We start from the raw sequence: 117,046 nt of genomic DNA on the forward strand, positions 1-117,046 counted from the left end.
AATTTTGCAAAAATGGGGAATGAATGCCAGTTTGTGTTGCAATGTTAAATGCGTGTTGATCACATAAGGTCTCCAAAAATGTTTTTCATTTTTTAAGAAATATTAAGCAAGCGTTCAAAAGTCTCAAGCTGCCATTATCAGCTACGTTTCCCAAATTTTCAAGAGAACTCTGCATTTCACTATCTTTTTACTAATTTTTACTAAGAAGGAATGGGTGCAGCTTAAGGACAGACGGAACAGCAGAGTAGAGCAGAGTCTGCCGCTCGCTTCGCGCAGTCAGAATCATCCCTTCTAAGTTCTGCAATTCCTCCATTGCTCCTCTACGATGTAAGTGTTCGTTGTGTACGCGTTTCATGATTATCGAAAATGGGGCACCGATGCTTCGTCCCAAACTGTAACAGCGGATATAAGTAATGCGCGGAAAACGCTCAATCTTTCAAAGCTCCAAATGATGAACACCTGCAAGAATGGGCGATATCTATAGAAAGCGACGATCGAGAACTGACGAGAAACGACAACAACGTCTGCCGATTTCCCTAGCGGAACGCTCAGCAGGCGTAAATACTACGCTGACCTTGGAGGCACAGTCTTCCCCGACCAGCCGAAAAAGTCATTATTGCTCCTTGGGGCGGTACTGGTCGGTCCCCGTCTCATGGCGCTCCGGCGAGCTTAGCGAGAACACGTTGTAATAGCTGCCGTCTCATTTAGCGACAGGTATCGTGTTCAGCTAGCGTACTTGAGCTGTAGCTACCTAATGCAAGCGCGGCGCACTGGCATCAAGTATCCGCGTGCGAGCAGACGACAAGACCGAGCTACCGAGCCCCGCGCTTCCCGCATCCGCTGCATCGCTTCGGTAAAAGCGTCACGTGACCATACGTCATGCGTCCGGCGTTTGGTAGGGGGCGGTGTCACGACGTCCACCGCCGCGCTCCAGCGTGACATTATGACGACGCGAGAAGGAGCTGAGTTGCGCCTCCTGAGTTATTCTTTCTCCGTGGCTCAGGCCGACCTCTCTGCCTTTTTGTAAATAAATTTCTCTCTCTCTCAGAGCGTTATGAGTGTGTCTAACGAACGGGGCAGAATTTAGCCCGCTGCCCTGGCAGAACTACAAATGCCACTGAGATCAATTTCAGCGAAAATTGGTGGTACGCTATGAAAAATCTCTGGGCGAAGGTAAATGAGTTGGATCAAACACAGCTTATGTAAAAAAAGATGTCTTGATCAAGTTTTAGAACCTGTGATACGGCCGCTATTAGCTATGCTTCCCATTGTCCCAACATAGCTGTAGGTTACAACGTGCTTATATTTTGTGGAAATTGGAGGGGTGGTCATCGTAAGTGCCATGTCTGAAAAATTGACAAATGTCTGATATGGCTCGATTGAGCTACAGACGTGTGCGCCGGTTGCTCTTCTGTAAATGAGTCGAGCGGCGATTCCTTCGATGCAGACTACTACCCAAATGCCAAATCGGAATCGGTTTTCATGACTGAATTTACAATTCTTCCCCGTTCCTCACATGATGTTATATTAGCTATTGATTTCCTGCAGATGTGCGGTGCCACAGTTGATTGCCGAACAGCGGAGATGTTTGTGAGTGGCGACATTTCTCACGAGCTCATGCAGGATGCTCCAAGCGAGGACGGTGCATTTATGCCTGTGAGGACACTCTTGTGCCTGCTTTGTCAGCTGTGTGTGTTCCAGTGGGCTGCACTAGTACCAATCATAAGGATTTCGACGCCAAAGTAGAGCCTGCATATTTACCGTGCATTAAGAAGAATATTTTTCTACCACACTGTCTTGTGTCTGTGGCTCAGCGGCGCTCTAAATTATGGACTGTCAACCCTTCAGGTGAAAACGCAGTGGTACCTGCTGGCATGAAGCTTGCTTCCTTCGAAGAGCACAAATCGATGCCAGCCACCGTGCTCGCAGATGCTCCGCATAAACAAGTTGACGTTTGTTCAGAAGATTCAAAGATTCTGCCAATGATCAGCAAATCAGTCAGCACGGACGAGCGCCGTACATTAGTGAACGTTCTGACTAAGCACTTGACCATCTTTCACTTTGCCCAGGGGGATAACGTGCCGTCCATTCCTGCGTCTCAAACCAAGCACAGAATTAACACAAGGTCGGCGCAGCCTGTTCGACGGAAACCCTATCAAGTATCACCGTCAGAGCGCAAGATTATTGATGAACAAGTCCACGAAATGCTACAGAAAGGAGTAATATAGAAATCATCCAGTCCATGGGCTGCTCCAGTTATACTTGTGAAAAAGAAAGACGGTACTTGGAGATTTGGTATAGACTACCGCCATCTCTATTCCATTACCAAGAAAGACGTTTACTCTCTTCCAAGGATAGATGATGCATTGGATTGCCTTTATTCGGCGTCCTACTTTTCTTCTGTAAATTTGCGATCGGGGTACTGGCAAATCCCAATGAACCTGGTGGACAAAGAAAAAACGGTCTTTATAACCCGAGACGGCCTTTCTTGAGTTCGTCATGCCGTTTGGGCTCTGCAACGCACCCGCGACTTTCAAAAGATTTATGGACACCATTCTTCGAGGCCTCAAATGGAATAATTGCATGTGTTACCTAGACGACATTGTCATCTTTGAAAGCACTTTTGAAGAGCACAACAGGCGCCTAGAAGTCATTATAGAATGTATCGAACACGTCGGCCTGGTACTCAATTCTAAGAAATGTCACTTTGGTTAGTGGCAGACATTGGTGCTTGGCCATCTTGTAGACAAGGGTGGTATCAGGCCTGACCCACAAAAGACAACAGCTGTTAAAGCGTTTAAGCCTCCTCGGTCTGTTAAAGAGCTTCGTAGTTTCCTAGGCCTCTGCTCTTATTTTCGCAGATTTATACCTGCTTTTGCTGATGTCGCCTATCCCCTGACTTGTCTTTCTGCATAAGAATGCCGTTTTTGAGTGGATTAATGAGTGCGAAGCTTCTTTTCGTAAACTGAAGTTCTTACTGACGACGGGTCCCATCCTTCGGCACTTCGACCCAGCTGCATCGACAGAGATCCACACCGATGCGAGTGGCATGGGGGGTCGGTGGAATCCTCGTTCAGCGATGCGACCAGAAAGAGCACGTCATTGCCTATGTGAGTCATACGTTAAGTAAGCCTGAACGCAAGTACACCGTTACGAAGCAATAATGCCTAGCGGTCATTTTTGCTGTGCAACGTTTTGCTCGTACGTGTATGGACGCCCATTCACAATCATCACAGATCATCATTCTATATGCTGGCTTGTCAACCTTCGTGATCCCTCTGGTCGACTCGCGCACTGGGCTCTACGTCTCCAGGAGTACAACTTCACAGTTTCATACAAGAGTGGTCGCCGACACGCTGATGCTGACTGCCTTTTGCGAATCCGGCTAAACACGACACTTTTTTATGCGGATAATTTTGACCATTTGATTGCTTCTTTGGCACCTGCATTTCCTGATGAAGAGACCTTTGAGAAGGAGCAGTGAGAAGACTTCAGCTTAGAGCCGCTTTTTGACGCTGCACGTGACTCCTCAACAAGCCGAGGCTATTGTGTTCATGATGGCCTCCTGTACAAGAGGAATTTCGCAACCACTGGTGCCAGTTTCCTTCTTGTAGTTCCGGAGAAGCTACACTCCACTATTCTGCTGGCCATGCACGACGATCGTACCTCCGGACATCTAGGAGCAGCGCATACATTTCATCATGCCCAAGAACAGTTTTACTGGCCCTGAATGTCAGTCGATTGAAATGTATGTGGCCAGTTGCGCTCAGTGTCAGGCCCACAAACATCTATGACGCCAGCCGGACTCCTACAACCACTGATGCCTCTGAGCTCTCCTTTCGAGCAAGTTGGAATTGATCTCATGGGTCCCTTTCACCCCTCATCGAAAGGGAGCCGTTGGGTCATCGTATGTGCTGACCATTTGACCGGGTACTGCGAGACGGCTGCTTTGTAGGGATGGGCGAATATTCAGTATTGTTGAATATTCGATCGAATAATTCTATATTCGTTATTCGCTTCGATTCGAATTCAAGGATTCGATATTTTCGAATTATTCGGCGCTCCCGAATAAGCAGCCAGAGGGCACGGATGGCCGATACACATCTCGGAGGCTATGCTTCACGACATGGCTGCCATACATCAACCATAAATCTCGAAGGCTATACGTTATAGCATTAAAGAGCCGGAAATGTGCGATGCAAAAGAGCAGAAACGGAGTTGGCGTGCAACCGAAATGAAGTGGCGGAGTCCGTATCACCATAGTCATCAGCAGAAATCGTACGTCCATGTCATACGTGAATGACAGCAACGACGGAACGCTTCGTGCCTATTTGTTCCTTCATTGCGTTTACCGCTGCGCATAACGCGTTGGCCGCGGGATTTCATAGTCGCCATCCATGATCGCGCCGTTAGCTGCCGTGGTTTCTTCCGCAGTGGTTGCGGCAAAAGTAGTTTCGTTTTGACTCAATACGCACGTCGGCCGCGTGACTAAAAAGCTGCGTAGTGGCCATCCATGATCGCATAGATAGCGACCACGATTGCGTCTGCAGTTGTTCCAGTGAACGGTAGTTTCGTTCTGACTCGGTGCGTGCGTTGGTCGCGTGCCTTAGGCACCGCAAAGTCGCCGTTCATAATCGCGCCGATAGGGGCCGCGGTTGCGACAAACAGTTTTCGGTTTGACTCGGTGCAAAGCTGTCGAGGATGAAGAGCACCGGCTACATCGCGATGGCCGTGCGATCTGTTAGCTGTCAGCTTACTGGCGAAAAAATAGTCGGGATGTGGGCGCGGTAGTGCAAAACGTGTCGCAAATGATGTTGCGCGCCATGGCCGTGCTGTGAAGGAAGTCGCGAGGCCTCGATCGCCGCCGCGAGAGCCAATCAGTCCCGAGATGACGAGAACTGCAGCTGCTGCACTGCTTTTGTGCAAAATAGCAAAAGGATTTGCTCATCCATTACACTAATAAAATCGTGCTGATGTAGTAAGCATTTGCTCATTATTTTCTGGATATCCTGATAATTCGGCATTCGGGTAATTCAGACATTTTTTTTTTTTGGTCCCGTGAAATTCGAATTAACTAGGTTTTACTGTAATATGTGATATATACTATTTGAACTATTCGATTCGAAATTATTCGACCAAATCACTATTCGCTTCGAATTCGCTTCGAACTTCAAATTCACTATTCACTTATCCCTACTGCTTTGCCATCTGCCACCGCCAGCCAAGTTTCATTTTTTCTGCTGCACTCGATCATTCTTCGTCATGGCACTCCCCGAGTCACCAACAGCGACCGTGGCCACCAGTTTACTGCAGATGTAGTAGAAGAGCTTCTTCGACTGTGCGTTTCCAGCTTTCGTCACTCGACACCATATCACCCGCAAACAAATGGGCTGACCGAGCGTACCAACCGCACACTGGTGAACATGTTGTCCATGTACGTTGCATCGGACCATAAAGACTGGGACGACATTTTGCCCTTTATTACATACGCCTTTAACACTGCAAAGCACGAGACTACTGGCTACAGCCCATTTTTCCTCCTCTACACTCGTCCGCCGCGTCACACACTGGACACCATATTTTCTTTATCCACCCACGACGATCTCACCATCGCCATGACTCTGTCTCACTGAAGAAGCTCGACACTTCGCCCGCATGCGTACTCTGGCTTCGCAAGACCGGTCAAAAGCACGGTGCGACAGGCACCATCGGGATGTCACCTATTCTCCAGGGGATCTAGTCTGGGTATGGTGTCCGGTGTACAAACGTGGCCTGTGTAAGAAACTTCTTGCCAACTATAGTGGCTCGTATGTTATTGTTGACCAGCTCAGTAAAGCAAATTATCGACTGCTGCGTCCCACCGCAACTGGACGGCGCTCCGCCAAGACTGAGGTTGTGCACATCGCACGTCTGAAGCCCTTCACTCCGAGAACTTAACTGACTTGCCCGGCGGGCTTCGCCTAGGAGGGGAGAAATATTACAGTAAATGCAGCCGCATGAGTGGAAGACGAACAAGTGTCAAGGGAAAAAAACGAGAAAGAGAAAAAGGAAGTTTTTGCCCGTCGAAGGCTCGCCCTGAAACCTGTTCAATAAACCCCATTTCTTTCGCGTCATAACAATATCTATTCCAGTGTATCTACTTTTTCAACAGTAGAGCTGTTGTAGATCCAGGTTGCGCCGTCCGTCCGTCAGTCCATCAGACGGTGTCACGCAGGTCACGTGACCAGCAGAGGAGGAGAGGCATGCTGGGGGAGGAAACGACTAATGAGAGGGTGCGCACTGGGGGGAGGAGGCGACCAATGAGAGGCCGCGCTGGGCACGAGCAGGAGAGGCGATGGGTATAAGAAAGGTGTTTCTGTCTGGTGCGCCCTTTCTGATAACGCACAACGCGCAGAGCTGCCACCGATGCCGTCCACGTTTCCCCGCGTTCGCGCCAAACACACGCGGTGTCTGTGGCGGCTCGGCAGGTTTCGACCAGAGAACTGGACACTCGTCGAGTAGTGTCATAAGTCGCTGCCTCTTCTTGCCTCGCAACGTTTCAATATAAGTTCATGTTGTAGATTGTGTTTACTTGTGTTTACGCAATTGCATCACATGCAACACATGCACATGTAACACTCGGTGTAACTAACACAGCTTCACTGTTCGACTATCTTCACGGAGTGGAAGGGAGGAATAATTTTTTATTCTTATTATAAGTATTTATAGTTTTTATTCTTATTATAAGTATTTATTAGTATTTAGGTATTATAGTTATTAGTATTTTTTATGAATTTTTTCAAGTGACCATAAGGTGACAAAAATATTTTACGTAGGTAAACATGCATTATTTATTCAATAATAGAGATGCAAGCCCATCTGTATTAAATCTTTCCGTACCGCACCCATTGGGCATCGTTAGCCCGCTATCAATAGTTTGAAACGCCGCTCTCGAGACCTTCCGTGCCGCTCACAGACACTGTGTTATAAGATGTGAAGGAGGAGAACTATAGTATTTTAGTTTTCTAAGCAGTCTGCTTTCTTCCCGCGAGGCAGTGATTTTTGAAAGGGCTCTGAAGTTTCGCGACCTTCAAAGTAGAAAGCAAAAATGGCCGCCCGCTGTCGATGCTTTGAAATGCTGCTTTCAAGACCTTCTGCACCGCTCATGAAAAAAAGTGCACCATCAGATGTGAAGGATAACTATATTTTTGTTTTCTAAGCAGTTCACTTTTTTCCGGCCTGGTGGTAATTCTTGAACGCGCTCCAAAGTTTCACGATCGTCAAAGTAGAAAGCAAAAATGGCCGCCTCCGAAAGTGGCACGTGCGCTTTGAAAGATCGCAGATCTTGTGATTTCGCTGCGTCTGTGGCTGATTTTACCGATGGATTGAGCAGCAGCGAGTATGAGGACGCTGCTTTTTCGTCGGACTTTGACTCTGAGAGCGACGACGACGCAAACCAGCCCGGAACATTGGAGGCCGCAGCCTGGCACGCCCAACTGTAGCGCTTGCAGTAAGTTGTAGCGAAATACCTGTTTAATAAGAAATTTTGATTTTTTCAGAGATAGTGCCTATTAGATGGAAAAACATTTTGTGTATCTCATAATTTTCATAACATTTTTTTTCTTACTATATACCCCAGCGTGTTTTTACAAACTTCATTCAATTTTATCCGACAATCTTGATTTTGGCAATTTGTATCTCTTTCATGACATACATCTCATTAATAAAACCTTTATGCGTGAAAAGTGCATTCATTCTACTTATTGTTTATGTATTTCATAAAACATTGAGTGCAGTAGTTCCTTCAGAAAAAAAAAAAGTGGCGTAACCTACAAAAAAACAGCTATTTTCCCTATGGTAGGGAAAGAGTTAATGAATAAACATAATGCATGTTTACCTACGGAAAATATGTTTTGCCACCTTATGGTCACATGAAAAAAGTTGCGGTAAATTTTTTTTCCAACAGGTCACTCTGAAAATATAAATCTGCAAAAAAAAAAAAAAAAAAAAAGGCCCTTGGGGGTCGCATTCGACGCAAAAAATTGACCATCAGAGGGTTAACTCACTTGCCCATTAAACAATCCAAGAAGGTCAAAATTTAACCATAGCCCCCCACTACTGTGCCCCCTACAGATAACAGCGTAACTTTGAGATCGTGAACCTCAATTGGTATCGTTAAACAATTTGCCCATGCCTCCACCTAGATGTGACGAGTAAGGTCGTTGATCCAGTAACATAATCTTCTGCTAAGCTTGAGACAACTTTGCTAACATGAATAACGAGAGCATTATCAGATTGAGAAGGCTAAAAAAATTTTTTTTTTTACAATTTTTTCTAGATTCTTCTCTCACCTTGAGCAAGATAACACTGATCACTAACTGTGACTGTATGTGTGGCATTTCCACCAAGTCATGAATGCTGTGTCTTTTTATTTCAAGTTGCTTATTTTGCACACAGGTTTCGTTAAGAAAACATACCGTGTTAGCTGCTCATTATTAAACAAGCAATGACAAAGGCAATGCAGAAATTATGCACATAGGCACTAATGCAAGTTTCCCCTCAGTACTTTTCTTCCAAACCACCTACTTGGATTTCTTTTTCATTTCAAGCAGCAGCTGCTTGATGTGTTCCTCAAGAAAGTCAATTTTGTCATTGCGTCGTGCAAGAGTCTTCTGTAGCCGTACAATGCGCTCCACAAGCATTTGCTTGTCCAGCTCAAGGTGTGCAGGTGCTGTCGGTGCATGTTCGGGCGATCCACTGCTGCTTGCACCAGATGCGCCAGGACTTCCCTGCAAGGCACACCAAGCTTTCAAACATGTGTGCATACAACACTGGTATTGCAAACATGAGATTATGTGCATAGTGCCATCCACAGCACCAATAAAATAAATGTGCAGCATACATGACACTTATTACAGTTGAGGTGGATGAATTATAAACCACAACAAATGCATTTTACTGGCATAACATGTGGAAAGACACGTTATAAAGGCGTTCTGGCAAATAGATTTGGCTACACAATGGGAAAAAGGACTCAATTATGGATGAACACACGGACATGACACCTTACTTTTTAGTACCACATGGCAGGCAATAAATAAAGCAAAGGCAAAAGATACCATGTTCACGAAGCTTTATACTATTTTAAGTACTGCTGTTTCTTGTGTAGAAGTTCACCAGTTCAGTTGGATAATACAGTAATATATGTTAGGTTTAAAACCCCAAAGGAACATTATTTCTGGAGATATTGTAGTAGAGAGTAGGCACATTAGGCAAGACAAACTAACATGAGAGTATTGTTACTCTAATCCGTTATAAACTAGAATATGCCGGTGCTATCTATGACAACCACCAGGTTAATATGATTAATTTCCTTGAATCGGTTCAGAACCATGCTGCCAGGTTCATTTCTTTCCGACTACTCCTATAATAAAAGTGTCTCAGCCTTAAAATCCCGGTTGCGTCTTCCCTCGCTCACCTCCTGCCGCAAAAGTGCTCGTCTTTTTTTATTTTTTAGGTTCTTTCATTCGCTGCCCACAGGTAACCAAATCATCATTCTGGTGCATCGTTTCTCCTGCCATACGCATCCTAATGCTGTGTATCTACCACGCACCCATTCCACTACGTATCAGCGTTCTTTTTTTCTGCATACAGCCCAAGGATGGAATACCCTTCCTTCTGACATCGCCCTTATCACCGACATTTCCCGTTTCAAAGCTGCTATTGAAGACCATCTTTCAAGTCACGCCACCTAACCTGTCCCGCCATTTTTCTACGTGCCCACCTCTCATGTAATGTCTCGTTCTGGGACCTTTGAGGCATCATGATTAAATGCATAAATAAATAAAAAGTCTTGATGCCTTTACTTGCTTTCCAATTCACAAAGCACACCACTGCTGGCAGGATTGGCTTAATGTGAGGTCAGGTGGACAGCATGTTGGCCTGTAAACTTTTGTGCTGGGCCTTTGAGTAAGACACAAGATCATTACATTTCAGTGTTTCATGGCCTGTGTTGCCTTTATGCAGTGCCTTTAGCCACTGGTTGCAAAACAACCTATTGCTTGTCCTTTGCCACCTTGCCATGCTGGTTATACAGTTAAACCTCGATATAACAAACTTCAATATAAAGAAATTCGCGTTATAACGATAACTTCCTGTCCATAGAACACCATGTATTTTGAACCTCAATATAACAAAGTGTGTTTATACACGATTTCAATACAATGAAACTTCACTGCCGCCGTGAAGGAATACCTAAACGATAAATAAACTTCTGCAGACACAGATGGTCAAATGGTTGAATTAAAAGTGACTGCTTGCGAACGCACCTCTCAAATCACGCGCCGCACGACCAAGAGTGACCGTCGAAATGAAGCAGCGTCATGTTCCATATAATGTAGTGGAGGGGGGAGGGGGGGGGGGGCGTGCTTCTCTGTTCTAGTGTGGCCATGGCTGCGAGTGGCTGTCAGTGTGGCATTTGCAGCCTGCGCGCACTGTTTTAGAGGTAATTTGCCATATATGCAAAGACTGGCCGAACTGAGATGGTGTGTCATCGTGCAGTTTTCCTGTGCATTTAGTGCTGGATAATGCGTAATCTCGAGTTTCAGAGACGCGTTGAAGCGACAGGCAGATGAAGCATTCGCTTCGTGCTGCTGGCGCTTTTCGTGATAGCGTCATCCCACTGCGGGAGACGCTATTAGCAGCAGGGGCGGAGTAGAGCTTTGTACCACCAATGTGAAGATATTGTCGACAGGGCATGAAACCGTATCTTTCGTCGCTGACTTACAAATTCAAGAAAATGCTTTTTTTTTTCCTAATTGAAATTCGCCTTTTCGGATTGCCTGATAATTAGGAAAATTTTGTAGCCCCTTTCATGTAAAAAAAAATCTATCGGCGACTGTACTTATTTGCATGAATGATCGAAATTCAATGTAACGGAATTTAGAATAACGAAGCAAACTGGTGATTTTACCGACTTTCTTATATTGAGGTTTAGTTGTATATCACTGGACAAGTACCTATAACTTGACACTTCACTGCAACAAGACATGATAGAATAAAGTGTTGCAACCCGCCCTCGTCAGAAGTTGTGCATCAGTAGCTTACAGACCTAATTGATTTTTCAGACCATCAGAAGTAAGAACCATGATCTTCATTCCAAACTTTCTGATCCTGGCTTAAAGCACTCTGTGCCCATCAGTCCACCCATCTGGCCGTAGTAATAGCACATGCTTCTCCTTTGAAATAAAAGGGCCACTGTTGTGTTTTACTTTATAACACTGCTCCCCACACACTAAAGTCAAGCACTACATGTCACCTGGCTGTTTATCTGTGATTTAGATTAAATGCAATACACAACAAGAGATGAAAATACATACAGGACATGCACAACCTTAAAATGACACTTTATTATTGAGTGCCTAATCACATCAAAAACATTGGTTCACAAGCACAGGCCCATCACAGCTAGGGGTATTTTATAAACATTTCAGAAATCAGTCAGTAATCAGAGCGCTACACTGTAAAAAGAAAGTTCTACAAATGCATGAGTCATCATTCAAACTGCCCATTTAATTATATGTACGGTGCACTGAAGGTGTGCATCTGTTTGCCCATACCAGATTTTGCTCTGTGCCCAGAATTTCCATGCCAGCTTGTCCTTCAATTTTGGTGTTGCAAGAGAAATCACTTGCAGCCTTTCGATGGACAAGTGAGTGTGTGCCATACATGGACTACAGTGAGGATGCTTGATGCAGCAAGCATCTTACACAATCCAGATGATCACAGATAATCCAGATGATCACAGACACCACCGCCTAGCACTTGGTCCACACCAGCACCTGTTCAAGGTCCGGGTGTGCATGGGAATTCCTTAATAACTGAGTGGAATTCTGAGAAGCAATGTGCTTTTCCTGAACTTTTTAAAGGTGGTGCATGATTTTTGGCATTTAATGTTTGTTTCTGAAAAATTCGTGAATTTCGGAATGCTGCCCAGTGAAACTGCCTAAACGTAGTCAGCATAAAAAAGGCCAGGGTGGCGGAGGGACACATAATTTTGTTCATATTTTTACTGCTGCAGTAATATAAATAAATAAATAAATAAATAAATAAATAAATAAATAAATAAATAAATACACCCAAGTATACTAATTTCATCATAAAGCTGACTGTCCCCTTGGTGCAGAGTTCTTAATAATGCATATCTACTACTATTGTTTATAAATATAAACATAGATGCATAGATTTATTTGTTTATATGATACCACCACGGGTTCTTCTATACTTTCCTTCTGGTGACAAAACGTCCCTAAATGTTTCATACAGGGACAGAAGCTGGCACCATAGGCGCAAGCGTAAGTAGAAGGGGATCAATATGCTGCGCCAGATGGCCGGGCTACGTTTATCATGCAAATTTTTAACGATAGGCGCCTCTATCACCTTAATTTCAGCTTGTTTTCAATGAACATGCAATGGAAACTCTTGGCAAAATAATTCAGTGTATGATGCATTTGTGAATAAATTATACATGGCAGCAGGTGTGGAGTTGATATGTCCCCCCCCCGCCTCCGACAATGTTCACACGCCAATAATGGCAGTCAACCCTCACGTAAAAGCTGGCGCACGCACAGAACGCCTATGGCGTCCATCCGGCATCTGCTCAGTTTCTCTTCTACTTGCGCCAGCGCTGTGGTGTGTCCACTGCAGGCGCTATATGAAGCGCTCATGCAAAACTCAAGCAAAACTACCACATGACGTTTCCATAGCATTACACGGGAGTTTTGTGACCAGAAGAAAGATATTGAAGGACCCTGACACAATTCTGCTATCCCCCATGCCTAATCATGGGCCATATATAACCATGCTCGAAGAGAGCACTGATGTTCCTGAATATTGAGAGAGAAGAAACTGTCTTCACAAATGTCTGATTCTGTTCCCAGGGCACACATTGACACATCTTCCCATTTGTCATCATGAAAGTACCTGTTTCCACAGCAGAACAACCAGAAAATTACCATTATAGAACATGCAAACAAAAGAGTAACATGTTCAACCAAATAACTTGAAATGTCTGGGAGCAAATTTTTGAATATTTTTTTAATTATTGTGATACAAACTGCAGCTCACAACTGCAGTTACTGCTCTTACAACAACACTTGAGGCTTGCACAATAATGCAGGTGCCAGAAAAGCATATATGGTAAAGGCATAAATGCAGGCAATAATGTGTTGTTAAAAATTTCTATCTCCTGACTGTTCAGCCAAGAAATTAAGTGAACTTAATCTCAAGAGAAGGGCGAAATTTCAGTTTCTTAAACATCACTTCTGGCCAATCTAAGTTTACAGCAGCAGTTTATAACAAGACTTAAGTTTAGGTAAAGAAAGAGTCGTGTTTATGCAATATTTCACCTGATGAAACAATCTAGTGGATCCAAGCAATCTCCAGCAAGACTAGACTGGCCTGACTAGCCAAACACCACCATTCCAACCATCTGGTCACCTTATATATTCTTAAAATTTAATAAACGTCTTTCTCTCTCTCTCTCTCATAACCAGTACACTTTTACATGTCTCAGTGCAGCAATCTTCAGAGAACCAAGGCAACAGAAGTTTGTTGTTTTTCTTTGTTGAAGCATGTGGCAGTTAGAGGTAACTCAAACAAGATAGAGGTTCACAGAGAGACGGAGGTTTGCAGCGATTGAACACGGGATGTTGCTGGGGCAAAACTTTCGATAAGGGAACTTGTCTTTGGAATAGCAGTAGTGCTACTAGTGATATAGTGGCAGCTATAAACAGTGGTAGTGTTACTTCATGATGAGGAAATATAGTAGAGTAAAACTCTCCAAATACTGATGAATTCTAGTTTTAACAGTTTTTTTTTTTTTTGTTACAGCCCACTCACACTGAGGAATTAGTTCATTTGGTTGTTATAAAACTCAACTGTAGCTTGCTGCAACAGCAGTGGGGGCACTATTTTCAGTACACCGTTCCAGATATCTATACTTTAGTCTCAAGAAAGAAAAATTGTGTGCAGTAGCAATCTAGTCACAATGTTTACTCTTGTGCTGTGCCGGTGATTTACAAAACTTGGGCATGCTGCAGCTGAGTATATGCCAAAGTACTACCATACAAGGAGAACACAGATTCTCAACTGAAGCCCATGTGTGAAATGCACTTAGTTACTCACTGAAAAGATTGCAGCTGTATTCTGTTTGTATGGTTTATCTTGATAAACTCCTGTGAAAGTAAGATGAACTATGCACAAACTGTGCTGCTTGTCCTGCCCACTTCTCCGTCCATTGTTTGGTGTTTGGTCCATTGAAATCAAGGGCTATTACATATTCAGAACTGCTTATACCACTGGAAATAGAAGCAGTAGTAGCAGTACTTATTTGGCTAAAGAGCATTAGGCAGCTATAGTGCTATGGCACCTATGGCAGCCATAGTGTTACACCCATATTTGGTAACATAACAACACAATATTTGAATTGAAGTATTAGTGAAACTGCTAGATACTAAAGAAAATGTTGGAGTCATAATCATGATGATGTTGAACAGCATACCCATGTATGTACAGATTGAAAAAAAGGAGGAGGTAATAATAAGGCCCTAACATGCAGGAGATTTTTTGATGCAGCATCTTACACATGCTTGATAATCCAGGCAAATGTCCATCTTTCTCTCTGTCCTGTCTGCATGTATAATGCAGTACAAGTCAGAAACTATATTTTTAAAAATCGAAATTGCATCGTGAAAAGAGAGGACGGCTGGAATTTCGGCCTACATAGAACAAAGTGCAAAAGGTGGATGGAAATGCTAAACAGTAAAAAAATAAAATTATGTCATCTGTGTAATGAAACCCTGTAATGTTTCGGCTGAAAGTCAGTCATGCTGGTGCTATGACCACATGGTCATATTGACACGTGTACTTGTTTATCTTTCACCGGCGGCTGCTTTTCACCGGTGGCCGCTTTTCACCGGCTAACAAATGTTAAATGTTATCGCTCGGCGCAGGACGCTCCTGCATGTATCAGAAGTTTCTCGGAACGTCATCGATGTTTAAATGAATGTGTATGGTTTCGTGGTGCAAGGGGCCAGGTATGGCCAAAGAGCGCCATGCCAGTGTTTGTTAGTTCGCAGTGAAGTGATGAATTCTGAGAAATAGATGTGACGGGGCTGTAAAGGGGCCTAAAATAGTCGTCGTAAAGTGCGTAAAATCAACATGTAGTAAGATAATGGCAATGACTAGTGATGTGTACTATGAACATAAAAAAATGCATTGCTAAAGAATGATATGATATACAAAATATGTAAGATAAAGAATTGGCAAGAAGCACTTCTACCTGAACAGAGCACTTGAAACACAAGGGCCTGGAGGTATGTGCTATACAGAACTACTGTCACAGCGGCATCCTCTGGAGAGAGGATGCGCTACGAATGTATTGGGCTAATAACAAGTAAAACAACTTCGTTTAAGAAACCGAGGACTACTTTGGTGTTAAGTGGTTCTTCACCAAGAAACATTATGGGATGAACAGGGACATGATATCGGTACGCTTGTGGAAAATATTTCTTTCTCTCTGTTTCGGCTTTCCGACACTTCAGAAGGACGTGGAGGACGGTCAGCCTCTCACATCTACCACAGGTTGGTGGTTAATCTCCAGTCAGCAAAAAACTGTGGGTACCATATGTGTGTCTTATTCTGAGACGACAGAATAGGACATCAGTTCGCCGTGTTTTCGATGCAGAGGACCAGAAACCTAACTGTGGCTTAATTAAGTGAAGCTTATTATTTGTTTCCACATCCCACAAGCGTTGCCAGTGGTTTTGCAGTTTCTTACGCAAGAAAGGTTTCAAGTCTGATGCAGGAACAGCAACTGTATGATTAGTAGCGTGCGATGTAGCTGATGTGGCCATTTGGTCTGCTCGCACATTACCCTCAATGCCTCTATAACCCGGCACCCAGCATCTAATGACATGCTGGTTTGATATATATGCTCTGCATAGAATGGAATAGAGCTCAGTGAGTACAGGAATTTTGTGTTTGCAGAGTGACATCAGGGCTTTCACGATGCTCGTTATCGATGTTTCTATCCGTCGTCTGTTGTCATCGACACTTACGTAATCTGATTGTATGACCGATGCGAATTGTCTAGTACTTTCTGGAAGACACGCGGGCACCAGGGATTACTCTGGAACCTTTGAAGAGTCATGTATAAAAGCGGACGCGTTTCGCCGCTGATCATATTTCGACGATCGCTGACTGTGTTCGCCGCTATCGTTGTGCTTCGAGTGCAGCTTGCTTTTGTGAGCACAGGTTCGCCCAATAAAGAATCAGTTTTGTCATACACAGTTTTACGACTGTTTTCTTCAGCGTCACTACTATGTGACATCTGGTGGAGGTGCTGGGTCTATTGTCTACGTGACAATATCACCAACATATTACTGTGTACGTGCACATAGTAGGTCATGCTATATGAGATAAATGTAGATGGCAGCAGCACCTCAAATTTTTACACCAGTAACAACAAAGAATCTGCTTTAAAAAAATATGCAAATAAATTCTCATGACCTAAAAGATAATCATTCTAACCTACAATGATCATTATAACCTAGAAGAAAAAAACGAAATGCAAATAATGAAAAACTTGGAAGGCAAAGAGAAGGACAAAACCATACATTCATGTGTTTGAGTGGAAATTATGTGGAAAAAAAGCCCTTTTATGTGGTTTGATTGGAAATGAGCGGAAAAACCACACATTTATGTGGTTTGCGACCCTTCATCGCAAGGTTTGGGTCACTGAAAGAAAAGCACTTGATTTTAAGAAAGGCCAAGAATTTGAAAGATACAGGTATCAGTATGTCGAAAGACTTTTCCGAGCTAGTGTGCAAGAGAAGGCGAAATTTGTGGCGGTTCACTCAGGAACATAAACGCAAGGACGCACGTGTGCAACTAAATTATGACATCCTTTACATAAACGGCATCAAGTACACCTATGATGATCCTTCAGACAAGGTTGTGTCGTGCAAATGACCCAATAAATCCGTGTCGACTTCACTTTCTTTTTCTAGCAATAGCTACATTACGTCAGGTTTTCGCCTCTTCGCCGTCGCCGCACTTTGAGCCGTGGCCGCACTGTGACGTCACACCACGGCCCTCGATTCTCCAGCAACTCAGCTCGTCACAGTCGCCGCGTGGCCACCACTCCTGCCACTGGGCACTCGCCCCGTCCTCTGTGTGACGTTACACCATGGGCCTCGATTCTCCGGCGACTCGGCTCGTCGCGATCGCCGCGCCCTCTGTGTGAAGTCACACCACTGGCCTTGATTCTCCGGCCACTCACCTCGTCGCGGTCGCCGCGCGGCCACCGCTCGGCCATCGCGTGGTCGCCGCGCTCCACTGCAGCCAGTACCACTACACAGTGGGGAAGTAATTTGGACCTGGTTCTTCAGCGGAACTTTGATGAGTCTAACTATGCCATTGACGATGTCGCCTCAAAAGCCCATTACTTTACGGATCATAGAAGTATATTCATTGGTGTGAAAAATACAGTTTTACCCGTTCGTTGACCACAACGTCTCTCCTTTCTTAGCCTAGTGGGAAACCACTAAGTTTAATAACAACATGTCTAACTAAAAGCGAAGCCTAAGCGCAGCCGGGGGTCTGTAGCTATCGCTACTAGACTAGGTTTTGGTAGTCAACTGTCGGAGCATTAAAAACAAAGTTGATGTTTTCGATAACTTAGTGCGCATGGTCAAACCAAGTGTAATTATTGGTACTGAATCATGGCTCAATGAAGACGTAGCGAGCTCTGAAGTATTTCCTGATAACTTTAAGTGTTATAGAAAGGATAGGAATTATCACGGAGGTGGCGTTTTTATCTTGGTAGACCAGTGCATTCTTTCTACACGTGTAAATGTTATAGATGATAAGAGTGAAGCAGTTTGGTGTCAGCTGAAACTCTCAAACGTCAAATCACTATCACTCTGCTCCTTTTACCGGCCACCAACTGCTTCAGCTAGAGAGATGTGTCATTTCACTGCTACAGCTACAAAAATTGCATCCGATTACGTCATTGTGGGTGGGGACTACCTGATCTCAAATGGAATGAACAGCCTATAGCCTCTAGAAGCTCCCCTAGTTTCAAATTTGAAATTGCCAATTTTATGAATCTCCTTTCATTAAGACAAACCGTGTTGAAACCTATGCGAGGAAGTCATATCCTAGATCTTTTTTTCACAAATATGCCAGAAATGGTCCAGAGCACTGAAGTTTTACCAGGGATAAGTGATTATGACGTCGTGCTATGCGAAATAAATATGAAATATGTAAGTGTTTACAATGAGAAGAGTTGGTGCATGTACAATTACGCCAAGGCTGATATCCAAGCAATCAATACTTCACTGGAAGCACATTTCGTTGTGTTCGAAACGCTGGCAGATGAGTATTCAGTAGAAAACCTATGGGTTCTGTTTAAAGACAAAATTTTTGAGCTGCAAAACCGATTTGTTCCGTCATGGGTATTGACTAGAAAGCGTAACAGAAGCAATCCATGGTACACTAAAGAACTGGATGTTTTAGTGAAGCGTAGGCAAAGAATTTACTGTTCATTCAAAGGAAACCCTTCAATAGAGAACTTATGTAAACTAAAACTGGCAACGCGTGGAGTGAACAATGCTACAGTCCAAACAAAATCAGCCTACATTGAAATAATAGGAAGTAAAATAAAGTAAAATCCGAAGGAACTTTACAAGCATATAAAACAAAATAAAAAAGACAACATTTCAATTCCCGCTTTGACCAGTGGCAGTGCTATCATTTGCGACGCCTCAGAAAAGGCTAAGTTGTTCAATCTTTATATTACATCAGTGTTCTCTGCCCCAACAGATCCTCAGAAAGATCTTAAATTGTTGACACATGTATCCACACCCATGCCTAATATAGTGATCGAAGCTCGAGGCCTTGAATTACTACTTCGTGATTTAGATTGTGCAAAGGCCATGGGCCCTGATTGTTTACCTAATTTTATATTGAAGTCTTGCTCTCATACAGTGTCTCTGTACTTGAAAGTTATTTTTGAAAAGTCCTTCGAACACAGTTCTCTTCCCGCTGATTGGAAAATTGCACCGGTTGCTCCTATACATAAAACTGGGCCGCGCAATGTTATCAATAACTACCGTCCCATTTCGCTCACTTCCGTGTGCAGTAAAGTTCTAGAACACGTTTTATATACCGCCATAGTCAAACATATAGATAGTAACTCTTTATTTAACTCAAACTAGCACGGATTTAGACAGGGACTACCGTACGTCACACAACTAGTAGAGTTCACACATATCTTAGCGGCAGCACTGGACGACAAATCATCGGGTGACTGTATTTTTCTCGACTTTCAAAAAGCGTTTGACACCGTTTCACATCACTTGTTACTGCAAAAACTAAGCAGTTATAATATTAATTTTCAAGTTATTGCGTGGATCGCCAAATATTTATGCGAGAGGCGGGGATATGTAGTCGTAAATGGCGAACAATCTGCAATAACTGATGTGACGTCGGGGGTACCTCAGGGATCAGTTCTGGGGCCCCTTCTTTTCCTACTTTATATCAATGACATTAATGAAAATGTGCAGTCCCATATTAGGCTATTTGCAGATGACTGCATATTATACTGTAAAATTACCTCTGAAAATGACTGCTTCGTAATTCAAAACGACTTATGTGCCATACACGCGTGGTGTGAGCGATGGGAAATGAAATTTAAACTTAAGAAAATGGTGTGCAAGAGGTTCTCCAGGAAGAAAAACCCTGGAAATTTTGAATATGCAATACACTGCATCTCCGGTAAAAACGGAATATGAATATAAATACCTAGGCGTTTACTTTTGCCCCTCTTTATCATGGAATCGGCATGTGGATTATTCCGTAGGCAAAGCTTGCCGGAGCTTGGGATTTTTACGACGAAATACACGTGCGTTTTCACAACAAACCCGGGAGTTACTAAATAAATCATACGTAAGGTCAGTGCTGGAATAAGCATGCTGTGTGTGGGACCCTTTAACAGTAACTAACGAAGAATGGCTAGAAAAAGTTCAGTCCATGGCGGCAACATATGTACTTGATATACCAATGTATGACAAGCAGTTTAGTGCAACGAAATCTTAAGGGGATGCTAAAATGGGAATCTCTGCAGCACCGAAGAGCGTCATTTCGATTGAAGCTTTTACATAGCATATATAATTTTCGTACTCGAATTCCCCGTGACGTATACATTAACCAGCCTCATTACACATCAGCACGCAAAGATCACGGACACAAGATTAGAGAATACAAATGTAATACATCGGCCTTTAGCAGCTCTTTCTTTCCAAGAACTATCAGTCAATGGAATCGACTACCTTCATCAGTTGTAAAAATCTCTTGTACTAACAAGTTCTTTTCTGCATTAAAAACGATAGAATCTTTTGAACACTAACGCTTGATAAATATCTCGGGTATGTCTAACAATCACCATGACCGATACAGAATCCTAGTTGCAAATGATATTTTTTCTTTTAGTGCTTCTTTTTTGTTGTACTGTACCTTTTATCACTACCGTGTGTTGCTGCTATTCTTCGCTTGTTCTTTGCCATTTTATTATGAATCTTTGTTATAATTGTGCTTTCTGTATTTTTTTTTGTCATGTGACATCTGCAACGCGCCTGTGTCCGACGTGGCTGTGTGCAACGCGGTCGTATGCTTTCGTGTCGGCGTATAACAATCTGTTTGTCATTCACACGAATTTATGCAAACCTGCAATTTTTATCTTTATGCTTGGTTTTCTTCTGTACCACCCCCCTCACTGTAATGCCTGAATGGGTGCTGTGGGTATTAAATAAATAAATAAATCATTTCAAAAGCACAAGCTGATAATCCAGATGATCACAGACACCACCACCTAGCACTTGGTCCACACAAGCATCTGTTCAAGGTCCGGGTGTCCATGGGAATTCCTTAATAACTGAATGGAATTCTGAGAAGCAGGTGAACTATCGTGTGTAATGTGTTGTCACCACTTACTACTCAGAACTATTATACGGTGTACGCTAGCATACTTTAGTGTTATATACTTGGTAACATTTTCCATGTCACTATGCTTTTGAGATGACCATTGTCCTTTTGAACATAAATAGGTTATCTGCGAAAATCCATATTGCATCTGTATCATTTGCCTGAGCAGAAAGGACCTTTAAACTTTTTTTTTTTTGGAAAACATCTGTCTTAAAAAGTGTTTTATTAAAGAAGCGGCTAGAACTTAGTGGTCACATGGCACTTGCTTACATTGGTAGTCAAAACACTGCCATTATATAAGGCTAGTCTCTTACCCTAGGCTAGTCTAGTCTCAGATATTGAAAAGGAAGACTCCCCTTAAAACCAGACAAGATTTAAAACTGCAGCATAAACAACTGCAGTGAAGTTAAGAAAATAGGAGAAGGAATCATTGTAACTTATGTTGAACTTCAATGGTAAATTCAGAGCACGTCTAAAAGAAAAAGTTTTGCTCTCTGTGAAGCAAGTCCGTTACAAAGGCATTCCTGGAAAGTGGACTGCGTGTTCCAATGGCAGGTTGAGTACATATCACAACATCATTCTATAAAACAGTCGAGATAGTTCTGCCAAATACTGCAGGTTTGACCAGAAGTCTATCTGAAGTACCCCCTTCAGCTATGCTGCCTTCTTAAAAGGTGGTAATTCAAGAGCTGCAGGGAGGACTTTGATGATGATTGCAGAGGTGCATGTGCCTGATGATTAGCTTCATTTGCCAATCAAGAGGGCAAAGTTATTGGTGAAGTTGCTTGTTGATCAGATTGTCTTTTCATACTGTTCACATTTGAGCATACACTGAAATAACTAAACTTTTATGTACAATTCAGCTTTCCGAGAGGTGGCAGGCGCAGATGTGGTGGACCAGTTCATAGCCAGGTTTGCTGCACATTCGAAACTACTGTCATTTCAAAAAGCATACAAGTGCCATTCTGTTGAGAAATGTTAATTTTTATATCCGGTTGTGAAAGTGCATCCCTGCTTGCTCTGGCTGAAGCACAAGTGTTGCAAACACAGGTGTGGAGTAAGTGCTCTTCATGGGAGAATGGTGCTCGGTGGCAGTGCTTGAGGACCACTTACGGTCTGCCACTGGAACTAAGCATTAGCAGTTTCCTTAATCATTAGCAGTTTAAGCATACATGTATCAGCTTCCTTCTAGCACAATATGACTGCAACAACCAGAAGACTTAATGCAAAGGTATGAACCACATGCCAGCACCGCCACCTGCCATGTGGTGCCTATTTGTAGCTGGTGTGACTGCCTTGGCTACAATTCAGCAGCTGGTGAAAGCAGTAATTCCATCCCTTGTCTACAGGTGCCATATGCTAGCACATGGAGCTGACTGGGACAAAGCAACCAACCTCCATGACACTAGTATCCGGGCATTGCAAAGTGGTAGTACAACTCTGTATGTGTGCCAAGTACGCTGCTATGATAAGCATTTTATAAAATTCCTAGTTTAGTAATACAGTCAAACCCACTTATAACAGTATTGAAGTGCCACAAAAATTTCATTGTTATAACCGATAATTGTTATAACCGGGTTGCATGAAAAGAATCAATATAGGGGGACGGCAGGGCTGTTGTGAGAAAACTAGTACTATAATGGCCAGTGTCCTTCCCCACCACCTTCCTCCATCTCGCTGCTGATTGTGTTGACTCGTTTAACGATTTCACTCTGCTTCATGCGCGCTCTGATCGCGTGTAACAAGTCGTGGCTATCGGTGTTCAAGAATGGCACTGCTATAGTAAAACCTCGTTAATAAGGATTTCAGGGGACTGAAAAAATGTCCGAATTAACCGAATATCGAATTATCGAGGGTATCAAGAAAACAATAAACAAATTCTTTCTACGTCAACACGCTTTTATTTATTGAATGAATCGGCAAAACTCTGTTTCTATTTTGCAAAAAAGCAGTGCAGAAACTGCTGTTCTCGTCATCTCGTGACTGATTAGCGCTCGCAGCGGCGAAGGACTCGCGACTTCTTTCTCAGCGCGGCCGTGGCGCGTTTTCATCTGAGACACGCTTTTCACACTGCGCACACAACCCAATTATTCTTTCACCAGGTCGCCGCTCATCGCGATGTAGACGGTGCTCTTCATCCTCGACAGCTTTGCACCAAGTAAAAACTAAACTATTGTTTGCCGCAACCACGCCGCTTTCAACGCGATCATAGACGGCGACCGTGCGGTTCTGAAGGCGCGCGGCCGACGCGCGTGCCGAGTCACAACAAAACTACTGTTTGCCGCAACCGCTGCAGACGAAATCGCAACCGCTATCGACGCGATCATGGATGGCGACTACACAGTCATGAAGGCACGCGGCCAACGCGGTGCTATGCGCGACAGTAAACGCAAGAATAAAGGCTTTAATGACACAAATAGGCACGAAGAGTTCCGGCGTTGCTGTCATTCACGCACGATTTTCATTAATGACTATGGCGATGCGAACTCCGTCGCTTTGTTTCGGTGGACGCGAATGCACATTAGCAGCGCTCTGCCAGCCCAGCGCTATCAGCGCAGATGGTGCGTTGGCGCGGCGTAGAGCTATGGGCGCAGCCCATTCGTGTTTGGAGCGGTGGATGGGTGATGGGAGAGAGGCACGCGAGGTTGGCGATGCAGAGAAGGATGAAAAACAGCACGCGACGGCATGAACGGCTCGCATTTCTTTTCTTTTTTCTTTCTTTTCAAAGAGTTCGCATTCCATTCCCTTTCGGCACAGACACCCAGTAGCCAGACTTCATTGATAAAACCGGTATCGTTATAAGTGGGTTCGCCTGTACGTGCCTGATTATAATGCTTTCATGATAAACACAGCATACTGTACCAGTTATATGGCACTATGTTTGGTTGACTGCATAATTTCAGCAGCAGCAACCATGCTCACTGCCTTGCAATGTTATTTGAAGAAATTAGCCATGCATATGCATTTATTATGTTGCGTTTTATCATTATGGTTCATTGATTGTTGCTGTGCTGCCACATTTTATTCTTCTTGCCTATTACTTCTCTAGATTGCCATACAATTTTTTTAACCCCCTATGTAATACCCTCGTTGTGAGGGCCTTTAGGGGTTTCTTGAAATAAAAATAAATAAATAAATATGTCATACATATGGTTATGAAGGTATTTCACAACAACATATACAGTCAGTGTTGAAAGTATGGCATTTGGGTTCCTTGAAAAAGCTGATTTTCTGCTCAGTCTGTGCCAGCATCCAATAAAACAGGATAACACCATATTGGTCACATATACATACAAGTGAAGGCTGAAAATCTGGTTTCCAGGCTACCTACCCATGATGTGGAAGTATTCAATTTACTTAAACATTCTGAACCCTATAAACTTTCACGGTCACCGAATAGTTGAAACATTTAAATACGATCTGAACATGAACATTTATGTTCAATGAGTAGAGCTTTCAGGCAGTGACACAGGAGATACACCACATAGAAGAACCTCCATTTCATTTCTGTTTAATCAGACACTGGGCACTGCAAGTTCAACTTTCATTTAATCTACATATTTGCATAATGGCACAGTAATATAAAAAAATTTTAGTGCCTAACGGGATCACTAGCAGGCCCTAAATATACAATAGTGTCTGCTTTCTGACTGCTGTCCCCTCCCTAATGCCTCCTTGCCTCTCCTCAAATACCGTAGCCAGTAAAATCACAAATCTTCAAGAATAAACTCACAGCAAGACAGCATCTGTCCTGTGGTGTTCTTTCAACCAGCATATAGCCTCAATGTCTAAGCGCCATGAACCATGGCAATGCAAACCAAATTGACAACAGACAAGGGTAGTATAGGTGAGTTAGTGCAAACCACAGCAATAGTGTGCCTTCAAACCCACAAAACTTGTGGTGCCATGTCATTCGCAGCTAACATTGCAAAGACAAATTTCACTTTTTTTCTGTATTCAATTATGCAAATATGGTTTTGATGTGCTCGAATATGAGGAACATGACACACATCTCAAGCTAATAAATTGTGGTGCAATGTGGAGGAAAAGCCTTTTAACAGGGTCTTCTGTTTCTTGCCCATTAAATTTACCACTTGCTTCACAGAGATAAACTGGAAGTCTCCTGGGATTCTCATAAGTATTAAACACCATAAGTGCTTATAGTCAGTGATGCAAATTGAAAGCATCTGTAAGCAAGGTGTTTTCACTTCACTAAGCTGCAATTTAACCATTGTCCCAACTCTAGCTGAACTGAAATTAAGACAAGTAGATAGCATAAAACAAAACAAAGCCAGAAAATGGAAAAGCAAACACAAAAGAGAGCAAGTCTGTACAGCACATGAATTTCCTCTATTTCCACCTGGAATTCCACATGTAAATGAGGACCTTTGTAACCTGAAAAGCATATGCATTTTCCTAGTACTTAAAACACACCAAAGGGTTTCACTCACAACACAGCTTCGACTGGAACCATTCAGCACAGTCACAGCAGCAGCATGCAAGCGTGATTCCTTGGGCTAACAGAAAACAGGATCAGGAGGAGAGGGCAAGCACAAAGCATATCAGTTCAACAAGCTGTCATGACAATGAAAGCCATGCACATGTTAGCTTCAGATAAACTTGCCAATGGGCTGGTTAATTCTACTTGAAGCTTTCCACACATCCTGTGTAACTATGCAACTAAAATAATTAACATATCAGTAACTGAGAGAGTAGCCCAATGAACAAATAAATTAGGGGAGGATGACAGCAAATTTCTATGTAATCTGAATGCTTTAATGTGTATGGGTATGAAATCCAATCTAGTAGCACCAAGAGTCTAGATAAGGGTGTAAGGATGGCAGCTGATTGGGGGTTGACTGGGTATTCTCGATTGATCACTTTTGGGGATACTTTCCCTTTTGAGTGACATGACATCCGGAATGATAGCTCATTGAAGCAACAGGCATCTTGCCTGCTTACTCAGCCGATCAGTGTTCACTGAAAGAGATATCCCTGAAAGCGATCAATGAAGAATATGGCCGCTGATTAGTTTGGTGAGACAATACGGCAGTGGTTTCCATTAGGCCTCAGAGCATGGTGCCAGCTAGGCAAACTAGGTTGCGAGTTGAACACTTTCAATCCTGTAGCATACCGTAAAATTCCGAGAAAGGGCCCCCACCCGTGCAAGAGCCCCCCCCCCCCCCCCTAACTCGACTGCTAATTTCAAATTTCCGTGCCATTCTGGGAAAGCGCACCCCCCCCCCCCCCCCTCCGCCCCTCCCGCTCTGCACCAACACTGGCCTGCGACATCCAGTACCACAAAAATAATGGCAAATTCGGCAAATCGCACCGGTGCGCATCGGGGTGCCCTGATGAGCCATTTCATCGAATCATGGTCGCAATTGGACGCCCCAGTGGGCACATGTGCGTATCGGGGCGAGCTGCGGCTGGCGGTCTGTAGTTCACGGACCGCCGGCCGATGGCGAGATCTGCCTCTCACACAGCACAGAGGATTTCCCTGCAGCACAGCGAAGTGACCACTCAGCAACAGAAGAGTGGTCGCGGCTACGCTCTGGCGTCACCGGCAGTTTCACCGCTGCTAATCACTCGCCACCGATACCGTCGCTAGGCCTTTTACAGTTCACTTCGAATCTGTAGCAGACAGCGTTTCAGAATGAACCGCCGACGCTCCCAAGCAGCAATGTTTTGTTGCCGCAGTTGCCGCTTTACCCTCTCCTCGCAATAATTTCACACGATGAAGAAGACATGCTGATATTTGCAGCGTCACCAGCTGCAATGCGAGCATGGCTGAGCCGCGGTTCGCTGTCCACCGTCGGTAGCTATGCACTGCAGCTGAGCTTGACTTGTATCGGAACTCTCATTAGTGCTAAACGTTTCATTGTGGACATGGTTTTTAATAAACTGAACATTACATGTCACTTTACTCTAGCGGACATAATTTTGCCTGGACTAGAAGCTGCATAACCAATGTTCGTGTCGCCGGTCGCGGCGACGCGTCGGTGCAGCGTCGATGCGCTCTTTCTGTAGTTCTTTAGGAAGTTTTGAGAGTGATAAACACCACTAACAAATCTTTGGCTTAATAAAGTTCAAGTTCAAGAAAATTTTAATGCCATTCCCACTGTGCTTTTTTTTTGGGGGGGGGGGAAATTTTGTCGTTGCCATCTTGAATTTTGGTGCTGTTCCGGGATAGCGCCCCCCCCCCCCAACTTTGACGGTAATTTCGACTTGCTTGAGGGGGGGCGCTTGCTCGGAATTTTACGGTAATCTTTGTGATGACTTCCACAATTACTCAGTTCCCAATGTGCCCTTAATTGCAACAAGCACCTAATTTTTCATGGTCAGAAAAAGAAGAGAGAGAAAAAAATGACTTCCTGGACTGCAACGTGCACTCTTTGTAAATAGTATCTGTAACTATGTGTTACATTTCCTTCTGCTTGTGGGAGTCAGCTGCAAGCATGACAGGCTTTCACAAACAAATTCCACATCTCAGCATTGGGTCATGCAAAGTGTTTCCTGCGGGCTTGCGTGTCTCAGTATTGGCTTCCAGCAAAGAAAGAAAGGATCAACACATGCCTTTTAAAACTTGCCTGCCAATAAACTTCATAAGCTGTGTACAAGTAATATAGCACCACATTAACTTAGTCATCCCCCTTAACTCTTTCCGTACCATGCCCATTGGGCATGGTTAGCCCTCTATAGATGGTTTCAAACGCCGCTTTCGAGACCTTCCACAACGCTCACGGACATACTGCACTATCGGATGTGAAGGAGGAGAACTAGATTTTAGTTTTCTAAGCAGTTCGCTTTTTTCCCGCGAGGCAGTGATTTTTAAACACGCTCCGAAGTTTCGCGATCTTCACAGGAGAACAAAAAAATGGCAGCTCGCTATCGATGGTTTGAAACGCTGCTTTCGAGACCTTCTGCGTCGCTCACGGACACACTGCGCCATCAAACGTGAAAGAGAAGAAAGTATATATTTTTTTTCTAAGCAGTTCACTTTTTCTCGCCAAGCGGTGATTTTTAAATGCGCTCCAAAGTTTCGCGATCTTCAAAGCAGAACGCAAAAATGTCCGGCTCCAAAAATGGCGCGCGCGCTTCGGGAGATCGCAGATATCGTGATTCCGCTGCCTCTGCGGCTGACCTTATCGATACATCGAATAGTGGCGAGTCAGAGGACGCCGATTTTTCGTCGGACTTTGAGTCTGAAAGCGAGGATGATGCAAACAAGCCCGGAACATCGGCAGCCGTAGCCCGACACACCCAACTGTAGTGCTTGCACTTAAATTTTTGTAGCGAAATACCTGTTCAATGAAAAATTTTTATTTTTTCGAAGATAGTGCCTAATAGACGGCAATACATTTTTTTGTATATCATAATTTTCGTAACATTTTTTTTCTTAGTAGATACAAGTGTGTCTTCACAAACTTTGTTCAATCTTAATGCACAATCTTGATTTTTTACAATTTATATCTTTTTTATGACATACATCTCGTTAATAAAACATTATGTGTGAAAAGTGCATTCATTTGCTTTCTGTTTATGTATTCCATTAAATACTGAGTGCAGTAGTTTCTTCAGAAAAAAAAAAAAAAACATCTGCCGTAACATACAAAAAAACACCTATTTTCCCCATGGTAGGGAAAGAGTTAATTTGCTTAGTGTACGTTGCCTAGTCATGCATCTTAATTCCAAAGGTTGAGGGTTCAAGTGCCTTAATTAACTCTCTATTAATTCACTGTGCCTCAATTAACTTCACCTTCCTTAACACCAAAGGTCATGGGTTCTACTCGCACCAAAGACCGAGGGTGCGACTCCGTCCAAAGTTCGTGGGTCTGACTCCCACCAAAGGTCGAGAGTTCGTAGCCTTTTTGTAAGTTTCATGTCGTCGACGCGTTTTCGCTCAAGGTCGACTGACTCATGAGACATATAAGGCTTTCGCCTTAATAACCAATTATTGCGTTTGTGTACAAAACAAATTTGTATTGATATGGGGCACACTGTTTTTGTTAACATGCCCTTTGAGGTGAGCAGCGCGCACCCAGCTGTAGCTGTAATGGCACTACACAAGCAACAGCTTTTTCTGTCACAAGGCTGTGAACCTGCATTTAATGCATGGGTTGGGGGGGGGGGGGGGGGGTTTCGCATGTGGCAATAGTGCAGCATGCACAGCACGTGCGGCACATTTTGTGTGCAGAAGCGTGTACAGGGAACGCTCCATGTGGGGGCAGACTAGGTGACAATGGCATTAGGATGTGGTATAATAAGGCCCTGTTTCCGTATTCGACTCGAACGTGCATGCAATTTTAGTCAACTTGCTTAGAGAAAAAGTGCATGTTAATTTAACGTAAACATATTATACTTCATGTTGTTTGCTAGCCAGCAGTGTGCTTGCAAGTGTAACAGATGCATTTTGTGTGAGCAGTGTGATTTTCTTCACAAAGGCACAGCCCACCTGCACCATGCTGCATTCATGACAATGATATGGCGCATACAGTTTGCAAGGCACTAGTTACACAACGGCAGATCTCTATGATACAAATCATGGGTAGTCAAGGAATGTATAACAGAGCTAAATTTACGATAAACTTGGTATTCGTAATAAAGGAAAGAAAAAATGAAAGTAAAAGAAAAGACAACTTTGCTGTGCTGTCCTTGAGAGTCGAATAAACAACCTTGCTACTGCAAGCGCTACTATGTATTGCATAGTGAGAATATGAGGTTTATTGCAAATTTAACCCTCTCATTCACATTTATTCCTAGATTTTAATAAAGAAATTGTTAATTTCCTTTATGCTTTTCTTGGCTTCATTTTCTTTCGGGCTTCATATGGTTGCTACTAAAGATTGAGCTCCTTAGTTCCTCTTATTCTTCTTGCTGAATCTCTAATGAGGGTCTTGACCTTGGCAGCCTTGATGTAACATCTAAGGGTTTATTGGCCAGCTGTCAGCTCCTATGGTCACATACTACATGACACCTGCAATTTAATAAGCATTCCACATGCACAGCCTTGGCTGCGAGTGGCCAACACACCCAGGGCAATGGTATAAACACATATATGTAAATACCCAAGGAAGTGGCAATGTCGTTGGGCTCACTTACTAGTAGCAAAATTGTTGTTTTTCAACTTTCATTTCCCTTTTGCTTTATTATGAATATTTAATTTATTGTAAACTTAACACTCATTTGTAATGAATTAATAACAGATGAAGGTTAAATTCTTTTTATAGAACCATTTAATTAAACGGTTCAATAAAGGAATAGTTCATTTCCCCTATACATTCCTAGGCGTCACAGTTTGTTGGGCTTCATATGGCTGCTGCTAAAGATCGAGCCCCTTCATTCCTCCAACTTTTCTCCCCTATGATATAAAGGAATTTTGACCCTGGCATTTAGCTTATTGGAATATGGATTCAAATAACTTGGATGGTCACACAATGTAGAATGTACATGGCTCACCACCTACTGTTACTTCATGAGGGAGAGGGCAGGGAGTGAGGAGAAGCAGAAGCAGCTGAATCAATGGTAAAGAAAATGGAAGAGGAATAATAGAAAAGCCAGCACTCCATTTGGCATTCCACCCACATATAAACACATTTTATGATCAAATTGCAAAGCATTCTATTGGTTTCTTGCTGCTAATACGTACTATGTGCATTAAAAGTGAATGGAACACAGTTCCATTATCCATGTGGACCTTCAAGTGTCCTGTTGGGAATTTGAAGGCACAGTACACTAATGCATAAATGTGGCATTGACATAATCATTATTGAGCATAACATGCTTCTTAATTTCCACAATGCATTTTCATCGCATAACCATGTCTAGTTTGCTTCTGATGCATGCACAATGCTGTGAAGACACAGTTGACTGCATGCTGCTCACCGGCACAGTGGGTCTGCCTGCATTGACAAAGGTGACTGTGGGGTGGTTGCTGGCCACCTGGCTGGGCCCTGACCCTAGGGTCTCCAGTGAAGCTGTGGAGCTGGTGCGTGAGCCCAAGCCTAGAGGCTCAGGTGCTGAGCCCTGACGGGGGCTACCTTGGGCGTCCTGCTGCTGCTCAAGTCGCTTCTTAGTCAGCTGCAGCTCTCGTGACAGCTCCTGTCACACGGGGCAAAACACAGGCATGGAGGTGGCAGCAATTGTGGCTATACAACAGCAAACTTAGGGGGGAGCTGACCTACTCTTGGTGTTGCAAAGACTATATTTATTTCAGTCCCACAAAGTAAACTGTAGAAATTTAGGCTTTTGCAACAGCTGAACTTCAATCAAGACTTAGCATGTCTAATATGAATGAAACGTTCTGTAGTGATATGAAAAGACTGCCACTGCAAAGTATTTCAGCATGGTGGAGTTTCCTTACTGCCATGTTTTAGCAAAAGTGAAATTCCTTATCACATGGTTTGTTTTCATTTGCTGGTACATGGCTGAATTACATATTTTTTTAACTTCCTGTGGAAACATCTCACGATAATTTTTACCTAGCTCATAGAGCTCAAACTTTTCATGAAAACTGTACACTTTATAGTCAAAACAAGGCATGGGCTTGGGAAAGTTGATGCTGCATGATGGTGAAATAATCTCTGGTCTGTCCCTGTTGGCTTAGGATTACTTTTACTAACACGTAGTCGCAAGTTGGGCTGTGGAGACGGCAATAGCACTAGTGTTGGGTGACAAAAACAAATATTCTTTTTGTCGTAAAGAAATAATCAGTAGGAATGTTTTTGTGCTCACCAGAAAACCAGGCTACCAAAATGGTGGTTCCAGTTCAACCACCCACTAATGTGATGCTGTTTTAGTTACAGTAATTCAACCTCAATCTTGTTTCGATTTTGTTAATTTTTTAAACTCAAATGCATGTGCGAATGCCAAGATTGCAATAACAAAACAAAGCTCCGTGTGGAATTTTACGTAAATATGAGCAGGCCCAACCGTAACAGAATGCATGCTCCTCCACACAAATAATAGTGGAGCGGTTGTGTCACCTTAGGAGGAATAGACATATTGTAGAAGGAGAGGTGCTAAGGTGCTAAGAGGAAAAAAAAAAAGAGCGAGATAGAGATAGAGGGAGGGGGGGGGGATTACTTCACCTGATAGCTTGAGTTATTAAGGCAACTTTTTTTTTTGTCCAACAAAAATAAACAATACACACCACTTTCAGCTATTCCCAATACAAAATGACTGACCAAAAATGCGGTATTGAAACAGTTTGTACTGTGCGCAATCAACATGTGTGCATCTACAGTTAAACCTGCTTATAACGAACCTCCATATAACGAATTCCTGGATATAACGAGGTTTTTCTATTCCCCGCCATTACTCCATAGAAGCACATGTATTTGATACCTCTATGTAACGAAGTGGCAGCGGGAGACCCCCTCGATATAACGAATTTTCCCCTCCGACAACCTAGAAATTTCGCCCCAAATTTTGTCATTTTTGCGCGAGCAACCGGAAGCACCTTCTCCGCCGCGACGGAATGCGAAGCGATCGCACGTGTGCGTGCGTGCGTGTGCGAGGTAGGCCTGCATCCCTCGACCCAGCGATATTGCCGCCACGGGCGTGACCTTTCCCTCTCCCTTCATTCAAACCTGATCCTGCCGCTTGCTGCAGCTGGCCTAGCCTGCCAAGTCGGCACTCTCTCCTTTTCCAGTTGATGTTGCCGAAGCGCTAGCTGGTACACGCTGTGACACATCACACGTACTCGATGAACGCGGACACGCGTTGTCAAACGCTGGCGGCTTGTGGAAGCACCGCTGGAGAAGCGAGCGAAGTGACCTTCGTGCTGTTGTCTATCGCTTCAACTCAAGCTGAGCGCCAAAAACACACAGCACGCACAAAGCTACGAGCCGCCGACGCACCTACACTGCTAGGCTCTGCCCCAACGCAGATTGCTTTCAAGATACGGCCCGCGCAACCGTGCGCCGCCTCGCAGTACGCAGTTGATGCCATAGTACAGTACAACGCCGCCCCGCTATCCCTCCCCCCCTCGCTGGTGCCTCGAGCGCAACGGAAGAAGGCGCGCTTCCTCCCTGCTTTTCTTGCGCGCGCGAGATTTAGACGCGGTCGTCGGCTCCCCTCGCACGTTTTAACTCGCACATACAGCATACGGCGCACAGCGACTGCGTTATCGCCCTTGGACTTCATACGGAATATCTATGAGCCAAAACCAATTTTAGGGCCACAATGCGTAATAGACACCACCTTTACATAGCAATTACGGATCTCAAGGGCCATACTTTTGCTGGCAGAAACTGAAAATACGTCATAGTTGTCGCCCCCGGCACTTTGGGCGGCCAATGCCATCGTCAAGCCACCAAGCCAAGCGACATGAAAAGTCAAAATGGCCGTTCGGGCCGGCGTGGGGTGGCAGTTCGCAACGTATGATGCGGGAACGGTCCCACAGTAGCGACGCAACAGCGGGGTTACCAATGCATTGGGTTCTATGGGAGCTGTGCTGGGACCGGTCAAAAACGACGTAACAGCTGGGAAAACGCAGCCCCCCGGAACGTAACAGCGGGGTTCTACTGTAACACTATACCACGCTACGACGCCATCGTGACGCTCGCTCTTCGTTTCCGATGCCTTGTGCTTGTGCGAAACGACACGCGTCCACGCATCCGGTACCTGCTGTGACATTCCAAGGATGAGTGCTTCAATGAAAACGGAAAACGGGTGCGCGTTACAATTGAGGGCGCGTTAGAACGGAGTAAATACAGTAAAGTTCCTTTTTTGAATTTTCGTGCTGAACCTGCATATACCGAAATCCTCTTTATAAGGAAGTTTTTCGGGAATTTGTCAATTTTGTTATATCCAGGTTTAAAAAAAATAATTAAATTATGGGGTTTTACGTGCCAAAACCACAACCTGATTATGAGGCACGCCGTAGTGGGGGGACTCCGGAAATTTGGACCACCTGGGGTTCTTTAACGTGCACCTAAATTTAAGTACACGGGTGTTTTCGCATTTCGCCCCCATCGAAATGCGGCCGCCGTGGCCAAGGATTCGATCCCGCGACCTCGTGCTCAGCAGCCCAACACCATAGCCACTGAGCAACCACGGCGGGTTATATCCAGGTTTAACTGTACATGACTCAAAAACCATCGTAGACACAACCTCCCTCACCACATTTACTTGTCTCTGCGCTCTGCATTTATCCTTGCTCGCATGTGTGCTTAGCTGCTGCAAGTGTACTATCGCGATGAAAAGAAACGCGAACAGCGGAGCGCGTGGCCGAAGCATAACTGAATGTATAGTGCGCGCCCTCCAGTCACCCCCTTGACAGGCGCGCACATCCGGTTTGATCACGCTGTGTGATGAAAGCTTATCTTCTTCCATCATGTCTGACATTCGGAACGCAAACGCGGTGCGATAGCGCCAGCCAGAACAAGATTCTAGTGCTACGGTGACGCCGACTGAAAGCACAGATTTGCCTAGCCACAGCCAAAGCATATCGGAGTTTGGACACGTTTCCTCGCACTAGCTGACTTCTCTGACTGCGCCATAAGCCACGCTTTCAGCTGTTCGCGTTTCGTTTGATCGCGATAGTACAGTTTGCGCTGTCATCATTACAGCGCCGTAACCTTTTTTCGTTTTCAAATAAAAGAGAAGCAGAACATAAACATAAGTATCGCAGTATAGGGGGTGCATCATCGCACAGCGCGATCAAACCGGACGTGTGCGCCTGTCAATGGGGATGACCGAACGGCGCGCACTATACCTTCAGTTATGCTTCGGCCACGCGCTCCGCTGTTCGCGTTTCTTTCCATCGCGATAGTACATTACAAATGCTACAGAGACTCACAGTACCATGCAGTGCTCTTTTTCACTTTTCCTCTGTGGCAAGTTACTCAAACCAAGGTTTCCTCATGCACCCTCACACACAAGGTTTCTTCTGCCACTGTAAGGAACGAAGCGACTGCGTGTCCGCCAGTTACGTTTGTTCGGTGCGACTACTTTAATGAACCACGTTTCCCTGGCCCATGCGCGTGATTATAGTGCGCTGCTTCTTCCTCTGTTCACAACACACTGCCACCCGCGAGAAATGGACCAGATGATTGATGATGACAGCGGCGTCACGTCGTCTCCTAAACTTCTTTGAAGTTGCGCTGTTGTTGATCGCGAAGTTCTCCAGCTGGCGACTGTTGAATTGGCTCAACTCATTGCCACTCGCGTAGTAGCTCTCGGGTCAACACCCTGTCGCGATGGTGGCGGTGGTTGCTGCTGGCGTCCTACCAGGCTGAAACAGAAGTCCAGACTTCACGTGACGGTGCGCAGATTACCAGAGGAGCCGTCAGAGGAGTTTCTTTCATTGTCTTCTTGGACCTGCACATGAAGAGCAGGTTGTCCACGTCCGTCTTGTTCTTGATGTAGGTGCCACGATGGCGTCCGCTGGTATATCGGCGCGGTGGTATACGGTAGGTCATGACAGTACCGGTGGAGTTGCAGACGTTTCGTCGTTTTTGGATGTTGTCAAGCTTGTAGTCGCCAGGCATATCTGGCGGACTCTGCGGTATAGTTGGCAGGAAATAGCGCGGTCGGTCGATGAATGTGAGCCCTCTGGTGGAAGACGGTGCTGTCACGTAGGATCGGGTCGTTGACACTGTGCATATGCTGGTCTCGGGGCTATGGTTTCGAGCACTGCTTTGCCGGTCATGGTCGGTCTCCACGTTGCGGTGGCGGTCATGCAAGAAGCAAGAGCGATGACGATTCGGTTCGCTGCTTTGTATTTGATCTACTTTGTCGAGGCTCGACGGCTTGCGCGTTTCGGTTTCGGGCAGCTTTTCGTTTTCGGTTGTGGTCGTGATCTGGGGACCCGTATCGGTGATCACCTTGTCGTTGTTGAGGAAGAGCTGACGAGGTACCACCACGTTGGTCTGGAGCTTCGGTTGTTGTCCATGCGATGCCGGTGGTCTGACCTTTACGCTGGCCTCGGTCTGGAGCTTCGGTTGATGTACACGAAGTGTCGGTGTCGGTGATCTGGCGTTTGCGCTGACGTTCGCCTGCTTACCGGGTGTACAGACTGGGTATGCTGCCTGCTGTCTTGCCAAAGGGCTGTCGGCAGTCGGTAGTGATCCAATGACGGCGCGAGAATTCATGCGGAAATGAACCCAGCTGATGGTGTGGCAGATCATCTCGTGGTATTCGAGGGACTCAGTGAATTCCGCTTCGTATTCGTCGTTGTCGATCACGAGCTCTTCTATTTTGGCGTTGAGTTCCGTGAGGCCGCGGTCTTTGCCATCAAGTTCGCTCAGGAGCACTTGCAAGTCGGTATGCGTCGGTTCAGTTTCTTGCAAGGCTTCGGTTGTGGCAGCGATGACACGGGTAGCGGCGCTTCGAATGGCGTCGCGCTGACGGCGTAGTCGGTCCATGGTCGGTTATGCGAACGGCAGTCTCCTTCCCGGGTTTCACAGCACCATAATGTAAGGAACGAAGCGACTGCTCGTCCGCTGGTTACGTTTGTTCGGTGCGACTACTTTAATGAACCCCGTTTCCCTGGCCCGCGCACGTGATTATAGTACGCTTCTTCTTACTCTGTTCACAACAGCCACTAAGAACATGTGCTATGAATGGACAAGAAGACAGTGATTTTGGCGGACAGCAAGACCAAGGATCTATGCACCAGAGGAGGGTCTAGGATTAGACTCCCACAGCGGTTGGGAATCGCTTTCAGCAGCAGAACGCCATAGCTGCTGAGCCACTGCTATGGTAGGTGAGAGGGAATGCACAGGTGGGAAACTCAAGCTGTCTAGCAAGGAGCTGCTTAACAGCAGGAGCTCAATTTAATGAGAGCAAGACCAAAAGCTGTCATTAGAATGAGGTCCTTGTAATATAAGCATTTTTATGCTGCATATATGAATGACTGAATTGCACATCAGTAATATGTTTTTCACACTCTTCACAATAAAATTTTGTGTTCTACACTGGAAAGATGTGCCATTTGTTTCTATGTATGTTTAGGTGCCAAACTTATTGCTTTACTAACATTTAAGAAAGAGGGCATTAGTGGCAAGCATAATGTCACGACTAACTTGAAGACATATTTATGCCATTCACAGTTTAAATATTTTTCTTTACATTATGTATTAAAACCTAGAGACAAATATTTTTTTCTTCTAGTGGAAGCCCACATATAAAATATAAGTGGCACATGACAATAGGAAGAGCACATGCAACCAACATGCTAAGGCAATACCTTGATGCTTGAAATATGCCGTCTCTTCATCACTCTTTGTTCATTTTCAGCATCTTCAACTTGTGTTGTCAATTTTTCAACTGTGCAGGAAACAAAAATGAGAGCTCAAGCACAATAACCAAAGATAAGCTCAGGAAGACAAGAATATTTCTTAAATGAAGGTTACTTTTGTTTATGGCAAGATAGAACACAATCAATGCAGACAAAAATATATGGCATTGAATTGTGCTAATTGGTTTATGACTAATGAAATTACAGCTCAAGCAAACACATGGCAGAGGATGACAGGACAAACATGCCACTACTAAATGGGTTTTATTGGTCTACATGAAATTACTTATACAGCAAACCTTGTTAATTAGGATTCTATGTGACCGTAATAAAATATCGGCACTATCTGAATGTTGAATTAACCAATGAATAAAGAAAACTATAAAAAAATGTGTTTGGTTTGTCAAGCCTTCATTTAGTGAGTAAATCTGCTAGCCTCATTTGTATCTCAAATGAAATCAGTGCAGAAACAGGAATTCTACTCAAACTTGTACAAAGGATAAGTGCTCAAAGCATGTTGGAAGAGCTCACATGAAACTTTTCTAGAATGACAAAGGCCTCGTGACCTCCTTTGCAGCATGACGGTGGTGGTAGCATGACACGTGTGTTTTAGAGAGACTGACTTTTCCCGATGGAGCACACAATTTTTTTCTTTTTGTGTCAGTAAGTCATATAGCAACTAATTGTCCAACAAAATGTAGTCAGCAAGTTTGACACAAGCACACAGGCTCAATCTAAGTTCTTTTTATCCTATTTCCTGACGGCTTCTGCGACAACTGTCTTACCGTATGCCTCGCACTAAATTGCAACAAAATAACTGCTTGCTGCACCTACCATCCTGACAAGTACTACAGGTGCCCGGTGCAAAGCATGAACACAAACGAGAAAGCAGTGTTCTCTGCTCTTTCTTTTCAACAACTGATTATAATAATGCATACTCTATGCTTTCTGCGCACTGGGGCTTGTCTGAACTGACCATTGCATGGTCAAATACCTCCGAATGAACGGGCATTTGATGTCACAGAATAATGCATACAATTGATTGGACCAGATGGCCAGTCCGAATGATCCCAGTTTCTGAATTAACAAGGGCTGAATCGGAAATATGTTGCATACTACCAGAAGAAGACGGGGAGGAAGGCAAATGGAGAGAGAGAGAGAGAGAGAGAGAGGCACAGCCTTTGTATTCCTGTGTCATGCACAGTGTAGATTGATATGTGAAAGGTTATTAAACACAAGAAACATACATAATAATTCAGTGTGTCCTCAGTCACTGGTCGGTCATCTTAAGTATTCCTAACATGTGACAGCAAGCAGGTGAAAAAGCCGTAGCTGAATCCAGTTTTAATAGCGCATGAAGAACCCTCTAGGTGCATAGGAATGCCTTGGCCGACCAGTGATGTAGCGGTGGGTCACGGCACAGCTTAGGCATGTGGAATGTGGCCCACTGCTGTGTCATGCTGCACCATGAATTGATGCTTTAAGAAATACCTCCTGTTGTGAGCACGTTAAAAATGGCCAAAGCCTCCAAGTTTTCTGGTTTCAGCCTATTGCTGCTTAAAAGAATTCAGTGGTGATTTAGTGGTAAATGCGAGAGAAATGTGTTAGTACAGTGGAGTCTCGATGATACGATCACGGCTAATACGAATTTCCGGATGATACGAATTTTTCTGTGGTCCCGGCCGAGCCCCATTACTTTGCAACGTACTAGAGAACGGTTGATACGAATAAACGCTGCCCCACCGACGGCCGCGAAAGAAAACAGCGCGCAGTCACGGGCTTTCTCCCTTTCTCTTTTGGCGCGGAGGTGCGGACACGGCGCCAGCGCGCGTTCCTCCTCGCACTCCGGACCGATTCTGTCTAGCCTGCCGAGCGCAAGCATCGCCTCCGCGGGGCCCCCTCACCCCTCTGCCAAGACTGCCGCGCTTCTGAAACGCTGCAGCACCTACTCTGCGAGTGCCCTGCCTTCTCGACGGCGCGCACCACCCTCGCCCGCATCTACCACGCGCACGGCTTGCCCTGTTCGACAACAGAGGAAATCTTGCACCCCTCGGGCTGCATGTCAAGTCACGCGAAGCTATTCCGTGCGCTACTGAGCTTCGCTGACGACACCGGCCTGACTGATCGAGTGTAAATCTTGACCCGCCCCCTTTGCACGCTTCCGTAGTAGGTCAGAGCTGTGCCGTGTGGAGATCGCTTTCAAGATACGGTGCACGCGACAACACCAACAGCCGGCACAGGCGCAAAGCACAAGAACGCATTTGTTGGCAGAGTAAAAGCCGCCCTCCCTCTCGCGCTGCCTTCCCGCTTTGCTCCTTTCGCGTGGAGATTGCCTCGCCAGTTACCCTTGCCCCCGGTTGCAAGATACGCATTTGGTGCCGCAGCACAGCGTCGCCCCGCCCCCCCCACTTCCCCTCCCTCCCATACCCCCACGACCTTTCGCGCGACGGTAGTCGCGTTTGCCCTTCGCGAAGGCGCGTGTCCCCCGCGCGCTTTCACTCACACATATGGCGCGCGGCGACGATTTTATCACCCTTGGACTCATGCTCCACGTCTCATGCTCCTCCTCCGCATCGCCCTCGTTGATCTCCTCTCCCATCGGTGGGCGCACCTCGTTGAGAAGTGTGCTCGCTACCGCCCTTGTCGGCGAGATTTTCCCGCGGAAGCCGCATTATAAACCGGTATTTCATCTCACGTGGCTGCCCTGTAAGCGGTTTGCGTACGCATAGAGTTCTATGGGAGGGTAAACAGGAGCCGGAAAAGGCCGCGTTGTAGCCAGTTCTGCACTATAAACGGTTACGTTATAAGTGGTCTATACTGTAAATGCCTTTTACATATGTGGACATGAGTGAGTTCACCTCTGATACGAATTTCGGCTAATACGAATATTTTTCGTGACCCCGTGAGATTCTTATCATCAAGATTCCACTGTATTTCATCGCACATCTTTGAGGTCCCAGGTTAATAATTTAAAATGTGTTCACCACATCGCAAAGTGTTCAGGAGCTCACTCGACACACTTCCTGCGTATTCGAGGAACGAAGTGCAACTGATGGTGGTCTGGAGCAGACCAATGTTAGTTGCAATATATATAAATATATATAATACTTCACGCACACACACACAAACACACACACACACTTTTTTTCACTTTGACACTCCTAATGCTAACGCATTAAAAATGTGACTTGTATATAGCGCAACTGAGCTTGGCAGAAAAACAGGCGGTAATGAGTAGCCAAATTCCCACAGGCTGTCATTTTTTATGGCAGCTAAGTTACGGTAGCTAGTGAGGCATCGAATCTTGGCCTTTGGCTTGGGTTTTTCCGAAAAGCAGCCCATGCGGGTGAGAAATTTTTTTAGAAATAACCATTGCGTGGTTTCTGGAGTTTGAATTCGTGGAAGTTTTTCTCTATTCAAATACATAGGACTTTGCCGGGAACAACAGACTAGTCTGAATTATCCATCAATTCGAATTAAGAGATTTTGAATTATCGGGATTTCACTGTAATGACATGTCAGCAAGTGGTGCACACCTGTTGGGAGCAGAGAAAACTGCCTTCAGACAGATGTACAGAATGACAACAGCAAAATGCCTTGTTGTAGTGGGGAAGAGAGTCCGGAACCACTGCGAGTGAACGACGGAAGTCCTGCAGCCCGGAGAGCGCGAGACAGCGACCGACGCTCTTGAGCCAAGGCTGTTGCGTAGCCCTAGCTGTTTTGTAAATAAACCCCCTTATATTGTCTATTTTATTCATGTGACAGGTAGCTGCATGATCTCTACGTTTTTGAGAAATTTCCTTGCAGTTATTGGCTCACATTTTTAGTCTGACAAAAGGCTAGCCTTTGAAATCTGCCATCCATACAGTGGTGGTGCGACTTGTGAAGGGTAAGCATGGAAGCTGTGAAAGCCTCTGCTCATTTCATATGGAGTGAGTGGAGGTATACAACACAAGAAACTTGTTGGAATGAGACCCAGACTGCCAGTACACATGCCAACTTGTGTCTCTGGCATGTAAGTCAAAGACGCTAGCCTTGTTCAAATAAGGCTTTTCTCCTACTTCTCTCCAGTCAGAGCAAGACAGTAAAAAGCAGTGACCTTTACATGTTACATGCTGACCTTTCAATGGTGAAACCACCAGCCTAATGCATGCCACCTTAAAGGGGCCCTGAAACACTTCTATAAGTAACCATAGAATGGACTCACTATCAAAGGACGCTGCTTCAGAAATCTTCTGCTGCAAAAAGTTTTTTGAGTTCTCCAAGTATAAGCGGGGTTAGAGGTAGTTACTGCACTGATGCATGACTTTCTCTCTCCTTTCGTCTTCACTAGCATGCTGGAATCTACACAGGGTGAATGGCAAAGGGGCAAGACCTTGGCCGAAAGATAAAAAGAGACAGAAAGGGCCGAAATACCACCTTGACCTCAAACCTCAAGGTACCTGTTCATAAACTTCTGGCTCTGAACCGCAGTGTCTCTCTTAGAGCTGAAGATGAAGACCGCAAGTGTTGCCTTCTTGAGGGTTCCTTGACCGGAACACTGTTCGACCTAAACTTTCAACCGAAAAAGTTGTTACTTTCTTCAAAGACCATGATCTGTCCCTTCTTCAGGCCAACAAAGAAGGTGTCTTTGTCGTCATGCCTCAGCCCCTTCTCCTGGAGAAAGCCTATTTGGATTTGAGAACTTTGTTCCTTTATCTGCTAAGGCTTTCAAGATAAAAAGCATTGTTGTAGCCTAGCGCAAGAAACTCAATTTGTTGAAACTTGCAAAATCTATTAGTGATTGCAAAGGTACCTACTTAGGAATGTCTTTCAAAGTGAAGACGCATAAAACTGAGCTGCTTTTTAGATTTGGCAGTCTTTTGGAATAATTTTTTCCGCACCTTTTTTAATTTATGCCACAGTATGTCGGATTAGCTATGCACCAATTTGCCCAACACAGTACTCTGCTGAACCCATAAGTACATGTAAGCGAATAAAATCCACTTGACAGCAAGAGGCACATGTGTCTTATTTGCCTCTGTCCTGTGTTTGATGAAATTATACAGTGATCATTCACCTGTATAGTTCAATCAGACAAAAATGTGGACTGCCCCGGAATCTTACTTGTTTTGGTCTTTTCAGCAAGCTTGCGTGCTAGCAGTTGTGTTTCTTGCTGACGCTGCTTCTGCTCAGCCTCAAGGTTAGATGCCTGCATAAGATTATGTCCCACATTTCAGAATATGCAAGCACCCAAAAATCAATTTTGCAGCTTTTTTATTATTAACCCTTTCTGTACTGCAAGAAATGACAAAAAGTGTACCAAATTAACCAGAGATTTCCGCTTCATGATGACTATACCCCTAATCATCTATGTTGATGCAAATTTTGGTGACGACTATACTCGTCAGTGGTAGAGGAAGGGTTAAAGCTGTTCACGTGAGCACACGGTTTAACTTCGACAGAATTATGTGCACAAAAAATTGAAAAATGCTTTTATAAGCCAGCCATAATAAAAAAACTACACAGCCAGCTCTATGCATGTAAATACCATGCAGTTATCATATGCATGACTAAGGTCAAGAAAAACAAAACACCATGTGTCTATTAGGGTTCACAACAAGCAGGCATTAAATAACAGACAAGTCCAAGTTGTACTCGTCCTATCAGATTGTAGCATATTGTCAAAAGCAGTTTGTTTGCTGTGCTTGACATAACGAACCAGGCTCAACAGCATCTTCACTTCATTCATCACGAGGCAAACACAGATTATACTTAGAAGTTTGGCCTATTTATATAAGCCTGGTAATGGTGTTTAACCATTTCAGATGCCAATGAATTCTGTTGATTGAAAACTTACTTTCACCGCATTTCTTGCATATTCAAAATCATAAAAAGCTTACAGCTGCATAATAAATGAAGAATGTTCAACTCTTGAGTGAGTTTTCTCAAGTTTCCAGAATATGGACTCCATGCAAAAACTCACTACAGGAATATTACATATGTGAACATCAACTATTTCATGCCTAGCAGGCTTGAAGAGAACCCATCCAGGCACTTGAAAATTATGCCTGGTGTAACACACTGTGAAAAACCATGAAAGGAGTGAACCAACTACATACAACGACAAACTAGCACCGAGCAAGTACCTACACACAACTGTCTACCTTGCCTGTCGTTTTACTAAACATTTCGAGCCCATTATTCCAACTTGCAACACGGTTGCAATCAGAACAGTTTCAAGATGCATGCGACACATTTTAAATAAATCATTACTTTCGTCAATGCTTTTGCTGTTGATGCACTTTCTTGACGTACACAATTGTGTACACAGCGTCTTAAAGGGTATTTCCAGCTGTTTTTCTACCAACGAAATTTAAAATACAGCTGAATACGCAAGTAGAAAAGCATAGTGTGCCCTTGAGTTGAAGTCAGGCCCAGGCCCACCAGTTCTGCACATGAGTGCCCAGTTTTTTAAACTAGATGCATGTGCACCAGAATTGGACCCCCTCTCTCCTCTGCTTTGCACTTGGGCTAGATCTGGGCCTGACTCCAAGCGAATAAAAATGTGAATACAGTTAAACCTGCTTATAATGAACCTCCATATAACGAATTACTGGATATAACGAAGTTTTTCTATTCCCCACCATTACTCCATAGAAGCACATGTATTTGAGACTTCTACGTAACGAAGTAGCAGCGGGAAACCCCCTCAAAATAACAAATTTTCCCTGCCGACAACCTAGAGATTTCGCCCCAAATTTTGTCAATTTCGCGCGAGCAGCAACCAGAAGCGCCTTCTCCGCCGCGACAGAATGCGAAGCGGCTGTGTCGGGCTTGGCGCGCTTGAATTCACAGCGACTGCGAGGCGAGAGCGAGCACACGTGTGCGTGCTTGTGAGCGTGTGCGAGGTGGGCCTGCATCCCTCGACCTGGCGATCTTTCTGCCATGGGCGTGACCTTTCCCCCTCCCTTTATTCAAACCTGATCCCGCCGCTTGCTGCAGCTGGCCTAGCCCACCAAGCCGGCACTCTCCTTTTCCAGTTGATGTTGCCAAAGGAGGAAAAAAAAATGTTTTTGTTTTTTTTGCAACGTAGTGGCAGCGCCACTTCACTAACCCGACACTAGGAGACACTATACGACGCTACGACGCCATCATGTCGTTCGTTCTTTGTTTCCGACGCCTCGCGCTTGTGCGAAACAACACGCATCCACGCATCCAGTACCTGGTGTGACATTCCAAGGATGAGTGCTTCGACGAAAACGGAAAACGGGTGCGGGTTACAATCGAGGGCGCGTTAGAATCGAGTAAATACGACAAGCGTTTCTTTTTCAAATTTTCGTGCCGAACCTGCATATAACGAAATCCTCTTCATAACAAAGTTTTTAGGGAATTTGTCAATTTCGTTATATCCAGGTTTAACTGTAGTACCACTCATACGGTTGCATGCGTGCAAACAAAGGCATAAATTCACTCCTGCCATGTTACGGTGCAGTGTTGGCAATACAGGGCTCTGCATTCTCTATGATAGAGTTTTGAATACAAGGCTTTGCTATAATGAATGCCTGCAAATGAATGCAAGAAAAATGTTAGCTTTGTGGTTTTAAGCAAATTTTACTCAGCGATAAAACCTTTTGGCTGCAGCTCTTGCAAGAAACGTCTGCAAAGGTAAGAGTTATGTTTTGTTTCTGGCTCAAGGAGGTTGGTAATAGCATTGTGTACACAAGGTTGTTAGTGTTAAGTACGTAACAAAGAAGGGACGACCTTACGTCTGGACTGAAATGATAGTCAACTTATTGTTTTGGACAATATCTTTTATATTGCCACTTCTTACACCTATACTATTCACTAGAAAAGCTACCTATTTTCTGGCTAGCTGTCACTTAGTTTTTACGTAGGACCATTATCAAGCTGGGTTCAAGATGCAGGTTTGTCATGTTGAGCAGAGCTGATTGAGGGTGTCGATGTGCACCATAGGGCCAAGCCAGGCCCAACTTTTTTTACAGTATTCCAGACATAAACTGGAGAGATAAAGGGTGAAAATAATGTCATTACATGCCCATCACACAATATAGTGCAAGATGCAAGATTTAAATGGAACCATAAAGGGGATAAATAAAACAAATGCAATGTTTACTTGCAATTGTTTGCATTATGCATAATGTAGGATTTCAAAGAGAGCATGAGAAGACAAGAGGGAGCACAGGGCTTACCAGGTCTCGATTCTGCTTCTTGAGCTGTGCAATTTCCTGTGTCAGCTTGCTATTCTGCTCTTCCAGGTTCTGGGCCTACACATTCACCATATGAAAGAGAGGGAGAGAAAAAGAAAATACAGAAAAAGAATCATTAGACAGCAAGCACCTTACACCGAAGCACTTTACATCTGAAGTAACATTATTTACAGTAAAAGTCACGACACGGACTACATGTAGAAAGCCAGGCCATGGACCTTGCACACTGACAGTTGTGTACATGTTGACTAACGGAGAACTACATCCATAAGCCTACACAATTCTCATATGAGAAAGGCCTGCACCCTTTAATTAGCTATGCTCATATACCACACAGCAACCAATGCAAATTGACTATAAATAAAATAAGGCCAGAGAAATGGGCTGCTGTAACAACAGGGTCGTCAATAATGCTGCACCGAGTCAACTTTTATATGTGAATGTTTCCTGTGAATTACGCATCATGATCATCAGGTGTCCTATGAGCACAACTCTTGTTAACTTGGTATTCTTGGTAAAGCAAGGCAGCACAGCAGTTGTGCTATGCTGTGCATCAGCATTTATGTGGACTAAACATTGGCCTTATAAATATGTTAATGCTATGTAGCTTTTGTATGTTTTATCAAGCACAAGGAGATGTAAAATTGACAGAACTTTTAAAGGCGTAAAAGAAAACATGAAGAAAAAAGTATTTTTCCAGAAAATTTGGAAATATAGAAAAAAGTATCCTGATTAAACTACCTTATCATATTTAAGTACAAAGAGAACTGCATAAGAGAGTCTATATGCAAGGAGATACTTCCAAAACTTATGCCAAGATGTTGACATCCCATACCAAATACAGTATAGACCACTTATAACGTAACAGCTTATAGTGCAGGACTGGATATAGTGCGGTCTTTTCAGACTCATTAATTTTCCCATAGCACTCCATGTATACACGTATCGCTTATAGTGCAGTAGCGGGAAACGAAATACTGGTTACAGTGCGGCTGCCTGGAAGTATGGAAGTCAGCGGAGACGACGAACACTCCCCTCAAACGAGCGCCCCAAGGAGTGCTCGAGGAAGAAAAAGAGACGAAGTGGAGGAGAAGGGCACGTGGTGCGAGTCGTGAAATATCGCGGCGCGCATAGTGAGCGAGCACCACGATACTGCCAACGCCGGCCAACGCTCGCTTCACGATAACGGCAGTAAACGAAACTTCAGGGAGCGGGCGCCGCCGGCACATCACGGCGAAGGGCGCGCGCGGCGACCGTGGAATGTGAGGGAGGAGGGCGGCAGGGAAGCGGATTTCGCCTCGGCAACTCCACCGCTTCGGTGGCTCCCCTCGCCCTCCCTCGCAGCTCCCTCACTTGCGACTGTCAGACTGTCACCGTGTGCCCGCCGCCGTGCAGCCGGCCCGGCGCCATCTCCCCGAAGTTTCGTTTTCTGCTGTTATCGGGAAACGGGCGTGTGCCGGCGTGGGCAGTTTCATTGGCAGGCCTGGGCAGTGCCGCTGCTTCCCTCTGCGCCGTAGCCGCAACGTGCAAGGTCAACACGTGACTAGAAAAAGAGAGAGAGAGAAGAAAGGGGAAAGGCAGGAAGGTTACGCGACTAGAAAGTAGAGGAAACATAAAGGAGAAAGAAGGGTTCATTGCCATTTTCTATGCGTGGCTACGGTAGCGTGCCTGAGACGTCGGCACGTACACACATGTTCCGGCGCAACGCAGAATCGGCGACCTTGCCATTTGAGAGAGGGTGAAATTTCCGCCGCGTTTTCTTTCTTTCTTTCTTTTTTTTGTTTGTTTTGTTCGCGCGTGACATTGAGGTGTCTCCCCTAAGCTTTTACTCTATGGTGGTGCAGGAGCAATGCTGGTCGGAGGCGCCACCGCGTGATTTGGTTCGAATTAACGAGATTCGACTGTAAACGTTCTAGCCGCATTCCTCAACTGTTGTATACGCGTGGCTGCTCGGTGCACATGTTTTGCATATGTGCGGGCCTTGAAAATTGTTGCTTTGGTTATAGTGCGGTACCGTTTATAGTGCGGATATTCGCGACTCCAGCGACTTAGGTTATAAGGGGTCTACACTGTAACATGTTTTTTTTTATTTATTTGCTTGGAGACTCCTGGTGAATTTTGGAACTCATCTACCGACAACAAAAGCTGCTCTTTGGCTCTGTTAGGAAGAGGAGGGTGGTGCAATGCCCGAATACTTGGGAACTTGAGCTTCTGGGACAGTATTTTTGGCTGTAGTGTCGCTCTTACATTGTCAATTACACTTTAATAGTGTGGTTTGCTGGGCCAGTTGGTGCATGATGACAGCATAGGGGGGTTCCAGCAATTACAGACGCGAGTATAAAAAAAAGAAAAAACACACAGGACAACGCTGGTACCAGCATCGTCCTGTGCGTTTCTTTTTCTTGTGCTCACGTCTGTAATGGCTGGAACCCTCCTATACTGTCAATTACATGTTGCGACTTCACAATGGCAAAAGCTAAGTCAAATGTGGGGGTGCCTTTAGACATACAGAATGGTGGGAAAGGAGCAGACGTATGTAGATTCTGTTCTGCCACCTGCTTAATACTGGTTCAGCATAGGAAATTTTCATTAATTCTGCAGTAAAATGAAGACCAATCATTTTTTTTCTAAAATTCTTGCTGAAACCTAAGTGGCAGCATATAAGTGTTAGATCACAGATTTTGAAGTATTTTCTCATATATGTGCCGTTTTGGTGCAGGAAATTTTTTGCAAAACTTGCTGGGTTAAGTTTCGTTTTTTTAAAGTGCAATGTAGTCCTTCATTAATAATAATAAAAAAAATTACCTAGACCAAAGTCAACGCCTTTAACATCCATGACGTGACGATGAGCTGGTGTGGAGAACTTAAGGGAGGTGTCGCCACTAATTTATAATTTTTGAGCCCTCTGCCTGACAAAGCATTCTTTGATGTTTGCGTAAAAGTTTAACACGAATGGAGCTGCGTTAAGCGCAAAATCATTTTCTGCGATTGTATGCATTCCATAATGGCTGATCTAAGCTTCACTGCAATACAGATATGTATTGTGAGATCACTGAGCCTGCGAAGATAACAATACAGTTGAATTTCGATAATTAGAACTCAAAGGGGCCCGAAAATTTGTTTGAATTAAAAGAAGTTCAAATTAAAAGAAGGCCTTATATTTCAAGTATTCATGCACGATGTACGAACGGTGCGAGTCGTGAAATGCGACGAGCAAGCACATCGCGAGCGAGGGCCACGAAACTGCCCACGCCGGCCAACGCTCACTTCCCGATAACGGCAGAAAATGAAACTTCAGGGAGCGGGCGGCACGGCGACGGGCGCGCGCGGAGAACGTCGAAGGTGAGGGAGGAGGGTGGCTGAGAAGCGGATTTGGCCTTGGCAGCGCAGTCGCTCGATGGCAGTGGCTTCGGTGGCTCCCCTCGCCCTCCCTCTCAACTGCCTTGTAGCTCCCCCACCTTCGACTGTCTCAGTGTGCACCCGCCGCTGTGCCGGCGCTGCCGCTCCCGCCAGCCAAGCGCCAGCTTAGCCCGCTCCCTGAAGTTTCATTTTCTGCCGTTATCGGGAAGTTGGCCGGACTGGGCCTCCGCCGCTGCTTCCCTCTGCGCCGCAGCTGCTGCGTTGGCTGAGACGTTGGCACGTACACGCGTGTTCTGGCGTGATGGTGAAACGGCAACCTTGCCATTTGAGAGTAAAATTTCCGCCGCGTAATTTTTTTTTTACTTTATCTCCGCGCAGCATTGTGGGGTCTCTCGTAAGATTTTGCTCTGCGGCGGTGTCGGAGCAATGCCGGTCGGAGGCGCCGCTGCGTGATTTGGCGCGCTGCTGAGAGCATTGTCGGTGCGCCGTATGTTCGAATTAACCGTCGTAAACGCTTTTGCGTTCGAATTACCGGGCGTTTTCGCCTATAGGAATGCACACAACTTTGACGGGACCACAGCGTGAGTTTGAATAAACCGGAAGTTTGAATTAAGCATGTTTGAAATAACAAGATTCGACTGTAAAACCAGCGAACGGAGGCCTTAGGACCTGAGAATATGATAAAGCAGTGGCGCAGGATCTTAGGTGCAGTCCATGGATTGTGGCTGCCAGAGCGTGCTGGGAGGGTGTTCGCGTACAAGATTGGCCACAATACAAGATTGGACACAATAAATCATGCATGCTTCACAACAATGCAGAACGATGATGTGGTGAAGCTACATAGGCCCCTCGCCATGACATCTCCTTTGTTCAACTCTTGTTGTTGTTGCCTGTTGAACATTTCACCGGGTACACAGCACCCTTGCCTGCCACCTTTCTTCTTTTCCTGTGGCATGTTTGAGGCAGTAAAACAATCACAAAATGCTTAACAAAGGTTGTGCAGTATACACACTAGCAGCTCGCAACTGAAAACCATGAAAGATAAAAACAAGAAATTCACATGACGCCTTTACATTCGCATTGTGGCAGCTGCCTGGTGCACCCCCTCTTGCCAAAAAACGCCACCAGGGGAAAGCGTGGCACTACATGTTTCTGAAAAGGTCCATTGTCATCTACCTGATGTGCAGAATAATTCAACCTTGCTCTGCAATCTGCTAGCCTACTGGCTAGTTGAGATGGTAGAGCAATCTCCCTGGAAAGGCGGTCTCGAGTTTGAACCCCGGCTCAGGATGCATTTTTCTTTAGCTGCAAGGCTTTCTTTCTGAGAAACCTGCATGAGTTTTCCTCGTAGCTTCGTGCTTACAGTTAGGTAGATGACAATCTTCCCTTTCATGAATCTTTCTGCACCCTGTGGGCTTCCATAAAACTGATTTGCCAAATTCTAGTTCTAGTTCCTCTGGGCTTTTTTTGTGGCAGCAGGAAAGCCACTAGCTTAACTAAATGTCTATTTCAGACTGGTGCATCAGTGGTTTTACTCAGGCTGCTGGATATACTTTTTTCTTCTAACCTTACCCTTGAAAATGAACAGTTTATGCAGCAGGTAAGACTAATCCAGCAATGCCAATAACAAGTACAGCACTAAAAGCATGCCCTGTGCGCCAAGACATCTGCAATAAAAGGACCATTTGATTTTTTAACACTTTCATCGCACGAGTTTGTGATACAGAGCTTACGGACAAAAGGTCAATGCAAACAGGAATTCTGTAACACACAAGCTGGTAAATGCATGTGTTGCTGAGCAGACAGTGGGGCCACTGGTCACCTTGAGCTCCAGGAGGCTGTGTTCAGACTGCAGCTGGACGCTCTTGGTGGTGAGGCGCTCTGTGAACTCCAGCAGCTCTCCCTCTTTGAGATGGCAGGCCTCCATGTCAGCCTGCATCTCGGCAGCTGACTGCCGCAGTCGCTCTACTTCCTGCTGCGAAGCCACCACTTTCTCTCGCTCCCTGCACGGAAGCCCACCCCCAGGGTGCTCAAAAAGACAGTTCAGCACTAAAACACATAATCAGTAAGACAGGTAAGCAAGTAACGTATGAAAAATTCAATAGGTGCCTCCCACTTGTGCAAGGAATTTACCAGAGGAACGGACACCTACACCCGCCGTGGTGTGTTGGGGTTTGGCGTTGGCTGACGGTTCCATTTCCACCGCTATCAACCACCAGTTATTGCGACTCATGTCCGAGCGGTCATTACGAGTTTACGTAGTCGGTGAGGTAACGTGGTGCCAGGTGAACAAGAGGTTCTGAGCAACATCCAAGAGGAGCGAAAAAGGGTTTATTTACAGCATTTACATTTTGAGAGATTCAAAGTATGACCACGAACAAGCACCCTCACAGCACCGCTTTTTAAGCCCTCCCTTTCCCCCCTTTCTTTTGTCGGGAAATTCACTGTTGTTGTTCTTGTCCAATCACAATCGCCGAAAAGTTGGCAAAATCCCGCCCCTGACGATGCACCGTTCCGCCAGATTACGACTCCAAGATTGCCCAACTGCCCCCACATACGGGCAACCGCTTCGCGACTTGGGAATCTCAGCTTTTATACGTTCCCACGAAAAGTCTTGCCGTTGGCCCCTTGGCAAGAATGATGGGGCTTTTCATTAAGATCAGCTTGACAGAGAGATGGGCCTTCACGCTAAATAGCGTCTCCACGAAGGGTGGCATTGTCGTCATCTCAAGTGAGCTAGCTCTTTTGTTTGACTGTCACAGTCCATATCGTGATGGAAAAGAGCGATGATGTCGTTTAACGACGCACGAGACTGATGACTCAGAATCAGTCTCACCCATCAGCTCTGAGCTGTCAGACCGCCAAAGGTACGAAACATAATGCATGTCCATTAGTCTCAGGTGACGCTGGTCTAGTCGCGAGCTCCCTGGCCTTGCAAGGCACCGAAGGGCATGAATGACATTTCATCCCGCCAGGTTTGTCAGGGCAGCATTCTTTGTCTAAAACAGCTGACGGGCACAACTGTGCTAAATGCCAGTCGTAACAGGTGGCTCACCAATAGCTGTGACTAGGGTTCTGTCTTTCGAGAGAGTATTTATTTTGGGGCAAAATTAGAGGGTGTTTTTTGGTGTTTATTTTTCAGTAGAGATAGGATTTTATCAGAGCATCTTTTCTTATCAAAGTTTCTTTTTTTTTTTAACTTACAGTCAGCAGTTACGGCAGCAGAACAGCTTGTCACTGTTAAAGGGTCCCTGAACCAGTTTGGGCAAATTTTGTAGATACGTAGGGTACAGCTACAGTAAAACATTTGTGTCATAAATTAAGTAGAGCATCTCATATTAAGAGAGCTACGGTCAATTACAAGTTACTCTTCCCCCTAGCCATGCTTTTTCTCAAGTCATTTGCTGAGCAAGCAGGGCTAAGCTCCGCCTTAACTGGCTCTGCGTCATGAGGTGACGTTGTGTCATCTACTTCCAGTGTCAGCACACAAAGCCACTCCAACCTCTCCACTATCGGCCTGACTACCAGTACCCAGTGAGAGTTATCCAAGCAGAGTGCGTTGCAAGCGTTCTGTCGCAGCACCGAGTGTGTCCGGCATTCCAGTGAACACAGGCGAGCTGGGCGTCTTGACGAATGGTCAGAGGTGTAAACTAAAGCCCCTCCCCATATTACTACCACTGCGATGAAGGAGCTTTAGCGTAAATGTGAGTGGCCTGCATGGTGCAGCCACCTGGTGGCGCAGAGCTTAATCAGCCAAACCCAGAGCTAATATTACTGTAGCCAAGTGTAAAACATTTTAAACATTTAAAAAGACAAAGTATTCATGATTACGCTGCTGCCGAAAATTTACACCAGCAGCAAAGTAGAATACACATGGTCACTGCTATATTCGCTCTGTGTTAGTCTGGTTGAGCTCTGTGCCACCAGGTGGCTGTACCCTGCATGCCGCTCACGTTTGTGCCTCCGTCCAACTGGCAAAACGCTTAGTCCACCTGCGTTTACTGGAATACCGGACATGCTAAAACTCTCTATTGTAGTATTCCTCTAGTGAAATGACGGCCGCAAATGCGTAGATCCTGGCGCCGACCGGATACCGACAGCCTAATGCGCTGCAGCCCCTCCACTCGCCTGTTGCCTTGCAGAGTGACACTATGTCATAGCTTGACATTTCACCATTTGCTAGATTTGCATCCCACAACGCAACAAGGGCGATTAATGGTCCCAGTGAAAAGGAACCTAGAGACCAACACTGACTGCACAGCTTGCGTCAACACGGAGCACATTGTAACAAAGCAGACGACACTTGCTCTATGCCGGAAGTGCTTGAGTGTAGTGATCAATTGTCATTGTGTATTCACTTTCTGTTACTTTTTTTAATAGAAACAAATTACCAACATTCCAACTATTATGAACAACATTTGGTCACCATAAAGTTGCAAAAATTATCAATGATGCAACCTCGATAGCCAATCAGATAGCTCGCCCAACTGACGTCAACTGGGCTAACTATGTCTATTGTAAGGGGGTGGGTGAAAACTCAGGGGAGCCGTGCCGCTGTGATAGGCAGCGATGCACATTTTTGAAACCTTATAACAAATTACATGCTTTACGCAGACTGCTTAAATGCATCACTTAATGATCACATGGACCTACCCTAACGACTCAGTATGTTTGTACAAAATCGTCAAAATCGTTTTAGACCACATGTATGCTTGCCGAGGTGCGTAAGATTGTGTCTATGTGCGTCGGCGGACGGCGTGCGACAGCTTGTGCGCAGCAAAGCACATGAAGCGTGGACAACTGCACCAGTCAGACAGGGGCACTAACGCTGGCTCACGTCGCCACATGCCTGGAGCCACGTCACCCAGAGGTCAGAGAACGCGATTGTCCGAGCATCACGGAACCTTGCAGTGGCGGCAGCATCTACGCAGCTACTACATGCATGGCTGGGGTGGAGTACGCGTGCGTGCTCTTTCAAAGCGCATGTATGTTCCAGTCCAGCTTTCTCCTGCACCTGACGGATAGTAGCCAAATCCAGACTATGCATTTTGAAGCCCGAAGCAATGTCTGTCAAGGCGTTTTGCCAGGAGTGAGTGCGCGCTGGAGAGCATCCCTTGTAGATGCTAACCGTCATTCCTCATGAGGCACAGAAGCACCTAGGAGTGAACTAGCACACGCTGACAAGCATAAGTATGGTCTGTTTTTTTTTTTTCCAGCTTACTGCAACATATGCGTGCATATTCACCAATGTTGCAATAGCCTGTTGTGGCATGCTATTTTTTTGTTTGTACCTCCTGCACTCTCAATGATATAGGGATAACAGCCAATCGTGAGCAAGGAGCTTGCAATATATATTTTACAGTAGGTGCTGCTGGAGCTGCAGGGTGCGTTTGGCTTGGCTTCATTACATTGGCTAAGGTAACTAGCATCACAGAAAATAGAAGTGGATGAGAAGACATCTGCACGCAAAGTACACGGCCAACACAGCCTTTACAGTGAAGCTGTTAGCCTCTAGTTGGCCGGGATTTTTCGTGGGCTCGCGCTCACCCAAAAACAGTACCGTCACCTAGCGGCCGCGGCCCCTCAGACAGATCTAAAACGGCAGCTGGAAAAGGAATAACGCACTTGCGCTTGGCAAAGGGCCTAGGAGAATGAGGACGTATGCTACACTTCCGCACAGTGCGTGCGTGTGCGACGTACATGCGTACACAATGTATCTGTCCTTGATGTGTGGACGCTCTCCCCGTTTCATCTGTCACACAGCATGTGCTGCGCCCGTAATCAACATTATGGCAAACACTGTCCAAAAACAGTACCGCCACCTAGCAGCCGCGGTCACTCAGACAGACCTCAAATGGCAGCTGGAAAAGGGCTTTGTCTTTTAGTTTCAGCATAACAGAAATATGTTTTCTCGTATATTCATGTCTGGAGCTTATGAGTAAGTCGTAATTTACGAATTGTCTGACGCAACTGACACTGAAAAATTCAATTAGTTCAATAAAGCACTTGCACTTGGTGGAGGGCCTATAACAATGAGGATGTATGCTGCACTTACGCACACATGTGCGCGTGCTCACAAACTATATTACTTTAATGCATATAAATCCAGGCTCCTGTATGTACATGTTCCTCCACACTGGATCTCGTCACATGGTTTCAAATTGACTTCATGGTGCAGAGTCAAGGCGTTACCTAGACTATGTCATACAGGACAGCACTGATTACTACTGATTAGCAAACTGTTGCTGCAACTATCTATGCTATGAAAATGGAATGAAGAATAACTGCACTGAATGGTGGCACGGCTGACAATAATATGACGGTGTCAACCAAACCCACGCATGCTATTGACTAGTGGCTGGCAGCAGTTCATGTCAACGCCAATAAAGTTGCGAGCAATATCCTTGCATAAATAAATTACACCTTTGAACTTTGGCAGAATGGCACATTTAGCAACTTGTATGATGTGCCATAGGGGTAATTGGAGATCGCAGGGAGAGGCCTTCGTCCTGCAGTGGACATATAGACCTACACCATGTTTGTAAACAGCGGTAGGCACTGTCGATATATTCTAGGCCCTATAGTGACGTCGCGTAGGCTTCGCAGACGTTCGCCGCCCCCGCTAGCACGCGCGGATGGCGCATGTTTTTTTTTAGGGAGGTGGGGATGGGGGGTGCTAAAACCACGATTTCATTATGAAGCACACGGTAATGGGGGCGCCGCATTAATTTTGATTACATCAGGTTCTCTAATGTGCACCCAGTGCACGTTCTTGCATTTCACCCCCATCAAGATATGGCCGAACGAGACGCTAGGCCTAGCTCGCTGACCACTGCAGTGATGGCCGACAGCGCTTGCGACCTGGCCTGCAGCTCATCATAGTGCGCTTATTTTTGACAACACGATTAACGTGGGCTTATATGAATTGGTTTTATCGGTGTCGCTGGTGCAAATATCAAATGAAACGTAGTACTTGCAAGCCAGCCGAGCCACCTCGTTGCTCCTGATCGAGCCACTGGTTTAGTACTGGGCGCTGCTTTACGAAACACGCGCAAATTCGAGATAGTTTTTCTATTAAGAACTATTTCATGTTAAAAACAAGCTGTAGCCGATTTCTACATCGCCATGAGCGGCGATAGAAGCAATCGCCTCAGTGATGGGACCGGCGAGGTTATGGCCCTACGGCGCCGCCGCCTGTGTAGGCACGCGCAATCTGAGCTGTTGGCCGCGGCCGTCTGATCGCTCCAACTCTGTACTAACACTGTACATTTTATCTCGCGCTCGAAATTGACACGTTTAGGCGCCCCATCCACACTGCAATTAACGCAGCTGTGATCGTGCTGCCTGTGTATGTGAACATGTGATAGGATATCTACACTGCAGGTGGCTCAATTCTTTGAGATGAAAATAAATTTGAATGCGACGTGCTTTGTGGGGCATTTGCTCGCTCAACCTACATTCAAGGCTAATCCTAATCTAGCTTTCCCACAGTGTGGCAAGAAATTGTAATGACACGCTAATAACGATCCTAAGATGATACGTTGGCTAATGCACGCCACTCAAAATAAAAGAGAAGCTTAACGGTTACGAAATGTTTTGCGCATAATGGATGATCTGGTATCAGAATCCAACCTTTATTTACTTTTTACCGCGGCGGCCCATTGCTTGCGACGGTTTTCATCAACAGGAAACCTAAGAAAACGTTAGCCTCGTGTGTATTTTGACACAACTCAGCTCGTCGACAAACTGCGTTTCCTTCGTTGTAAAATCATAGAATAAAGACCTCACAGATGGAACCGTACAACCACCCGCGAAACCCAGCGGCTGATGTGGTAGGCGCGACACGGGCGGCGGCTCGGCGGAGGAGTGCCTACGAAGTAAGACTAAATTCCGACGACAGCGCCACCGCATTTTCGTGACGTAGCGCCGTGGTGTAGGTGTATAGGCTGATGATGATGATGATGTGCCATAAAGCATAAATACAAAAATGAAATTCACTTCAGTTTCCCTTTAAGCAGCTGCTGGAGAGAAAATGCATCAGAGTGTTGCCGTAATAGGAGGTTTTCAGTCAATTGCTAAATAAGTATGTTGAGGAAGATAGCTCCTATTATTAGTCCTTTAACCAAAAAAAGAAGGTCCCACAGGATTTCATGTAACACAGTGCAGGAGATAAATTCACAAAGATCTCTGACATGCTATCACACACATTATCATGACAGCCACAGTCAGCCTTTACCACTCAACCATAAGTGACAGCAACCCCTTATTGTAAAGAAAAGCTGCTTTGTTGTAAAAGGGATCCATTGCAAAGTTCTTTTTGGCTTCCAACAAGTGGGCCAAACAGCAAGATGTTGACTCCTGTGAACTGCTTCCTTCAAATAAAGAAGATCTGGGAACCAAGCAGTAGAAGAATCCCTCTGAATGGTTCTTGCCTACATTAGATGGTCTGAGGATGCCACAACACACCATATGTAATGATGGTTGTTGTCTTTGATCTAAATAAGTGAACAGCGACTGCCAACAACCTCTCCATTGCTTATGCAACTCTAGGTGAACCTAGAAGAAGGTGGGGAACCGACGGGCCCGATTTTTGTTAGTCACAACATTATGAAGCCAACAGAAACTGCAGCCAAGGAAAAAAAAAAAAAAAGCATAGGAGAAATGACTTGTTGTTTTAATCGAAATGTAGAAATCATAAGGTAAAGGGAAATGAATCTGAATGAAAAAGAAACAACCTGCCGCTGGTGGGAGCTGAATACACAACCTCCGCATTACTAGGTGAACCTAGTTGCATAACAGGACTTGCTCTTTTGGCGTTGATACTGAGATCTCAGCCTCTTTCCACCAAAAGAGTATGTCAGGATGGGTGTAAGTTTGCAAAATGAGGGGTGCTGGTTATTTATGTGGTGGGAGCACAGTGCGCACGTTGGTGCAACTTATTCATACTCTAGCAGGATGTACTCTAGTGGAGCCAATAAGAAGTCTGCGTTGATGTGCACTAAGGCAGTTAGAAAAACGTTTTGGGCCCAGATATACCTTCAGAAAGTACAAAAATTCAGCCACGTCGATCTTGCTACTACAGTGGACTCTCGTTAAGACGAACTCGGTTAAGAAGAATTCTCGCTTATGACGAACAACATGGTATCGATTGTTTGGTTTTTCATAGACTCAATGCAAAAAAAATCCGCTTAAGAACCATCTCAGACGCACTCTTCGGTTAAGATGAACTTTCAAACTGACCGCCGCCGCCTCGTGACCCTGCGCAGGCTTGGTAGGGCATTCATGCGACAAGCGGGAAAGGGAAAATAACAAAAGGAACTTCCCCTGACAGAACGGCACGCGAGAGAAGCGAGAAAAAGCACCCGCGCATGGGAATGCGGAGCCAGCAGTAAAGCAAACAAAACCACAACAAAAGGAGCCAAGAGAGAGAGCGAGGGGGAATCTCCACCGGGCCGACCGGTTTGGAGCCGTCGTTGCCGCGATCCGCATGCTTCGCTCGAAGGCGTGCGCGCGTCGCACATCGCGGGCAGAGAGAAAAACCGCGAGAGGAGGAAAGGAGAAAAACAAGGCAAAAAAAAAAGCGGAGTGACTGCTGTCTACATGAGCATGTGGACTCACTCTACAACGCGCGGACCACGTGACCACCGCGGCCACCGCACCGTGCCACCGCCGCGCCCCGTCCATCCCGTCCTTCGTTCCCTCATTCTCTTTGTTGCCTCGACAGCGATCGGCTGCGAACTGTGTCTCGCTCGCACGCTTTCTTTTCTTTGCCTCGTTGCAAGGGCTAGTATGTCTGCTAGGGCAAGTGTTCAGCGCAAGCCCATCACGCTTGCAAAGAAGGCCGAGATATTGTCTGATGTAAAAGCCGGCAAAGCCTCGAAAACTGAGATTGCACGGAAGTATGGAATTGCAAAGAGCACGTTGGCAGGAATCAATAAGAACGAGGCACGAGTAACCGCCGCGTTCAACGATGGCGAGTTTGCGCCGAAACGGAAGAAGATGCGGACTGCGGCAAACAAGGGTTTAGAAGATGTTCTCCTGGCTTGGATCCAGCGAGCTAGAAGTGCAAATCTGCCTGTCAACGGTGTTGTACTGAAAGCAAAGGCAGAAGAAGTTGCCCTCCGGATGAACTTAAAATTCTCGTGTAGTGATGGGTGGCTTGACCGTTTCCGCAAAAGGCACGGGCTGGTTTTTCGGTCGATCGTCGGTGAGTCCGCCGCCGTTGATGAAGCGACATGCAACGACTGGAGGCTAACGAAGCTCAAGGATCTTCTACGGGAATATAACCCCAGGGACATCTACAACGTGGACGAGACTGCCGTTTTTTATCAGATGCTCCCGCAGAAGACGCTCGCGCTTGCTGGTGACAGCTGCACAGGGGGCAAGCACAGCAAAGTCAGGATTACCGTCCTCGTTGGCGCCAACATGACCGGAACTGACAAACTGAAGCTTTTTGTTATTGGCAAGTCGAAGTCCCCGCGTTGCTTCAAGAATATCAAAACGCTTCCGGTGACGTACACGGCCAACGCCAAGTCGTGGATGACTCGGTCACTGTTTGAGCAGTGGCTGCGGGATATGGACCGCCGTTTCGTAAAAGAAAAAAGGCGTGTCCTGTTTCTTGTCGACAACTGCCCTGGTCATGGGCAAGTCGCCGGACTTGAAGCCATTCGTGTGGAGTTTCTGCCCGCGAATACAACGGCGAAGCTCCAGCCCATGGACCAGGGAGTGATCAGCAGTCTCAAGAGGCACTACCGCCGATCACTTCTCCAAAGGATGTTGCTCTGCTTGGAGAGCAATAAGCAGTACGTGGTGGACCTTCTGGCTGCTGTGCATTTGCTGAGCAATGCATGGAGCCAAGTAACTGAAGCGACAATTGCGAATTCATTCCGCCATGCGGGATTTGTCGCTCCAGACAGTGGCGCACCGACGGGGGGTGATTCGGGGGTTGTAACCCCCCCCTGAGGCCGACTTAACCCCCCCTTTTGTTTAACCCCTTTTCTTTCCTTACGCATTTGAGTACTGCAACTAAGATGTAAGACGCGCAATCGTTTGCACACTCGCAAAAAGCGCATTTTTTTGACAATTTCCCGTGAAGAAATCGAAATTAGTGCTGTTTAGATGGTATTGGCAAACTGTCAACCCCCCCCTGGCAGAGATCCTGGGTGCGCTACTGGCTCCAGACGATGACAGCGCACCTGACAGTCCAACCCAGGATTGCGGCAGTGACAACGAGGAGGAGGCTGCATTGCTTTCTTCACTAGGGAGCAAAGGCGTCGTCGTGGACATGAGCACCTACGTCAGCGTCGACGAGGACGTGGAAACGTGTAGGGCGGACACAATTGACTCCATCATCGAAGAAGTGCTTGAGGTGTCTTCTGAAGGCTGCTCTGATGACGACGAGGTCGATGCTAATCCAAGGCCCGTGCCTGTGTCCTGCGAGGCAGCAGATGCCTACTTGAACTCGCTGGTGATTTTTTTTCAGCAGCACGAGGGTACAGAAGGATTTTTAAAGTCCTTAGGGGAAATGGCATCGTTTGTGTCTGCTCGCCAATTTGCCACGAAGCGGCAAGCATCCATCACGGACTGGCTGAAGCCCAGCAACAGTTCAAATTGAGGGTGGTTTTCAGTAAGGTGAGCTCGAATAAATGTTTTTTGTTATTTTCTCCTGTTGTAAGTCTCCTTCATTTACCGTGTTGAAGTAGGATGTTTAGGTGCATGTGGTTATGTTGCCATTTATTTTTTCGAGGCCACTTCGGTTGAGACAACTTCTGATAAAACGAACAAATTTTCACGGTCCCTTTGAGTTCGTCTTAACGGGAGTTCACTGTATATGCACTGTGGATTTGATGTTAAGTTCAAAGAGCCACAATACTCATTTGTAAGAAAAATCTTAGCAATGTATAATCACAGGCTAAAAAAAAGTGCATGTAAACCACAAGAGTACCATACGTGTGGAGACTTGCTGCTATTTCTTGCATAGCCCACAGGGGTCATGAGAAAACCATAAAACATAAGCTCAAGCAAAACTACCTTGAGCTTTTTATGCTGTGTAGCACATAAAAATGATGAGGTCATGAATAGAATTTTCTGCCACCCTTTCTGAGCATTCTGAGTATGTTCAGCAAGCCTACATATCCTTCCAAAATGCAGTTAGCTATAAAAGCTGATAAGTGGAATTATGGTAATGGGCGAGGATGGCGCAAGGGTACATTAGGAACATGAGCGAAAAAGATGTTACATGGTGGGCCACAAACCAAGTAGAGTCAAACCTTGTTAATTCGAACTCCAAGTGGGCTCGAACATTCTTTGAATAGAGTTCTAACAAAAGAGGGCCCCTTTGACTACTGTGCTTGATAATGTGCATGGTACAGCGTCATAATACAGTCTCCAACAGGTAATTCAGATTCAGTGGGGAGCATCTAACGAATAAACGAATTACGAAATTATCGAATTTGACAGAAAGTAAGTCTCATCCAATAGAATTAGGGCAACACTTGACTTCAGTCAATCAAGAGAACAGGCTGGCTTCAGGAAGGGATATTCTACGATGGATCATATCCATGTCATCAATCAGGTAATCGCAAAATCTGCAAAGTACAGTCAACCTTTCTATATGGCTTTCATAGATTATCAAAAGGCATTTGATTCAGTAGAGATACTGGCAGTCATAGAGGCATTGCGTAATCAAGGAGTACAGGAGGCATATGTGAATATCTTGGCAAATATCTACAAGGATTCCACAGCTACCTTGGTTCTCCACAAAAAAAGTAGAAAGTTACCTATCAAGAAAGGGGTCAAGCAAGGAGACACAATCTCTCCAATGCTATTCACTGCTGCTTAGAAGTATTCAAGCTCTTAGACTGAGAAGGCTTAGGAGTGAGGATCAACGGCGAATATCTCGGCAACCTTCGGTTTGCAGATGACATTATCCTGTTCAGCAACAATGGAAACGAATTACAACAAATGATTGAGGACCTTAATCGAGAAAGTGTGAGAGTGGGGTTGAAGCTTAATATGCAGAAGACAAAGATAATGTTCCATGTCCTGGCAAGGGAACAAGAATTCAGGATTGCCAGTCAGCCTCTAGAGTCTGTAAAGCAGTATGTTTATCTAGGTCAATTACTTGTCAATTACTATCTAGGTCAAATGTTTATCTAGGTCAAATTTACAGAAGAATAAAATTGGGCTAGAGTGTATACGGCAGGCATTGCCAAATCCTGACTGGGAGCTTACCATTGTCATTGGAAAGAACAGTGTACAATCATTGCATTCTACCGGTGCTAATGTATGGGGCAGAAACTTGGAGGTTAACAAAGAAGCTCGAAAACAAATTAAGGACTGCAGAAAGAGCGATGAAGCGAAAAATGTTAGGCTTAACGTTAAGGGACAGGAAGAGAGTGGTGTGGATCAGAGAGCAAACGGGGATAGCCGATATTCTAATTGACATAAAGAGAAAAAATGAAGCTGGGCAGGCCATGTAATGCGTAGGATGGATAACCGGTGGACCATTAGAGTTACAGAATGGATACCAAGAGAAGGGAAGCGCAGTCGAGGACGACAGAAAACAATGTGGGGTGATGAAGTTAGGAAATTTGCAGGCGCAAGTTGGAATCAGCTAGCGCAAGACAAGAGTAATTGGAGATCGCAGGGAGAGGCCTTCGTCCTGCAGTGGACATAAACATAGGATTATGTATCACTGAGTGAGTGCAGCTAATATGAGCTGGAAATGCAGAGAGAAGGATAATCGCACTGGTGTGTCCCATGGACTGCATGCCCCTAGCAGATGGCGCCACAGCATTTAGTGTTGGTCATTCATTGGGGATGCATAACGCCGATGTAGAACGCACCTTATTCTTCACTACATCATTATTTTACTTCATCTGCTGAAGCACAGTACGTGATGACAGTATGCTAAAATGTTGATTACGCAGCACTTTGGTTCCACGGAGAGGTTCCTTTTGGCCTACATACAGGAAATGTTAAACCAAAGTAAAATTAAATGCCATCAAAATCTGAGGTTACTGTGAAAGCATTGCGGAAGTCATGCAAGTAGAGCCTTGGTACCACCTCTGCACTTTAGCAAGTAAACAGCACAAAAAATAATGCAAGAACACAACACGGTATAATGATCAGGGATCATGATGCTGTTCATGATCTACATGAACTGATATACAAGCAAGTCAAGCTAAATACAATGCACTTTTGCATTTCAAGATTTTCCGGTCTATGATGCCATGATTCTCTTTATATATGATGTTTTGGTGAAACAGCATATTAATGACTAATAACGGAGTGATGAGACTTCACATTTTTAGGTACTATTATGCATAAATGTTTCCATTATTGTTTTTCTACTCGAACTGCATTTTTTTTTATCAATGGTACATTATGAAACCAAGTATCAGCATGTCTTAATCTTAATAATGCATTTGCAATGTTCATAAGAATTTATTATTGTAATTTATTCCAGACATCTGCACAGCTCAAAGGTGCAAACTTCAATTTAAAACTACAGGGAGTTAATGAACCTGGTCTAGTAAAGGACACCAAAGGACATTGCAGCAAATACGAAAACAAGCAAAAAGGCTTACCTCTCCAGCTGAAGCTCTACATTCCTCTTTTCATCAAGTTTCCCATTCAGGTCAACAATCTCTTGTTTTAGCGAGTTGAGCTTTTCCTTGAGCTTGCTCAATGTCTGCTCGTATTCAAGGCGTTCCTTCTCGAGGTTGTGTATCTGCATGCAAATGTGTACAAAGTATGGCTTTCATGCTAGTCCATCTTGTCCACTTTTATGCAGAGAACATTGTAGTTAGTGGGGCAATAAAAAAAATGACTCGTACTGAAAAATCAAGGAGAGAGAGAGAGAGAGAAAGAACAGTTTTGTTGAAAGTGAAGAACAGTGATAGCAATAGCCTATGCAGATATGCATATACTAATGCATGCGGTGACTTCTGACAACTTCTGAAAAAAAATAAAAATTGTTAGGTTTATCACTAGAGACAACAATGCATAATGTGACATTAACTGTCAGCTTCACAAGCCCCAGCCAGTGCCCATACTTCAATACGGAGGGAAATATTTGGTCATATTTGGCCCTTGCGCCATAAAACCCCATATATAATCAAAACGTTTCTTATCTGAAACTTGATGTGTCAAAACTGGGTAATTTGAACAAAATATAACAAGGAGTAAAAAAAATAAAAAGCGCAACCAAGCATCTTTGTGTCCCCAAATCCCTAAGCCTTACTTGCATTTTTTTGTATACCTTTTGCATTCTTCTGCACGCCAGGCGTTTGCATCCCCTGACTTTGGGTGCAGAAAACCTAAACCTCTCCAATATCTCGAAAGAAGATTATGAGCGCTAACCAGCGTATTCAAGAAGAGAACTTTAGTTTTACAATGAAGCAACTTTTAGAAGTAGGAGAAAAGTACAAGTTTGAGGAAAGTTGAAGGAAAGTTTCAAATATTCCACCTAAGGCCCACTTAGGAAACTATCACTTTTCTGAATAAGTAAGAATCATGAGAGGGAGGCTAGAAAAGTTTTAAATCTTCTGTCGTAAATTGAAGCAAAAACAAATGATCGCAACCTCAGCGCAACATCGAAACGAAATGTTGCAGCCTTTAGAAACTGCATAACGAAGCGGAGTAATGTAGGCCAATTTTGTTGTCTGGCCTCAAGTGGCAGCCATCACTATACTGTGGGGATCACTATAGCAGTCATTCTGTTGGCGTGGTGCGTTCCTCGTTAGCCTCTTTAACCTCTAAGTGACTGCATGAGCTTTGCTTCTTGTTTTTTCTATCGTCTTTTAGTGCCTTATATTCGTGCCTGCATTTTGCTTCTTGTTTTTCTTTTCTGACTGCCGGACATCTTATTTGCAGACATTTTTTTAATCATTTGAGCGGCCTTGTGTGTATGCGTTTTTTTTACTACTATTTTCCTTTTTTGAGTGCCTGCATGCGGTGTGTCTTCTCAATGAATAAAAAGAAAGTCAACTTTTCCAAAGAGGCATGCTCTGCACTCATTGACGTGCTGTCAAAATACCAGGATGTCCTAGAAAACAAGACAAATGACGCAGCGTCAATTTCCAGAAAGAAAAAGTAAAAATGAGCTACCAAGTTCAACAGCCAACACAATGTGTGGCCGCGGACATGGCAGCAACTAAAAAAAATACTGGGATAACTTGAAGGAAAAGTCGACGAAGGCAAATGCTGGAGACACGTGGGCACTATTTTTGACAGGTGAGCAGGTACACGACGAGCAGCTGCAGCAACAGCGGTTCGAGCAGGACATGTTTGTCGTTGTTGGGACGCAGGGGGAGCATATCGAGTAGCCATAACACGGCATGCTTTGAAAATCGGTACCTTGTGGTGAACTCCACATCGTTATAGAACTCCATTGGGTTCTGCGGATCCCTCAAAACATTACGCGAGGGCCCCACATACCTGTACGTCTTTGCTGACTTCATCTGCACGGGCAAAAACTCTGCGAACTCAGAAAATGTGTCATTGCAGTCGTCCATTTTGCTTGTGATAAGTATGGGCAATGGTACAGGTAAAGGTAGCTATGAGGCTATGAGGAAAATGTGTCATTGCAGTCGTCCATTTTACTTGTGATAAGTATGAGCAATGGTACAGGTAAAGGTAGCTACTGTATGAGGCTACCTTTGCAGCCACTCAACTTATCAATACTAAAGTGTGACAAAAGTATGACTTAAGAGGAAAGTTGGTTCTTGAAACACCTTAAAAGTTGATCAGTGACTTAAGCAATAAGTATGAGATTTGGTTTGTTAATACGGGAGTAAAGGTTGCGCTATAGGTGCTAACAGTGATCTTTACTATTCATTGTCTTGGAAAAACAAGCTGTTATGCACAAGGACCGAACTGGACGAATGACACACCACACAGAGTGCGAAAGTGTGGCTTTCGCACTCTGCGTGGTGTGTGATTCGTCCAGTTCTGTCCCTGTGCATAAAAAGTGAGTTTTTCCAAGATAATGTATAACCAACTGGCCCCAATGATAGCTCTACTTTACTGTTAAAGTTGCGAGGCATCCAAGCAGGCCATCTGCCTAGCTCATGCACACAAAGAACAAACAAAAAAGCAAGATGAGCAGTGCAGAGGAGAAAGAACACTGAGAACAATGCAGATATACGTATAGTCTCGAGTAAGGGCTGCACCCGTGTATGCGCTGCAACCCCGACTTGGCAGCCTGAAATTTGGAAAAAAGAGAATCCAATCGGAGAAGCAATCGCGTTTGTTGCGCTGATGCACCGTCGCATCAGCAAATTTTCATGCGCAGCATGGCGCTACTAAATGGTGGGGGCTGTGCTTCGACATCTCACGTCCAGGGAACAGCCACGACCAGCTTCTCTGTGTTTCTCCATGGCAGCATGCAAATTGCTGGCGCCATCTTTTCCTTGTGCAGTTAGTTTTCGCAATCAGCTCAGCCCACTCCTGTGACTCATCCATCAGCTTCCAGATACCCACAATGAAAAGGAAGCGTTTGATGGCGTACGCTGGCGAGCACGGCAAGTGAGCAGCTGGCCGCAACTTCCGCGTCGACAAGTCCTTACATTGAAGGCTGAAGCAGAAAGAGAAGCTCTCCGCAACAAACAAATCAAGGAAAGCAGTTAAGTTTCGTCCGTGGTGGTGGGGGTGTCGCGTTCGAGTTCAGGCCATTGCTCTCCCGTCGCTCCTGGTGGCACCCTTGTTGATCCGGGCTCCTAGCCCTCAATCTTCCGTTTGTTGTCAGGCTACACGTTGCATACACGGCTCGCAACAACTCCTCTGTATGTGCAGGTTTATTTACATATGTACATTTCGCCAACAGCTTGCGGAGTCATCGACTCCAGCTCTCTCATCGCTATCCCATCGCTCTCCCTTAAAACATCGCCGAATTCCCCATTTTAAGCCATTCAGTTCACACAAGAATTCTCTTCTCCGCCCCTCGGCATTGTAGGCCGGACAACTCTAACAATCACAAGCAGTTTTACAAGCACACAACTGTCACGAACCAATGGTTATCTCAAATCAGCCCAACAGTTTTCTTTCAGTCACTCCTATTGGTTCACTTCGCTCTTTCCCGTTTTCCTCTGGCCAATCCTTATATTGTAGTTTCACTTCAAAGCAAACACGAACAAATCAAAATAAACAAACCAGTAACAACAAACAGCAACAACAAAGTACACCAACAAAAGCCAGGAAACGAATTTCCCTTCCATTTTGAATCCGCTTGTTACCCGGCCCATGCACTCGAGCAAGCTGCAAACTAGAGGATGCGCCGCGCAATTGCTTGAACACAGGCGGCGGCTTGCTCTATGCGACGAAGACCACCTGAGCGACGCGACTCCCATCTGCCCATTAGCCTCACAAGGAGCGCTGCCGGCGCGTGCCCTTTTATCCTTTGTCCTGCTCCCCCGACACCGTGGGTAGGGGGCGACAACAGTGACGATCGGCAAGTGATGCGTTTGTCGGCACCCGTTTGCCGTGGTTGATGGTTCAAAACATCCTGCACATGTGGTCCATGACCATCGGCTCAGTGGCGCCCGCCACCCCGCTCTAAACGGCCTATCTTGCTAGCCGATAGCGCGCGGCACTCCCCGGGCCTACACACATATGGAAACGTTTCTGCAACGACCTCCTAGTTAGTTTTCATGCATATCTACACACATATGGAAACGTTTCTGTAATACCCCCCTAGTTAGTCTCCATGTATACAAATACAGTAAAAGCTCGATGATACGATCACGGCTAATACGAATTTCCGGATGATAAGAATTTTTCTGTGGTCCCGGCTGAGCCCCATTACTTTGCAACGTGCTAGAGAACGGTTGTTACGAATCGATTTTCAGCCTGCGTCGGTTGATACGAATAAACGCCGCCCCACCGACGGCCGCGAAAGAGAACAGCGCGCAGTCACGCGCTTTCTCTCCTTCTCTTTTGGTGCGGAGGCGCGGCGCCGGACAGTGCGGACTCCGCGACTGGGCGCGAAGAGTTTGAAGCGGTGGCGCTTCAAGAAATAAATGCTTTTTACGTACATGTGCCTGAGTGATTTCACCTCTGACTCTTTAATTTAGCTACAGTCGAATCTCGTTAATTCGAACACGCTTACTTCGAACATACCGCGTACCGACAATGCTCTTAGCAGCGCACCAAATAACGCGGCGGCGCCTCCGACCGGCATTGCTCCGACACCGCCATAGAGCAAAAGCTCAGGAGAGACCCCTCAATGCCGCGCGCGAAGGAACGGGGGAAAAAAAAAAAAAAAGAAGAACCCGCGGCGGAAATGTCTCCCTCTCTCAAATTGCAAGGTCGCCGTTTCTGCATCGCGCCGGAACAAGCGTGTACGTGCCGACTAGAGTGTTCTAAACAACCGTATTCTAGCACACACTAGTGCCGACGTCTCAGCCACGCGGATAAAATGGCAGTGAACCCTTCTCTATTTTCTAGTCACATGTTGACCTTGCACGCTGCGGCAGCAGCGCAGAGGGAAGCAGTGGCGGAGGCACAGTCGGGCCAACGAAACTGCCACGCCCGCAAACGCTCGCTTCCCGATAACGGCAGAAAACGAAACTTCAGGGGGCAGCTAAAATAAGCTGGCGCCAGCACGGCAGCGGGCGCGCACGGAGATGTGCGCACGGAGTCGAAGGTGAGAGAGCTACGAGGGAGTTGAGAGGGAGGGCGAGGGGAGCCACCGAAGCGGCGGAGTTGACGCGGCCATATCCGCTTCCCTGCCGCCCTCCTCCCTCACCTTCAACGGTCTCCACGCGCACCCGTGTGCCGGCGCCGCCCGCTCGCTCCCTGAAGCTTTGTTTTCTGTCGTTATCGGGAAGCGACCGTTAGCCGGCGTGGGCAGTTTCGTGGCCCGCGCTTGCTATGCGCTTGCGCGCCGCGATATTTCACGACTCGCACCGTTCGTGCATCGTGCTATGGTGCACGAATACTTCAAAAATACGTCCTTTTAATTCGAACAAATTTTCGGGCCCCTTCGAGTTCGAATTATCGAGATTCGACAGTAGTTTTAATTGTGTTTCGATGATACGAATTTCGGCTAATACGAATATTTCCGTGACCCCGTGAGATTCGTATCATCGAGCTTTTACTGTAAAATATCCAAGTAAAGGTCGTTGAACTTAACAAAAGCGTTCCATGGGAAAGTGTGCAAGTTCCCAAAACTTGCAGTAGGAAAAATTAAACCAAATGGCCTGGTCCTGTGTAAGGGCCACACTTTGTCAAAACCACGAAAAAATACAGCAGCCCTTACAGGAGTCTATATGGTATATATTTCAGCGGGCTCGTCATAATTGGTGAATTGAAGACAGCTTTCCCTAGAAGCTGTATGAACTTTTGGATCTATAAAAATCCGATTACCTGCGGAACTGTGGCATGACGAACTGCAGCTCACAGAGCGCGCAAAACTTAAACTCTGAGGATGAAGCACTTACATAGCCGCACCCCTTGACGCTACGTTATTGCTTACATCACGGGATTGCTCAGCGGTGTTTAATTGGACATTAATGCTCTCGCATTCACAACTCATAAGAAGTGCTTAGATGTCCTCGAATTTTTTTCTCAGTTGAGTTACTTAGGGAATACTTTCACTTTTGCGAGACAGGGCTTTAGGGCATGTGGTGCGACGGGCGTTCTGCTGTTAGTTCTGCCCATTGGCTTTTAGACTATCAGTGTCCGCTGAAAGCAATATCACCGAATCTACCAATCCACTAAGAATACATTTCCGCGTTGTGAAAGTAGCACGGCGCTGCTGCAGCCCGACGTTGGCTCAGGCCACGTGCGCCGGTCTGCCGATCTGGCTACACAATTATGCTTTCGCCCGCATAGCGTATCAAGATCGGCATAACTGGAGTTTTAATGCGGTTCGGCGGCATATTTCGAAAATCATTTTGGCAGATACATCGCGAAAGAAGAATGATTTTTTTACATGACATTTCTTCCACGCCCGTGTGCATGGGGTCAAGTGGCGCAAGTTTCAGTAGATGCTCTCATGGGGACACACACTGACCCTTCCTCCACGAGACACTCAAGGTCTTCCTGCATAGCTTCATACATCTACATAGAAATAAAATGTCGCAAAAAAGACAGAATGAAGAAAAAAAAAAAAAAACTGCCCTTACTTTCATAGTAAGGCTGTTGTTCTCATCAATGCTCATCTTGTGCTTCTTCTTGAGTGACTCCAATTCCTGCTTCATGACATGGTACACCTGAAAATAAATATTTTAGTTCATTAAGAGCAGGTGGTGGCACAGCTGCAATACTGTTCTACGTGGTTGACCAACAGTTGCCTTGCTGGCAACAAAGGAAACATTGCAGTTGCAAAGTGCAAGATTAGTCTGCTAAGGCCAAGTGAAATAAAATTTTTAATCACATCCTCCCGAGTGTTCTGAACATGTTCAAAAAGCCAACATGCACTTTCCAAATGCAGTCAGCCATAAAAACTGATCAGTAGGGATGATGATGATGATATGCGGGGACAGAGCATGAGCACATTAGGTACACATGACCTAGCCATACATTGCCTGGAACACTTTTTATCACACGTGTCCAAAGGACATATTTCACAGCAAAAAATCAAATTATGGGGTGTTACGTGCCAAAACCACAATCTGATTATGAGGCACGCACGCCGTAACTTCCGGAATAATTTGGACCACCTGGGGTTCTTTAACGTGCGCCTAAATCTAAGTACACAGCAGAAGATGGTGCCTAGCATCATATATCCGCACATCCTTTTTAAACGTATGCAAAAATATATGCAGAATATGTGACTACATGATGTACAGCCTCCCACATTTTTGGCTAGATCACGCAAGCATCCATCACGCATCATTTTAGCGCCTTTAAGCGGCAATAATCAGCGAGACCGGCAAAAGTACTCTCAAGTGCACTAAGCACTTTCCTGTGAAAGAGTCTAATGCAATGTTCCCTTCAGGACGACGTACCAATCAATCAATCAATCAATCAATCAATATTTATTTTGACGACAAAATCAAATACAAGGTGGGTGTAAGTACCCATTCGGAGGTGCTGAAGTAACAACTGTCGGGGGGGACCTCCTAACAAGACATGAAAAGGGGACTAGTAGGATCGTGGCAAACAGTGAGTCATGACATATATTATCCAATTTCTACATCATCAGAAATGAACGGTAAGAGAGAAAAAATCTTTAAAAAAATATCACAAGTATAATTCCACAGTTAAAAAGAAAGGAAAAAAAATGAATAAATCTTAAAGATAACTCGCAGAAACGAGGATAAATGGCATGTAAAACTAACGAGGAGAAGTATCAATTATAGGCAAAAAATTCAGTGACCATATTTAGTGATTCAGTGACGACCATATATAGTGTTCTCACGCGATATAGCTAAAAATGTGGGAGGCTGTACAATGAGAAAGCCCCAACATAGTTCTTTGGATTTGCATGTAGATAAAGAAGCATTTATGTTTCTTAAATCTCTATATATAATGAAGTAAAGAGAACATCAATGTAAACCTGCAATTCCTTGTGTTTTCTTTATGTTGAGCTCGATGTGGTTATTTATTACAACAGAGGCTGAATGGAAGTAAAATAGAAATTGCTTATTTATAGGCATGTTAGACAGTTCAGTGAGCTTTATTTCTTTTTCCTTTTGTTGATGTAACTGATATGATAAAACTGTGCTCATGACACATTTGCTTGTACAGTGTACATACTGTTCTTTGAAGCCTGCTAGAACATAGCCCAGACAACATGTATGGTCCCAATGAAGTCAAACAAGCCATTAACTGCATGAAACATAGTACGTTCTTTGAAGAGACTGTTCCCTCATCTTATCACCTGACCTGCTCACAGTACATACATTGACAGTAATGATAATCTCAGGAAAAATTTCAATGCAAACGAAGCAGTAGCCTTAGGCATGTTACATTATTTGTAGCAGTTCAAATTTGCAAAGGCACTGGCATGTGTGCAACACACTTTTAACAAGCACAATGACCTGCAATGTTTGTCCAGCCTGAACATTTTCTGGACTATTTACAGTGTTTGTACTGCAGCTGTTGTTCTTTTCTTCAGCATCAAAATGACAGGCCTTTGCAGTTAACTAGTGAAATTCTCACATGCACTGTTAAAACAAAATTTTACAGCTCGTACACTATTCAAACATATTTTCATATAACTGCTTTGCTGAGCTATGTATATCAGTTGGTTTTTAACAGCGTGGAAACAAAAGAACATGGACAAACAACATATGTGGTATTGGACACACAACTAAGTTTATTGCAATGGGGACATCACTTCTTGAGGGAGTCACCAAAACACCGAAACAATAAAGATAGAGAAAATGATACTTTGCATGACATGTACATAACTTATAATGCGCATCAGGCGTTATCAGCAGGGTTCTGAACCAGAACTGAAATGTTCAAACAAAACAAACAAACAAACAACAAACAAAGCAAGCAAGCAATTATAAAGCGAATAACATCTTATACAAAACCTGTGATGTACTACACCTAACAAAACAAGTTATTCTGTCAAAATGTTTCACTTCCAAACAGGCAAACAATATTTACCTACAAACCAGAAAGTGGGAGGGGGGGGGGAGAGAGAGAGGCAGCTTTTGTAGTGCTTTTGACGAGGGCTCCCACATGTTCAAAACAGTCTAGACGGCATTATGGCGACAACGAAGGGGCTCTTGGAAAGGCTTATAACCCAGTTATACGAACATGCTCACTCAAGACCTACTGCAGTTACATTCATCACATGAAAGACCTGATGATGATGAATGTGGTGTTTTGTGGCACAAGGGCCAAGTTTGGCTACAGAGCGCCAGGCCAGTGTTAATGAGTTTGCAGTGAAGCAACGAATTTTGAGAAGTAGATATGACGCGGCTGTAAAGGAGCCTAAAAAACAGTCGCTATAAAGTGCGTAAAATCTATATGTAATAAGATTACGGTAATGACTAATGAGGTGTAATATGGACACACTGAATACATTGCGAAAGAATGATATGATATACTAAAATACCACACAAAAGACCTAACCACAATGACTTTGTTAACCATGGTAGCACGCATAAATGCAGTAAAGGCCTCCTTTAACTGAACTTGACAGCGACAGGCTGTAGCCAAGGTTCAGCTTAACTGCGGTTAGCGTGGCCATGAAACTATGGTAAGACCTGCACAAGCACTCACAGAAATGCTAAAATGTGTTGTATAATCCTACATGAGTTACAGGTGGTGCTCTTTTCCTTTTTGTTCTGTTTTTGTTGCATGGCAAATCATGGCAGTTGTGCCCAACAGCTTGAATTGAGCGAGATGCTACAGCAAATGAGTGATTTTGATGGGGGCAAGATCATGGGGTTTGCACCACTATCCATGAGAAAATGTGGGTGAGAAATTCAAAATATCATAAAGTGACTCATCGCAGCCTTGCTTCACATAGAAAAATATCAAAGTCTTTGGACAATACTTATGCACGCTAAAGAAGAGTAAGTCTACTTGTTCCCTTCATCTAACAATGGCAAAGGGCTCTCCAAAGGCAGCTCTCGGAAAAGAAGCCGTAAATGGCAGCCTTTTACCGAGCAGCCTAGGTCTGACATTTTACAAGAGGAAACTGAATTTGTAGAGTCACACTTGCCTCCTCCTGGCTCTCCTTCTCCATCTTCTGCTCCTCAAGTTCAGACAGCTTTTCCTTGAGCTGGTGATCCAAGGAAACTGACTTAATTTCCTCGGACTCCTGGTAACGTCTGATCATCTCCTGACAGTCACGCCGGACCTGCTCTGCTTCCTCACGCAGGTCTCGCAGCCGCAGCTGTGCTTGCTCCAGCTTTGCCTGCGTCTCCTGTGCGTAATGGCAGGGGAATACCAGCATAAGCAGCTGCAACATGTTGAGTTGGGGCCTGTTCATTTCTTAGCACCTAAATGCAACAGTGATGCTGGTTTCGAACTAACTTTGCATTACTCTCTTTGACTTTTTCCACAATAAACTACCGTTGAAAAGTGTAAACAGCCAAGGCAAGTAGCATCATCCTTCTTAAGCGATACCAGTTTTTTTTTTTGCTTATGTTTAACGATTAATGCAAACTTCAATTTAAGAACTTCTATTTAACTAAATTTTCAATTAATCAAAACTTTCTTCAATCCTTTAGAATGCTCCCATGTGAGACACTGTATTGTTGCTCTCAATTTGGCAACATAATTTTGCACTGCATTCTCACGTGATGCTTTCACACATTGTATATGCTCTACACAAATTTTTAAAAGGAGCCAGCCACCTGGAAGCCACAAGCAAAATGTGCTACTGTGCCAGTTATTGACCTGGCACATTCTCAGCACTTGCGCTGGGTTCATTTCATTATTGCTTAACCCCTTAACCGTTTCAGACGAGCACAGCTTGTCTTTGCCGAGATGTCCCAAAACTGTTTTGCTCGTCAACTCGAGATAATATCTCCTTTTGAGTGTTTTGAACGAGACACGCTCGTTTGCGGGCTAGTTGGTGTGTAACTTTGTGGATGGCAGCACTGGGCAGGTAATTTCTGTTTTTTCAAACTGCCGTTTCACATTTCTTTGGGGGGGAAACTCGTGTTTAAAAAACTGGCGTCCAGTAGAGGCGAGACATGTGTTTCTGGTCCGTCGTTGCGGAAAAGAAGCATTTCGCCGTCGTCCAGCTCTTTGGACGATAGTGATTCAGAAACCAAAATTTACTTCATTTCTGGAAGCAAACAATAGCGATGACTTCGAAATTAGCAGTTCATCAGATGAAGAAGACTGCTCAGAAGACACTATTACGAGCGTGCGTCATTGGCGGTGCATCGATGTGAAAGACATTTTCATGAAGGCTCCTCGGCTTCCGTTTTTGGGCGTCCCTGGTAAAGCGTTCAATATAACACTTCCTGACCACTTGATAAGACTCTCCGAACAGCGCTCCAGTTTTTTTCTTTTTTTTTATTGTTGATTACCAGCAGGTATCTGGCCTCCTTTATCATGAGCAATAATAAACTTTAATATGCTAATTTGACTTAGTATGTGCTTGAATTTTTTTTTCAACAGCAATAACTTGCTTTTTAGGAAGAAAATATTCAATATAACTTTTTTAAATAAGCAGTTTGGGCACAGAAATTGTCAAAATAATAAAACGGTTAAGGGGTTAAGGGAGGGGGGGGGGGACATGGGTCTTGGAAACAAAAAAGTCACAAGAGATCTGTTTTTAATTTGTTTGTTTTTTAAATCTACATATCATGGCGCACCTGCTGGCAATTAACTATAACTCGAAATGACATGTTGAGGGGAAAAAAAAAAAAACGCTGTATTTATGCTTCAAAATGCTCAGCTTAGTGTTAGCCAGCGCCACCACTCACAAACATATGCGGCGGATGTGGAACATCTTTTCTGCCGCAGGCATCACGAGCACGTGATCTTTTTTGGGTGATGGCAGCCGGATTCGAGCCCTCCTTATGTAATGAACGAGAAGAAAGGGAACCAAGGGGCCCGATTTTTATTCATTATATCATAAGAAGCCAACAAACAATGACACCGAGGACAACATGGGGCAAATTACTTGTGCTTACTAATTGAAATAAAGAAACGATAAATTAATGTGAATGAAAATGGATGAACAAACAACTGTCCGCAGGTGGGGAACGATCCCACGTCTTCGCATTATGCGTGCAATGCTCTTACCATTAAGCTACCGCGGAGCCGTTTTCCCATCCACTTTCTGGGGTATTTATGTTTTACAACTAGAACTAACCCTGGGAGTGTTAGCCAGTGTTATGATCGGCTTGTAACTGCACCTGTCAAATGTGGGAATCAAGCCCGAGCGCCTTTCCCGTGACGAGATAATCCTCTTTCATCCCCGAGAGAGCGTCTGACCTCTACAGAGCAGACGAAAACGGCGAGCTACCAAGAAGGAGGACCCGAGGGAGAGGAGGTCGTCAACTTGACCGCCCGACAGAGGTCTGACACTTCCACAAGTTCCCCGAAGGAGTCATCGGCAGGTTATGATCTTCCTGGAATCTGTATCTCTCCAATGTGGGAAGCAAGCCCCAGCGCTTTTCCCGTGACGAGATAATCCCCTTCATCCCCGAGAAAGCGTCTCACCTCTACGGAGCAGACGAAAACGGCGAGCTACCAAGAAGGAAGACCCGAGGGAGAGGAGGTCCTCAACTTGACCACCAGGAGAGAGGACTTCCCTGAAGGAAACATCGGCCACCACGAGGGGATTTAAGGCCGTCCTGGCCCCCTGTTAATCAGAACCGCTCGAGACTCGGATAGAGTCAAAACCATGTACCAATGAAGTGAATACAATCTTTTCTATTTTTCATCATCACGATGCCCGCCTTCATCGTCGTCTCCCGATTCCTGCGGTGACGACCCACCTCAGCCGGTCGAGATTATATCACCAGCGCCACACTCACAAACCTATGCGGCATATGTGGAACATCCTTTCTGTCGCAGGCGTGACGAGCACGCGTAATGCGAAGACGTGGCACCGTTCCCCACCTGCGGACAGTTGTTGTTTCATCCATTTTCATTCACATTAATTTATCGTTGCTTTATTTCAATTAGTAAGTACAAGTAATTTCCCCTATGTTGTCCTCGGTGTCATTGTTTGTTGGCTTCTTATGAAATGATTAATAAAAATCGGGCCCCTCGGTTCCCTTTCTTCTCGTAAGTTACATCTTTGGACATTCAGAAACATAACTGCATAATTTTAGCTCTCTTGCTGCAGTACATGTGTTGCAACTCAACGCCCAAGTTTATCATTCAAAATATGTTTTACTTTTTGTAGGATTGACTTAGAGAAAAGCTAATTGCATATTTGCAATTGGCACACAAGATTAAATATTTGCTGAAAATTTCAGGTGCCTAGAGTAAATAAACATGTTTTCCCCTTAACCCTTTCAGTGTCACTGACATGGCGGTATGTTTCTGTCCAACCATGTCACTGATGTACTTGTATGTTCTCTACTCTCTAGTGAGGATCATACTAAGAGTGCCTTTGCCACTATCAGAGTAAATTTTTCCTCCTTTTGAATAACCAAAAATAAACCATTGTGCAATGTTTTATAATATCTGAGAAAAAACCCGACACTGGGGTTGCGTCCCCTGCAGGAAAACTGGACACTAAAAGGGTTAAATCACAATTGCAACAGGTATAAGCCTTTTCGAGCTGGCAGCAACAACCATGATGTGTATGTGTGTACCAACTAGTATGACCAAAGTAATGGTGACTATGGTCTAACAGCAGCATCTGGCACAAGCCTTTTACTCTAGCACCTTTCTTTTATTGGAATAAATAAATAAACTGCACTTCAATGTAAATCAGACATGGGGCACATCCCTGGGCATGATTCATGCATGGCAATACACCTGGTGGTGTTTTCAAGAAAGCTTACTTGTTTGTACAAATTTGTCTAAATTAACTGAGCAAGCAGTGAGACTTCTTTAACTTGCAGTGTAAACTTTTACTATTAGTTAGAGTTTCAATGAGCAAAATAAGGTGGTCTCACACCCATGGCACTTTGTTGCCACCAAGGAAGCAATGATGGCTTGTTGAATTTAATTGAGCTCCAATGAATTAAGTGCAAAATAAAGATGCTACATTGTAATCACTGTAGGCCAAGTCCCCATGCATTAAAGAAAGCAGGTTTTCCTGCTCACTACAGCCACTTCTTTATATTCCACAGTGGCTTACACTTGTAGAAATACATCTGAGCAGCTATGAAGAGGATCTCCGATATAAAAAGCTTGCATGTTCTGGACAGATTATAGCTGTAGAAAATGGATCGCTGCAAAGATCTTGCTCACTGAAACTCCCATAATGGTGGCATTTACAATTTGCATGACATTCGATGTCTGCTGTATGGTGCCTCAAGCAGCCTCTTTTTCAAGCTTGTGTGTCTAGTCAGGCTACCATTGCAGACAACAAATATTTAAAACTTGCTTTCATACACCTGAAGAATAGAAACATATTCACAAAAACAAATAGTATATAACAGTCTCTCACATGAAAGTACATATAGTTAATATCCTTTCACCATGCACAACCATTGCAGACTAAAGCATTTTCCATAAATTTAGCCACAATATCGTTCAATTGACTTCCAAATCCTGATTAGGATTTTTTTGTATGTGTTTTTATAGGCATAGCATTGTTATTCACGTACATGAACTGAAGGATCAAACTTTGCTTGCAAAATTTATCATTGATGGCAAATGTCAACTCCAAAGGACGAGATGAGGCTAAAATTGGACAGAAGAAAAACTAACAGCTGGTTTTGTAAAACACCTACAGCATTTTTTAAAACTTGACTTCGTGAAATAACAGGCACTTTGTCTGCCAGGTACAAAATAAAGTGGCACAGCTTCTGACAACAACCGCATGCTAGCTTCCTATGAATGTGAACCATGGACGTGATCGAAGGAAGGTAACTGTGACCAAATCCCCAGTTTAATCCACACAGCTACCAAAAAAACTGTTGCCCCCTTTATTATAGTTGGCACGTTCTGCGGCTGCATAGTCGTACTATCTAATCAGGACTCGGACCAAAGTACAGTTCCCGCTGCAGTTAGAGCATCAAAGCAGACAAACACAAAATAATGAGCTGCTAAGTAATAAGCTGCATTCAGGAAACCAAAAGGCATGTGGTTCATTAAAAACAAAAAGAAACCAAAAAAACTCAGTTCAGGCAAAGTTAAGTTGTGTATGAAGACCCAATTTATTTTTCATGCAGAGGTAATGCACTAAGGACGTACTCACCTTGTGGGCATCCACCTCAGTCTTGAGCTTGTTTTGAGCCCACTTGATCTTGATGTCTCGTGAAGACAATTCCTCCTTGAGCCTCTCCTGCTCTTTCTGAAGCTTTGCCATGTCTGCTAGCTAAAAGAACATAATTCCCATCAGCCTCCTCTCATACAGAAATTGTCAAATATCTCTTGGTATGTTGCGTGGCTACCATGCGTAGTCAACCAGCACTTGAACACCAACTAACGGCACACAACACTTACATTTTGGATGTTGCTTCCCCCCTTTCGAGGGTTCCCCTCACTACATTATCCATCCTCATCTCAACAGTTAATATCTCTTTGTTTTACACTTCATCAAAGTCCAAATAGATAATACTATTTGGTTCAGGTTATGGTGAAAGGAGAATTGAATGCAAGAGGGCCCAGCAATTTTATAGTAAACAAGATTTCAAAAAAATTGTCTCACATTATTGTTAACATGACTTCAATTTTATATAAAGATGCAACTGCAATAGAGCTAGCTACCACTTCTAAACCATACAAAGTGTCAAAAGGAACTGACGCAAATCCACCAATAACAGAATGAGAAACACAAGAACACAAGAAGCTTGCACTCCTTGAGAAACTGATCATAACATTGACGGGGTATACACACGTAACACTCGGAACCTATGAAGAAAACAAAGTATTTCTATCAAATATCTTACTTATTACATAAAACAAGCAGCAGAAAAATTAATTTTGGTTGCTGAACTTCAATATGAAGTAGTAAGTTTGACCATTGCTATTTACTCTTAGATGTCTCCTTAAATGAACTGGCACAGTCATCTGCAATGAAATTATTGCACCCATGACCCACAAAAAATTCGTAATTGTACATATGACAGTCACGAAGAGCCTACAGCCCCCCCAACAATACAAGAAAAAAGTTACAAGGTTCTTTGCGCCTGTGCCTGAACTAGTTGCAATGTGTTGGCACAGCACATATAAGTACACTCATTAAATGCACACATGGCCCATAGCAACATAGATGAACTTTACTAACTAAACTAATTATTGATAGAATTCATAGTCAGCTTCTTTTAAATGTGCAGTCTGGCTAGAGACTGTTTCTTGCACTTCAGTTCAGAGTGTGGTTCATTGTTCACAGGATGCTCTTTGTGAAGGAAGAGTTGTCATCCACTTGAAAGTGGCACATAGCTTCTACGTACAGTGTGCACAAAGATGAGACACAAAGGAAGAATGGCACACACAGACAGAGCTGTTTGCCAGTCTTTCTTTTTGTTTCACCCTTGCGTGCTCTGTACGCAGAAGATCATGAACCACCAACTCGCCTAAGTCTCCACCTTAGCAAGCACAAAACTAGGAAGGAATTATGAAGCAGTTTACAGTGCTATGAAGGACAAGTTGACACTTGTTTGACACGAAATGCACAGGACAAGTGGTGGACATCAGTTGGTTTTACTGCACAAAAACCATGCCTAATAGGGTTTTTTTATAACATGCCCCTCTCCTGTGGGAAGTGTTACATTGGACAGGTCAAGTACAATGAAAATGTACTTAACTGTTTCAATCACTGATATGTGTAAGTTCTATGCTAAACCTGAGGTTTCCATGTGATGAAACTTTAATAATCCATAATCAGCATCCATATCTGCCAGCATGCTACTTTTTTGCCCTTGCATACTGACCTTTCGGTTAAAACCTGTAGTACTTGAGAAACTAATTTGGTGTACTTGTCTTAGCATCGTTGCAAGATTTTACTGAACATGCTAGTCACTAACCTTAAGTTAAAATTAGCATTTCTACACACTCGCAAGCTCCGCCACAATCACCTTCACAGGAGTTCAGCTAGGGACACAGCAGATGACAGGCAAATGTGCAGGCTTTTTCTTTTGATGGTCATTTATGGACCTGCTAATTTCTCTCTCTCAAACCCCTGTAACATGTGCAGTCTCAATGGTCAACAAGCTCTTATCACTACTGGAACTTGCCAAGGCCTGCCCATGCTGAATAATAGCCACCGCTACAATCAGATGTCAAATAATAATTGTTAATGAATTCATGACAATTGAGAGTGCACGTTTTACAGGTATATTACCTTATTAGGACCAAAAAAAGGGACTGAACGAGAGCCATGACACTTCTTATCCAACTTTCCTAATAATTCTGAGTTAATTGGAGGGTAATTCACTGCAGTTCTTATTGCGCCTCAATTTAGCTTCACTCCATGTATGCAATTTCTCTCCTTCCCTCAATCACTTGCACAAGTGTACACATTAACACCTGCGAGCAAAATTATGCAGACCACACGTGCAAAGAAAGAACTTCTGTAAAGCCAAAAAATATATAACTTAAAATCAACAAGTGCACTGTGATCTACACAACACCAAGTCTGCAGTTCTCATTTCCAGGCTCCATGGCTAAATCGGAGTGCAAACTAGTCGGACAAAAGTAAAGGCATGAAAAGAGACAAGACACATACCAACTCGTCCATTTTTTTGCTTCTGATCAATTTAATTTCTAGGCTCCATGTCTAGGCTACAAAACGATTCAGTTATTTCGGGGCCCTTATGGTCTGAAGGGACGGAATGTGCAGTTGAGGACGGCAGAGAATTAGATGGTGTGATGAAATTACAAAATTTGCAGGCATAACTTGGAATCAGCTAGTGTGAGATGGGGTAATTGTAGTTTGCTGGAAGAGGCCTTCGTCCTGCAGTGGACATAAAAATAGGCTGATGATGATGATGGCCTGTTTACATTTGCTTATGGGTGTACACATGCATGCACCCACAATCACTGAATTCTGCTCACTAGTTGGACATTAAGCAAAGCTTACAAAGAGGATGATTGGTACACCAAAACATTTCATGGTGTTACGCTACACACACAAAAAAAAAAAGGTACAGCTGAACTTACTTATAACAATATTCAAGTGCCTTGAAAATTTCATTGTTATAACCGATAATTGTTGTAACCGGGTTACATGAAAAAAATCAAAATAGGGGGATGGCAGAGCTGTTGTGAGAAAACTATAATGGTGGGGAGGCCAGTGTCCCTCCCCACCACCTTCCTCCATCTGGCTGCTGATTGTGTTGAGTGGTTTAACTGTTTAACTCTGCTTCCTGCGCATTCTGATCACGTGTAACATGTCGCGGCTGTTGGCGTTCAAGAATGGCACTGCTATACAGTAAAACCTGGTTAATTAGGATTTTACGGGACCGAAAAAATTTCTGAACTAACCGAATATCGAATTATCGAGGGTATCTTAGAAAACAATAAACAAATGCTATCTACGTCAACACGCTTTTATTTATTGAATGAATGAATCAGCAAAATCATGTTTCTATTTCGCACACAAGCAGTGCGGAAACTGCAATTCTCGTCATCTTGTGACTGATTAGTGCTCGTACTGGCGAAGGCCTAGCGACTTCTTTCACAGGACGACCACGGTGCGTGTCATCTGAGACACGCTTTTCACTACAGCACGCACAACCCGATTATTCTTTCGCCAGGTCGCTGCTCATCGCGATGTAGACGGTGCTCTTCATCCTCGACAGCTTTGCACTGAGTAAAAACTAAACTATTGTTTGCCGCAAGCGCGGCCGCCGTCGATGCGATCATAGACGGCGACCTTGCGGTTCTGAAGGCGCGCGGCCGATGTGCATGCCGAGTCACAACGAAACTACTGTTTGCCGCAACCGCTGCAGACGAAATCTCAACCGCTATCGACGTGATCATGGATGACGACTACACAGTCAAGAAGGCACTCGGCCAACACGGTGCTATGCACGGCGGTAAATGCAAGAATAACGGCTTTAAAGGCACAAAAAGGCACGAAGCGTTCGGGCGTCGCTGTCATTCATGTACGATCTTTACTGATGACTATGGCGATGCGAACTCCGTCGCTTCGTTTCGGTGGACGCTAACGCTGTTTTGGCGCTATTGTGTCGCACATATTTGCGGCACCCCGCCAGCCCTGCCAGCACAGTTGGCGTGATCTCAGTAGCCAGACTTCATCGTTATAACCGATAATGCGGCATGGGGGCATTGTAGTAAGCGGGTTATTTAACCACAGAAAACATACAAAAGTTGACGGCGCAGCAGCTTCTAATTGTTATAACCGATACATTGATAAAACCGGTATCGTTATAAGTGGGTTTGACTACTGACAGGTCTGCTCAAATAAGTTCATTTTTGAGCAAGAAGTATTTAGCCAAGCCCTCAGTTGGTGCTGTTGTGGCAACAGCTCTAACACTATGTCATTGTCCAGGGAAGGTTTACGAGGAGTGCAATGAAGACAAAACATCATCATCAGCCTATATTTATGTCCACTGCAGGACGAAGGCCTCTCCCTGCGATCTCCAATTACCCTGTCTTGCGCTAGCCGAATCCAACTTGCGCCTGCAAATTTCCTAACTTCATCACTCCACCTAGTTGTCTGCCATCCTCGACTGCGCTTCCCTTCTCTTGGTATCCATTCTGTAACTCTAATGGTCCACCAGTTATTCCATCCTACGTATTACATGGCCTGCCCAGCTCCATTTTTTCCTCTTAATGTCAATTAGAATATCGGCTATCCCCGTTTGCTCTCTGATCCACACCGTTTTCTTCCCGTCTCTTAACGTTAGGCCTAACATTTTTCGTTCCATCGCTCTTTGTGTGGTCCTTAACTTGTTCTTGAACTTCTTTGTTAACCTCCAAGTTTCTGCCCTATATGTTGGCACCGATACAATGCAATGATTGTACACTTTCTTTTCAACAACAGTGGTAAGCTCCCAGCCAGGATTTGGCAATGGCTGCCGTATGCACAACAGGCTAGACATGAGAGATGCTAACCTTTGTGTCAAGGCTGGAACAGAGACGAGCACGCTCATTGTTGAGCGATCGCACCCGGCTGAAGTGCTGGTCTCGTTCTTTGACAACTTCCCGATACTTCTTCTCCGTGTCCTCCAAGGCCTTGCGTGCCAGGATAACCTCCTTTTCACTAGTTGCATACTTTACTACCATGCTGTCTTTCTCCTTTGTCACGGCCTCCAGCTGCCTGCACAACTGTGGTTGAGGAGCACAGCAGCAAGTCACAAACACCACCAAGCCAAACCATAGTGCAAAGTTGATTATAGATGACAAGACACACAAGATGTACTACTAACATAAGACTTTCAACAAGTGCAAATGCTATATAGGCACACTTGTTGCAAAAGAATGCACCTTGGCTTCAGCAGAAAACTGTTACCTAGTTGCGGCATTTCAGCTGGAGTGGTGCTACTGACAAGATGCAGTTTAAGAGCAATTCTCAGAAAACAAAAATAAAAATTTTGGAGCACTTTGGAGCAGCCATGTGTAAGCTTTAGAAATTGAATAGGAGCCCTAAATGGCTATGTCTGGTGCATGTACTGAGCAGGCAAATTCACATTTGCAGTTTTTAAATATCTAAACAGTCGTAAGAATTTACATAATATACAGCCTGCATATTATACAAATTCTCACCACTGTCATTATGATAGCCTTATGAATACTTTCAACGCTTCAGCCTTCATTGTAAATTCCTCTGGGAACAATACTGGTCCTTAGTGTCAAGCCAAATAAAACAATGCCAGCAGCCAAACTGCATATCACATATTTATTTCATGTAGTACTTGCATGGCCCAAAGGCAGAAATGAGTAAGGTAAGAAGAACGAACAAACAAACAAACAAACAAACAAACAAACAAACAAACAAACAAACAAACAAACAAAAAATGTAGTAGGGGCATTAGCAAAACGCCTGGTGTACAGCAGTCTTGAAGCACTTTCTGTCTGCGAGAGAGCAATTGAGACAGGAAAGCAATTCCAGTATACACTTGTTCTAAAAATGAGCAAATCACATTAAATGTTCACATGGGAGTTTGGTACCCCGACTTCCAGGCTGTGGTCAGTGCAGTTTCAGGGCAAATAAACAAGTATGAGGCTAGCAGTAATAATTACAGAGTCAACACCAGTCCATTTACATGGTCAATTTAATTCAATTCAAAGAGGGGATATATTGAAGACCAAGAAGTATGAAGGAGCAGCGATTCAGCAAACATTGAGCGATTTAGTTGGAGAAGTCAATCTCCCTGAGTGGCGCATTGTACTCTGCTACCGAACATTTTGTGTTTTATGTGCACTGTGTCTGGGAGGAAAGTTGTTACAGTTCTGTTCAAGCTTAATTTTTGCTACAGCGCACTTAACGATGCAAAACATTAAAGAAATATTAGAAAAATACATAAACTTGCAAATGGCAACTATTCAGTTCAAAACTTGAAAAGTGCAGTATTTGATTTTCTATTCCAAAGTTACAAATATTCACACCACTTCTATTATAATAAACAGTGATCACCAATGACTATAAAGCATATCAAAATTTTCATGTGGAAAATCTGCCTGCAAGTGTTCAGGTGGATGAGAGAGCAGGCAAGCTAATTCCACGTCCCATCTTACACACAGATGCAAGGTACCCTACCTTTTCATTTTTGGACAGCAGTTCAGCCCGTGCTTCTGCCAGCATACGCATACTTTCAGCTTCACGGGCTGACGTCTTCTCACTGATATACCTGAGCTGTTGCTGAAGCTCAAAGTTGGTCTGCTCTAGCCGTTCCATAAGGTCATAGTTGAGGGCACACCGCTTGCACCTGCATGCAAGGCACAGGCAACAACCCTAAAGGCAATGATCAGAGGCTTCAAGCAGTCTTCTCACTTCCCAACACACAGGGCCCAATGAAGAATTTCACCCAATGGACCAGGGCTTCCTACTAAGCTTAACATAAAGCACCACCCACCCGGGAAGTAGATTTTATACTCATAGGTTGGCATACTCACTCATATACATACCAGTGCAAGTGTGAGCGAGTATATGCAAATTTGAATGAGAGAGAATCCTGCAGGTGTCAGTGAACAGGAGTAAACACGAGTATGAAGGCGACCCACCACAGTGGCTTAGCAGCTATGGTGTTGCGCTGCTCATCACGAGGTTGCGGGGTCAAATCCCAGGCTGCGGCGGCGGCCGCATTTCGATGGGGGCGAAATGCAAGAACGCCCGTGTCCCATGCATTGGGGGCACGTTATAGATCCCCTGGTGGTAAAAATTAATCCGGTGTCCCCCACTACGGCATGCCTCATAATCAGATCGTGGTTTTGGCACGTAAAACCCCAGCATTCTATTCAATTCAAGTACGAAGGCGAGTTAGTACTGGTGAGTGTGAGTGGATGTAGGGACGAGTGAGGGCCAGTGACTGCCTATACCACATTTCTTTCTTCAAAAGCTATATGGGTGATTTAATGTGCACACTTGCACTGGCAGCTGTGAATGCTATGTGGTCTACAACAAATATGTTCCACGAACCCTTATTTTTAGAAATTCAAGCTGTATGCAAAAAGAAGGTACAGCACACAAAGCTGAAGACTCAGAGTGTTAGCTTCAATCAAAGACAACTGAGGAAAAAAAAAAGCCAGGCAATTGCTTTTCGGAGCTTTTCAGTGATGCAAGTGTTTATATTTCACGCTGCCACCTGATGGCAGTAAAAGGCATACGAAAAATTATCTTAAATGCTGCCAGAACTAACTGCCAACAAAATCATTATGAAAGGTGGTGGGGGGGGGGGGGAACTGCTCATACAATGACACTGAAGCTATTTCAGCAAATAAGCTATAATCTTAATTAAAATACATATTCATCCTATCAGCTTTATTCTTATTAGCCTTTGCGCTTTTCTGAAAAGTAACAATGTCCTCACAATGTGCCTGGACCTAGAAAATATTAAAAAGAAGCTGGAAAAAGATAAAAAAGAGGAGAATTGCTGAACACAACAGTGTTGTGTTTTCTATCACTACTTGCTTCCTCTGACTTACTTGGTTTATTGTGGCCTCATTTTGTACTTAGCATATGTTCATTATAATGGTGCACTTTATAGACATATCTAATGGGCTGATTATTTTACTTATTTTAAGTACTCTCAATGGCTATTGGCATTACAAAGAGAAGTAATCAACTAAATTACTGTGTAATTATGCAATTGATCAATTACATTTTTTTTTCAACAGTAACATAGTACTCATTTAACTACTTTTTCAATAATCAATTACTAACAGTCAGTTACATTTGCAGGCAAACAAGTTTCTCCAGCATTTAAACACTGAGTGCGTGAACTAAGTGGCAAACAGTCTGGCAAATGATAGCTCCCTCATTGCAGGAGACAAGCTAAACTGATGGTATGGAGAAACCTCGCATGTAAGCATGTCCAGACATGTCAGACTGAGTGGCTGGTGCTTTTTTCTTTTTCACAATGATAGCACAGGCTAAAAAGAACATACATGGGCATGTGGATTCACAAGACGCTGTGAACGAGAGCATTTGCGATGTCCCATCATGAAGAAAGGCAAATAACGAAGCTTGGAGCTGACACAGAGCAAGCAACGCCCCCCCATCGGCAGTCTTTATGTTGGCAGTTCTGGCATACTAAAGCACGTCAGTGGTTCCCCCAATCAATACTGCCACAAAGCACTTGTGCAGCTATAAAAATGAATGAATGAATGAGTTCATTTATTCAGAAAAGAGGCACTGAAGGTTGCTGATGGGCTAAAAGGAGATACGGGGCAGAGGTAGGCACCCATTAAGTCATGCACAACAGGACGCTAGCAACGTCGAAGTGGGCTAATGTGACTAGGTGGTCTGGGTGCTCAAGAATCTCTTTTTGTAAAGCTTCAATATTAGGAACAAAGGTATAGGAATAAAGTAGTATCATGATGAACATGTATGCATGTCAACTGCTATAAACCAAACATGGATTGCTGGAGAAAGCCAGCGTCTGATGCACTCAGCGAGGCCCTGCAATCATGGTCACTTGCTCGACCAACAGTTACATGTCGTGGGAGTGTAGCGGCTACAATTACATCCAGCACAAATACTTCATGGTGCACATTAAGACCTACCATGATTGGGTATCATTATATGCCCAATGACAATGGTCAAGCCTACTGTCCCTCAAGGACTTTGATTTATGAGGGGTTGACTGTTGCTTGGAACTTTTCCCCCCCTTCCTCTTTTTCCTGCTCCCTCTGTACGGGCCTTTGAGCCACCTTTCTTTAACAAAGGTTTATATAATTAAATGACAGGAGCCTAATAAACGTTGTGTATTGTACAGTATGCCTCTTTATCTTTGTGATCACAATGATTTAAAAACGATATAAGTGTTACTGGAGAAGAGGTCACAGTACGAATAGCTACACTGTGAAGTCAGCTCAATAGAGACTACACCCTCAGAGATAATTTGTGTTCCTTGGGGTCCCCCTTTGCGTAGTAGAATGAAATGACATATGCAATGCCTGAACAGCATGTGAAGCAAGATGTGTGGTAGAAAAGAACTAAAAAGTCGGCATACTAGATATAACCTTTTGCAGAAGCTGGTTACAAGATAAAGACATTGATACTTTAATCAAACAGTTTAAAAAGACCTGCTGGCCCTGCTGAAGCTCCCCTTCATTTCAATTTTCATTCTTTTGCAGTGTGCTGTTTCCATTTCTCTCAGTTATCAGTGTTCAGAAAACTTGCCAGTCTAAAAATTCTGTCTGACATTTTTTTCACACATTTTCAGATGTGTTGTGGGTATGGGCACTTCCTATGATAGATAGTACAACCCTTTCTCTACAAAAGTGGGGTGGTTAAATGAGATACAGACCCTTTCAAGAATTTCTCAGGTCTGATTCTTACTAAGGTTCAAGTAAAGTAGAGTCACACAAATCCCTTTTTGCACAGGTATTTAAGTTTACTGGCAGCATCACACTATGTACAGTGAGGTTTCGTAATGACAGGTGCTCCTTGATGTATCACTGCTGGCAAGGGGTTCACATGATTATATGGTGAGAAGGGTGACGATGACCCATGCGTTTTATAACTAATTATTTATACACCTTACCACTGCAATGTTTGGAATAAATTAATTATGGAAGTTTATGGCTTTTAGACGTTTATAAACTGCGCAAAAAAACGAAGACACAAGAAAGAAAACACCCACGACACCACGAGCGCTTGTGGTGTCGTGTGTGTTTTCTTTTTTGTGTCTTCGTTTTTTTGCGCAGTTTATAAACGTCTAAAAGCTATGAACCAACTAGCCCGCCAGAACGTCCTACGAAAGTTTATGACTCTTCTTTGCAGACATCCAAAACAGTCTTAATGATAGCAGTGAATTATACCCATTATGTATAAACATTTCAGGCTGGTAATATAAAAAATTAGTGCTTTTTGGTTATCACTGATCTTGCAATTGCTTTACCAGAAGATAAATTTAAGTTTTTTAGCTAAAAGCAGTGTATACATACTAATGACACATTAACCACAAGTCTAAAGGTGTGCAATAAGTATCTTACAGAATCCATCACTACAAAATATTGAAAGTGGATAGGAATTATCATTCTATATTGCTTTTGAGCAATAGGAGTGTGGTGCAATGCATAATGCAGAGCTTGTAGTCAGTCCGCTTTGGTCCAGAGCACAGTGGCCTAAGAACTTATAGAAGAGCCAGCTACATATGGTCAGAAAGTGTGGATAGGTATGCTATGACAAAACTTTAGCAGCTCTATATAAACTGTTAGCAAGCATACATAGAGCATAGATTCAACTGACAGTGAATCTCTAAAGGCCTATAAGAATATCCAAATGCAATCCAGAGTTCCATGCAATTTTGTTAATTATGAGCTTTAGGATATTACCAGATAATCTTTCTACACTGGGCCTCCTTGCTAAATGATAAGTTGAACCTTGATACCTCTACTCTCCGGTACGTGAGGATTCCCTTCAAATATGTTACCTTTATGCTTATGACCATAACATGAAATGACAGAAAGTTGAGCAATTTTGTAAGGCTTCGTGCTACAGAAGGCAAGTGTGCAAACATGGACACACAAGTAAGAAGAAAAAGGACAACACATATCCTTTTCATTTTTACTTGTGTCCATGCTTGCATGCCTGCCTTCATTAACATGAACATAACCTGCAGGGGCGCCTGAGGTGGGGCATCACCAAAGGTTATGTCCATATGTCCACCAAAGGCTAAGTCCCGCGCTACAATGTTCCTTGCAACTTTGTTGACTATGGGGTGGCATATTTTAGTAGACACTGTCAAAGGGACTCGCCAATGTTTAGACATGCTTTAATCACTGCCTGAAAGTTTCAACTTGTTACCTCTGCTTTCCTACCTGTGCAGGTTCTCTAAAAATCATCTCTGCACACATTGAAGATTGCATGAATGGAGGTTGGACTTGGCAAAGTATTAATCAGCTCTTAACAGCTGACACTGCAAAGTAAAATTTCAAGACAACCTCATAACATAGCTTAGCTCAAAGGAGCTTGAGTCACACCCAAATACGCTGACTGTCAGCAAGCATACATAGAGCACAGTGTCAACTGACAGTGAATCTCTAAAGGCCTATAAGAATTTCCAAATGACACACACACATTTCCAGGATGTGTGTCCCCCCCCCCCCCCCCCTCCATAGCTACAAAAAATTTCCGTTTCTTCACAGCTTCAGCACTTTGTAAATGTTCGCAAAGGGGATTAAATGTCAACAACTTGTTAGGTTACGTCAGCATTCCGGATTTTATGTAATTTATTTGATGATGGTAGAAATGTTGGCAAATTTTGTTGCCAAAATGGAGCCACGACTGCCACAATGTGAACGAACTAGACCAAAAATGGTGGTGCTTGGTCGCTTGATCTAGCTTTGTCTACCACCACGATGGCAATTTAAACAATCTCTTTTTCCAAATTCAAGGGTTTTCAAGGATATTAAGTAGGTGTACGAACCCTGCATTTTATTGTCTAATTAATATACAGCAATGGCATAAAGAAATGAGTAAATAAGAATGCACACACGCACACGCACGCACACACACACACACACACACACACAATGATGAGCACTTCAGCATTAGTGTGCTTGAATCGATGAGCAATTTAGTGGGTGCCATAAGACATTTGGTACTATGCACACATAATAGGTTCAGGGAAAAAAAAACACACACACACACACACAAGCAATTGAAGACAATGGAACATACAAAGTGAGAATCAATCAGCATTCTGGATCCACTAAGGCCAGGACTTAACCCATAGTTGTATCAAAAAGGAAGCAGTAGCAATGCTCTAGCCATCATACTACTGCAGCATGCACACTCCTGATTTCTCAGCACATTCAATTATTTAGCCAGGAAATTCTATGGCTAGTTACACAAAAAATGCAAATTTTTTTTGCAATGACGAGACTGCAAGCACAACACACATTGTAAGTGATGGAGGCGGAGAGAGCCAGACACACATCGTAAGTGAGATGCAGGTAGAGAAAGCCAGTACTAGCAAACAAAAGTGAACTTACGTGCCATAGCTCACCTTTGCTTGCATACTTTAATTCAGATGATATGACATTTACCAAACTACTTTTGTACCAAGAGTTGAAAAGAAAGGCCAAGTGACGGATGCCAATACCTTACCTGCGTGTTCCTGTTTGGGAGCCATTTTGGAGCCCCCATGCATGTTTAGATGCGTCGGAGCCCTCCACTCCCTCCAGCTCAGACTCAAGTTCTGAGAGCAAAGCATCGCTGTCGTCACTTTCCTGACTGCAGGATGAAAGCTCTGTTGGCGTTCGAACACAGCGTGGCAGGTGCGAGTCTGACGAGTACCGGCACAAGTTGTGCGACTCGCCTTTCTTGTCTAGTCTTTCACAGTGTCTCGAAGAACTGTCCGACTCGGAGCTGGCACCAGGGTCCATAAACAGCCGCACTTCAGGAGAGCTACGACTGCTTGAGATCTGCAAAATGGCAGGGCCACCCACATCACCACTCTGGGGAGAAAGAACCTTGTACATGGAAGCAGAATTCTCCCTCGTAGGGTTATTTGTCTTGCTGTAAGACTGCATTGAACTTGATGCTTGGGCCCCATTCTTGTTCAGGGCAGGGACTTCTGGCAGTGTGACCAATGGTGAGGTGGTTGCTGGAATACAGTCCTCCTGGCTTGCATCTACTAGTGGGTAATTCTGTGATTGTGGGGAACTACTGTTGGTCTGCTTGCATCCTGAGGCACTGGGTTGTTCATTTACTGCTGACTAGACATGATTCATCACTAGTGATGGCTGCAGATTGTGTGGCAGCTTGGTAACCAACACCATGAGACTGGGGCAGTTCTTTTGCTGACTGAACATCATCCTTAGGAGGCAGTGGCTCAGCAGCATCTTTGGTGCTGCTGTTTTCAGGGCAGCAATCAGCAGCCTGTGCTCTGACAGTGTCTGCCTCAGCAGACCCACCTATAAAGGAAGACTCCATGGCCTAGTGGCTCTCACTTCCATGTTAGCCCTGGGAAGAAGAAAAAAGAAAAAGTAAAGTGGCAAACCGATATAAATGCTTTGGACAGTATCGTACAAGTACATAACACTGCCAATATCAATTTCCTGAACAGCACTTGTGCTATCTGCTGCTCAAAAGGAGAAAGCAAATGATCGAATATAACAGATGCTACAGCTTTTTCAGGAAGTCAGAACTGCAACAAAAACGGAGGCTTATGGATGTCTTCAGTTTGAAGTGAACAGGAGGGAACTGAGATTTTCCATGAAATAATTTCACACCAAAAGCTTACACAGTAAAAAAATGACAGGGCTAAAATAACACTCGGGGGGGGGGGATAAGAAAAGAAAAACACATCATATTTTTGCTGCCAATTATTTTGAACATGTCTCACATCTATAAGAGATCCATTACGAGCCTCTTTAAGTGTTGAAGCTAAATAGAAAATGAAGGACTGCAAAAACATAGAGAAAGGATATAAGGCCTACCAATGCTGGCCATGTGAAAGACTACAATGCCAGGATTTTTCAATAACTAAACAGTTTCAACCAAGGTATATACATCTTTGCCAGAACATGATTTTAGGGACTTTCATACACATTTCTTGACTACTGGGTGTATGTCTACAAAATGTACCTCAAGACAAGAGTATGACAAGTGCATGACAAGTGTATGTACTGTCATGGACAAATGAAACCAAAACAAGCCAGAACACCTTTCGCATCTCGTGAGCGCGATTTCACACCACTACTTATACGGTTGCCAAATATGGTATAAGCCCCACAATAGGTGAGAAACCATAATCGTGATAATATTAACATATATTGCTGAAATAAAAAACAAAACGCATCCTAGCTAGCCCTAGCTTGTTCGTATTTCAATTGTCCATGACTACCTCAGACAAGTGTATGTCTATAACATGAACCTATGAAATGTATATAATACCTCTTAGATTACTGGCACTACAATGGACAGCGAGCTGCTAATGGCAGTTTTGTAAACAAATATAAAGCATGCCTTAGTATTAGCTGTACTGTGACAAAATGCAAAAGAGAAAAAATTGTTTCACACAATTTTCGTCTGTATCTGCATAGCGTTAGTTTCACATGTGTAACATTAGTCTTAGGGCAAAATTTGAAAATAATTGCAAGCAGCAGTTTTGATGCCAAGCTTAATGTGTACAAACAGCAACAACAACAAAGCAATTCGTTTTTTTTTTTTTTTTTCGTAATTGAGCATTAGGGACAGGCCATTTCAAAAGCCCAGCTGTGTTCATGACTCCTCTGACAGGAATTCAATATCTCAAAGATCAAAGACATGCAAACAGCAGAAATTTTACAATAAAGACAAGATTAGATCAATAATCATATAACTACATTGCAACTAACCAAAGCAATTATATCTATGTCACTTATTACAGACGCATCCACACGATTAGCAAAATGCACCAGACCAGTGAATGTCATCAAAACACAGACTCATCAGAAATGTAATTGTCTTATTGTTAATTCTTAAATATCAATACTTGAACTAGTACCTTGTCCCCGAACTGGTTTTAAGGACCACTGCAGGTTATATTTTTTAAGTTGGAATAATAACCTGGCACGTACTGATTGCCTTCTCGCCCACAAAATTATTTGAAGTAAACAATATGACACCAGAAATGCCGCAGCACACTAAATATGTTATCTTTGGGAACACAATGTGTGTTTGTCAAAGGACGCCGTGCACAGAAGAGCTCCATCCAGAGATGGTGCATTTCAGATGGTGCATTTCGCCAAGTGTAGCACGGCAAATTGTTACGCGAAAAATCTGCAAGAGGTGATCTACTACACAGCCTCGTGTAGCGTGTCCGTTCCTCGGGATGTTCATGAAACGTTTCGCTACTTTACCTAAGACTTCATGCACAAGTCCAGTCTAGGAACTGCCGCAGTTACACTACAGGCATCGACTTGCAATGGGAGAAATATCAAGACGGCTGAAGCACTCGGGTAGTACCGCATAAGGCAGAACATAGTTTGGTCAGCACTTATTGGTATTTACAAAAGCAGTATGGTGACAAACGCAATCTCGGAACTGCTTCACTCAACAATGATAGTCTAGCATCTCTGTTTCAACATCTATTCGCTTTCCTATCGGATAGCGATTTCGTTCGTTTGACAGCTGTCAGTGGCAGCGCAACGCACTCGTTCTATGGCAACTATAAACAAGAACCCATCACCATCCGCTGTAGAAGGCGCCTTCAATCAATATCAGTTCCGAGATCGACAACAACACATGCAACTAGGCGCAGCCCATGACACCAGCGATACGCTTAAGCGAAGCAGCTGTTAAGGGAACGCCGTGAGGCAGCAACAGGTGTGCAGGCAATGGAGCTACGGAATGCCTTGACAAAACGGCTTTCAAAACCGGAGAAACAATCAATTCATGTTCTGCGTCTGTTAATTCGGACAGAACTAATTCTTCCGAACTCGTGAATTTGCGCACACAGTGCACAAATACCCAATTATTTAAAAAAATAACGATACAATAAAAGTAGGACGGGTATTTGAACAGTCGAGAAATGGCAGAAATAAAGCGTTGCCACCAAGAAATTTGCGATCGTAATGCCGTAGAACCTTTTCGCGACGGGGTTCCAAAAATAGAAGTTCGCAAGAGGAATAACCGGCCGCTCCGAACGCGAGAGAATGTTTGCAGTCAATGCGCACGTCAGTCGGAGAACACTGCAAACGGCTTCTACAACGACGACGTCGAAATGCTGAAATCCAGGTAAACTACAAAAGTAAGGGCACTCACGTCGAACACGTAGAGGTGAAATAGCAGGGCTGGAAAATAGTACCATTACACAGAAATTCCTAATATGAACTTCGCTATCAAGCAGGAAGCGCAGAAAGCGAACCATAGAGAGCGAACCGTGAGAGCGATGGAACGATGTCAGCAGCATCAGTGTTGCCTGATCTGTTTTCACGGCGGCGGCATTATCTGGCTAAATACGGCAGTTAGGCCGGCCACGCTGCGCTACTATTCCATGCAACGCTTTCGGCCGTGCGTTGCGAAATAGGATATGCTGTTCAACTCAGCGTTACTAGAGCCATACGACTTTTTTAGCCAGTTACTATGTGTATTTTTTTCGCCAACTGCGTTAACAAGATTTCCCAACAAGAGGGCACGGGCCTTTTGTGCAGCGGTTCACTTCTGGCTTCTCATGACGAGTTGCCCCCCCCCCCCCCCCCCCTTTTTTTTTTTCTCTAAGTTTCCACAGAATATCAGTGTGAGTGAGAGCAAATAAGCTGTAAATACGCGGAATATCTTTTCAAGATGTTCAATACAATGAAGGTTGCTACCAGAATTTCATACGGTATTTTCACCATACAAAAAATTTAATGATCCGATCCACCATTTTGATGAACGTCTCTATTCTATAAATGAGGGGGGGGGGGGGGGAGCGCCACAGTTTAACACAAATGGCGAAGCATTGATCGCTATAGCTCGTGTAGTCTTATAGACCGTATAAACTGCAGTAAACATTTACTTCTATGAAGTATGGTACGTCCCACGAAACACACAAGCAGCTATTTGATGTCTAAAAGATCTCTTGAACGGATAATTCAAAAGTCTAATAGCTGTCCTGGTCAAGACATTTTCTAGCCGTGGACGTCTACAGGTACTTCAGTAAGCCCTGCTAACGTTACGCTAAAAGTTGGCTAATAAACATATCGACAACAACAACTTCAAGAACTGTATTAGATGTTCCCAGAATTCTGTAATAATGACTTTGGAAACATTATGCAGGCTTTTATAAAACATCTTGACAAGAACAAGAATTTTATTAGATGTTCCCAGAATACTGTTATAAATTATAACAGAATTCTGGGGACGTCTAACAAATTCTAATTAAGCTACAAAAGCCTGCATATTGTTTCCGAAGTCATAACGTATAATGGCTTCAGAAACAATATGCAGGCTTTTATAGCTGTCTTTAAAGCAGCATTTATAGTTTATCATCCTACAGTGACGTGGTAAGCAAAATTATTGGCCACTTCTTCCTCATACCATGCATCCGTATGCTAGCTTCATAGTACACATGTTACTATATAGAACTGAAAATTAAATTGAAGCATTACAGTATTTATAATAACTTGCATAAAATTGTTTAACATATATCAAATGTGCAATACACATCCAAAGCAAATGAGCATAACAACATGCAGAAAAAAAATTACCTGACCTTGTGAGAAAGTGGCTTTATTGACTAATAAATTAAAGGACATCCAGAATTATTTTACAAAATTTTTTAATACAGTAGAAAAGGTGACCACATAAGACGGAGCTGCAGTAACCACAGCAATCTAGGTCCCCTCTTGGATTCTACTGGCTGCCCACAGAAGTTCGCTCTGTAATACAACAGTGAAGAAAAAAGTAAGCCACACTTGATTTACAATAAAGATGTGCGATTCGGTATTTCAAAGAGCAACATATATGTGCCGTTGTTTTACCTCGGTCACATTTACTTTATAAATTTAAGCAATACTTTCTCTCAAAATCTTATGCTGTACGATGACGTTCAGAATTATGTTGCAGATATGATATGAAAAAGCTACTGTAGAGTGAAATTAAACTGGCAAATGGTTTGATCCACACACGACTTGCAGCAGGTCATTTTAAGTAGTGGTGTTGGTGAGTTGTAACAACAGGTGTGCTTAGCCTGACAAGGCCGGCAACTGCTCCTTCCGAGTGTCTCTTAGAATATCCCTACGATATTGTGCCACATGTCAATAAAACCATTCTCTTCCTAAAGAGACCCTTAACACTTAACTAATCATAGAATGGCCTCACTATATTAAAGGACGTCGTCTCACGAATCTCATGCCGCAAAAAGTTTTCCAATCCTCCAATTATAAGTGAAGTTACCACACCAATGCAAGACTATTTTCCTGCCTGCTAGCGTGCTGGAAGCTACACAGAGGAGTAGCCAAGAGAGCAAAGTCCCGGTATACTACGCAATGCAGCACGCTGCTGCCATCTTAAAGGCCACACGCAGCTAGAATTTCTGTAATCATTCAACCAATTATGTGAAACTCTGGCTTTACCTCCCAGATCACAAAAGAACGTTCTGCTACATATGGTGCATGCAAATATATTCGAGTCTAAACTTCGCGCCAGCACGGGCCCGCCAAAACAAAAGTGGCGTGCAAGTTGTAGCAGGTAAACGTATACGTACCGTAAGGAACTGTACCGTATCTGCAGGAGCTGGTCAAGGCTTTAACGTGAGCAAAAGACTTGGGAAGAGAAGCATGAGCACTGGCGAGCGAACGCTTGCGAGCATGAGCACGGCCCTTTGAATCGCTCGCGGAAACTTCAGCGCGCCCCCCTGGTGTGGTCCAAGACACGTGGTCCAAGAGCAGATAACAGTTCGCTCAAACGGAGCGCACGTTTGCGACTGCGCGCGGCCAGATCTGTTGGTGACGATAGCTGCTATCGCGATTCCAGCTTCTTCCCCGCTTGTTCACGCAAAGGGAATTAAAGGAAGGCACGGCTCTGATAAGGACGCTAAACGGGCGCGCACGTGTGCGCCCGGCCGTTTTCTTTCTTTTTTCTAAACTTTGGACTGTCGTGACAGACTCATCGAGTGAAAAAATCGGAAAGGAATCAAATCACCCCGCAGGCTTTTTCTGCTTGTTCACCCAAAGGGGGAAAGCAGCGAAAGGCTTTATGATGCGACGTTAACGGATTGCATATGGCTTGTTAAAGTCGCACGGAATGTAACGCTGCGCGTCGGGCACGCGCATTTTCAATCTTTTTCACTTTCACGCGCACGCCGAAGCATGTCGCACATTTTCCGACAAAAACATCTAAAAAAGTTCTTGAGTTATACGCTCTGAAGGCGTTCACCAAAGTATACTCCGGTGACGCCAGAGGTGGGCTGTTACCACAGCTGAAACACAATAGCATATATGATTAACCGTACTTCCTGCTACATAATGTTTCCAACAACATCTGTTTAACGCCTTCGCGTAGACCAAGACGTCTATAGCCGTTTGTAGCCGTTCCGAGAAGTTTTCAAGACGTTTTGTGTTTCGTAGGGTGTCACGTGCGTGCAGGCAAACATGAATACTCGCTCGATGATCCCGAGCACTCGCTGTCAAAATGCTGGCCTGCCTCAATAGCAGCGTGGTACGGCTGGTGGTCAATCTTCCAATTTTCGCATCGGAGAGATGCGTTTCTTGACATGCATTCATTTAGGGAAGCGAACGCGCACGTGTTTGTCCTGAAATCAACGTTTCGCGCTGCCTCTCCAACACACGGCGCGAGGGCCGCGTATGCGCTTATCTAAGTACAGGGTAATTGAAAGTGTAAATAGACAGTCAGGAGTCATCAGAAAGAAAGTGAGAGAAACAGAGACAGTGAATTGGATGCAAAGAATGGAAACAAAAAATACCATGCAGATTTACAAGAATGAGAAGAAAAAAATTAGAAGAGAAAATATGTACGATAAAACACGAAGGGAAGTACATGCTTTGCTATTTGAGGCTCGAGCCGGTTTCCTAAGGAGAAAAACATACCGGAGCAAATATATACGGAACTAGATGAGGCATATGTGTATTCTGCAGCAAACATCCGGTTAGCACCCGCACATCCTAATGTAATGCGAAGGGATTCACCTAGTGAGACCCGTAGGCATAGGCGGAATGTTTTCATTATTCCGGGGGAGGGGGGGGGAGGGGGGGGGGCTGACCAGCTTTCCGAACGCCACCCATGTACGCATATATATATATATATATATATATATATATATATATATATAATAACAGATAACAGTTAAACTGGAAACTTCGCGTGACCTCGAAAGATTGTTCACTGAAGTGACGAGCTTATATGAGTACTATTTGCAAGGCCTCAGAGTAGGAGAAAAATAAGCTTTAGGGCCCATTCACATTTGCGACTAGGCGAGGTCGCGCGACCAGTTGCGACTGGCGACCAGAAAACTACTCAAGACGAACGATGTTCACACTTACAAATGCGACCGACGAGTCGCTAAACCGAAATGTATCACGATATGCCGTTCACGTCTGCTTGAAATGTCATCGCCGCGTAAAATAAGCGTCAGCGTATACGGACGTCCTGTTCCTTCGCATCTGATTGGTTCAGCTGTTCTGCGACTGCGGTCGCCCGACTGAAAAATCGAGCAGTGAAGGCTCATTCACACCGGCGACTGACAGCGGTCGCGCGACCAAGTTGGTCGCAAAGCGACCAGTCGCAAATGGTCGCTTTTCTCGAAAAGCAACCGTTTTGGGCCAGTCGCTCACTGCGCGATTTTTCAGTCGCGCGACCGTGGTCGCAAAGCTGCTCAACCAATCAGCGCCGCGCCGAAAGTGATGTGTGTCGTCGTCCTCGCCAAATGCAATGTCCGCGTCACGATATGCAGGCTACAGGCCGGTAATTGGTGTCTTGTCTTGTGATTCTGGGACGCAGCAGTTGCAGCAACATGTCGAATGTACGCGGTCGCATTCGCTGGAAGCTAAACAGCAGGAGAAGAAAGCACAACACAAACCCTTTTTCCAGCTGCCGTTCGTTGAATGAGCACGCCACTCAAAGGTGAACAGCGGGTGAACAGCTTTGCTTTAATAATATGCACCGAATAACACGCAATGCGAACTAGAAATTACAACTTGCTCTCTCTCGATAATACTCGTTGTCATGCGCACAAAGTTCGGGCAGGAGGCGGCGTGCGTGGCCGGTCACTTCACACGAGCGGAGGCACGGGCGCACCCACGAGCGTCGCGTTTTCTTCGGAGGCTTCCGCGCTGCCACAGCTGACACCCCGGTGGAGCACATCAGCACATGCAGGGACGGCGTCTTCCTGTTCGCTCGAATCAAAATCCAGCCATCGCTCGAATTAAAATCCATGGCTGTTGCCGGAACGCGAAACCAATTTACACAGTGCCAGCGAAGTGCGCGCTAACTGCGTAGATCCCTAGAATTCTCGCTGAAGAACGAGAATGTCCGGGATTGCGACTTGCAGGTCGCGCTCAGCCGGGCTTGCCGGTGTGAAAATCAGTCGCCTTCGATCGCTTTTTGTTCGCGAGTCGCAAATGGTCGCGCGACCTCCTCAAGTCGCCGGTGTGAATGAGCCTTGAGCGACTGGCCCGAAATGGTAGCATTTCGAGAAAAACGACCATTTGCGACTACTTGCGACTGGTCGCTTTGCGACCAACTTGGTCGCGCAACCTCGCCTAGTCGCAAGTGTGAATGGGCCTTTACAGTCTGCGAGTCCCCTCGCACCGCCAAGAGACTGGTGCCTCTTGGTTGAGCCATACGACAAGCAGATTCAGCTAAACACGTTAGGGAGATAAGTGTGTTTTGTGCGTATTAAGTCGCACAAGTACACATCTATGAAAAAAGCAATGTAACGACTTGTAAAAGTTTTACTACAAAAGATACAATCAAGAAATCTTTTCCTGATGAAAGGTAAGTTATTGAGAAAACATAACATATATAAACATTAAACGATATATAACAATTTCTGAACACAACTTATGACTAGAATTATTAGCATAAGCATATAATGTGATTCCATAACGCCATAGTTTCATTACATGTCAAAGCATGACTTATGCCACTGGTTTCGTTTATTTTCCGGAGGCAGAACAAATGATTATAGAGTAAAAATTATCAGGTGCTGAAATAAACATGTTAACAAACAAATAAATAAGACAGCGATATCTCAAAAGCGCGAAAGGACTCGATAGCAAATATAGGAACAACGTGGATTGTGTTATTAGAGGCAAACGCAGCATACGACGAACAAAAATTAATAAGGAAAATGCACAGATAGACTAGGGAGTTTTACAAAGAGCGCAACCACGCGTCTTTTCTTACCCAAATGCCCTCACTCTGCTTGCGCTGTTATGGACCCCATTTTCGTTCCTTTGTATAACTTTTTGCGTTGTTTTCTAAGCCAGGTGGTTTGCTTTGACTTATAAGTTGGTGCCTTTCTCTCTCCTATTAAAGACATCAGTTCGTTGTCTGATGTGATGATTTCACCATCATTGAAAAAGTGTTCGTTCGGAACTTCGGGCACTTGATCTGGAAATGAAGTCGTCGGCAAACTTATTCAAATTGATTTTGCAAGAGAGTTCTTTGTGGGCGTGCAAAATTGCCAGATGGTTCAAACGGGCTTGTGCAGTCGTCGACCGCAAGTACATTTTCAGTCGCCAAAGGCAAGAAAAGGACCTCTCGGATGTGGTCGACGATACCGGTATGGCCAACGCATTTTTTTTTAGCTTGGCCATTTCCGGGAAACGGTTTCGCAGGTGTTCGCCCTTGCCCCCCGCAAACATGTGCACAACTTCCCCAAATGTGTGCAATGATGCCGACTTTTGTTGGCTTAAAATGTCAATCAGCATATTTCTGTGCAAAATCAGGCGTCCTGGTTCAAGGTCGTCACCGTAGAACTATGTAATATATGCTTTGTCTTCCTTCCCTATGGCAAGCTGCTCAAGGTGGGACTTATGCTGCCATATATCAGGTGGATACCTGTTGTTTAACGAAGACAGCACTGTGTCAAGTACTTCATAGAACCTCTGGTGGTACATGTCACTCGCTGATGAAACACGTGAGTTGAGGAACCTTCTTGATATCGGCGTGGAGTCTTCTTTCGCCTAGCGGCTAGAACACACGGGTCCTCAACTTATACTTTTCCTGCCTCTGTCATACATATGTGGGTCACGCGCTTCATTTTGGAGTTAATCTGCGCCGAGTTCAAACTTGGGTCAAATGAGATGACTGGTCCCTTCGCGTGCGCTGTCTCCCCGCGCGCCTAGTGTTATGTTTCCGCTGGTGCTTATACGGTCGAAAATACGCTTCCTTTTCAGCGTCAGACGGGTTCTGGCGAAGTACCGATAAGCGAGGTGCCCACTACTGGTTTTTCGTTGGTGCTCATGCTGTGTTTGTAGCCGGTGCACATTGCAACGTCCGCAGCCGCGGTAGAAGCGAGCTTGACGCCTGTTTTCTATTTATAATTTTATTGCGACAGCAATTGTATCGACACTCCAGGCAAATTTTCGCTGTCGTCGTCGCCGTGATATTCCGTATAACGTCCAAAAGTCATATGAGTGTGCGACCCATACACTACGGATGCGAGAAAAAGCCCGTAACCCTGAGCCGTAACACCTGATGGACATTATCTTCCTACGCGCTCAATATTCGGGTTAGAGGTCACGTGATCAAATGCGCGCATGGGGAGGAGAGCACGCGTCTTCTCATCTATAGCCCTGCCGCAGCTGCAAATTACTGTGTGCGGTTGACGCTTACGCGGCCCGCGTATCTAATTGTTGGTAATCATTGGGGGGTGCAATAATCAAGGGCGAGCAGGGATGGCTGTTAACTTCATGCGCTCTGTCTTCCTTTTTAGGCTGTTTTTCCGCGCCCAAGTGTTGCAGATCGCATCGCCTACGAGACAGGGGTAATTGGAGATCGCTGACAGAAGACGTCGATCCTGTAGTGGACATAAAAATATGCAGATGATGATGATGAATCTAATTGTCGGAGTCGCGGTGAATCGCATGGCTGTACAACCATTCGCCCCCGCTGCTGGCGTTCATCATAATGCCAGCGTTGTGATAGTGACTGCTCGTGGTCATCCGGCGGGATATTTACAGGTTTACATGGTCCGTGCATTGCACGATGTTTGTTATTTTAATGAGTAAATAAATGTTACTACAATTAATATAGTCGATATAAGCAACGTACAGACTCGTGTGAGGGCCACACTTTTCTGCCGCAATTTTGACGAGCCTTACAAGGGACGTACCGGGCCATTTTATTTAATTTTTCCAACTATGAGTACGAAATCCGCCGTAAACCTCCGCGATCGCCTCCTCTCGCCTTCTATAGTCGTGTACAACTTGAGAAGACAGCGGCATTTGCCCCTCAAAGGCGGATGCACACGAGCATACACCGATGGGTGTGCACTCTAGACTGACGTCATGAGCCGGACGGCTGGTGACCCCGCCGACGGAGGACATGGCAGCCCGGGCTTCGAGCTGGGCCGAGTTGCGTTAGCGGGACTATTTCTTTAGTCGCGTTGGAAATCGGCTGCTGCGCTTCAGTGGTCAGGGCGGGGCGCCTCTCCTGTCATCTTAAGTAAGTTATAACCGACTTTCTTTTTTTTTTATATAATTGCGACGTGTGAAAGTACGCTGCGCGGAAAAATTAGCAGTGGAGCGCGATCGGCATCTCGCTGAACGTGATTGCTTCTCGGTTGGATATTTTTTAAAAATTTGCTTTTAAGTTGGGGGTACGGTTCTTACACGGATTTATACGGGAAGAATCTTTTTCGTGTAATAGTCTTATGCTTCGCTATCATTAATACTGCTTCGCCTTTCCGGCAAAACTGCAGCCTCTTTTTTTTCTTTCTGAGTATATAGAAGCTCTGCGGCGCATGACTGCTATTGATTCTGATTTCGAGTGAATCCGGCTTGGCCTCACTTCGGTTACTGAGTTAATTAGATATATTTATGGCCTCTGCATGCACGTTGCGATGTTTTCATCCCCAATAAATGTTGTAAATTATTATGTTTTTTTTTCATGAGTCGCTAGCATTACCTACTGCATGGAAAGAGAAGCAATGCTGAGACACGTATCATTCACGTGTATTTCACACACCGTTGATGAAAGACTCTGCCGAAGAGGTCACTGAAGTCTGCAGGTCTTTTTCAATGTCAACAAAGTGTGCAAAGCAATGCGTAGCGAGTTTAACATACAGCAACATATTGATTCTCTAGACATATATAGGATATCCATATCATTAGAAATAATTGTTAGCTGGCTACCTCATTCTCTTTCAAAATATAATAAATTTTGTCCTGTGTACATATTGAAATATAATGTGTCTGTGTATGGTGTTCACACTGGAAATTAAAATAACATGTTGAAGTGAAAAAAATACGCATGAGGGAGCCGCCGTTGGTGCTTCTAATGCGCTTGCTTTCCTATTGCCAGGATTTTCAGAAATAAAGCGAAATTATGAATAAAAGCCGTGCACGCCCGCCTCAACAATGATGCAGTTAGCTTTTAGCCACAATAACATTTTAAGAGAAAATGTAAAGGCAACTCAAAAGAAACCATGAAAGGTTTGGGTAGCAGGACTCTGGTAGTGACATTGTAGGAGCGGGGGGTGAGGCTTCGGCATCGCCGGGGGAGCCGGAGCCCCCCGTAGTCGGCGCCTATGCCTGTAGGTAACGTTCACCTTCCAGAAGCGCTTGGGTTGAAAGTGGACAGAAGCACCAATCGGTAAGCAGTCGAGATAAGCAAGATACGTTTAGAGCTTTGGTGGGAAAAAAGCAGGGAAGAGATTGATACGACCGGATCAGTTACAGGCGCTAGGTAGCGGTACAAGGTAGACAGCGAAGTTTTGAAGGAAAAAAATTAAGGAGATGTATGCAAAAATGCCAGAATGAAAAACATGTATAGCATGCCTTATTAAATCAAGCAGGCTGGGTGACTATTTGTCACCGCCCCGTTTCAAAGGGAATGCCAATAAATAATAATAATAATAATAATAATAATAATAATAATAATAATAATAATAATAATAATAATAATAATAATAATAATAATAATAATAATAATAATAATAATCATCATCATCATCATCATCATCATCACTAGGCTGCCGGGGCTAGAAGAGACGCGTGAAACACGCAACTGAGCAGCAAACAGCACCGTGTTTCCAGGCAGATGCTAAAGGCCTGACAGAGGTCTCTGCCTGCGCATACAGGTGCAGCAGCATGCGCATGCAAAACAGATCACAGGTAATTACACATCAAATATATACCAGCCAATAAAAGCAAATGGGTCCAACTGGTCATACCAGTTGGACCCATTTACTAGCATATTTTGAGCGTGAGGTTGCATTTAGCGAAATGTATGGGGGCACGTGCTTCCGTGAAGCAATTTGTTGTAGTGCAGTTGCCACGCAATCAGACAACCTGGTTTATTTGGCTTAACAGAGGTCACTTAATTATAATAGTAATAATCTTCAATATAATAAAAGTAAACAAAAGCACACACACACACAGGTTCAGCCGAGTCACCAATTACTTTCAAGTGGGCGACTTCAGAGGCCCAATTGGGTAACCACTTGGAAGTCAGTTCGATCCAATAGGCTTGCAACAGAAATCTAGCTGGGCAACCAGTTGTATTTAGTTAACTTCAGTCAGATCTAACTGGCTGACCAACTGGCCACCAGTATTTTTCAAGTTGGCTACTGCTTGAATACAATTGGAAATCTAATGGGATTCAAATAGTGTTTCCAATTCGTATGGTCCAGTGGGTGGCGAAAATCCAATTGGTTCAACACCAGTTGGCGGTAGTTGGAAAATTTTCAATTGGACCAACTAGACTTTTTAAAATGGGATGAGTATAAACCATACTTCGCATTACAAAACAAATCAACTTGACCACCATGCAGCGTGTATGTTATATTTTTATTTACAGCAATTCTTGGTTGTCCTGCTTCACAGGAAAAGCAAAAGGTACAGGGCTAAAGGTGCTCATGGCACCTGACTGTGGTCCTGACTCCTATACAAGATGTTTTGTGCTCCGCAGTAGCGACAAAATGCATTCAGAGCAGATAAAGCGCAATAGTTACAATGACGTAACGGTCTACATATAGCACGGAAAGCAACAAAAATAACCTTCACTTCAGTCACAAATTATTAAAAAAAAGGATGAAGCACTTCATACATAAGTAAAGCACAAAGTACAAGCTATATAATCAACCGAAACCAAGTAATTTGCCTTCATAACACCTTTTATATGTAGTCATAGAAAATTAGTCAATATGATTTATTAATTCTTCTTGCTGTTAAGGAGGTGTTGAATTTAGTATTTTAAACTTTGAATGGCCATAGTTAGTCCTAACCCGTGGGATTCTGTAATGTATTGTTCTTAAGTTAAATGTTTTATTTGATGAAACGTACTGCTCCAGAAAAGCTTCGCGATTTTACCTAATTTCTTTTGTACATGGAGTTGCGAGCTTTGATTTATACAATATTTCTAGCTTTAGTAGCTTTAGTTTCTGTCCTACTAACTTAGTACTTTCGTTGTATTTGAGATTTTCCAGAGCTATGATGGATTTATTATGCAAAGTGTTTAAACTTTGATAATAATAGTCCTCATTGTGCCACACACAAGTACTGTAGGTGAGATTGTATAAGCGCCATATAAACAATGTGTTTATACTTGTCAGGTGTGAGATACTTAACATTCCATAGAGTACCAATATCAGGAGATAATTTAAGTTTTAGGTAATTCACTCGTTCGTTCCATGACAGATGTTGGTAGAAAACGCCAAGAGACTTGAGTGATGGAGTGTGCTGAATTTTTTCATTACGAAAGACTTGAGATTCCAATAATTTGACCATTTCTTGCTACAAGTTACAGTTAATGTTGTGCTTCAATGCATAAAACGACGTTTTGTTAAGAAACTAACCGGAACGCCAATGCATTTCTCCGCAAAGTTCGGGAATTAATATCTCGAAACTGGTGTCATCCTGAGAATTAACTCCAAGTGGATCCGCCTTGCGAACTCCACGGCTACAATTTGTAAATTGCAGCATGGGCCATCAGGTAATTAGTTAAAACCTAATTAGTGAATTTTTGTTGATTAGTCAATTATGCATTTCAATTTTAGTGCAAGTAATGTCCACCTCTTTGAGTAGACCAGCTCATTAACTAGACTTGGGCTATCTGTCACAGGCAACCTTAAATAAATTTTGAAAGTGTTCGCTGAAACACCCTGTATATATATATATTGCTCGTAGGAACCTTTATACAGCGTGCGTAAAAGGAAGACAAAAAAAATATATATTAAGGAAGAGGAAAGAAGTCTCATGCGGCATCCGGTTCTCCGGCCGCTTCAAGAAGCCAACCAGGAAACGTGGTGATTTACAAGTTGATCTAAATCGAACCGACTTCCGCATCGCTATTGTAAGCAGCGCGAAAACGGACGAGGACGGCTATAAGGAATAACATGGGACGAGCGTTGTACTGTGTTCTTCCTTGTCGTACTCGTTCGAACGTTTTCGCGCTGCTTGCAAAATGGATCATTCCCAACTTGCCCGCTGCCCCACCCTTCCAAATAGCATTGCGTCTGCTCAAGTGACTCCTAGCTGTCTATCCCTTTTCACCAACTTACCTTCCTAATGTGTCTCGATCACTTTGCCCGAAAGCTTCACTTTCAGGAGCAGTGAAATAAATATTCGCATTTGCTTCAGTATTCAAAGGCCGATATTCATAGGTTCTTCAAAGTTCTTTATCGCAAATTGGTGTGCCACGTGAGTTTTGCTGCAGATTACAACCAAGAATTTCTTAAAAAAAAAAAAAACTGCATTATTGGGAAAAGGACCAATTGGCGGTTTGGTTCGAAGAGCGGTATCAAGGTTTCAACAACTCTATGTACGGTGCGCGCATTGCTTGCGAAACGCTGATGATAATTTCAGACTGCAATTACAGACTTAAAAAAAGAAAGAAATTCTGGGGTTTTACGTGCGAAAACCACGATCTGATTATGAGGCACGCCGAAGTAATGGACTCGGGATTAATTTTGACGACCTGGGGGTCTTTACCGTGCCCCCAATGAACGGGACACGGGCGTTTTTGCATTTCGCCCCCATCGAAATGCGGCCGCCGCAGCCGGGATTTGAAACCGTGACCTCGTGCTTACCAGCCCAACACCACGGCGGGTGGGCACGGAGTGGTGGCGTGATAAACATGACGAGTGCCATTAAGAGAGAAACAGAACACGCGAAAGCACGCACAGGTTATTTACCACCTGTTGACACTTCTCAATCACCGTCATCGCCTACTCTGGTGCTCGGGCCACGCGGGGGTACAGGGGAACGAAAAGGCTAACGCGTTAGCTCGAGGGTTTACTAACCGAGCGACGGCGTCCTCTTCTAACCCCAACCACTCGCACTATCCCTCACAAAATCCTACCAATTTAAATGCCAAAGACATGCTTGTTCATCAGCGCGGAGTCCGCAGAAAATATCCGCCGCCTCACCCACAACTTAGCTGGGAAGAGGCCGCCGATTGGCGTAAAATACAGACTGGGGTATTCTCCCATTTAAAATTGCTAAACGCCATGTATCCCACTCGTTATAGGGCCAACTGTCCTTGGTGCGGTGGCATACCTACCTTAATACATTTAACCTGGGAGTGCGCTAAGCACACTCATAGACCAAATACCAGTAACACAATGGAGCAGTGGGAGGCACAGCTCGCCCGCTCCGACCTGGCAAGAGAAAAGTCTTTAATTAGCCTGGTCAGGCAGGCGGCAGAGGCCAGTGGGGCCCTGGACTGAGAGGCTCCGACCACCCCTCCTAAATATCTTTTCCATTCTAATAAAGTTTCTATTTCTATTTCACATGCAGGCTATATATACGGCAGTGGACACCTGGATTCTTTCCACCTGGTTATTTTTGTATTAGTTCTGTGCGCAGACCGTTATGTAAAATTATGCTCAGACATTACGTAGGCCCGCGTTTGTATTTATCCATTTTAGTCGTACACCAACCGCGGTGCTAAGCACGAGGTCGCGGGATCAAATCCAGGCCCCGGCTGCCGCATTTCGATGGGGGCGAAATGCAAAAACGCCCGTACGTGTCCAGTACATTGGGGGCACGTTAAAGATCCCCTCGTGGTCAAAATTAATCTGGAGTCCTCCACAACGGCGTGCCTCATAATGAAATCGTCGTTTTGCTACGTAAAACCCCAGACTTCAATTCCCTTTCTGTCGCGGTGTGTAGGTATATGGATATACAACTTACTTTTGAATGTTCCGACTATAATGACGACAAAGGAAAAAGCGCTTGAACATAGCCCTCAATGTAAACGCAACACTCCGCTACCGAAAAACAATGTACTTAAGTACGGAAAATAGTGCAAACGAATGGTGTTTCGGGAGGCGCACAACCTGCAGGTTTGACGAGAAGTTCGACGCGTTACTATCTGTATTATCGCTGTTAATTAGTGTTCTTGCTTGGACCAGAAGGTCCCAAACTTTATAATAACCACCGCGTCTACTTGTAACAGATATCTTAGCTCATTTCGTAATAAGACGCACCATCTCTATCAATATTTGGAATCAATTAAATTTGTAATTATGACGACTATTCCGACGTGACCTAATGTTCATGCTACAAGTTAAGAATTTTTTTCTACAATGTTTGCGCCGTGTCTCCAGAAAGATATATACATTGATATATACATATATACATATACAGATATATACATATATACTGAGCCTTAAAAACGCTCAGTTATAATTTCTGACTGAATTGGTTATGCACGTAATCGTGTGCTTGTTCCACTCGTATGTAGTAAGCATATGCGAAAAATAAAATTTGCATCTCATTTCAAACATGGATCGATAGCTTAAAGCCCCGCTGCTGACAAAAAGTCAGCAGGGACGTCAGCGAAAGAGAGTTTATCAGCCCTGTCGTCATAGCAACAGCCTTGTCCGTTTTATTGTGGGTCATATATATCTAGGCAACAACACCTAAATTGCCTCTTCAACACGTGTGTGGCTCAAATGATGGGGTCGTTATCTCATGCCAAGACACATAATCTTCTTTTTTTTTATTTTTACGTAAGCTGGCATTTTAGACACAAATTGTCATACCTCTGCTTCGTAACCTCCTATTGACGTCGAATTAGAACTTGCCTAAACCTCAAGTCCTTGACCAGTCTTTGATGAAAACCGGTAAAGAAATAAGCGAAAGCACCAGGCTAAAGTATCCTTTCTTATTTTTCTTTACACTTTTTTTCTTTAGGTGGCGACATAATTAGCTGTAAACTTCCTTAATTAAACATTTTGCATTTTATAATATTGCATGATATCGAGTTCATTTATCGAGCAAGCTTGCCCGCAAGAGAAAAGTACAAGTTTGCCGCTGTAGCTGCCAACCATACTGACAGCATGGTCGGCAGTCGCCTGATCGAGTGAATCGGTCAGCAATCGGCCTCCTATTTAGGGGGAGTCATCGTGCGTTTTGTAACCACCGATGTTCATCGCGACAATTCGAGAATAAATACGCTTTGCATCGTGTACATGTTATAGTGACGGCCCACCTATACTATACTCTATACTGGCTATACCATACTCGTGACGTAATAACGCAGAAATGAATAGCACAGATAACATAAAAAAGACAAAAAAAAAATCGACAGAAAAAGTCATAATTAAGGAAGACGCTGCTATATGATATCATGCGTGTAGTGCTCTGTATGCGGAGCAAACACATTGTGGCGTGGGAGATAAAAACCAAGAGAAGGACTGCAGGTTAAGATTGCTCAAACTTTTACGGCCCCAGGATCTATGAGACGCACTTCAGTGGAGAGCTTCGCATTAATTACAATCTCCTGAGATTCTTCAGGCGTGCAGTAAAATTTCCGAATGCAGGCGGTTCTGCCCTCACCCTTTGTCGAAATGCGGCCATGAATCGAATCCGTGATCTCATTTTGAGCAGAGAGCACCGTAGCCGCCAACTCACGGTAAACGCAAGGACAGGGGAGATCACGATGAGCCGAATAGAAAGCGGAGGATCGATGGTTAACGCAGAAAAGTAGGAGCACAAGATGAAGGACGAGTGGCTCTCTTTCTCCTTTTGCTCGCGCTGCTAATCTGTTAGCATGAATTACCAACTAGCCCGAACCCGCACTTTGCTTCAGTTAAAAGATACTTCAATTAACATGACTTGCAACTGCAAGCGGGCTTACGCTGTTTCATTGCGAGAGCGTGTACAAAACACTCTTTTTGACGCACGAGTAAGTTGAAAACATTCCACCTTGACACCTATAAATGTTTGAGTGTTCGAATCAAGAAACCACCCTCGACACACTTTGTGCTAAAGGGCGCGCTCGTGGGCAATGCTCCACACAAATGTAGTAGTAATTGGTTGTTTATTTGGATAAAGTGAAAGGAAGGAAATTACTACTGACCGCACTGTAACTGTCAGCAGTGGGGCTGAGTGGGAGAGATGATAGACTTAAGACGAAGGCTTACAAGGGTGCAAGGGGTGTTTTCACCCTCGCTCCAAGACAAGTGCATCATTATTTCGTACTGGTATTTTATCATTACACTAAATTAACAATTTTATGCAGATCGCCCACGGGCTCTCGCAGAACTAGGGCTTGTCATCCAGAACAACCCTATAAAACACTCGGTTTAGAGGCTCTTGTTTAGAAAAAAGTTTATTTAATTGAAGATGATACGAACACTGAGTCGCGATGATGGCACAATTCCACTAGAACGATAACATATGCAAAGCACGGAGCATTGTATACACGGCGCGTTTTCGTAGAAAGGTCCAAGTCCACACCCACTAACACATAGACCCACGTAAACGCTCAGTTACACATAAGGAAGTTGTCACATTATTAAAATAATGCTTCATATATACAGCGCGGCGAGCGCGCACAATGGTTATTTACCACGATGATGTGATAAAGGCACTTCGCATAACTTTGCAGTGTCGCTATTACACTACTCAAAATGATCACGCATATCACGCACATTCGGGTTGAAGCTGATATAGCAACTAGAGGAGTCGAACGAACCATTAGCGGTACGTAATTCCAACCATAGAAGTCCTCATTAGTTTTCCTGGGTATTTATGCAATTGATTTATTTAGATATTTTTAGCATAATGGGCAATTTTAACATTAACAAGGCCCTAATATGGAACTTTGTTGGCGCCGCATATCTTTTAATTTAATATTTTAAATACCACTAGAAAAATGACAGAAAACCGAAGTATGTGCTGTCGCTGTCAGTAGTACAGAGAGGACAACATACAGGACGACCGTCTTTACGCGGCCTTTAAGATCGCACTGGAGCACTCTCGGAAGCCACGGTTTTAAGTAGTTAGTTTGCAAAGCGCAAAAGAGATGGCGCTACCAGCTACAAAGCTCCTTTACAAAGCTTTTGTAACTACTAAAAGTGGTTCGTTGTTCTGGTGAGAAAACCTATGGTTGGCGCTATGGCCCCGCACACTCTCGCGTTCACAAAATGGCCACAGAGGGCAAAAAATCAACCACGGCGCGTTCCAGCATAAGCGGGCAAGTGGAGCTACTGTAATTTGGTTACATACTTCAATTTGTATTTTTTTCTGCTAGGGGCGCTTAAGGCGGCTCAATATTAGATCTATTAATGTACATATAATAACCTGCAAACACAGTCACGGTGTCATATTTTGCAAAATAAGCAGTTCATTGTTTTTATTGGACTGCTGTTATTAAAGTGCGTGCTTTGTTACTTGAATAAAGGTGTGATCAGCAGCAGTCCACTGGTATCGATTACAGTGCGTGCCGTTTATCGATTCAAATTGCACGGCGGAAAATATTTGCGAGCGAGGTGGTCGTTTCCTTTGAGCAGCATCACGCAGCTTTGGTTTAATTAGATATCAGTAATATCTCAGCCAGTTTATGCGTCCAACATTCGATAGCTGCCACCAAGCGAACTTGTTTAAAGACGGTGAACTTTCAGCTGCGGCGTTTCACTAACACAACGGCTGCATGCACGGCTTCCGCCGTTAGTGATCTGCCGCGTCTGGCCGCATAATGACATGTTGCTTGAAAAAAAAAAAGTTATAGCCAGCGCGAAAATTAATTAACCGAGCACAGTCTGCTTGAAGACTACTCACGAAAGCGGATTAACCTTTTGCAGCGCCGGGCGTGCGCGCCGGTGAGTAAAAAAGCAGTGCTTCGCATTTTCAACTTTGAATTATTACTTTGCGTGCGAGGCGGGTAAAATAGATTCCTGTAGTCATTTCTTAAAAGTAGAAAATAGTAATAATTATAAAGTTATTGCCCTCCCAAAGCAATTCAAACGAGGCTCTTGCTATCTTGGCAAGTTGCTAAAATTGCTAACATGAGTACAGCATAAATAATAAAGTTTTGGCTGTTTCTGCATAAATGATACGCCGCGATAAATTTACTGCACATTAGTGAGAAATGTACTTCCGGTGATACAGTTAGATTAATTGAATTTGAGACATAATAAAATGAATGTGTTTATTTCTAGTATCTGGCAGAAACAGTTGTCATCTAATTGAGGCTTGACTAAGCACAGCCCACACAAGGACACCACTAAAAGAAATGCACACTCAAAACAGTGTGTGCTTTTCTGTCATGGAGCGTTTTGTGCACTGTTTGTCATACATGAATCACAAACTCACCCACACTTCCACCATAGTAATTGAGGTTCTTACTTTATTTTTCGACTCCAGCCTCCAAGACTCATCCCTTTGGACTCTATTGTCTCTGGACGTACAAGTCAACCGTGAACGTGTCACCACTGGAAGTAACGTCAAGGGCCAGAATCTTCACAGGGTATATATGTTTCTGAACACTTCAAGTAGAACCGTGATTTGTTCATTTATGGGACTAACTTTTGTTTCACCATTTTTTGCTTGCATGTGTGTCATGTCTTCGTCATTTATCTTTTCAGGAAGACGGACAAAAGAGAGATTATTGGTCTGCAAGCTGCCCACGCTAAGCCACAAGAAGCTCAACTGTCACCATAATGACAACAGGTCCTCTTGAACTACGTGCCTCACCATGAAATGTTTGGAAGTTTACCAGATGGAGAGGTGTGAGCCCTATCAGGAAAGCAGTAGTCTACAGTTCTGTATCGTACCGAGCGGGAATGAGAAATTTGACATACAAGCTCAGTTGCTTTTAAGGGCGTTTTTTGACGATCAGAGAAGTAACATGTTGAGTCCCAACAAGTTGGGACTCAACATGTTAGCATGAACAGTGAAGGCAAAATAGACTTTAAGCGGGTAGAAATAACCAAACGGAGGTTATCTGATTGGTGGCTAAAATCAAGGCAGGGGTGAAATTTCACCCACCACAAAGTACAAAATATGATAATAGTCACGGCTAGGTGGTGTATGCCACCGCCCGATTTTTTAAAGGGTTCAGCCTCATCCATCCATCCATCTATCCATCCATCTCCCACATGAGCGTAAAGCAGGCGCGAACGCTAGCCGACGGGGGAGAGTAGGAAAGAGCGATCGGAGAGGGTGGTGAACGGTTGAATTGGCCGCATCTGGCTGGCATTGAAAAATAGAGGAGGCGCTGCCCTGTGCGAGCTCGTACGATCAAGAGATTGTGAGTGTACGGGAGAGTGCGCGGAGACGCGGCGTAGGTCATCATCTTCCGGGGAAAGGGGGATAGATGCACGAGCACACAACTTTATTCGAAATCATATCTTTATTGGCCAATAAGCCCTATAACGGTCACCTGTGGCATTTCGCGCCCAATGACTGATAGCTTTTTCATCAATAATTAAAGGGACACTGGCGAAAGTAAGCGGAGGTAGGCTGTAAATTACCCTTAATTAAGTCACTGTAAGGTTTGGCGCCTGCGCCCATTATCTGCTTACTTTTCATCCGGCGTTATACTGGCCAAATGCGCGTATCTGACTGGATCCATCTCACTTACAGGATTGCACCACAGAGATACAGCAGTGGTGTAACGATAGACTTGGCCAATGGCGATGCTGATGCCTGACGTCAGGCAGAGAGAGTGGTGTCAGAAGAGACCAGTGAAGAATCGAAGAAATGATGTCGCTCTCGCAGGTTGCCAGATCACCTTTTTGAGTGGTTGTATATTCAAGCGGCCATCAGACTAAGCGGGGGGTTCTATCCTGCCGTAGACGAGGCAAAGAAGCCTTGTGTGATGTAAACCGCAGACTAAGTCCGTGGGAGTTGCTGCAGGTTGCCTGCCGCTAGGCAGATTTTGTACCGCCCTTGGCTGTATGCTATTTGCCCATGTTAAGTTTGTTCACTTGATACAGTGGACTTGCCTCGATCTTTTCTAAGACCAGTGAATATTCGGGAAGCAAGAACCTGAATTCACTGTCACATTTAGCATGAGAGGAGGCTTGATAAGCGAGGAAACAGGAAAATCAGGTGGCAACGCCGCCTCGATCCAAGTTCCTGCACCAGCGTGCCGTAACGTCATTTAATTTGATGGCGTCTCCTTTGGCATGGTTAATGTTTTATCGGCGTACATAGACTACAATGTATTCTAAAGGATCGAACCTAGCCAGTTTCAAGAAATTTCACAACTCCACAACAACCGAAAAAAAAAAAAAAAGCACGTCCTTTGAAATTTGTGATTGACGTACCGCTGGCGCTGGGGTTTCGGCGCGCAGAATGATGAGACACACTACGGCGTCCCGGATCGGGCGGCATGCGGATACACGCGTCCCCTCCCCCCGATTTCGGAGGCCATGCATGCACACGCGCTCGCAAACTGCCCCTTATAGGTGCATGTTGGCGACTTCCACCGGCCAACCCGTGCTTCAGTACGGGACCATTGGCGATCACAGACGAAGCAGCAGGCTCGAGAAATTCGCGCTTACTTGTGTAGCTCAGAGATTTTAACGGTTTGTCTAATAATTGCGAACGTTGAAGTATAAGAAGCAGGACATGACTCTTCACTATATGAGCTGCACGAAGCACCGCGCCTTTTACATCGACACCACGGATCCTACGCTTTAAATTCAGTAACGACTTCCGACATGTCGTCGAGTGATCACTAAGTCAAATAATGTCTCCATGGCCGTGAGTGACGCTGGCCCAGGTATTTATACACATGCACAAACACACAAGAAAGTGAACGAGACGATGGCCCGGCCGAGAATCGCGCATGTAATGCGGGACATGTGGGTTGTCTTTTCGTCCGCTTCCATTTCTCTTTTCCGTATACCATTGCTATATTTCAGTTAAAGAAGAACCGTTAATTTTCTGTGTGCTTTCCTTAGATTCATTGTCTGTTGGCTTCGTGTGATGGTAAAGAACGCATAACTACTGTGAACATTGAACTTAGGAGCATTACAAGTGCACCGCCGTGAGCCACAGTGCGAACGTCTCAAAGACTTCCACGCGCGTTGCGCGGATACTCCTCTATGCGTGCACGCGATATGCTAAGCTTTGCGAGCCTTTGCAATAGCCAGTCCAACCAAAATGAAAAAAAAAAAAAATTACCGCCCATGCTTCCAAACCAGCGAAGCTGAAATGTGCGGCCCCGGTATGAGCCACACGTCATTTCTTTATTGCTTTCATTCGTTCATTACTTTTCTTCTTTCTTTCTTTCTTTCTTTCTTTCTTTCTTTCTTTCTTTCTTTCTTTCTTTCTTTCTTTCTTTCTTTCTTTCTTTCTTTCTTTCTTTCTTTCTTTCTTTCTTTCTTTCTTTCTTTCTTTCTTGTCCCTGGCTTATAACCACGCATCCCTGGCTCATACCCGCATATCCAATGCGGGTATGCGCCACACGTCATCTTAATCGTCAATCGTGACGTATCTGACTAGCATGTGGTGTTATTGATGTCATGACCTATCAGTCATGTTAGTCATACATTCGTACCCTTTCATGCCAATTTTGGTATATACCAAGCGAACGAGACGTGAGTTTTCGATAGGTTTTCGATAGGTTTATTTCCGCTGGAGGGTTTCTGTGGTCGAACCACGAGTGTTTCAGCCTAGGCATACACAGCTTCGCTGTTAAAAAGAAGGCGAACTCCGGTTTTGCGTAATTACTACCTTCTCCAGATTTGGGCTCTCATTTTGTTTGAAACTCTTCTGTCCAGGCCGGATCGCAGCTCTAGTCAACAGCAAACTTGAGCTCTGGGGTGCTATGCAGGATGCCCCGAGTTTGGCGAAACTCGGGATCTTCACGAGCTCTGGCGACGCCCCAAGATCAAAGAACAAATGATAACAAGACGAAGTTTGTCCATCGGCACGCCTCCAGTTTCATTGGTTAATCTAGATTCACTCTGGGTGGCTATTATCCCTTGGGCGTTGCCATATGGGCGGTCGACAAACTGGGGCTCACGTGATCATACGGTCGGTGCATGGTCGTGCCTTCTTTCACTGTTTGTCGTTCCACCGAGTGCATTACAGGCACAAGCAAGTTATAAAATAAATTCATTTAGTACAATAATATTAGTCACATTAACGTGGGTTGTAAGCATTTTAATGTTTCCACTATGTACACGGAATGTGTATTAGACTAATTTTGTATTTAATACGTTTCGCG

At 44.3% G+C, this 117,046-nt stretch overlaps 1 protein-coding gene across 3 annotated transcripts; it reads right to left on the minus strand.

Annotated features, from left to right (window-relative positions):
* Nucleotides 1-8,537: 8,537 nt before the first annotated feature.
* On the minus strand, nt 8,538-94,865 carry LOC119464887 (coiled-coil domain-containing protein 186). Of its 3 annotated transcripts, none has more exons than XM_037725765.2 (15): nt 94,730-94,865; nt 91,088-91,945; nt 85,070-85,238; nt 83,425-83,637; nt 78,599-78,718; nt 73,475-73,678; nt 69,972-70,058; nt 63,432-63,574; nt 50,663-50,843; nt 45,463-45,537; nt 42,377-42,461; nt 37,220-37,299; nt 30,910-31,125; nt 25,476-25,541; nt 8,538-8,768 (listed from the first exon to the last, which is right to left on the minus strand). In XM_037725765.2, the coding sequence occupies exons 2-15, from the start codon at nt 91,510-91,512 to the stop codon at nt 8,562-8,564; spliced, it is 2,271 nt and encodes a 756-aa protein (XP_037581693.2). In that variant the 5' UTR covers nt 91,513-91,945; nt 94,730-94,865; the 3' UTR covers nt 8,538-8,561. The 3 variants fall into 3 exon arrangements, with proteins under 3 accessions (XP_037581693.2, XP_049521424.1, XP_049521429.1); XM_049665467.1 differs by lacking the exon at nt 94,730-94,865 and adding an exon at nt 93,876-94,184; XM_049665472.1 differs by lacking the exon at nt 25,476-25,541.
* Between the last annotated feature and the right edge of the window lie 22,181 nt (nt 94,866-117,046).

Source organism: Dermacentor silvarum, chromosome 1 (genome assembly GCF_013339745.2).
Source record: "Dermacentor silvarum isolate Dsil-2018 chromosome 1, BIME_Dsil_1.4, whole genome shotgun sequence".
NCBI lineage: Eukaryota > Metazoa > Arthropoda > Arachnida > Ixodida > Ixodidae > Dermacentor > Dermacentor silvarum.

Bases quoted from the DNA above. Each gene is read 5' to 3' on its own strand.
- LOC119464887 (XM_037725765.2), bottom strand. From the start codon at position 91,512: ATGCAGTCTTACAGCAAGACAAATAACCCTACGAGGGAGAATTCTGCT. The intron at 73,679-78,598 runs GTGAGTACGTCC...CATTACGCACAG, and splicing joins CTGAGGTGGATGCCCACAAG to GAGACGCAGGCAAAGCTGGA. The intron at 8,769-25,475 runs GTGAGTGAAACC...TGTGCCTTGCAG, and splicing joins GTTCCAGTCGAAGCTGTGTT to GGAAGTCCTGGCGCATCTGG.